The 144,179-nt window shown below is 44.9% G+C and overlaps 3 protein-coding genes across 20 annotated transcripts; 2 read left to right on the forward strand and 1 right to left on the reverse strand.

Moving 5' to 3' along the window:
* The first annotated feature begins 1,236 nt into the window (after window positions 1-1,236).
* stx12 (syntaxin 12) lies at window positions 1,237-9,591 on the forward strand. The gene is made up of 10 exons (XM_026156676.1): window positions 1,237-1,418; window positions 1,884-2,013; window positions 3,144-3,213; window positions 3,395-3,494; window positions 6,088-6,225; window positions 7,464-7,507; window positions 7,703-7,808; window positions 7,885-7,957; window positions 8,664-8,746; window positions 8,827-9,591. The coding sequence occupies exons 2-10, from the start codon at window positions 1,917-1,919 to the stop codon at window positions 8,917-8,919; spliced, it is 804 nt and encodes a 267-aa protein (XP_026012461.1). The 5' UTR covers window positions 1,237-1,418; window positions 1,884-1,916; the 3' UTR covers window positions 8,920-9,591.
* Window positions 9,592-11,216: 1,625 nt separating this feature from the next.
* On the reverse strand, window positions 11,217-44,189 carry LOC113014155 (uncharacterized). 2 transcript variants are annotated; one of them, XM_026155500.1, is made up of 5 exons: window positions 14,047-14,463; window positions 13,535-13,858; window positions 13,173-13,285; window positions 12,891-13,067; window positions 11,217-12,648 (listed from the first exon to the last, which is right to left on the reverse strand). In XM_026155500.1, the coding sequence occupies exons 2-5, from the start codon at window positions 13,541-13,543 to the stop codon at window positions 11,667-11,669; spliced, it is 1,281 nt and encodes a 426-aa protein (XP_026011285.1). In that variant the 5' UTR covers window positions 13,544-13,858; window positions 14,047-14,463; the 3' UTR covers window positions 11,217-11,666. The 2 variants fall into 2 exon arrangements, with proteins under 2 accessions (XP_026011285.1, XP_026011286.1); XM_026155501.1 differs by lacking the exons at window positions 13,535-13,858; window positions 14,047-14,463 and adding an exon at window positions 44,033-44,189 and having other exon boundaries at window positions 11,217-13,067.
* On the forward strand, window positions 43,576-94,722 carry epb41a (erythrocyte membrane protein band 4.1a). Of its 17 annotated transcripts, none has more exons than XM_026155481.1 (23): window positions 43,576-43,960; window positions 55,608-55,924; window positions 57,313-57,597; window positions 59,642-59,746; window positions 59,921-59,963; window positions 60,479-60,554; window positions 61,071-61,289; window positions 62,288-62,375; window positions 62,897-63,049; window positions 63,139-63,236; window positions 63,317-63,492; window positions 64,669-64,910; window positions 65,398-65,472; window positions 65,735-65,779; window positions 67,940-68,002; window positions 68,097-68,144; window positions 72,108-72,149; window positions 72,315-72,485; window positions 86,168-86,296; window positions 88,477-88,593; window positions 90,752-90,832; window positions 91,084-91,203; window positions 92,703-94,722. In XM_026155481.1, the coding sequence occupies exons 2-22, from the start codon at window positions 55,616-55,618 to the stop codon at window positions 91,180-91,182; spliced, it is 2,664 nt and encodes an 887-aa protein (XP_026011266.1). In that variant the 5' UTR covers window positions 43,576-43,960; window positions 55,608-55,615; the 3' UTR covers window positions 91,183-91,203; window positions 92,703-94,722. The 17 variants fall into 17 exon arrangements, with proteins under 17 accessions (XP_026011266.1, XP_026011272.1, XP_026011270.1 ...); XM_026155487.1 differs by having other exon boundaries at window positions 72,141-72,149; XM_026155485.1 differs by having other exon boundaries at window positions 55,608-55,903.
* Window positions 94,723-144,179: the final 49,457 nt, after the last annotated feature.

A 144,179-nucleotide genomic window follows, 5' to 3' on the forward strand; every position in this document is an offset into this window, starting at 1 on the left:
TGAAGTGTCTTGCCCAAGGACACAACGACCGAGACTGTCAGAGCCGGGGCTCGAACCGGCAACCTTCCGATTACAAGATGAACTCCCAAAACTTGAGCCACGATCGTCAACAAACACCTAAACTGAGGCAAGTGAGGCCTGGTGTTTGTTCCTTTCATGAGAAATTATGGTAGGTCAGCATTTAAAACCAGTGTGCTGTATTTACTCTACTTATAGCCTGATAGAGCGAAGGACACTGTCTCCGCTGAACTATGGACACGTACACACATACACTTACACTGATAGGCACTCACTCATCCCCCCTCCCTTTCCAACGCCTTCGATGCTTGTTTCCGGCGAGGGAACACGGCGGGTCTGTGTGCCGCGCTGGAATGGTAGCGCTGTGCAGGGTGGCTGCTAAATGGTAAATAAATGGCCTGTATTTATATAGCGCTTTACTAGTCCCTAAGGACCCCAAAGCGCTTTACATATCCAGTCATCCACCCAATCACACACTGGTGATGGCAGCTACATTGTAGCCACAGCCACCCTGGGGCGCACTGACAGAGGCGAGGCTGCCGGACACTGGCGCCACCGGGCCCTCTGACCACCACCACTGGCTGCTGTGTTTCTTCGGATTACTCCTCACCCCCCACCCACCCCTGTGGCTTGTCATGTCTTCACAATGTTGTGCTGTGGACATTTATGTGCTTTTTTGTGCAAAGGAGTTTTTTTGTTTCCTGTTCTCATGCTGTCCTACCATGGAAGCACAGCATGAGTAGGGGTCTCTTTTTTCCTCTTGTACTTTCCCCACTGTAGTGTACATTTCAATGTTTTTCTCTGATTCTACCAATCTCCGACCTGTATCCCCATGTAATGTTTGTGCTATATGTGTAAGGTCGGGGGGGGGGGTCCCATTTCACTGCAGGGCAACCTGCATGTGACGAATAAAGCTTTGATTGATTGATTGATTATATTTGTCTGACATTAAGATATGTTTGGTGATGGGAAACATTTAAGTGGAACAGATAACTGTTTATTCTGGAGAGAAGAGGAATGTGTGGGTGAGAGGGAGTGAAGGTGGTTTAAATACCTCAGGTCAACCATCCACAGCAACAGACAGAGAGTGAACAGCAAACAGAGTGCAGGCAGGTGGAGTGGGTGGAGGGTGTATTTGTAGTGAGCCCTACTATGATGGATGGTTTAGCAGAGGTGGCAAAAGTCCACCATTCTGTACTTAAGACAGACTAATTTGCTTGATGAGGGAGTTTGGTCCACACTCCACACCAGTTGGTGGCGCTATTGCACCATTTCGCTGTTTGCAACCTCCAAGAAGAAGAAGAAGTGACGCAGTGATATCACGGACCAGGAAGAGCAGGCTATTTACTACAGGACGAGAAGCTTTACCAGCCTATGTGTTCGTTGAGACAGCTTCATAAGTAAGTATGGGCTGGTTTCTTTCCCACGGTAAGCCTCAGTGACGCCATGTTGTTTTTTGTCTTGTTTATGATAATCACACCGTGTTACCGGAAACAACCGCCAGCTGACAGATTAGTGTCCCGAAGCTAGGAGCCGAGCCCGCCCAGCAGCCTGTAACACCCGGGAGATAAACAGAACAAGCCCGATGAACTCGGTGGTTTGGTGATTTAGGAACACACCAAATTAATAAGAGCTTAAGTTCCCAAATATGGCTGCGTACCGGCTGGCACACGCCCGGATAAACTAGCTAACTCATTAGCAAGCTAACAGCTGTGGTTCCGACTAAGTGGCGTTATTTTCAGTTCCGGTCTGCCGTCACTGTACCCGGACTTTGAGACATGCAACTGTACAAACCCCAGAACCTCACCGAGGAGCTGTCATACAGTGAGACCGACTCGGTTTGATCCCTCTCTGTTTCTCTGCAGCCAAAGCGTAAGGTCCAAGGCTCCATCACAAACATGTCCTACGGCAAAGCAGAGAGCCGCTCGGTCCCACGGGACTTCGGCACCTTGATACAGACATGCAGCTCCAACATCCAGAAGATCACACAGAACAGTAAGTGCTTCACTTCCTTTGAAAAGGCAGTGTGACGTGGCTGTGACAGAGAAAGGGGCCCATATAAGAACATGGGTGTTTCTGAGGTGGGGGGTGTTTAACTAGTAGTAAAAAAGCATAGAGACTTCCAGCTGTGTGTCCGTGTACATGTGTGTCACCCCTGCTCCAGGCTTTTTAAATGCCAACTTGTTTTTAGACTAAAAATCTTCTTGTTCTTACAGCTCACATGTTTGTTACAGTTGTTTGTTGTTTTATTGGTTTACTATGGTGGCTTTCACTTCAGCTTTTTCCACAACACTGTGCAGCAGAAGTTTCTATTAGTGCGTGTAACACTGTTAGGACATCCAAACTATAACATGACACAATATTTATGTTGTGAGAAGGAATGACACAAAAGCTGGATTTGTGTTGAGCTTGTTTACCTCCTGCGACCTCACACACTTTATTCTCTCATCCAGCTTCATTCCTTGGGCACAAGTGTTCGAGGCTTGGCTTTTTTTCTTTATTACCACTGTGTAAACATATTATAACTTAATTGAAACAGTGGCACCTTCCTCGACACTTCCTGTTGCCTTTGACAAGGTGTGGACTGAGTCATGTGAAAGCTGCAGCAGGATTTTCATTGAAAATCCCAGGAATACATGTTCATGCCCACAATGTCCTACTGCATGTTGATTGTAATATTTTGGGAAAGATTTACAAAAGTATTGCATTGATTAAATTGACCGGACCTCCCCACAAAGTCTGCACACGAGCAAAAAACGAACAATTTCACAAATTAAGGCGTGTCCTTTATTTGCTGTGAGAGGCTTTAAGCAGTGTCACCCAAATACATCCGAAAAACTGTACAAGCGATTGAACACAACAGCCAGATTATCACTGGGTACTTTTCTCTTCCTTATATTATTGCTTATGTTTGTGTTCTGAAATCCCTCAGCTTCTGTTTCAGGTCACACTGATGATGATGATGTCTGACACAAATGTGAACATTAAGCAGCAGCATCAAACTGTGATGACTACAGATGACATCATCTCTGTATAACTACCAGGAACAAAGCGCAGCTTCTTTCTTGTGTCATTTGTATGTTTTTCTTCCAAAACTGAGCGCTATCATTGTGTTCCCATGACAGCGGCTCAGATAAAGACCATGGTGAACCAGCTGGGGACCAGACAGGACACCAGTGAACTGCAGGATCGGCTGTATGTACCGATATCATCTCCTCTGCTAAACAAACACACTTTCAGTCACCTTCATTTTCTCAGAGCCAGCGCTGCCACGCTGTAGCGACTCTGTTAAACTGTCCCATATGAAATGTTTGTGTAATTATTAGAAGGTCTTATGGTCAAGATGACCTGCTGTTTGAACTATTGGTGTTCACAGGCAGCAGACGCAACACTACACCAACCAACTGGCAAAAGAAACCAACAAACACCTGAAAGAGCTGGGATCAATCCCTCTGCCCTCATCGCCTTCAGAGCAAGTAAGTACTCGTTTACATGTCCTAATGAAACTAGCACTGTACTGATACTTCTATAGCTTACAGTCACAGCACTACAATATGCCTCATTCACCATCCAAAGTTCACACTCATTCATAGGCTCCCACTGCTCCTCCTCCTGAGCTACAGCCACCTAACAGTGGAGGATGTCAAACTGTGAGATAAATATGCACACTAAGTTTGAAAGTGTGACTTTGGAGCCTGTTCGTACAGCAAAGGCTGAGTGATGCTGACAGATACACTTGGTTTAATTGGAACTTCAGTCAGCATACAGGGAAAAACTCCAGTATTGTTGCTCAGGACACACGCACACTACGGCTGCCACGATTAGTCGACTAGTCACGATTACGTCGACTATCAAAATCGTCGACGACTGATTTAATAGTCGACGCATCGTTTGAAGCTTTGTAAGATCCTGAAAGACGCAGGAATAAGTAGCAGGATTTAAGAGTGTAATAACGGACTGAAACAGAAGATGGCAGCACTGCATGTACAAGGATGCCAGCTGCCGTTAAACCCCGAAGAAGAAGCAGCTGTGTCCCAGAATTCATAGCGCAGCCCAGCCCCGTCACTACCTGATCCGTACCGGAAACCCGATCGGTACCCCGCATGCGCAAATCTTACGTCACTTCCTCTCTTTGCCAACATTCAATATGTTTGAATGGTACGGTTAGCGCCCAGTTAGCTCCTAGCATTTCTCAACAGCTCTGCCTCCTTTTCGACTGCCCGGGACATTTAAACAATGGACAAATTCACGCTTTTCTCCTCAACAGAGAGCGTCCCCCGATTGAACAACAGCGCCGTAAAATAAGAAGAATGGCGCCTGACTACAGAGTTAATAATATTGACTTAGCAATGTGTCACGTGAAGATTCATCAGCCAGATTAAGTGTTTACTGACAATTGACAGTGATAGCGCACATCATCATCACTATTCCAACAATCCTCTCCTCACAGACGAGCATAAACACACTCGACTTTCGCTAAATCAGATTTAACACACGTTTGTAATGACGATAATTCAGTTTATAATAGGGTTCATTCGCTCGGTCAGCAGGTGGCGGTATCCTCGTACACTGGGGAGTAAACTGCCATTAAACGAACAGAAGAAGAAGAAAATGTCTGCACATGCGCGGTACGGATCGGGGAGTCCTGATCCGTAACTCTTTTTATTTCTCGTTTTTGTCTACATTGTACTGAAATGCTTCATTATTGCAAACATTTTAAGATATACTTATTATTCTTAACATCTTAACAGATACTCTGACCCATAACTATCGTAAAACGCTACAACCGGCAGTAGACACCTTTTGCGCATGTGGGGTACGGATCGGGTAGTGACAAGCTCAGTTTCCAACAATGGCGGCAGCTAGTTAGTTTTAATGTTACTCTTATTATTCTTTCTGGGTCACAAAATAAACGTTTAACATATTTTCATGGAGAATGTAGCTGTGTAAACCTCAAATATCTGCTCAGTTTATCAGGACACCACATATTTTCAAAAGCGCTCCGACGTTTTCGGAGACATCTGTTACCCACTAGCTCGATAGCTAGCCGGGGGCTAGGCTCACTAGAGCCGTGAGAACACCGGACTCCCGGCAAATCGCGTCTTTCGCTACTCAGGTTAAACATGATATATAAGTCACTTAGATAACTTAAAATGTTGTTGTTTGGCTTTTTTCAGTCTTTTATTTGTTCCTTAGTAAATCGGTTTGGCTGAGATTAAAGTTTTTACACAGCTGAATAAACGTCAAGCAGACAGCTGATCATCAGAAGTGTGAGATGCTCAGAGTTTACTCCGGTGTCCTGTTATATTTTAGATAGAAGGAGTTTATTAAACTTCACCGAAACAATCTGCAGATTTCATTAAACTTTAATAAACTATCATCTTGTCTTTATTTTTAGTTAGCACCTGAAACACTTAAAGCTGTAAGCTAATGATAGTTATATAAGAGCAGATGCTGCTGGTGCAATAAGCTGTACCTGTACGTCCAATGGATGATGATCTGATTAGTCGACTATCAAAATAACCGTTTGTGGCAGCCCTAACACACACACACACACACACACACACACACACACACACAGTGTGTACAGTGTGTCATCATTCGTTGACATTTCATGTGTGGTGATGTAAAAATGACTTTGAAACAGCTGCAGAGTTTTGAAATCTCAGTTCCAGTAATTTGATCATGTTGATGTTGTGCACACAACAAACTTGTTGGCTTAACAAATGGCACAAGTACAGCTGACATAGTTTTGCTTTCAAAATCAGGATATTTTACTGCTTATATTTCCAGTCTTCTACCATCTGCTGCGCTGCACGTGGTGCTTCAGATATCTGCTTTATCATCTGTTTATTCTGCTAGTAGTTTGTTTGAATTGGGAAATTAATTTCCTGATACATTTTAGCTTTAAATGAAAGTCAGTAAAGTCACCTCAGAGTCCTCAGAGAGAGTTTACAGTCACGGCAAAACTGAAATATTTCCTGAAGCCAGGAATGTTTGTCGTTATCATGATGATGTCTTTCTAACTGGGTTCTTGCCCTCTGTGTGCCTCGGCTCCGCTGTGTCCAGAGACAACAAAAAATCCAGAGGGACCGGCTGATGAATGATTTCTCAGCCGCTCTCAATAACTTCCAAGCAGTCCAGAGGCGCGCGGCCGAGAAGGAGAAGGAGTCGGTGGCCCGAGCGAGAGCTGGGTCTCGCCTGTCGGTAAGTGTGACACAGCCGTCATTTTAAGTTTCAGTTATCATCAGAATAAATACCCGCTACCTCGATTTACAAACATGTGACCTGATGGTTCTGGAGAAGTGTTGCAGTGCATCCACTTTATGAATCATATGAATGCTGTAAGACTCTAGACTGTCTGAGAACAAGTGAATCCAGCCAATATCACAAACGTGGCCTTACAGACAGCTCTGCAAATATGGGAACACGGTACACGCAGTGGGAATAATGGGTCAGTTGCAACTGTGGCTGATAGTTTTCAATGCATTCATGTTTAGCCTCAGTTTGTAGCTGTAGCTCCACTGCTTTGCTGAACTTTGTTATTCATCACGCCACAAAGGATATTAGAGCTGCCTTACCACAAGCAGGTGACTGACAGGATACCCAGACAGAGCAGCATGCTGGGATGTTGCAACATTTGGATGGCATGGTCTGAACTTTGGTTCAGGCTCCTCCAAGAGCCACGTCGTCAGGCCAGGACTCTGCAGTCTATGCACACCTACAGGCCAGTGGACTCTTTCAATGATGAGGATGTAACATCCTGGACAGGGAGGAACGCTGGTTTGAGGGCGGAGTCAAGGAGGCCATTTACGTGTAAAGGGAAAGACCATCTCTGAATGGAGGAGGGGCCTAAGGGTGCATCTGTCACCATCTTACAATGCTGTGATTGCAGCCATTCCCCAACTCTCTGTGAATGGGACTCATGGCCACTGATCAGAGGTTGTTGATCAATGAGAGTTTGCATAATTAAGATTAAGGAACTGACCTCCCAGCCCATTGTTCCTTCAGTGGGCTGGTTTCAGTCATTGTGCAAATGTCCTGTTTATAAGATTGAAACCTGCAGTCAGCTGAGACTGAAGACGTCACCTGATGATGATGATGATGTTGAAACGTTTCTTCCACTGAAAACTTCCAGAATCAAACTTTTGGGTTTGGCTGCAGAGTGTAAATGACTAATAAAAAAACTTGATATAAGGAAAATGAGAGAGATCAATATAATCAATTATGATTGAAGGAGTCAGGAACCACCGACCTTCCAAAAACGACCAGAAAATGAGTTGAAATGACTTGAAAAACAGCACAAAACGTATCCTCTACATCAGATGTTTCTCTGCTAGCCTGAAGTTTGTCTCTGCATTCAGACTTTTGGTCGTTTATCTTCAAACAAAAGAGGGAAAAACAACCCTGGCATTGACGGTGCTGAATTTTTCCTTCTCTTTTAGGCTGACGACGGCTCTCGGGATGAAAAGCTTGTGTCCTTTGATAAGTAAGTGACCTGTTTGTTTATGGTTGACATCTGTTGCAAGTGTGTCATGAAGACCTGCAGTGTCACTTAAAAAGAAAGACCATTTGGAGTCTGCCTGAAGATGGAGGAGAAAGAATAAATCTGTCCAATTCTAATCTTTACACACATTGTTCAGCTGGTCACGTGATCACTGAAATGTTGTTATGTTATGTGAAGCCAAGATGAGTGGGGTCAGATGACCACGCAGACGGAGGAAGCGGTCATCACGGAGGAGGACCTGGAGCTCATCAAGGAGAGAGAAACCAACATCAGACAGCTGGAGGTGATGCTCGGCTCGCTCTATAATCCACATCCAGCACGCTGCCGTCAGCGCTCAGCTAATCTCTGTGTCTTTACAGTCTGATATCATGGATGTAAACCAGATCTTCAAGGACCTGGCTGTGATGATTCATGACCAGGGAGAGATGATTGGTAAGTAGTAACAGGAACGTTGTCGTTCCCATCACTGTGAAGTGACCATTAATTAGTTGCTATATCAATAATCTGTCCTCCTTAAAAACCGACACTCGCTCCCTTTTCAGCTCCGCCCAGAATGCTCAGCCTGCAGCTCCGTCCTCTCTGACCAACATACACAAAACATTCACAGCACATGGTGTCACAGCCTCATTCCAACATCAGTTTCCACCTCACATCTTTACACACAATAACCCATAAAGTAAATTCCACTTGAAAATGTTCCACTTGCATTACAAACAAAAACCCAAAGTAGCGTGCACACAGGTGTCCACGGCCTCTGTTCAGGACTATGTTGAAGCACCTCACTGGGACCCTTCCCCAGATCTGCGCCTCCATAGAAACCTGAGGTCTGCAGACCTTCCCCGGGCGTTTTGGCTTGGTCTGCGCTCTGACGTGCGCTGTCAGCAATAGGACAGTAGACACACAGTAGACATGACACTCCAAGTCATGTCCAACCAACAGAGTCAACCACCAGTGGACTCGAGTCAAATCAGCAGAAGCAGGATCCACCTGAGCTCAAATCTCAATGTTAGATTTTTGTTTCCCTTCCCAGTTTGAAGAAACCAGTTAACCAAACTAAAAATCGTGTCTTTGCAGGCAGCACATGTCCAGGGCAGCTCCCAGCTGACCGTGGTGTATTTTTGTTTTTGTCTCCCTGCAGATAGCATCGAGGCCAACGTGGAGAATGCTGAAGTTCACGTAGAACGAGGAACAGAGCAGCTGCAGAGAGCTGCTTACTATCAGGTGGGTGTGTCGGTCACCACTCTGTGGCGTCATTCAGCGCAGACCCTCACCATAACCCTGCTGTCCCGTCTTTATCGCAGCAAAAGTCCCGGAAGAAGATCTGCATCCTGGTTATGGGCTGCGTCATCGTGCTCGTCATACTCGCCGTCATCATCTGGCAGGCGTCCAAATGAGCCGATGTCAAGCAGCCAATGTAATCGTTTCAGTCCCCTCCCACCTGCTTGGAATCAAAAGAAGAGTAAGAAAAGGCTCATCCCTGCACCAAGAACAGTGCAGCACGTCTACAAAGGGCTTGTCGATGTGGGAATTGTAGTTATCTGAAGTAAGCAAGCCTTTGTGTTCCTTTAAAACTGTAAGAGGTGATTTAGGGGACGAGGACTGGGTTGGTGCAGGGGAGCGATTCCAGACTTGAGATTCCTAAATTAGCGTCACTGATACATTTCTTCTTATTAACTGCACTAACACTAGCTCTCACTGTTTTGCAAATGTCAAAAATATTGTTGGAAATTATTTTAAAGACATGCACACAAGCTCGTCTGGGTAACTGAAGATATTTAGGGTTTTTGTTGTTGTCCATAAACATGTTGTGGCCCTTTCTGATGTCTAGTGTGTGGAGAACTGTATCCTGCTGTGGTTCCTTGTCTTCACAGGCACAACGTACTGGTAATGCCAGCGATGGTTAAATCGTACATGTTGTAAAAGCAAAGTTGAAAATATTAGAAGTCGAATTCAACTCTGCATTAGTTCAAACATCAAGAATGGTAAATAATCGCTCCTTCAGATCAAGTGTTTTAAGTTGATTTCTATGAACCCTGACAGTATGATAATAAATGTCTTAAACATTTGCTGTTCTGTGGTATGTTTCCCTCTGTGATTGTACACATCAGCTTTACTTGATTTACAGCTGTTGGAAAAGGAAAGTTGCTCTTTAGTTAGTGAAGGAAATCATTCCGACTTTGAGGCTGGTTACTCTGTCAGCATCATCACTGAAAACTGATAAATGGGTCTGGAAATGCAAGAGGTGATCATTTGAATCCTTTCGTTTCCTCAAGTTCTCCAAATCATCTGCACGCTGCTCTGAGTGAATCGAAGACTGCTGGGTCCCCGGTAGCTAAATTTGACTGCACAATCTGGCCGGAGCTTTTCTGAGTTTGCATGTTCTCCCAGTGTTTGAGTGGGTTTTTTCCAGGTACTCCAGCTTCCTCCCACAGTCCAAAAACATGCAGTTAATGGGGTTAAGTTAATTGGTCATTGTAAATTGCCCATTGGTGTGAATATGGGTGTTGTTTGCCTGTGTGGTAGCCTGGCATCAGACTGGTGACCTGTCCAGAGTGTACCCCACCTCTTGCCCAATGACAGCTGGGATACGCTTCAGCTTGAAGGCCTGTGGTACATAGCTGATTATTAGAGACTGAAGCATTAATTAATGGCAGGACTTCTTTGAGCAGTTTTGTAGGAATGGGGTCTGAAAGACACGTTGATGGTTTGGAGGAAGTAATTATTGAAGTTAACTCAGAAAGATCAATTAGAGAAAAAGAGTCTAAATGAACATTGATGGTGCTGAAAGTAGCTTGAGTTTGAGAATTATACCACAGAGTTAAATACTTCTGATCTGAGGCCTTAGTTTTCACAGGAGCTACAGTCATACGTAGTGAGGAGGCAAAATTATTAACAAGATAATCGACCTCGTAGTGTTCAGGTAGCTGCTCTATGTTGGTACAGGGCATTGAAGATGATAACAATCTTCAATGTTAAAATCAGCCACAGTAATGATTTTATCTGAGCTGAGCACTCGATCAGATAAAAAGTCTGAGAGACAGAAGCTTTGTGTAAGGCCCAGGTGGGCGATAGATGATCACAAATTAGGCTGCGTTCAAACTGCAGGGGAAAGCGCATCAAATCCGACTTCTCTGACCCTCTGCGACCATCTATCCAATCATGGTGTGACGGTGTGAACGGCACAAATCCGATATCTTCAAATCCGATCTGGGTCACTTTGGTATGTGGTGCTGAATCCGATACATATCTGATGTTTTAGAAAGCGACTGCTGTTTGACGGTCACGTCGCATTAAATCCGTCTTTTACGTCACCGACACAAGACAGACGCCGACTATCAGCGCCCGACATGGTGAACGCTTCTATCCAGGGAAACTGCTGGGAAGACAGCGTTGGAGAAACGTGAACATTTTCTTTGTACTGTATAATCTGCAGATTCTGACAGAAATCTGCAGCTAGAAGCAGCGCTCCTCTGAAACAGCAGTAAGGATCATTATTAGGACAAATGTAAATAACAAAACTTTATAACTTAAAGCAAAACTGGGAAACGTGAAGTCTGAAGTCTTTACATTAAGGCCATCAGTCACACATCCTGTTGCTCTGGGTCTAAACAGAGCGTCGTGTGTGACGTCTTCTTTTGTGCACGCGGCCGCTCTGAGCGTTCACACTAGAGCGCGTTTGATCAAAAGATCTGAATTGAGCATCAAGACCTGCAGAGTGAACGTAGCCTCAGACTGTTTCTTGAGTTTTACAGTTATGAATATGTCTCTGTCTACAATGTGCCGTCTCTCAAGACAGTCAAAACCCTTTAACTGGAACTTGATCAGTCAGGCTAGAATCAAAAGTACTGATGTCATCAGGACATTTCCACACTGAGCCAACACCTCTCTGTTACAGAGCTGAGGACGCCTTTGTGCCCAATATCTAGAATAAATATCTACATTTAACCTACAATGACAAAACCAACTCAAAGTGCTCTGACTAAATCGAGTTTGTGCGATTGTCTCTACATTGTGACTGATGAGACTACAAACCATTATACACATTTAACAATTAAATGATCTGACAAACACATTTGTTTCATTTTCTGCTCATTTTATTTCCAAATTAAGAAGCAAATTCTGTGAGTAATTATGAAGATAATCACTCTGTCACTCTGTTTCTGAACAGCCTCCTCAAAGATCTACAAAAAGAAGCGAGAACGCTTTTGTTACTTTCTAAACGTCTCAGCGCGTGACCGGAGCCGCTCGATGCTTTTAGCTCTGCTTTTAATAGCTCCACAACGGCTGCTACAAAAGTCGCGTCACCCTTTTCCATCACAAACTGAAGCACGTATTTGGATCCAAATATGCGACACAGGTCTTTGTACATTATGATGTACAAGTTTTTTACAGTTTTTAGAGGAGTCAAGTCTCCCCCAATCTTCTCTCTTATATCAGTCACTATCTGCTGAAAATTCAGCTTTACAGCAGTTGTTTGTGTTTTCTCAGAAACGTGAGCGACTAAATTTGCAAGACACAATATGAGAAAGGTATCGGTCTCTGCGGGCGCAGGAAGCGCCCCAGACGAGCACTGCGGGGCGTCGCTACATTTTTCTTCACTCTCTGAACTCTCACGGTCAAGATTTTGGACATCAGTGATTTGAAATGCATCACTGTTGCCCTCGCTACCCACATCTCCCTCACCTACACAAGCTGGAGTCTGTGTGCTTTTAAAAGTCTCTGCAGACTCTGGTTTAAAGTCGTCATCTTCCTCAGAGTTTGGCGAGTCAACAATGCTGTAGCTGCGACTCTCACCATCTACAAAAGGGGGAGCTAAGGTCTTTGTAAAGTCCTTTAAAATGTTCGCTACACTGTGAACCATCCCAACAAAGTTTGTTGGGGATGTGGATCTATCTGATTGCAAGGACGTGGACCCTGTGATACGACTCAGGGCTGAGTTTACGTTCTTTGCAATCGACACTGAAAATAAAGTCAGTAGTTTGTCTGAGTCACAAGACCGCCGTTGCCCAAAACCCAAGACCCAACCGAAGCAGTAATGAAAGATGTTTCTGAGGCTGGCCTGAATATCATCCTCTGTCACCCTGCAGTCACTGCACCCATCAAGCAGAGGTTCAACCTTCATCCTGAAAAGGGAGAGAAGAGAAACGTAGTCATCTTCCCACACTATCACTGCTTTGTCCAAATCTACAGGCGTCATTAAAAGAAACCACATGGACGACTTCACACGTGATGTAAACGAAGCAATGCTGTGTCCTCTGAAAAACCCCTCCGTCACCAGGATTACCCGATGAACCATCTCATGTAAAACGTCTAAGAAGAAGAAAGACTGAATGAAACTGTTTGATAAAGCAAGCTTTAGATTTACCGGTCAGCGGAGCTTTCTTTGTCTCCACGATCATGGCGATGTGGGCAGCATGAAACCTGTCGGCGTATGACTTTATACACTACGGTGCTAATGTGCCCTATGAGTGCTCGGCACATCTCGCTCAGCAGATCGACGACATCCGAGGAGACGTCATCGGTGGCTAATGCCGTCCACTGTCTGAAAGAAAAACATTGAGAACGGTTGAGCGAAACAAACCTGTAACCAGTGAATATGTCTGTGTATGCTGGTAACTGTCTCGCTGACTTTGAGCTTGTGACTTACCTGAGCGATAAATCGTCTAAATAGTTTCTGAGGCATCGTTCAATGTCTCCAAATCTAAACAGAGGCACGCTGAGATGACTGCACCTCGGTTCAGCACGTTCATCTAATGGGATCTAGAAAGAACAGACAGATGTCAGGGAGCAGGCGTTACACATCCAAAATAACAAGAATTAGACCAGCAGCCAATGTAAGGTTTTTGTCACAGCTGCACAAACAGTATTGGTGCTCATTTTGGATGCTTCTGTAACAGTTAGTCCACCAGTACCACTAAGCTTCTCACATATAATCATTGCAATTATTGCATTTTCAAAATGTCTAAAATATTGATGAGAGGTGGTCTGATCAATTTTTCAGAGTCCTACCACGTTCATGTTTCCACAATCTCGTCCGTGAATTCACGTTTTGGCGACAGCTTTGCACAAATGATCACTTTTTCCAATCTTTCACTCTCCGTCCTCACACTAGATCTGGATAGTTGTGTACTTTTGACCATCAGGGACCTGACGTGACGTCGGTTCGAACGTTCAGCGCCTTTGGCCGTGGCGCATGCGCATGCTTCGCGTTGACTTCACGTGCGGCTTTTCTGTGTAGTTTTCATGGCATAGCTACTGAGACACGCCCACCTGGCAGTACTGCGGTCTTTTGCGCTCCAGGCATCGTTTGAACGTCTTCGAGTGGAAGTTTAGCTGAAATGAAGGACAGTGTCTTTGCTATAAGAAGCGTTTGTTTAGAGAAGGGCGCAGAGTATGGCGCCAACATGTGAACGCAGCTCTCCCAGCCCTGCTTTACAGCTCAGGCCACTAATTAGACAGTTAATGATGATTATGAGTCACCTCGTGAGCTAATGCTATTGGAGGATTTTAAGCATCCTTACCCGAGAGATGAATAATGTTCGTAAATGAACACAAGGTGACGTTAATGTCGAGTTGCGCCGTGCGAGGCTTGAGTCTGGTCGTGAGACCCCCTCACGTCCACATGATGGTGAATACTGTTATTAAAGGATCACCTTGTTGCTGACTGCCTGGCACTGAAGCGTAAACAGCAAGCCTCATTACAACTGAAAGGGCCGGGATTGATTACGGCTGTAGAGCAGCGGTCCCCAACCTTCGCTGCTCCACTGGCCGGTTTAACGTCAGACAGTATTTTCACGGTGTGGCGGATAAATGCAACAAAATAACATGATACGACAAAAACGGTGGTATTTTGTAAATATAACAATAAACGCGAATTAACTGTGTAATGGTGTAACTTTATTAGCCAGTCAAGACTGAGAGTAACATCCTCCATAATGCGCTCTGGTCGCTATGGTAACGTGTAAACCTTTCTTTCAAAATAAGACACACAACTACAACACGGCAAAGACCCAGGGAAACCGAGTTAATTATTAGCCTCAACTCTCACGGCCCGGTACCGGTCTGTGAGTCGTTTGGTACCGGGCCGTGGCCCGGGGGTTAGGGACCGCTGACTGTCTGTGTCCTCCACATATAAAATCGATCATTATAAATATTTTTTATGAAGTCTTAGTAACAGAATTTCCTTTTAAGTGTTCAACTTTTTACAATAATGTCCATGAATCCTTTCTATATTTGTTCGTTCAGTCGTTCTTCTTGTCGTCCACTAGGAGGCAGTACAAATAAAGCACTGGAGCTCTGCCATCTGTCTGCTCTCCCTCACCCCAGCTCAGGGGTCTCAAACGAGCTGTGAACCACTGCTGGCTCTGTCATCTCATGTGAGGCCACACGTGGCAGCACTTCTGCTGTCATTGTGTTCGTATTTAACAAAACCAAAGTGCAGACATAAGTGTGCACATTAGTTTGTGAGTCTGTCAGTGAACTAACACTGACAATCCCTCTCATGTTTGTGTCTCTGCTCATGTTTATAGGCTCAAATTGTGGTCATAAATAGTTTGTACTTGTAAATCAGGATTTGTGTGTGTAAAAAAGATTTGTGTGTGGACTTAGCCAAACAATACATGTGAAACTCTGCACTCAAGTTTCAAGTTACAAGTACGAATTTTGACCCCATTTTTCTTCCTTTCAGCTGATTGGTCAATAATAATAATAATAATAATAATAATGGATTGGATTTATATAGCGCTTTTCAAGGCACCCAAAGCGCTTTACAATGCCACTATTCATTCACTCTCACATTCACACACTGGTGGAGGCAGCTACGGTTGTAGCCACAGCTGCCCTGGGAAATTTGGTTGTAACAGCAGCCAAAAAGACAAATATACAAACAAACAGGACACAGGACACGGAACAGAAACATACACAATTTTTCTTACATATTTACATTAAGGACAATGGTTACTATAAACAGAGAGTACTGTACAGTTATTAAATTAAATAAAAATAATTACAGGTAAGAGGCAAACCAGGTTGTAGTGCGAATTGGTTAATTAACTAACTTATTGCAGTTACAGCATTGATGTAAACATCTGTGTTTGTTGGGAGCAGTTCTGATTGTACAGTCTGACAGCTGCAGGGAGGAAGGACCTGCAGAAACGCTCCTTCATGCATCGAGGATGCAGCAGTCTGTCACTGAAGCAGCTCTGCAGCAACATACATGCATGGGGTGGGAGACTCTGTCCATCACAGATGTTATTTTGGCCAGAGTCCTTCTGTCTCCCACCACCTGCACTGGGTCCAGGGTGCATCCCAGAACAGAGCTGGCCTTCCTGATGAGTTTATCCAACCTCTTCCTCTCAGCTGCTGATAAACTGCTGCTCCTACATACCACACTGTAAAAAATGCCACCACAGAGTCATAGAAGGTCTTTAAAAGCGCTCCCTGGACTCCAAATGACCTCAGCCGCCTCAGCAGGTAGAGTCTGCTCTGACCCTTCCTGTAAAGAGCATCAGTGTTGTGGCTGCAGTCCAGTTTATTATTCAGATGAACACCCAGGTACCTATAAGAGTCCACTATCTCAATGTCCACTCCCTGGATGTTCACCGGTGTCAGTGTGGTGGGTCTGCGTCTCCGGAAGTCCACCACTAACTCCTTCGTTTTCCCGGCGTTGATCAGCAGGTGGTTTTGGTTGGTTGGTTAATTGCCCACAGATGCTATCTTGCGTATCCCCCTGTATAACTTGTTTTAAATGATTTTATAACAATTCTTTTTCAACTTAATTTTATTCTTAATTACATATATATATATATCCCAACAACAGTTGCCCCTTTCTCTTGTAAGATGAAGACTCTACAATAATAATGATTGCATGCTATGTTGTTTTTTTCCTTCCAGACAGTGGCACGGGGCTGCTCGCAGCCTTGTGTCTGCCCTTCAGACACCACTACCTGTCTGCTGGTAATAACAAAGCAAAGGGCGGCTCTTTGAGGACATAAAAATAACATATGTAGAGTATACTTGCGATGTACTTCCTCAGGAAGCTGCGTCAGGCCCAATTAACCCCAGAGACTGCTAATAAACTTCTACTGCTCCACCATCGAGAGCCTTCTGACCTACTGTTGCACACCCTGGTTCAGCTGCTGCACTGTGGAAGACAAGAGGAAACTGCAGCGGGTGGTGAAGGCGTGAGAGCGGGCAATTGGCACCTCACTAACACCCCTCAGAGACATTTATACTGGCAGACTTCAGTGGAAAGCCAGCATTATCATCATGGACCCCTCAATCCCTGGACACTCACTTTTATCCCCCCCTTCCCTCTGGTAAACGCTACAGGTCCATCAGGTCAAAGACAAACAGACTCAGTAGAAGCTTCCACCCACAGGCTGTCAGACATGCCCTACCTCCACCCTGAATGAAGGTTAACTGTGCTGTTAACACTCATGGACACTTACACTGTACTTATTTATAAACAGTATTCATTATAGTTTAATACAACCAACATTCTTACCTCTATTTATATAGTTGTACAGTAGCAACAGGCATTCCTACCCCTTACTCAATGTGTAATACCACTGACGTCGCACCTTATACTGCACTGATCCTCCTCCTTAGACTGTACCTGCAGACACTTTGTTTCTGTATATAACGTTATAATCTCATTCTCCTATCCAGAGAATGTTGAGTGTAAAAACCTACAGCTGCAAATGGAGAGATGCCAAACTGTGTTTCATTATTCTGGTAACAGTGACAATAAAGATCTATCTGATCTTATCTTATCTATCTTTTTTTTTCTTTGCTACATAATTCCATATGTTGCTTTATATATTTACAGTTTTTTACAGACGTTAGGACACATTTCTCAATACTTAGGTCACTTTTGCAAAACGAAGTCTATGTGGGCTAAACTGAGGACCAGTTATCATTGTTTTGGCACAAAATGCATTCAATGACTACATCTCTCAAATTTCATGAATTATTTTCTCACTCAGACACAACAACTGCCAAAAATCTTTGTATGTACAGGACATTTTGCATGTGCTTACATACTGTTTTCAAAACTGTTAAACTTATGGCCAAAACAATAACACAATGCAAAACTTAAAAAGACAGCAAAATCCAACAGCAATATTTTATTGATACATATTTTAAATCTAAAAATGCAGTTTAACCAGCCACAGCTGATTCTCATTGTAGATGATCATCTACACAGGTGTTACTCCTTCAATTTCATTACAAAAGGAGACAACTGCTGAATAGGTTTGTTTGTGATGTAAACATGGACCCAGCCAGAAATGGAGAAGACCGAGTAGATTAGCATTACTATTGTATGTGTATCAGTGGATGGTGTGTATACAAATTGTTTTACACAAGAAAACACTGTAATGCTACATGTTGTTACTGTTTTTTATGTCATTGTTTTGTGGGTGACAAAGTGTGTTTGTCGGCTGTCAACCTTTGCTAGTGTTCTGGAAGAATGAGTTTATTTGAGACCTGAATGAAGTGTTTTGGTAGTTGTAGTGCATTTTGAATGTGAAATGAACTGCTTTGCCAAGCTGACGGTCAGTTAGGAGGATTGTGTGAAGAGTTTTGCAAAAGTGACCTAATTATTGAGAAATGTGTCCTAGCGTCTGTAAAAAACTTGTGGGGATGAACAAAAAGTATTTTACCAGCATAATATAATCTGCAGTATGATCATTGCTTTAACAATGTAATAGATAGCTTTAAGATGGCCTTAAGATGTTTATGATGATGTTAACTTTGTATTTCAGGTGCAGTTATAACCATTTTATACATATTGCATATCTGTGCTTATTTGAGTTGATGTTCAGGTTCTTTAAAGGTCGTAAGCCTCACTGACGTGACTGTTCAGGTGATACATGCTGAGGGAAAACTAGAACATAGAAGGAATTGCAATACATGCTTACAAAACACGTATATCAGTTTATTTTATTATCTTTTATATGTTCATATTCTTGTATTAAGCTTTTAGTAGAGGTTCTTGGTTAAAACATTTATTTAGTAGAAGATATACACATAGTCTCAGTGAGCTTCTGGTCTGGTAAAAGGTCAGAAGTGCAACAGGTGAATTGAGAAAGAGCATTTGAGGACGAGACACAGACAGTAGGTGAAGAGGTGACACAAAGAGCATGTGAGGTCAACATACACACACACACACACACACACACTTTAAATTAGATTTATTTAGAGGAGAGGTTAGTTATGTTTGGCTGTAACTGCAAAATTGTCTTGGTAAAAGAGGAACCGTTTCTTGGTGTCTCGGCAAGAAAGAGGAATAGGATAAGAACTGAAAGGTACACAGGAAGTGCCAGCCATGAAAATAGACGATGATGTTCTGTGTAAAAAGTCATGATGATGTTGATCTGATCTATGTATAAAATGTACCGGTGACGCATGAAGGGGCGTCCGTAAACAAACCCTGATGTTATAAAATAATTGTTTGTGCTTTAGTAAGTCGAAGATCAATTGCTGTGATCTTCCCACGTGTGAATTAAAATCTTCGTTTGACTTCACCCGGCCGGACCAGTGTGGTTATTTTTCGATCACCTCTTGTACCTTTCCTCAATTCATGAATCTTAACAAACTGTAATGACTAACCTCGTATTGTGGATGGATTATCTCAGTTGTTCTCCTGACTGAAGTTTGGTCCGTTTACAGCATCCTGCCATGCGATTGCATTTGTCTCTAACCATCAGGAACCTTCACGTTAACTTTTATCGAAATCTGAAATGTAACATTCCAGCTTCCCCCTTAGTGTGTTTGTTGGGCAGCTTAGATAATGTCACTTCAGAAAAGAATATCGCCCATATGGTTTTCACTGCCCTATGCATAGCCAAGAAAACAGTCCTCATGAACTGGAAAAATAAAAATAATCTTAATTCTAACCAATATAGAAATTATCTATTAGATTACATTAGTCTTGACACAGCCTCTGCCACCACATCAGATCAATTGCTCTGGGCTCCTTTGATCAGCTCCATCACCTAGTGGGGGTGGGGGGGTCATAGTTTGGTCCCGCCTTCACTGTTGTGATTGGTGTGGGGGTAGGGACAGGCTTAGGGCGTCGGGGGGTTCCCCGGAGGCATCTTTCTTGGGGGGGCTCAACCCGGGGTAGCGGTCATGTCCAATTAGGGGCTCTGTTGGCTCTCAGGTGACGGTTTCCTCGTGGCTGCGTGCAGCGGGGCTAGGGGAGGGTCTGTGCTGACGGACGTGGGTTACTCACGTGGTAGCCTGGCTGCCCCTGGGTGGGTCCGGGAGGGGCGTGGGGTTCTGGGGGTTCCGGGGGTGCTCCGTCTCTGGGCTGGGGCCCTGGCTGGGCCTTGGGTCCTGGTTGGTGTGTCACCAGGGTTGTGGGTGTATGGGGGCACAGCCCCGGCACAGTGTGCCGCCAGTGCATCGAGCCACCTGGGGGGCTCTTCAACTGGTGGGGGAGGTTGTCACATCTTGCAGGAGTTCTCCTCTCTCCAGGAACTGACTCTGCAGGAGGGGGAGATACAGGAGAGGTGGAGGAAGATCTCAGCCTGGACGTCTATTGTCTTGTGCAGTCTGGAAGATGAGTGGATGACGGGGTGGGTGCAGTTTTCTCTGTGGTGGGGTCGGGTGGGCTGTCCCGGTCTCTGTGGGGCCGGGCGGCACTGCTGAACTGGGCCCTGGTCCAGATGGGCCTGGGCCCCCTTTCCCTGGCGGGTCGCGGAGTATGGGGGTGCCTACTGGGGTCAGTGGGGGAGCTGGCCCCAGGGAGGGGTCACTTGCCCCTCCCTTCCTTCCCTCCCCATCTCCAGCTGCCTCCCTCTTCCCGCTCCACCACAATCACCCACACATGCAGGGCCTTGGAGTAGGGGTATGTCACCAGGGTGCAGAGGAGGCTACCCCCCCTCTGTCCCCTTCTGGCTGCCTCTGCCTCAATTTTATCCCACAACTTAGACATTCACATTACTCACACTCTCATTACACATACATATAGGATCTTGGGGGTGGGCACGATACACGGAATCCAAAGTACCATCAGGGTGTACACCTCACCCCTGGCGTCGTTGCCCACCTCTCAATGTTAAATACACGTAGACATTGAGGGCCAGCAGGAGGGACCATGCGCTTACCTGCTGCTCCTTGGCAGGTAGCTCCATGCCCTCCTGGGTTTTAAATGCACCTTAGAACACACATGCATCAACACTACAATGAGCGGGTGGAGGGAGGTTTGGAGTCTTCTCTCACCCCCATTCTCTGCGACCTGCTGGAGCGGGGGGGCTAGGAGGAGGAGTTGGCCGTCCAATTGGGGTCTGGAGTGTGGGGCCTCCCTGCTGCTGCGGAGTCGGGGTGGTCTGCCTCCCCCCACCGCAGGGAAAAGGGTAACACCACCTGGGTCTGGGTGCAGTTCCCCCCTCCAGGGGCAAGGGTACCTAGACCCGGTTTGTAGAGTACGCTTGGGGAGTGTGATCGTGTGTACAGCGTCTCTTTATGTCTGTCTCCACGTTGGTTGAGTGTGGAGTAAGTGCATATGAGAGCATGAGGGTGGGAATGGATGTTTGTATCTGTGTGTGCCTGTATGTCTGTGTCTATATGTCAGGTTGGGTGTCAGGCGCCACCTCTCTGGGGACATCTCAGGCCCTCCAAGGTTTGGAGGCCTATCTCCACCCACCACTTCCCCTGCTAGTGGCGGACGCCCTCAGACATCGGTGCGTTGGTGGTTCTTTGTGTCCGGGGATGGGCGTCCAGGTACACACCAGCTCACTCCTTGGTGACCGCTTATCGGGGCCTGGAGCCTGGGGCTCGCTCGGGCTCCTTCAGGGGTGGGGTGCCCTCGGCCTCTCGGCCTGGGGCTCGGTCACTCAGGCACAGCTGGCTGCCGGCGGAGCTCACGGGCGCGTCACTGCAACCCCCCCTGGCTTCTGCTCCGCGGCTGCTGAGTCAGAATCAGAATCAGAATCAGAATCAGAATACTTTATTGATCCCTGGGGGAAATTATTTTTTGTTACAGTGCTCCATTTTAAACCAACATTAAGACAAGACAGACAATACGCTAACTAAGAATAGTACAATATATACATATATATACATACATAAGTCACTTATAAATAAATATTTGGAAAAGAAACATGTGTAGTTGTAGCAGCAAACAGTGTGTTAAGTGGATGCGTTGTACAGGGAGCCACAGGCAGGAATGATTTCCTGTGTCGTTCAGTGGTGCTTTTCGGTAATCTCAGTCTCTCACTGAACGAGCTCCTGTGACTGACCAACATGTCATGGAGAGGGTGGGAGGTGTTATCCAACATTGTCTTTATCTTGGACAGCATCCGCCTCTCCGACACCACCTTGAGGGAGTCCAGCTCCATCCCCACAACATTGCTGGCCTTACGGATCAGTTTATTAAGTCTGTTGGCATCTGCGACCCTCAGCCTGCTCCCCCAGCATGCAACAGCATAGAGGATCGCACTGGCCACCACAGACTCATAGAAAATCCTCAGCATTTTCTGGCAGATGTTGAAGGACCTCAGTCGCCTCAAAAAATAGAGACGACTCTGGCCCTTCCTATAAAGTGCTGTGGTGTTTTTAGCCCAGTCCAGTTTATTGTCAATGTGTACTCCAAGGTATTTATAGTCCTCCACAATGTCAACACTGACCCCCTGGATTGAAACAGGGGTCAAGTGTTTCCTGGTCTTCCTGAAGTCCACGATCAGTTCCTTGGTCTTTGCCACGTTGAGCTGCAGATGATTCTGCTCACACCACGTGACAAAGGAGTCGACCACAGCCCGGTACTCTGTCTCATCATCCCTGCTGATGCATCCAACCACCGCAGAGTCATCAGAAAACTTCTGAAGATGGCAGGTCTCTGTGCAGTGGCTGAAGTCTGTGGTGTAGAGGGTGAAGAGGAAGGGGGAGAGGACAGTCCCCTGTGGTGCCCCTGTGTTGCTAATCACCTTGTCAGACACACACTGTGGGAGTCGTACATATTGTGGTCTTCCTGTCAGGTAATCAACAATCCAGGACACCAGAGAAGCATCCACCTGCATCGCTGCTAACTTATCACCCAGGAGGGTCGGCCTGATGGTGTTGAAAGCACTGGAAAAGTCAAAAAACATGACCCTCACAGTGCTCGCCGGCTGGTCCAGATGGGTGTAGACACGATTGAGCAGGTAGATGATGGCGTCCTCTGTTCCGAGACGAGGCTGATAAGCGAACTGAAGGGGATCCAGATGTGGTCTTACTATGGGTCGCAGCTGGTCCAGGATGAGCCTTTCCAGGGTCTTCATGATGTGGGAGGTCAGTGCCACGGGCCTGTAATCCTGGGGGCCACTGGGACGAGGCGTCTTTGGTACAGGGACGAGGCATGATGTCTTCCACATCACCGGGACCCTCTGCAGACTCAGACTCAGCATAAACAGTTTATGAAAGACTCCACACAGCTGGGGGGCACAGGCCTTGAGGACAAGGGGACTCACTCCGTCTGGTCCAGCAGACTTGCCTGAGTGAAGTCTCCTCATTTGCATCTCAACCTGGTATTGAGTGAAGGTGATGGGTGGGGGAGGGGTGTCAGGAATCTCACAGGAGGCAACATGTGAAGAGAGAGGCTGGCACAGTGGTGTGGCTCTGGATTCCAGGCTGACTGCAGGTGAGGTTGTGGGGGTGGGAGCAGACACTGTGGTGTCGAATCTATTGAAAAACAGATTCAACTCGTCGGCTCTATTCTCACCTCCCTCAGCTCCCCTGCTGTTGGTTGGCCTGAATCCAGTGATGGTCTTCATGCCCCTCCACACCTCTCTCATGCTGTTCTGCTGGAGTTTCCACTCCAGCTTCCTCCTGTAATTGTCCTTAGCCTCTCTGATCTTGTCCTTTAGTAACACCTGGACCTTCCTCACCTCCTCTTTGTTGCCCCCTCTGAAAGCCCTCTTCTTGTTGTTGAGGAGGGCTTTGATGTCCTTAGTCACCCACGGCTTGTTATTTGGGTAACAATGAACAGTCTGAGCTGGAACAATGGAGTCGGTGCAGAAAGTTATGTAGTCTGTGATACACTCAGTAAGCCCATTGATGTCCTCGGCGTGAGGCTCACAGAGTGTTTCCCAGTCGGTCACCTCGAAACAGCCCTGTAGTTCCCTCATCTGGGACTCTCCTCAGCTCTTTCTGGGACAGTGGCGCGGCTGCCCCTCTGTTGGTCTTCCTTGGTCTCTTGTGTTCTGGGGGCCTCTGGATGTCTGGAGTTTTGATCTCCTCCATACCTGCTTCACGCCCTGGAGGACGGGGCTGTGGCCCCCCCACACCCTCTAGCAGATCATTACATGAAGGAACCTTTTTAAAACAGGCACGTCCATGCTCACAGGTGTACACACGGGTGCTCACACACACAAACTACACCCTTTATCACCGTTCCTCTTCCCCGTTTTTCTTTCCCTCTTTCTTTCCCCCAGTCAAGTCTGTCCCGTATTTAGCAAGTGAAAATAAATGAAATAAGCAATAAAAGGTGAATCAAATGGACCATTACGGCAAGGCTGGGATGGTCAATTTGGTAAAGTAAATCCTTTGGGCATCTTTCTTCGCCTTAAGACAATAATTTTGATGGCAAAAGAGCCAAACGGGACAGGCAAAACAAACAAATCAAGAAAAACTTTTATCCAGTGGAAAAAAGTTAGCGTTCATCCTCCAGCTTCACTGTGTTTGTTATGCTAACATAGCTGTGTAGTTAGCAGAAATGGGCAGTAACGCGTAATCCGATTACTTTTTTCGAGTAACGAGTAAAGTAAGGGATTACTATTACAAAAAAGGTAATTAGATTACTGTTACTTTCCCGTAAGCACGCTGCGTTACTGCGTTACTAAAACTGTGATATTTTTGCGAGTGTCTCATGACAGTGACGTAAGCGAGTGCAACGTTCGTGGTAACAGCTGTGTGCAGATCAACAATGGATAATATAACGAGTGCAGGAGAGAGTATGAGCGTGCAGTGTTTAAAGCGTGGAAGTACTGACCTTACTTTAAGTTTGATTCCGTAAAAAGTGACAAAAACATTATCGTCCGCAGCTCACTGCGTGGGAAGAAAACTTCTTTTTACAGCAAAAACCCCTAAATGTCAGAGCAAGCACCAAATACGCTGCCGCTGGAATGTGAAACTCACAGAGAAGCTGCCGTATCCTTCCACTGACCGCTGCGGCACACCTGCACCAGGGTAAACCTCCGCCTGACCACTCCTGCTTTACAGGTGAAAATAGAGCAACAGGACCGCTGAGTCTTTGACTTTATTTATTTTCTGCTGTGTTGTACTTGCATCTATTTGAAAGACTGAGTGTAAACACAAAAAATATTTTATTTTATGTGCTGGAATGTGCAGAAAATAGGTTTAAATGTTAAACTAATTTCTTCCAGTCAGAGAATGTTGCATATAATTAAATTTTTGCTTGATGCTTAAAGTTAAAAGATTAAAACTAATAAAACAAGTTTTAAAAAGACACTTTTTCATTTGATTACATTTTGTATGATGATTATGTAGAAAAAGTAGAATTGGGCTGAAAGATCTATCACTTTATCACCTCTTCAGGTTGTAAATCGTGTTTTTAAAAAGTAACTAAGTAACTAAGTAATTAATTACTTTTGAAAATAAGTAATCAGTGAAGTAACGGGATTACTTTTTTCAGGTAGTAATCAGTAATTAGTAACTGATTACTTTTTCAAAAGTAATTAGTTACTTAGTTACTTAGCACGTAGCACATCATTATATACCAGCTAGCCCAACTTCAGTAACCCTACAAACGTCACTGGTTTAGTTTCCTGTCCTCATTTATGTTGGAAGTGATAGCAGAGCTGTACGTTTGAATGTTTCAGAAATCTCTCAGTCAGAACGTGCTATGTCATGCTTAGGTGGAAACTAAACTCTCTTCTAACTTCTAACTCCGTTAAATGTCATAAATTCTGTTTTCATGGATGCCTGGAAGTTAAACTGAATTGTTACACCTGGTAAAGCAGCAATGCTGATCATTTTATTAAAGATGAAAGAATTTAGACAGTTTTTAACTCTCAGTGATGCCGCAGTGTTTGTTTGACTTTGGGACCTGAAGCATACGGAGTTTAGGACCCAGATTACTCCCAGATTTAAGAGCATCTTAGTCCGACAAATACGGCAATAACGACGGCCGCTTGCATGTCCTACAAAAACATGTGCTTTGTCGTGTATCTGACGGACAAACACCAAACCAGTTCCGCATCACTGAGGTTTCAGCATTTTTACAAACCAGTTCTGGTTCATCCGTTTCACTCAATCCGCTTTCACCCTTCTCATCCGTCGCTGCCATGCTTTTTCGGCATGTGTGTATGAAAGCAAAGGCACTGCACATGCGCGTTTTACCCATATTCTATTGCAATATTTTATTTTCTTATTGTTGCCCAACATTATACCGGTATTATGTCTGTGAAGGTTCTCAGTCATCCAGGTCATCGTAGTCAAAGGAGCTTGCAAAGAAAAGCGTCTGGACTTCTTTAAGTTGCTTGAAGACGTTTCACCTCTCATCCGAGAAGCTTCTTCAGTTCTAAGGTCAAATGGTGGAGAGTCCCAGATATAAACCTAGTGGGAGTGACCCCCCACAGAGGGACAAAAGGACCCCTGATGATCCTCTAATCGCCTGAGCCAAGGTGTGAAACTGGGTGTGGGTCCCAATCAGCCAGAGTTTCAGGTGAGCTCATTGTGAAACCTGGCCCCACCTTATCATGCGAATTCCTGAGGTCAGATGGCCCAGGATGTGAGTGGGCGTTAAGGCGTCTGGGAAGGATCTCAAAACTGGATTATAGATGGCAGAGAGTTGGTGTCGTAAACCCCGCCTCTGTTCAAAGATGGTCGCTCACAGTGGACCAGTGGACCGGTATTACCTAGTTGAGGCTCAGATAGTGAGCAGGGTCCATAGTTTCTTAGAGCAGCGCAGTGGTGAAGCATAGTGTTAGTGTTCTCTGTAGAACGTGTTCATGCACGTGTAGAGGCTCCACCACACCAACAAGCCTGTAGGAAAGAGGCATCAATATTTATTATTTGCTGTTACTCGTGCTTATGTTGGTTGTTGCCGTGGTTTCCCTGCTGTCTTGTTTTCTTTTTGCTGTTTTTTTAAGCAGGTGTTGAAGCAGATTTTCAGGGTCTTCTCTCTTTATCCCTCTTCTCCTCTGTTTTTCTCTCCCTCTCCTTCTCTTAACTCTCTTGCCAACTTCTATTTCCTTCTTCTTTCTCTCTCCCGTCTCCCGTCCTGTCCGGTCTGATTGTAATAACTTAAAATTAAAAAAATTTAATAATCGAATAAATGACAATCATGTGGACCAATATCTGCACTATTCTTCAGACAATAATTCTGATTTCTGCAGACAGGACAGGCAAAATTTTTAAAAAGGTGCTTCCAAAGCTGTGTCACTGTGAGCAGTGTGTGCTTTGCCGCCTCAGTGTGTTTTGTTTTTTGCAGGGCTGTTGTGTGTCTTTATGTTACTGTGCGCTGTTGAGCCTCTGGGTTCACTGAAAGCAGTGATTGCCACACTTGAGCTGAGCAGCACCGTTGAATTGTCAGAACCACACTACCAGAGATGCCTGTTTGAAAACATGTCTACGTCTGTGCTTCATGTTCAGATTAAAAGGATTTGCTTCCATCTGCAGTGAAACTGCTCCTGAAGTGAAATCAGGTGATTTGCAGACTCTTGGCAAATGGAGGCAGGCAGCTATCATGTTCCACCTCAGCCAGCTACACAATTCAAATTCTACTTTCATGCATCTGCACTGACAATCTTGTCATGTATATACATGCATGAAATATAACCCCGCTGTTCAATTTTAAGAGCTTTGCCCTTCAGAGTCTCTCTTCTACATAAGGTGTAGTGGCTATGCTGTTGTTGGTGTTTCAAAGCTGCCATGTGTCCAGCAGAGTGCAGCAGAGAGGAGAGGATGACAAATGGATGAACAGGTGGTCTCTGACTATGGATGGATTATCATCATGTCTGCATGCTGATCCAGGGGAGGGAAGATGGCAGAGGGTTTAATCGGAGCAAGTCTCAGGCAGTTGTCACGACAGATATTCGACGCGTCAGCCTGCTGAGACGAGGATGATATGTTGTAGTCTGATGGTAATGACAATGACAACGACAGTCTGGTTATCTAAGAATGGAGCAAGCAGCCGTCAGGGCAATCCCTGCCAACAGAGAACTACTCTTTGTTTAAAAATGAGAACCGCTCGCCTGAGGCACCTAAATCATCAGCAGGGCACTTAGTTGGCTCCCCAGCGACACACCGGCCATGTCTGAAACATCGCAGATGACAGGGTTTACAAAGATGTTTTCAAATTGTTACTGAGCTCTGTCAATTTAAAAATGTCACACAAAAGGAAAATAAGTAAAGTTCATACAAATCAGGCTTTGACCATTTTTCCTTGTTCATTTGAAATTTGGATACGTAAATCACACAGTGTTGTCCCCGTATGACTGTGTACCAGAATGCGCTGGCCATTAAGATGACTCTGGATCACAATTCAATTCAATTCAATTTTATTAATATAGCGCCAAATCACAACAAAAGTCGCCTCAAGGCGCTTCATAGATTTGTTACCCGTACCCCTCTGTGCTCCCCTCTGACCAGGTTGTAGCTGTTGTTGTGCGAGCACCAGTGTTGGTCAAGTTACTTGAAAAAAGTAATCAGTAACTAATTACTGATTACTCCCCCAAAAAAGTAATCCCGTTACTTTACTGATTACTTATTTTCAAAAGTAATTAATTACTTAGTTACTTAGTTACTTAGTTACGCTTTAAACACTGCACGCTCACACTCTCTCCTGCACTCGTTATATTATCCATTGTTGATCTGCACACAGCTGCTGTCACCAACGTCGCACTCGCTTACGTCACTGTCATGAGACATTCTCGCAAAAAAAATCACGGTTTTAGTAACGCAGTAACGCAGCGTTCCTACGGGAAAGTAACGGTAATCTAATTACTGATTTTGCAATAGTAATCCCTTACTTTACTCGTTACTTGAAAAAAGTAATCAGATTACAGTAACGCGTTACAAGTAACGCGTTACTGCCCATCTCTGGCGAGCACAGAGGTAACTGAGCAGAAGAGTTGGGAGGTAATTAAAGAGCACATGCTCAGCTAGACAGCACGTAGCACAGATGTGAGGGAGGGAGAGCAGAAGCTTGTTCAGCACCACTTTGTTCACACAGAGGAAATGTAATTTATTACCCAGCCAGGGGGTAGAACCCCACCCTCATCACAGCAGAGGCACTAGAGCCAAAACCAAGATGGGCTGCTTTGGATTGGAGCAAATATACAGTTGGCAGCCACTGTAATGAGGTTAGCAGGTGTTTCTGAGTTTCCAGTTTAAGGTTTTGTGTTTTCACTTTGTCAGTTCTACCTTTTGTTCGAGTCCTGCGTCTGGGTCCTCATCCTGCCTGCCAAGCCTTAAGCATAGTGGGGTTGCTCCCAAAACAGTGTATAAACTTTCCATAAAAAACCCTTGTATACGCTGTTAGTGTGGTTTGGAATATACAGCACTGACATGTCAAAAGGTTCATCTGTGAAACAGCGTGAAATCTTTACCCGAAGACGCAAGACAGGCGCTACACCATCAACGTCCGACACAGACTGACATGGCATAGCCAGACGGATTTTGGAGCCAAGTTGGACAGTATTGATACAAGACTGACAGGGATGGCAAATGCTGCGACTGCACTGGAGGGTAAAGTGTCGGAGGTAAAGCAAGACATATTGAACCAAGGGGCTCATATCGAGGAGGCCGAAGCCCGCATTGCCGAAGTAGAAAGCACACTTGAAAAAACAGAAACGAAGCCAAAACAGATGACTTGGAAAACCGGGGACGACGAAAGAACCTGCGCATCTTCGGCATAAAAGAGGGAGCAGAGGGGAACAACCACTCTTCGACTTTATTAACATCATGCTACCTAAGTGGCTGGGGCTAGCGCCCGACAAGTCATTCACACTGGAGCGAGTGCATCGCACGCTCCGGGAAACCAAACCAGAGCAGAGCGGTGCTTGTTCGCTTCTTAAAATTCCAAGAGAAGGAACTGGTATATCGGGAAGCAAGAAAACAACAAATTACACATGAAGGGGCCAAGATCACATTTGCACAGCATCTGTCTGCGGCGACGGCTCAGATCCGACGGGGATTTCACCCGGTTGTCAAACTGTTTATTGATATCAATGCCTTCCTTGTGTTAACATAACTGGGCGTTTAAGGGTATATTCGTTCTAAATTTAATCTAAATCGTTTTGGGTTATACATCAACAGCTAAACCTTAACTAAGTCATTATTTTTTTGTCCTACCAAGGGTAAACTTTACTTTATAATGAAAAAAATCAGTATCATTATATGGTTAGTGTGCACTGTCTGATTTACGGGGTTTTGGAGAGGTCGCGTTGACTAGTTCCTCCTCACTGATGTGGATTAACACCCTCCAAATAATTTGTTCGAGGGAGGGGGGAGACATTTCCAACAAGGAAATGCAAATGTTCAATCAGAAATTGTTTACAGGTTCTGTATCTGGTATGTGTGAGTGTGTGGATGGAAGTGCAAACCTGCTTCTTCAATTTTTCCTTTACTTTGTTTATTTAAGTAAACAGTCTGACAATATTTTATGGAGAGGACAACTAAAGAAAACATTTTGAACGTTAACATTACGACCTGGAACGTTAGGGGGATACGGACGTTAGCTAAACTGAAACAAGTATTAAACCGACTGAAACATTTTAACTCTAGAATTATTTTCCTACAGGAATCTCATTGGAGACCACAGACTGGGACACATTGAAGGCTGCTTCTAACAGCTTGGACGAGTTTACGGACACTGTCACCTCCTATATCCACTTCTGTGAGGACAGCATTGTGCCATCACGCACCAGGGTGAGTTATAACAATGACAAACCCTGGTTTACTCCTAAACTCAAAAAGCTGTGGCTGGAAAAGAGAAAGGCGTTCAGAAGCGGAGACAGGGACTGCTACAGAGAGGCCAAGTACAGGTTCACTAAAGAAGTGGACGTTGCTAAACATCAGCACTCTGAGAAGATGCAGCAGCAGATCTCAGAGAATGACTCGGCCTCTGTGTGGAAAGGTTTTAGGAATATCACCAACTACAAGCCTAAAACCCCCCACTCCACTGACGACTTGCTCTTGGCCAACACCCTTAACGACTTCTACTGCCGTTTTGACGAGCCATCAGGCAGCCTTCACACCTCCAACGGCCCCAACGATAGAGACACTTTGGACACTCATTCCCCCACCTCTCCCCCCTCCATAGAGCCATCACCACCTTCAAACACTTCACCTGCAACACCCCCCTCCTCACCCCACACAAAAGAGGATTTCACACCACCTCCTCCCACCACAACTCTTCATATTCATGAAGCAGATGTGAGGAAGCAGTTTAAGAGTCTGAATGCTCGGAAAGCTCTCGGCCCAGACGGTGTGTCTCCTGCCACCCTCAGACACTGTGCAAACGAGCTGGCCCCAGTGTTTTCTGGCATTTTCAACTCCTCACTGCAGGCATGTCATGTGTTTCAGCATCTATTTCAACAGCATGGAATTAAGTGGACATTTAACCCTCCCACTGCTTCACATCATGGCGGAGCATGGGAGAGGTTGATAAGATCAATACGAAAAGTGCTGAATTCTACTGTGAGAGAACAAGTTCTGGAAGAAGAATGCCTTCATACAGTCTTATGTGAGGCAGAGTCGATTATCAACAGCCGACCAATCACCAGGGCATCAAGCGACCCAAATGATTTGGAGGCTCTGACACCTAATCATCTTTTGTTTTTGAAAACAAAACCTTCATTGCCTCCAGGATTGTTTGACCAGAATGACCTCTACTCACGACGTAGATGGAAACAGGTGCAATATATGTCCAATCTATTTTGGAAGAGATGGACTACAGAGTCCTCTCCCCACTCTCCTGCCTCCCTCGCTTCCCCCCCTTCCTGACACCATGACACCCCCCTCCTCCAATCCCTCTCTCAGCAGCAAGACATCTCCCCCCCTCCCCTCCCCCCAAACATCTCCCAGTGTCACAGTGGATCAGGTCAGGAGGCAACTGAGGAAGCTTCGCCCCAGAAAGGCAGCAGGCCCAGACAAGGTGTGTCCTAGGATGCTAAAGGCGTGTGCTGCTGAACTTGGGGAGCCGCTACAACGAGTCTTCAACCTCAGTCTGCGACTGGGGAGAGTGCCCGCCCTATGGAAGACATCCTGCATCGTCCCGGTCCCCAAAAAGAACCGGCCCAATGAGCTGAATGACTTCCGACCGGTGGCACTGACGTCACATCTTATGAAGACTCTAGAGCGGCTCTTCCTCAACCTCCTCCGACCACAGGTACAACATGCCCAGGACCCACTACAGTTTGCATACAAGGCGGGTGTCGGAGTGGAGGATGCCATCCTGTACCTCCTACACAGAGCCCACTCACACCTGGATGGGGGAAAAGGCACGGTCAGGATCCTGTTTCTTGACTTTTCCAGTGCCTTTAATACCATCCGGCCCTGTATGCTTCAGGAAAAACTGAACAGGATGGAGGTGGACCCCTGCCTGGTGGCTTGGATCTCCGACTACCTCACCGACAGACCACAGTACGTCAGGCTGAAGGACATCACGTCTGACACTGTGGTCAGCAGCACAGGAGCACCACAGGGAACTGTGCTGTCCCCTCTTCTCTTCACCCTGTACACCTCTGACTTCTGCTACAACTCTGAATTATGCCATATTCAGAAGTTTGCAGACGACACAGCCATCATGGGGTGTATCTGGGATGATCAGGAAGAGGAGTACAGAAGTCTGGTGAGGAACTTTGTCGCATGGAGTCACACAAACCACCTGCAACTCAACACCTCAAAGACTAAGGAACTGGTTGTGGACTTCGGGAGGTCCAGAGAAGGTCCACTGCCGGTTCAGATAGAGGGGGAGGAGGTAGAGGTAGTCAACAAGTACAAGTACCTCGGGCTGTGGGTGGACAATAAACTGGACTGGTCATGCAACACAGAGCACCTGTATAAAAAAGCCCAAAGCCGACTGTACTTCCTCAGGAGGCTGAGGTCTTTTAACATCTGCAGGAAGCTCCTGAGGATGTTTTACCAGTCAGTGGTTGCTGGAGTACTTTTCTATGCTGTGGTGTGCTGGGGGAGCAGCACAGCAAAGAAGGACTCATCCAGGCTGGAGAAACTGATCAGGAGGGCTAGCTCTGTGGTCGGCATGAAGCTGGACACTCTGGTGACAGTGGCAGAGAAAAGGACATTAAAGAAACTGATGGACATTATGAACAATGCTGGGCATCCTCTGCACATGGCCATAAACAACCAGAAGAGTCTGTTCAGTGACAGGTTGCTTCTCCCCAAGACAAGAACTAACAGACTTAAAAACTCCTTTGTCCCACACGCCATCAGACTGTTTAACTCCTCTCTGGAGGGGAGAGGGAGGGGAGACAGGAGGACAAAGAAGGGGGGAACAACTAAGCTGTAGTGCCTCTTCACCTCACTGTACAATACCTTTTGTAAATAGTCAACAGTGCAATAGACTCAATACTTGAAATGTGCAATTCACTTGTATTTTTATTTTTATTGCTATTTATTCTATTTATCCCCTTCGTATATTTTATTTATATTGTCTCTGTATTTATATATATATATATGTGTGTGTGTGTGTGTGTGTGTATTATATATATATATAATATTCTGTAACTCTGTAACTTCTGTCGGTGCTGTGCTTTTTTGGAAATCGAATTTCCCAGAGGAACCCACCCGAGGGATTAATAAAGTTCTATCTAATCTAATCTTCTTGTGGACGACTGTGCACCACGAAACTCATGGATTATGGGAAAGATCATCAAAACTGTTCCAGACAAGAAGGGTCTCGTTCGCCGAGTACGGATAAAGACAAAGACTAATGTTTTGGACAGACCCATCACCAAGATTTGTCTGCTTGTGGAATCTGAATGGGCTAGTGGTAAAGACAAAGCCCCTACGATGAGCCATGTGCTAGCAACCTCTGGCTCTTTCCTTCTTTCTCTCTTTCCTTCTTTTCTTTCTTATTCTTTTTCATCTGTTCTTTTGGAAATGGACAGAAACCAGCCTTAATATACTTTGCAAAGCTGATTGGCAAAGTATTGAACAATTCATTTGTCTATAAATAATATTTTGTCATGTGTTTAAACATTGGATATGTCTAAACGTGATTCATATTAAGTTTGTAAAGTTAAAAAATGTGGTAATTGTTCTAAGGCAATACATTATTAGAACAATTAGGGGCCGGTAATGTAAGCGCCAGACGTCTGCTTTATATTTTTATTTACGATTGAGTTCATGTTTGTTTTATAATTCATAGATTCATTACATAGGTCATCTTTTCAGGATTAATAAATGTGAAAATATATGTGTTTACATAAAGTAATTTTAAGTCACTGTTTTGGGATTGGAACCTAAAAGGGGGTACCTCTCACTTTAAGTATGTAAGTGCAATAGTAGCATAAAACCCTGTGTGAGAGGGAAGGGGAGGAGCATGGACAGAGAGGTTAGGAGTCTCACGGTTTTCTGACCGTGTGCACAGCTAGTTCTGGATAACTGCTATTTTTTGGAACTTTCATGTTTTTTAGGAAGGAGTTCATCGTTACATCTTCAGTTTGTAATAAATAAACAGTCTTCAAATCAAAATGCAACTGGAAGCATTTCTTTTGGAAACCAGGAACACGCGTCAGCCATAGACTCTTCTTTTTTGAACTTGGTTTATTGGAAATTACCCTACATAATTTATTGATGCTTTCCTCCAAAGACTCAGCAGCAGATAAGCTGGAAGCTTGGAGAAGCGAGATCCAAGAGGACATAGATGAAGACAACTGGAACCAGGCTTGCTTAAAAGCACAAACACAAACAATAATGCTTTAAACTCCTGCAATATAAATGGCTCATGAGAACCTATATAACACCTGCCAAGCTCCATGATATGTCCAATGATATTCCAGACATCTGTACTAAATGTTTAGTTGAAAAAGGAACTCTTGGAAAGACGTTATCAAATGTCTGTCGGACGTGTTTAAGGTAAAAATCCTTTTAAAAGGTAAACTCTGTGTACTTGGAATATACCCAAGGGAATTTGAACAACCGGAAAAAAGAAGGAAATAGCAGACTCTAGGCCTGGAAAGACTAACATATATTGCCAAGGGCAAACTATGGGACTTTGTGAATATGTGGAAGCCATATATGGATATTTTAGGGAGTGGAGGTGAAGGACGTTTATGAAAAAGAAGGAAAAGAAGAAGGGAAGGAGAATCTTGTTTATCCTAACTCCTTGCATTTTTGTATTACTGTAAGAAGTCATTTCTACATTTGTAGAAATTTGTCTACATGATGTAGACAGGTTTGATGTATGGATCGCTGTGTGAATGTGAGGATGTGCTAATATTTGTTTGTATTGTACAACAGAAAATTTCAATAAAAATATATGGAAAAAAACGGATTTGTTGTAATTACGTTTATGATTTAAATGTCTCTCACTGATCTTATTCACGTCTCCTCTGAAGCTTCTGTGGAGGAGACGTTCGTTGCTATAACTGTTGATACACTGATTCTGGGTACAGTTATTACCATGGCTACACAGTCCTTGTCTCGTTCAGGAGTATGGTGGGAAATGTTGTAAATCCCTCTGAGGCCCATTTGGTATGTGTGACATTGAGCTGGATAGATTTCATTTGCTTATATAATTAATAATTTTTAGGTGTTTGTGAAGGACACGCACTATTTCCCAATAATCCTCGTCATCGTCTCTTTAAAGTTAAAATAAACAAATAATGATGTTTACAGTTTAACAACAAACCTTTAACCTTCTGAGTGCTATTAGAAAGTTAACAATCAAACACTGCAAGAGTTTTTCAAACGGCCGTTTTATGCCAGCAGACAGTCATTTTTTAAATTGTTCATAATGAGTCTGTTATTGGTGGATACAGAGATGTTATGTCTGTGAAGGTTCTCAGTCATCCAGGTCATGTAGTCTGAGGAGCTTGGAAAGAAAAGCGTCTGGACTTCTTTAAGTTTCTTGAAGACGTTTCATCTAAGAAGCTTCTTCAGTTCTAAGAGCAACTGGTGGAGACTCCCCAAGGCTACCTCCACACTAACACGTTTTCATTTGAAAACGCATCGTTTTCTCTCCGTGGCCTCCCGTCCACACTGAGACGGCGTTTTCGGTCAAGGAAAACACAGCGTTTTGAAAACGCTCTCCAAAGCAGAGACATTAGAAAACGCCACTTGCACGTTGCAGTGTGGACAGCGAACCTGGAGCTTTTTCGAAAACGATGATGCATTTGAGTCATGTGATGCAGTCATGTGACCAATTAAACAAAGATAGTGGAGGGCATTATACAGCTGTTGTTGTGTTTGACAGCCCTGTTAAAGATTAATCAGTCTGCACGGGCTCCAGAGAGCTTTTCTTCAAATTCTTTAATTCTCACTCACTTTTGCAACTTTGTACTTTTGTGTTACTCGCAGCAACAACTCCACCTCATTGTGAGTCCATTTAAAAAACTCGCTGCTTTTCCTCCACATTTTGCCGACGTTTCGAAGAGCCGGAAAGTAACTAAGCGGCAGACAGAAATGAGGCAGGTCGAATCTTCTTCACGCATGTGCAGGACTGGAACGGAAGCACTTTTAGCCATTTCGATGTGGACGCACAACTCTGTGAAAACGACTGAAAACGCTAGTGTGGACGCAGAGCATTTTCAGGCGAAAACGCCGTTTTCAAATTTAACCATGTGAGTGTAGACGTAGCCTAAGAGGGTCATGGACCTCCTATTGATCCTCTACCTAATCACACAATCAGGAACAGGAGCAGAAAATGTTCCCTCTAAGCCTGACGGGAAAAAGAGGTACACACACATCCTGTCCTCTTCCTCCAGCCATAAGAAACATCGACTCTCTTCCCGTATTTAAGTCACAGCTAAAAACACATTTTATCTGCTGTCAAGTTCTGTTTTGCAATTTGAACTTATTTTATGTATTTTATGACTATTGCTCCTTTTATTCATTTTTATTCTTTTGTAAGGTGACCTTGGGTTTTTGAAAGGCGCCCTCAAATAAAAGGTATTATTATTATTGCACTTATGCCCACCACACACTCAGACACAAACTGGTTCATCACAAACACAAACTGAACAACACAGCTGTGCAGTGCAGCGAGGAGCGCTCAGACCTCTACACTGGAGACACCACTTCATAAACACATGTAAAGGTCAAAGGTCACTCTCTCAGGATGCCAGTGTTCACATTTTGTACAGAGAAGACAGATGGTTTGAAAGAGGAGTGAAAGAAACATCCATGTCCACTGTGAACGGCCATCTTTGAAAAGAGGCGGGGCTTACCACACCAACTGTCTGCCATCTAAAATCTGGAAGCCTTAACGTCCACGCACATCCTGCGTCATCTGACCTCATTAAGTCACATGATAGGGTGTGGCTAGGTTTCACAATGAGCTCACCCGAAACCTTGGCTGATTAGATAGAGGATCAATAGGGGGTCCACGACCCTCTCAAGCTGGGCTACACTGGGCGATTTTTTCAGTCGCGTTATTCAGCTCCTGCTCAAACTGCACGATTGACTCGCAGAGGTTAGAAGTTCATAGGTCACGATGCAGGTCTCACACTATACGGCCTGATGCTCTGATGCGACCTGAGTCACTCTGTGGTAAAACCGCAAAGGATTCTGGGAACTTGTGGCAAGAGGTACTAGCGCACGCAGGCTTTCAATCGAACTCAGTTACACAGCGATAAAAAGAAACACAGAAAATGTCAAGAAGCTGTTGTATTATTAACTGCAATAGGCGGTCGCATGACAGCCACGGGAAGCTGACGGGTAAAGAGATGGTTTTTCTTTTTTATCGGATTACGTCGTTGAAGAGAAATTTTTTAAGCCATGTTTCCGAAGTAAGATGGCCTGGCCTGTAAATGGCCTGTATTTATATAGCGCTTTACTAGTCCCTAAGGACCCCAAAGCGCTTTACATATCCAGTCATCCACACATTCACGCACACATTCACACACCGGTGATGGCAGCTACATTGTAGCCACAGCCACCCTGGGGCGCACTGACAGAGGCGAGGCTGCCGGACACTGGCGCCACCGGGCCCTCTGACCACCACCAGTAGAGCCGACGGATGGTCTGGATATACCAAATATAACGTCCCAGAACACTCCAGCTAACAGGCTAGTCTGCTCCAAGCATTCCCGCAAAGGTCAGAGTTTTGTAGTAGTTAATACGTCATTTTTCTTAACATAATTGGTGATATAGGTTACAAGCAAGTCTGGCGCTGAACAGAAATTGTCGCGCTATGCTCCTTTGTTTATTGTGTTTATTGTGCATAAATAGTGAATTGTCCTGACACAATATTGCGTTTCGCTTCTGTTATTATGGTACATTGACAAAAACATATACTTTTATTCACAGGATAAAACAGTTGTTTTGTATCACTAATTGTCCAGTACGATTACAGCATACAATATTATTGTCACTGCTACATTTCTGTGATGCTACCAGAAATTATTTCCACTACTAATTAATTACCGTTGAGCTCAAAGGTTATATTAATAAATGGTTAACGAATGTGTATTTATGACGACGATTTGTGAGACTGGTAAGCTTACCTCTGTTCGTACGATGGTCTTTCGTTCTACACGGTGCATTTCAAGGTCCTGCACCCATCCATCGGTAAACTGTTCCTGGGCTTGTTGCAGTGACAGGAAGTTACTAAAATTCATGAGTGTATGCACTCACTCCAAGAACCGTATGATTATAAATCTGAGCGTGGTGACAGTTGGGCAGCACGCTGACGTCTTTTGTCCCTCTGTGTGCTCATAAGGGTCTGACCCTTTCACTCCTTTGATTTTTTCCTCGTATCTTTTCTTCGTCTTTTTGTCGAGTCTGTCTTTGTACGGACCGGCATTGTTCTCCTTTTGTTTTGTACATTCCTTTTTTGTGCGGCAAAGAAAAAAACAAGAAGGCATTGGAACCGGAGAATGAACGTTTTGCGGTGCTGCAAGTGCTTGCATTTGATGCGGTACTTGGATTGTTTTGCCACGAGTTCCCGGCATGCAATGCGCGAAAATCACGTGATTGCTAAACAAGGGGGCGGGTGCATCCGGCCTCCTCGACTGTAATTGGTCCAGCCCAGAGCCGATCATGACCAATTGGCCAATCCAACACCTTTCATTATTTATACCCTTCCTAAAAAAAAAAAAAAAAAAAAATCCATCGGCCCATAAAAACAAAAAATCACCCGGTATGCCCGATGGCCAGTCCAGCTATGTCCATCGCTTGTGTCCAGGTCACACGCTGCACTGCTGCTTCGTCTTTTCACTTTCATTTCTGTGTCTGCGCAGTGTGAGAGGCTGCGGTGACAGCCTCACGACGGCTGACAGGATTTCAAACCAGGTTTGATTTTCTTACGACCAAGCGATTGATGATCGGGAGCTGGTCGTGAGGTGTTAATCGCTTCTCGTTACCCCACGTATACTACACGATGCACGACGCACGATGAAGGCGAAACTGATCACCAAAACGGTCGCACGACTGAAAAATGCTCAAAATGAGCCAAAATGAGCCAAAATTCGCATGTAAGCCCAGCATAAGGGACATCTCCCAGTAGGTCTTAAAATCTGGGACTCTCCACCAAGGGTGAAGAAACGCAGTAAATAGTAGTCTGTCCTCTGGTGTTGTACCTGTGAATCTTAAACATGCAGTGATTCAGCCTCTACTTAAGAAACCTGCTCTTAATCCTGATACTATTGCAAATTACAGGCCTATTTCCTACTTTACCCCCAAAATTCTTGAAAAGGTGGTTTACAAGCAATAAATGTCCTTTATAGAAGAACACGATACTTTAGAAGTTTTCCGGGTTTTAAAGCTTTACATAGTACCTAATCTGCCGTTTTAAGAGTTTTTAATTATGTGTTTTTACCAACTGACTCAGGTGTGTTATTATCGTGCTGTTAGATTTAACTGCTGTCTTTGATACAGCGGATCATAACATTTTAATTTCCCGTTTAGAGCAGTTGGTGGGTGTTAGCAGTGCCGCTCTGCAGCGGTTCAGATCCTGTTTGGCAGAGTGGATTTCTCTGTGAAACTCGGGGAGTTTGCATCCTCTGCTGCTTCTCTGCACTGTGGGGTCCCACAGGGTTCGGTTTTAGGCCCGCTTCTTTACTCCCTACATCTTCAACACCTTGGCTCTATTTTCAGGAAACATGGGATTTCTTTCCACTGTTGTTTCCCACTTATAAAGATAAATGGCTTCTCAGTAGACCCTCTGCGTAGATGCCTTGATGAAATAAGGGCCTGGATGGCTTTGAACTTTTTACATTTTAATGAGCAGAAAACAGAAGTGATGGTTCTTGGTGGCTCTTCTGAGGCCACTACTATAGATCTTGGTTCGCTGGCACAGTATGTTGAACCAGTCATCACTGATCTGGGAGTTAAAATGGAGGCAGATCTTAAACTTGAAAGCCAGGTCTGTTGTAAGATCTCGCTTTTTTCATTTGAGGCAATTAGTCAAAATAAAGCCTATCTTATCGAAACAGCATTTTGAGACAGTAATCCATGCCTTTGTTACATCTAGGCTGGATTATTGTAACGCGCTTTATTGTGGGGTTAGTGATGCGTCCATTAGGCGTCTGCAGGTTTTGCAAAATGCTGCAGCTCGTCTTTTAAGTGGAACAAAACAGTCTGAGCACATTACCCCATTTTTAATTTCACTCCTGTACATTTTAGGATTGTTTTTAAAATTCTCTTGTTTTTAATTCCCTTAATGGCTGATGCTTCACCTCAGCAGACAGTCTGGCTTAGCACCTGCTCCTGTGTGGAAGGGGGTTGGAGGATGCAAGTGAAGGAGGAGGGGGTTGCAACGGTGGCCTTTTGTAAAGTGATGGGGGAAGGAGCGTCTGTGTGAATGCGAGAACAGATCTGATTGTAAAGAGCGCCGATGTGAGGAGCAGTGTGGTGAACAGACCAGCGCTCAGACAAAAGCACATGAGTTGGCTTAGATATGGCAATTATAACCACGGTGCTGTATCTATGGGGGCGTGTCTCGCAGCTTACTTGGTACGCTCTTCCTTTGTGCCGACTCAGGCGGCATGTTTGTCCTTTCACTGAAATACATTTTAAAGACATGTTTCATTTTAAGAACTTTCAGAAGAAGCACAAAGAGCTGACTGTAAACCGGCACCACCAATAAATCTGAACTAAAATGAAGTGAAATGGCCTTTAATGACTTATAGGACATGGCAGGGCTGTGGTCTCTGGCTCCGCTACAGTGAGCCAGGTGGAGGGAATTAGGCTGACCAACTCTCTCCGGCGAAGGGAGGCGTGTGAGAGCACAGCTGCAAGCTGCCCTGGGAAACACGAGGTGCCGAACAGGAAGCTCGGTGGTCGAGGTGGCGAGGAGGAGGCATCGTGTGTGTGCAAAATCTGTACAATAAAGACAATTTAACTGTGAACGCTGTGTGGGTCTGTGGTGTTCACAGAACAATCATCAAGAAATACAATAATATTCCACATTTAAGCTTAAAATGTCCCGTGTGTAAAAACACATACACTATCACTGCATACCAAAAACATCAGATTCCTTTGAAAGCATTGTTCATGTAGCTCGTTCCTAGCACTTTCCTTTATACAGAGAGATATTTGAAGGATTTTGGAAAAGTTAAAGCTTTCCTCCACATGTAAAATACATTTTTACCTGATCTAGTCTGACTGATGCTGACTGATAACTGCTGCTGTCTGTTTGCTGTAGTGGTGTGCGGATCGACACTGAAATATCGATTCTTCTGATACCAGTAATTTATGTTCTAGAATCCATCCATCCATTCGCTTCCGCTTATCCTTTTCAGGGTCGCGGGGGGCGCTGGAGCCTATCCCAGCTGTCATAGGGCGAGAGGCGGGGTACACCCTGGACAGGTCGCCAGTCTGTCGCAGGGCCAACACACAGGGACAGACAACCATTCACACTCACATTCACACCTAGTGGCAATTTGGATTGTCAAATCAGCCTATCCCCACAAGCTGCATGTCTTTGGACGGTGGGAGGAAGCCGGAGTACCCGGAGGGAACCCACGCAGACACGGGGAGAACATGCAAACTCCACACAGAAAGACCTGATGGTGGAATTGAACTCAGGACCTTCTTGCTGTGCGGCAACAGTGCTAACTACTGTGCCACCGTGCTGTTCTAGAATCGATTCTCATATTAAAATATCGATGTGTTAGTACTCTGGAGTAAATTTGTAGTTTTTCATTAACAGGAACACAGTGGAAAGAAACTATATCATTCGGATTGTCTAAATTGGAAGGAACTACTTCCTCTTCCGCCTTTCATAGTCATGTGTGAAACAGGGCTGTATAACTGTGTCACAGCCCCTGGTGTGCGCACTCGCAACAATGGCTGAGTGTAATTGGAGTCATGTGGGGACGTATTTTACCTCCACAAACAGCCAAGACGTGGTTTGCGATACATGTGGCAAGAAAGTGAGATGTTGTGGTAACACCGCTGACCTCGTCAAACACCTCAGAGTAAATCATATCACAGAATATGACGAGCGTATGTTGAGGCGAACTGAAGAGGAGGAGAGGGACAGGTGGAGGACAGGGGCAGGTGGAGGACAGGGACAGGTGGAGGACAGGGACAGGTGGAGGACAGGGGCAGGTGGAGGACAGGGGCAGGTGGAGGACAGGGGCAGGTGGAGGACAGGGACAGGTGGAGGAGAGGGACAGGTGGAGGACAGGGACAGGTGCTGCTAGGGCGAGACAGACGTCTCTCACGGAGTCCTTTAGTGCAGCAGGCAGGCTACGTGTTCAAATAGCACAACTTCAGGTTTTTATTTCTATATGATAATTCTGCATCATTAAGCAATGAGAACAAGTAGTCTGATGTCCTGTAATCATTATGAAGCTATATTATTATTACAATTAAATAATGCAATTCTATGTTGTATTATGAAACACAATGAAACATTACGTTTTTGTACAGAGTATCCAGGGTGGTATCGGGTCAGTATCGTCGATACCACTCTGGATTTTACTTGGTATCGGATCAGAAAGGGAATCAGTGGAATCGCACATCACTAGTTTGTAGCTGCCGTACAAACATGCGTGTCAGAGGTCTCTGGTTCCTGGCGTTGTGCAGCGCACCAATAATTCTGCTTTGTGGAGAAAGTGTGAATAAGCATGTTTGCGCTCTTCCTCAGAGGATCTAAAAGCTCATCCACGAGCTCCTCTGGCTGCTCGGATCACAGGATCTTGTTTCACATGAGATCGTGTGATTGTTGGCCTGTTACGGCCTGTTATATAACAGCGAGTGTCCAGATACCTGTGAGATCTTTCTGCTTGCCACACGAGCTGTCCGATGCAGGCTGCTTTCAAATTTCATCAGAAAGAGAAAATCAACCTTGTACATCATTTCAGCTCATTTCTAGCTGCTGCTGTTTCCAGTGGCTCACTGATGATGGATGCACTGATTTCATGGCGGGGACCCTTGGTTACTGATGGTGGAGCTCTGCCAGGAGCAGCAGCTTCCTGAGCTCTGATTGGTGAACGCTGCTGTCTGCTCTGCTAGCATTGGCTACTTCTACATATACACTGGTCTCATTACATTCAAAACTCCACCCTTCTGTAGAAGGAAGGGGGTGGCAGAGGGTGTAAAGTGGGCCGTGTTGTTCCTCATTGTTGTCTTACAGGCTGGCTTTCTCTTTAGCTACTTTGTTGTTTCTAAGCTGCAGTGGTATTGTTTCTGCATTTACTTGGATGTAGCTCAAGAGGTCGAGCAGGACATCTACAAGCCTGCATGCCAGATATCCTTAGCAGCATACTCATACCAAGTTGCTCTCTGAAGCAGGATATAGAACAGAATGCCTTTTACTGTCACCATACACACAGTGAGATACAGAGCAGCTCCCACTCAGCGCACACATATGAACAGTATTTTAAGTGTACAAATATACAAATCAGGAGAAATAAATAAATAGTGTTATATGTTTACAGTGTGGTTTACTGCACAGTGCTCATATGAATGTGTGAGTGTTGTATAAAGTGCCATATAAGTATGCCCAGAGAATGCAGCAGGTCCTAGAACTGACTGCATATATTAAGGCTGTTGAGTACTGCTGTATGTGGACAGGGTAGGGTCTGCCTTACGATGAGGCGGCTGTTGTTGTGATCGGGCGCTGACATGAAGCGGTCCTTACATGCACCTCTAGCCTGCACGTACCGCTGTCTGTCAGACAACGCTCAGGGCAAAGTGCCATCTGGCGCCTGGTACCCAAACACTTTGTTAAAGCCGCTTGATAACGCTGATGAATGAGCGCGCTCTCTAACTGATGCCTGTGAGGACGAGTGCACGCTGACACCGCTTTCAAACAGGACCTGTTCTTTTCGGATGCTCTGAGGTGAGCGGGTGAGTGATCCTCGGCATCACACGAGCTGCTCACGCACACATCCAGCGCCATTTGCAGACAGGTACACCTACCGCCCCTTTTATTGTCCCACGCTCAGCGCCGGGCTGTAGTGTTGACTGAGTCACGGCAGCAAAATGCAGGAAAACGGGTCAGAAAAACAGCGTTAGTGGAGTTTGGATGATTTCTGCATGGTAGAAGGTCGTGTCTGATGATACGGCGATGATGTAACAGCATGAGCGGATGCACTACTTCTTTATCCGTGACCACCGCAATCCGCGCATTCGTGTTACACAACCAGCGCACCAGGAGATGCTTCCGTTTCGTGCTTTGATACATTATGAGCATGAACAGCACCGCGCTCTGGTACCCAGGCCTGCAGCGCTCACAGCAGAGCGCATCATCATCATCATCATCATCATGAGGACTGGACTCTTTGATTATTGTCCGGTGAGACGGAGAAAAGTTCTTCACTTCAGTTCAAGCGCCGCAGAAGAAAGCAACGAGGTGTGGATGCTCTCGGTGGTTTTATAGCGCTGCTGTCTGCTACATGCTGCCACGTTCATTGTTGTCACAGCACATCAGACACATCTCACTGCTACTTCATATTCATTCAGTGTTCCAAGTCAGACACTAAAACAAGGCAAAGAACACGATACACGTCTGCAGACTGTTTCTCAAGGTTGTGGTGATTTTATAGTATCTCTCTGCAGTTTTGGTGCGTTATTAGGCCTTCAAAAATTTCACTGTCAAGGAAGCAAAGTGTGACTGTTGAACCTGTTCAACTGCTCATTATCACAAATATCTAACTCAGCTGTTCAATGCGGAGACACGTCAAAGTTCAAACAGCGTCAGTATCGTGGTGCCAGCAGTAACTCAAATAACACTCATAATAACCACAAAGCTTCAAACCGTGACAGCAGCAGAGGCACAAGGTGCTGATCTGAGACCAGCGAGCGAGCTCACAAAGCTGGACGAGCACAGGAACATATTTCATTCTGTGACCAGCAGTGTTGGTCAAGTTACTTGAAAAAAGTAATTAGTTACTAATTACTGATTACATCTCCAAAAAGTAATCCTGTTACATTACTGATTAAGTAATTAGTTACTTAGTTGTTTTTCAAAAACATGAGTTACAACCTGAATATGTAATAAAGCAACAGTGTTAGCTTTCAGCCGTGTTCGACTGTTTCTGCATAATCCATCATATGAAACTGAATCCAATGAAAAAGTATTTTTTAAACTTGTTTTATTAGTTTTCATCTTTTTAACTTTATGCATCACGCAAATATTAAATTATTTGCAACATTCTCTGACTGGAAGAAACGTGTTTAACATGGAAACCTATCGTCTGCATGTTCCAGCAGATAAAATCATGTTTTGTGTTTACACTCTTTCAAATAGATGCGAGTAAAACACAGCAGAAAATAAATAGAATCAAAGACTCAGCAGCTCTTAAATCTATTGCCACCTGTTTATCAGGAGTGGGGCGGGTGGAGGTTTGCCCACAGCGGTCATGTCAGTGGGGGGTCCGGGGGTTTCTCTGTGAATGTCACGTTGCCGTGGCGGCGCGCTCGCTGCTCGCTCAGATTTGAAGTTTCATTTTTTCGCTGCAGAAAGAAGTTTCCTTCCCACACAGAGTGAACAGCAGACGCTGATGTTTGTGTCACTTTTAACAGATTCAAACTCACAGTAATCTGATTACTTCCGCAACGCTGCACGGTCGTACTCTCTCCATCACTCCATGTTATCCACGTCTGTTGCTGCCACGGACGTCACACGCTCGTACGTCATTGTCACGAGACACTCTCACAAACAAAATCACAGTTTAGTAACGCTGTAACGCAGCGTGCTTACGGGAATGTAACTGTAATGTAACTACTTTTTCTGCAATAGTAATCCCTTACTTTACCCGTTACTTGAAAAAAGTAATCTGGTTACAGTAACGTGCTACTCATGACAAACACATCGAATGTGTCCACCTAACCGTAGGGAGGTTCTTCTTCTGACCTGCTCACTTTCAAACTCCTTGCTCTGCACCTCGAGCACTTGACATCTTGTCTCTCCAGGATTTTTGTTTATTTATTCGTTAATGAAAGTTTTGCTACATTTCATCATCGTTTCTTTTCCTTCGATTATTAGTGTTTATTTAGTTATTGTCTTGCTTTCATCAGAAAGAAAGGTCATTGATAAAAACGATTGTTAACTGAACGATGGTCTCTACCTGCCCAGCCCTCAGATGCTCAGAGCTGTGTGTTGTTTCTATGCTGACTGCCTCCATCGTTGTCACTGATGCCTGCTGATTCGGTGTGACCTCATACTGCCCTCTCTTCACACAGATGCTGTGCATGGATTCACGTGTTTTTGTGTTTCAGAACTTGTTTTTCCTTCGCTGGATAACGATGAATCCTTGCCACAGATTCATCTGGGTCAGGTCGAATTCCATGTTTTTTTCTCTCCCCAAACACGGTGGCACTGTGTAGATCATGAGTGTGTGAGGAGGGAGGCTCATGCAGTAGTTACTGATTAACATCAGCATCCTCTGTGCTCCACATCTGCACACTGCAGCCTTTAATCCCACCCAGATTATTTTAAAGCCGCTTTTAGCGCTTAAGCTCAATTTTAGCGCTCTGACACAGGCTACCGTGCAGTCAGAAATACAGATACACTTAAGTACGTTTTACTCTTTGCTGATGTTTCCGGTGAACCAGGCCTTCCTTTCAGCCTAAACCTTAGCACCTCTTTTAAACTGCTTGGTCTGTCTTGTCATATCACTTCATGTCACTGACCTAATTTGAACCTAGAAATCCACCTAATGATATGGATGTGTCACTGTGATTGTTGGTACTGGGCCACTATGTGCCCAAACACAGGCCTCATGCCTTAAAATCTGTGTCTATATCTGTACTTTCAGACAAAATCAAAGACACCATTATATAGTTTGACTGTGCACTATATAAAGCATTTCTACCACTTCTTGGCTCTGATCTCACTATACTCTGACTTATTTAACCCCTCCTCCACTTGCCCTTCGAACCGCCGTGGTGGCCAGCGTCGAAAATGCCATCGGTCGGTGAAGAGGGACCTTCGAGGAACGTTGAATCCAAGATCGAACATGGCAGCTAGTCGATGAACGACGAAGAGCGAAGATCGCCCGGGATCAGACGGCATGAAATAAACAACAGCAAGCCGCAGAGGAGTGGTACCGACGCCCCGATTGGCAGGTGAAGCGAAGCTGTCGAAGGGATAAACGCAAATGGGTCGAGCGGAAAGCTGCTGATCGGAACGATACGAGAACGCTATTCCAGATCGTGCGCGATCTTACCGTCACCTTGACAGCAGACCTCTCCTCACGCAGAAAGACCACGATAAGCGCTGGGTAGCGCACTTCAAAGATCTCCTGAATCAACCTGTCCCAGATATGCCTTTGTTGGATGATGACTTAGCCAAAAATGATGAACTCGTTGTGGACACTGGTGCCTTCACTTCTGACGAGACCAAGGCGGTGATCAAGTCTCTCAAGGGTGGAAAGACAGCCGGCGCTCTACAGCACAGCGACTGCGGGCTGTGACGAGCATTAGACATGGAGCCCGAGCAGGTTATTGTGACATAATGTCAGTAATACTGTGTCTGTCTTTCCACACCTCAAACAGAGAAGACAGAGAAGTGTCTTATAACCATTATAATGGTGCCAACTGGTGCTAACTGGGCCTTCTGAAAATTGTAAATGTAAAAAGCAAGTGTGCTTTAAAACACATGTCGATTATATTTCAGCAGCAGTCACTTTTATATCGTTGCTCTTTTAGAAAGCCAAATATGTCTCATGTCACAAATGTATCTCTTTGTTATCCTTGTAACTTTCATTTATACGGATTCAGTATTATTCTAGTTAGTTGATGGTGTTCGGCGTTTTATGCTTGAAGCATAAACTGTACATAAAAGATGGCCACCGTGATGTCACCCATTGTTTAGCGAGGTGTGAGGTGCTGAGCCGAGTGTTACACTGTTGCTATCCTGTTGTGTTGCCACGTGTGAGCAGCATGTTCCTGAGAAACTCTGGGCCAGTGCTTCCCGGTTAAAGGGTCACCTTACAACGCATCATCTTTTTTCATTTATATTCTTTTTGTTTTTAGACCATATTTTTCTAAATGAACATCATTTTATGTTCAATATTCTAAATCGTGGAGTTTTTTTTTCCAGGCCTACACCGTATTCATTTGTCCCGTACTTGACTAACTCGCCTTTAAACTGAGCTGAGTTGCCTAATTTCGGTTAATAACTCTTTGGGAATCACCTTGTTATGTTTTGTTTGTCAAACTGGGTTATCTTTGGCATTTTTCATAGAACCACAGAAATGAGAAAAGGTCTGTGCGGTTTTTTTGCTGCTGGTAACATAGAGCCTAAAGATACAGTTTAAGATGTGTTGTTTGCTGAGTTATGTGTTAGACACATCACAGGTTCATCCTTTGAGTTCGGTGTGTTTTTTATGTTTGACTGATTCATAGGTCAACAAAACAAAACACTATTGTCCTGGCGACGGTGATATGTTCAGGGACTGGAGTGAAAATGAGTTAAAAATGTAGCCAATGGCCAAAGAAACACCGAAAGGCTTTCATTAAGAACAACGGCTCAACTCTGCTGAAACCTCTTCCTTACTTCCTGATGTGCTCAGTGTGTTTGGCAACATCATTTCACACACAGCAGCACAAATTAAATCTGCATACTTTTTCTTTATCGCACCAAACCGACCATGTGAACTGTAAAATACAGCGTTTAGCTCTCATCACGGTCGTCAGTGTACCTGGAGCTGTGGCACTCTGTCCTGTCAGCACTCGTGCAGCTACGCCCGTGTCCACTCAGCACTGTGGGCTGCCAGCAGCTTCTGGAACTTCATGTGCTAGTCGTGTTGGCTCTCCACCTTTAATCTATGAGCATACCTTAAAATAGTATCAGAGACCGTAAGCGTATCCAAACACTGAGGCTGTATAGCAACTGGAGATTCAGTGCATTCAAAAATGTGTTTTTGTCTTTTTGCAATGGTTGCAGTTGTAATTTTTTTGTATATGTTTTCACATCATGTCAATAATGTCAGTTTTCAATTATACATGAGAATCAGTACAGTCGTTGTGAGAATATATAGTTAGAATAGTTTTAAATGCTACTGCATTTGGATAAATAAAACTGGAATGAGTCAGTCAGCTGGGAAATAATACTACACATCAAAGAGTTTTAATGCTTAATGCATGTTTCCTGCTTTGTCATTGAGCCAGTCATGTCACCGCCAGTGCCAGAAGGTCAGCTGCAAGGTCATCAACTGAAGCCCTAAATCTGTCCTGGCTCAGGCCAGAGCCTGTTTGGCCTCTGATTCAACCAATCAGCCAGTACCACCCCCTTAAATGCTGATTGGTCAGCTTGTTTATGCGTGAATGTGTGACTGGTTCACCTGTAATTCTTTTTTTTTATCGAAACACACACTGTTTGGTATTTTGTGATGACCCCGATGCAGGCCACAAGCCGAAACCCGTTGGTCAGCTAACAAAGTTGTTCCCTGGTGCTTTAAGTGTCACTGGAGTCTTCACACCACCACATCAACTGGAGGTCGCCATCCATGGATGTTTTGCCCCCTATCCCAGTACATCTCCCAGTGGGGGGCAGTGGCACACCAGGGATGTCTCTGTGGCACCCCCAGCAGCTGCCTTTACTGTGGTGTTGCCTGCTAACTGACATCCTTCCACCAGAGCCAAAGCCAAAAGCTTGCTTTCTCAGCCTCCTCTCCTAATGCCTTCATGGCTTTCTGCAGGTTTGGGCCGGTCACTCATGAAGTAGCTGGACAGCTGCTTTGCCCACTATGTCCTGACACCCAGCCTCCACAGGGTAAATCCTGGCTTTGCTGTCAGGTGCCTGGCCTCTGCCAGTTCGGTCGTCTCTATCTGCGGAGAGTTGTTGTTATATCTCTTGGGAAGAGGAGCTTCTCCTTGAGGTTCACCAAATATCTGCCAGTCTTTACCAGCTGACATCATGCTAAAGCTAAAGCTCATGCTCGGCCCGTATTTATTGATTTTTCTTCAGCTTTTAATTCTATCCAGCCACATCTTTTAGTCGATAAACTTCTTAACCAGTTTAAACTTGATTTTAATCTCGTTGGTTGGATTTTAGACTTTTTAACTGACAGATCTCAGTGTGTGAGAGTAAACGGCTGTTTCTCCAAATTCATTTATTTATATAGCACCAAATCACAACAACAGTCGCCTCAAGGCGCTTTGTATTGTACAGTAGATCCTACAATAATAGATAGATAGCTGACTCTGAAGTATGCCATCACACTACACATCTTGAGGACTTCCTGACTTCCTTGCCACCCGAAGCATCCCTGGGACAGTGCCATCTTTTCTCCTTTTCATTGTTGCGTCCTTTTGTTATGAAAACATGCAGACTTGCCATGCTGTCCTGCCTACAGGACGCCAGCTGCCATAGTAAGCACTACTAAACAGGCAGGGCTATGGAAGGGAGTTGTAGGCAGCACTTATGAGAAACCTGAGCTTATTGTCTGGCATCCTTCAGATCTCTGCCCATCTGAGGCACCTGTTAAAAGTGGTGTCCCATCACGTCCAGGAGCCCTGGCACCTCTTACCTTTATAAAGAAGCATTCCTTCTCCACCCTGGGGACTTCATCCACCACCGTGGTCTCCTTCTGTTTCTTGCTGACTTGGAACTGTTGCGGTGCTTTAATCTTATTAATTTACCATTTTCTCTTCTGGTCAGAATGTCAAGTCATTGAATGATCTAGTTTATGACCCAATAGCAGTAAAACACAGTACAGAGATGATAATGCACGAACAACATTGTTCATCCATGGATGTAAATATATTTTCTCCAGTTGCCCGCTGAACCCTGGTCACTAACTTTTGACTTTTTTACATAAAGATTCTGGTTAGTTACTTAGGTGGGTTAGCTTCCAGTGTCTTGGAAGTGTTGGTCCTGGTATTAAGCCAGAAAAGGATTCTCACCATCAACTTTATGTGCCTGTAGGTGTTACAACCTGTCTGTCCTGATTTTAACTAGAGATGGCACGATACCACTTTTTTATGTCCGATACCGATACCGATATCATAAATTTGGATATCTGCCGATACCGATATGAATCCGATATAGTGTTTTTTAATCAACAAAACTGTTTTTTAAATATCTTGCTGCATTTTGTATAAGTTCATACTCAAGTTTAAAACAACAACTACACGGACTCGCGACAGAAAAGCCGATCAGCTGATCATTAAGCAGTTTCATGATTGAAGTAGCAGCCGGAGAGCGAGAGGCAGTCGCTTGTTAAGCTTAATGCAGGAATGCTTTACAAACATTCAGAGATGGACTTACACACTTGCTTTACTTCTCTCGGGGATAACTTTGTCGGAGATGAAATGCCGGGTTGCTAGCGAAGCTCCAAATGCTATCCAGACCACCGACAGGTCCCGCATGCCACAGCCGCTCTATCACGTGATGCATACTGCTCCGACGTGCTAACGTTCTGAGGTGAGTTACGGCGTGTTGCAAGTTTTGTGAGGTGCTTTCGTGATATTTAATGGATCGGATTACATTTTTTATTTTTCTCCGATATCCGATCCAGTAATTTAGGTCAGTATCGGACCGATACCGATACGTAATATCGGATCGGTCCATCTCTAATTTTAACTGACAAATTGAAATAGTAGAGACTAATATTCCTGTTATGGCAGCAGGGGCTAGTGCATGAAAATGGACCCAAATACAGACAGAGGCAAACTGGTAGGTTTTATTTACAAAGACACAAGAGTAACACTTAAGCACCGGAAACATGAAATGAGAATCTAACAGGAGTCTGAAGCAGTCACGGCTCGTGGGTCGGGGATAGAGGTCACTGAAACAGAGGGAGAGAAATGCTGAGTGAGGTAATAAGGCAACTGAATGGCTTTCTAGTGGCTCACTGGCTTGCAGGTGTAGCGTGACATGATGGGGAAATGGAATGGTCTGCCATGAGAATTTGGCGGCGTGAACCCGGTCCAGAATTGTGGAACGGGCTGCTGCAAGTAAATAGCGCCGATTCACGAGACCAATACCCAGATCAGGGTCAATCTCCAGTACCGGCGAATGGCGACCTCCACATCCCAGGCAATGAACCCAATCTTGCTTGTAGCGGGGAGAATGGTTGGGACCTCAGAGCGATTGTGTCGGTGGCGAACTGGCGTGATAATGCATTGGCTTTGATGCTCCGTGAGCGTGGACGGTAGGAAATAAAAAAGTTAAACCTGGCAAAGACAGTGACCCACGTGCCTGCCGTGCACTCAGTCTCTTAGCTGTCCTCAGGTAAGTTAGGTTTTTATGATCCATCCAGATAGCAAACGGCTGCTTGGCTGCCTCCAACAGATGCCGCCATTCTTTCAGAGCGAGCTTTACTACTAACACCTCCCTGTCACCCACATCATAGTTCTCCTCGAGATGACGTGAGAAAAGCCACATGGTGTTCCTCAAGAGTCTTGGAAAATATCTGAATGTCATCTAGGGTAAACAAACACGAACCTGTCCACAAAATCCCTGAGAACATACCAAAGCTTGAAAGATGGCTGGGGGTTGGTTAGCCCAATCGGCATCACCGGGTATTCAAAGTGGTGTATTGAATGCGGTTTTCCATTCATCTCTTTGTCGGATGCACTGCGGAGGTCGAGTTCGGTAAAAATAGCAGCTCCGTGAAGAGTGTCAAACATGGAGTTCATCAAAGGCAGTGGATACTTGTCTTTGATTGTGATGTCAGGCCCTGGTAATCTATGCACGGGCGGTTCTGTCATTTTTCTCCACAAAAAGAAACCCGACTGGGAAGCCCATCCATTTTTCCATGGCCGCTCGTTTGGGTCCGGACACATTGCAGAGAAGTCTGGTGGAGAGCGAAGCTCCAAGGAATAGTTCAATTGTGCAATCGTACGGTCTGTGAGGTAGGAATGAAAGGGCTGTGGTTTTACTAAAAACTTCTTGAAGGTAGCTGTGAGGTGGCTGTAGCTCAGGAGGTGGAGCAGGTTATCTGCTGGAGGAAGGTTGGTGGTTTGTTCCCTGCCTCCACCAGTCTGCACCATTAGTCTGCTAATTCCAGTTAGTATGTCTTGTAGTTTATGTATTCCAAAGTGAAAAATCATGAATAGAAACAAAAGACTGAATGCATCTGTAAAAATAAAGCAGTAACGGGTTTGTGGATCTCAGGTTCCAGTTGAACTTGCAACCTGTTGAGTGGGGCAACAGACAGAGCCCCGAGTAAATAATGTAAACAAAAGATGCAGTTTGTATCTAAAGTTTGTCTAATCGCATGAGGTTAGCAGTGCTAAAGTATCAATGAAAGCAGCAATGCCTGTGGAAAGTCTGAAGAGGCCGAGGACCTGCATGCAGCAAGTGTTTGAATTCACACACTGATCACTCATGTAAAAACAATCTAGTTTTCTGTTTCATAATAAATTATATGTTCAGTTGATTCAATGGCTTTTCATCTCTTAATAATGATCAGAGGTTCCCAAAGTGTGGGGCCCGCCCCCTGGGGGGGGGGGGGGGGGGGGCGCAGAGCCATTGCAGGGGTATGAAAAAAAACAAAAACAAAACGCTTGGACACTGCTAGCATCATGGACAGGTTTTTGACGGGGCGCCCACGCAAACGCAAAGCAGGAGATGAAGCATCGCTGAATATGTTTCCAAACCAACTTCATTCCAAGCCAAATGCTAGACAATATGGTGAAGCAAATCCTCCCTTTGGCTTCACCTGCACAAGTGCCGACGTAGGTCTCTGCGACAGAATTAGTTTCCCTGCGTCGGCAGCAGCGCTGGGCTCTCAAACTCACGGACAAACAGGATCCCACAGCTGTTTATGTTTTTGAACCCATTTTGCACAGAGGGGCATTTTTTGAAAACTGTGTTGACAGCAATGTTGAACATTATTACTCAGGAAAAAACAACTACATGTAAAATAATGACACCGTGACGCCTCAGCCTTTGTAAATGGAGGGACAGTAACTGTGTGTAAAACCTGCAGACAGTCAGATTAACAGTATTTGTCTCCATTCTGCTATTCATCTCATGTAAACAATAACGTGGCCACAGCGTGACGTGGAAAAAGGCACATACCTTTGACGTTGCGTGACGAACTCTGTATTCCAGTATTTTTAAAAAACCTCAGTTTTCGGTGATTCGAAACGCCGGTTACATGTGGACGAAAGGTCCAAACACACAGAAACAGCTCTGTGTGTGGACGCAGCGTAAAAGAGTTAGTAGCTTATTTTATTACTACCTGTAATTTATTGCAGTTTACTTGTATTTGCTTAATTGTTTACTAAATGTTTGAGGTGTGAAATAAACTGCAATGGAGTTTGAAAACAAAATATGGGTGTGTGTGGTTGGAGGATGTGTTTGTGCGCGGGGGGGGTGCTACAGCAGCAATATTTCTGACTGTTGTGCTTCATCAGCTGATGGTCATGCAGCCACCCACCTGGTGTAATTCCCATAGGACCACATTAATCCCAAACCGAGCTGGGGATGGGATCACTGTGACAAGCAGACAGGAAAACGACTGTTCTGCCAGAAGAGTGACACGTCCAGCAGTCACCACGAGTTTTATGTTGCCATTAGCATCATCTGAAAGTGAGAGTGTAGCTTTCACCCCTTTAGCAATAGTGGTGAAAAACTGACACTGCAGCCCAGTGTGGCATCTTAAATGAAGATAACGTGATGTAACGGTTGTAATAGTCAGGTCAGATGTTTTTGTTGTCTCTCTGTGATCGGGGTTCATTTTACATGCTTTCTAAAAGCCAAAACACAACCTCTATTTTTTAGCCACTGAGCAGTTTTGTAATACTCATTGAATAAATTCCCAGTTAATTCAGCATCCTGGTAACCATCCCACAGACATTGTCATTGTACAGGAACTTTGATAACTGCTGCATTTATTACTTCCAGGCTGGACGACTGTAATTCATTATTATCAGGAAGTCCTAAAAACTCCCTGAAACGCCTTCAGCTAATCCAAAATGCTGCAGCAAGAGTCCTGACAGGGACTAGAAAGAGAGCATATTTCTCCTGTTTTGGCTTCCTGTTAAATCCAGAATTCAAAATCCTGCTCCTCACATACAAGGTCTTAAATAATCAGGCCCCATCTTATCTTAATGACCTTGTAGTACCATATCACCCTATTAGAGCACTTGGCTCTCGCTCTGCAGGCCTACTTGTTGTTCCTAGAGTATTTAAAAGTAGAATGGGAGGCAGAGCCTTCAGTTTTCAGGCCCCTCTTCTGTGGAACCAGCTTCCAGTTTGGGTTCAGGAGACAGACACTATCTCTACTTTCAAGATCAGGCTTCAAACTTTCCTTTTTGCTAAAGCAATATAAACCACCTTAAGGCTGCTAACAACTGAATTGACATTAGTGTATTTGTATTTGCTGGGTTTTGATCCGTTCTGTTGCAGAAAAGTTTGAAAGGTTTGATCTCTGAGAAAACATTTCTCTTATCAGTCTGATTGTGAATTGGTAACGCTGTTATGATGGACTGATGCATGATGGTAAAGTATCCGTTTTTTAAGCTCCACAAAGCCAATCTGCCTGAACCATGAACCTGTCTGATTTCATTTCTATTTTCTGATCTACCTCCACAGCTGTTGACATGACAACAGACGAGGCAGAAAGTCACCAGAAAAAGCCGAGGCAGCAGGAGGAAGCTGGCCAGGGCGCCAGACCTCCCACTCCAGAGGACGACCAGCTCCGACCTCAAAACCACAACCCTGCTGGCCGCGGTCTCACACGCCTCTTTTCCTCCCTCCTGAAAAGGCGTTCACAGTGTGAGAGCGAGGGTGGAGAAAAGGAGGACAAGGAGGAAGAAGCTAAAGCACCCATCGCTGACCCCGAACCTGAACTAAAAACAGAGGGCGAGGTCGCCCTTGACCAGCACTCAGTAAGCAGCGCTGAGGCTCAGGTCAGCCTGTGTTGGTGACTGTGTTACAGACTTAGGTCTTACCTGTGATATGTAAGGAAATGTGTCATGGATCGAGTTGCAAAGTATTTCTTATAGGATGCGTCAACTTTTACATTACTGAGCAAATCATTTTCCAAACCTGAGACTCTTGACTGTAGACGGTGCATGAAGCCTCCTCCCTGCTCAGGCTACAAGAGAAACATTACAAAGGTGGTGTTGGGCTCCTTCAGGTGTAGCCTGGATCACCTTTATAAAGTCTGATTACGCTGTGACTTATTTAAGATCCTCCGTGTGCTACATGTTCACATAGTTTACACTGTGACACCTCAGATGTGTGGATGATCTCACAGTTTTTGCTGAGCTGTAATGCTTGACATGCACATCTCCATCAAAACTGCACCATAGCACGATGTGCATCCTCTTCATAACTCTGACAGCCCCTGCATCCATCGGTTTAGACACAGTAACTGTTGTTTTCCAGTATGAACTGCTCAGTTTCACCTGTGATGGCATTAAATCCAAACAAGGTTGTCACCTGGTGTTCAGATTAGTAGTATGAATTGCACTTTAGTCTTTTTGCAAAGACACTGATGTTTTTACACATATAAATATATCAGTTACTACATGACTGGTGTCCACTGTGGTAAAAAACAGCTTTTACCAGTTGCGTCAGATTTCCAAAGCAAAGCCATTCCTTCCGTTAAAGGACCTTGAAAAGCTTATCCACGCATTTATTACATCCAGACTGGTCTACTGTAACTGCCTCTACTCGGGCCTCCAACACTCCTCTCTTTGCCGGCTCCAGTTAATTCAAAATGCAGCTGCGCGTCTTTTAGCAGGTACGAGAATTCATGAACACATAACTCCAATTTTAGCCAAATTACATTGGCTCCCTGTTAAATATCGTATAGATTTTAAAATTCTTTTGTTCACTTTTAATATTTTGAATAATTTAGCGCCCAGTTATCTTTCTGATTTACTCCATTCATACAATCCCAACAGAGCACTTATATTGTCCAATCACAGGCTCCTAGCACAACCTAGGACTCGAATGAAGTCGAGAGGCGACCGGGCCTTTGCATCCGTGGCACCCAGACTCTGGAATAACCTCCCCGTTCATGTTCGTACTGCCGAGTCGATCCAGTCGATCCAATCACGTCTTAGAACTTATTTTTTTACTTTGGCTTTTGATTCTGTCTAGTTGGCTGTTTTAGCTTGTTGCGTTGTTACCTATTGTTTGTTGTCCTCTTCTATTGTTTGTTTTAACTGTCTCATGTTTTTATTGACTGTGAAGCACTATGGTCAACACTGTTGTTTTTAATATGTGCTATATAAATAAATTTTGATTTGATTTGATGACTGCTTCATCATCAAAGTGTCTTTGTCAGGCTACCCAGGTAGAGAAGAAAGAGACTGACGAGGACAAGGTTGGAAAAGACAAGGAGAAACACGAGGACAAGGAAGGGGAGGTTACTGTGGAGAAAGAAGAGGAGAAGGACAAAGAGAAGAAGGAGGAGGAGGAGGAGTCTGGCCCTGAAGAAGGCAGTAGGGGAGAAAAGGACGAGAAAACAGCAGAAGAAGAAGCCAAAGCTCCCAGAGCGCCGCGCCGACCCAAGACCATGCAGATCAAAGTCACACTGCTGGACGACACTCAGTACGAGTGTGAGCTGGACGTAAGTACACACACACAGACAGACACACACACACACAGACACACACAGACACACACACACAGACACACACACACACACACAGACAGACACACACACACAGACAGACACAGACACACACACACACACACAGACAGGCACACACACACACACACACACACACACACACAGACAGACACAGACAGACACACACACACACACACACACACACACACACACACACACACACACACACACAGACACACACAGACAGACACACACACAGACAGACACAGACAGACACACACACACACACACACACACACACACACACACACACACACACACACAGACACACACAGACAGACACACACACACAGACAGACACAGACAGACACACACACACACACAGACACACACACACACACACACACACACACACACAGACACACACAGACAGACACAGACAGACACACACACACACACAGACACACACACACACACACACACACACACACAGACACACACAGACAGACACACACACAGACACACACAGACAGACACACACAGACAGACACAGACAGGCACACACACACACACACACACACACAGACACACACAGACAGACACACACACACACACACACACACACACACACACACACACACACAGACACACACAGACAGACACACACACACACACACACACACACACAGACAGACACACAGACAGACACAGACAGACACAGACACACACACAGACACACACAGACAGACACACACACACACACACACACACACACACACACACACACACACAGACAGGCAGACACACACACACACACAGACAGACAGACACACACACACACACAGACAGACACAGACACACACACACAGACACACACAGACAGACACAGACACACACACACAGACACACACAGACAGACACACACAGACAGACACAGACAGGCACACACACACACACACAGACACACACAGACAGACACACACACACACACACACACACACACACACACACACACACACACACACACACACAGACACACACAGACAGACAGACACACACACACACACACAGACAGACACAGACAGACACACAGACAGACAGACACACACACACAGACACACACAGACAGACAGACACACACACACACACACACACACACACACACACACACACACACACACACACACACACACACACACACACACACAGACAGACACACACAGACAGACACAGACAGACACACACACACACACACAGACACACACAGACAGACACACACACACACACACACACACACACACACACACACAGACAGACACAGACAGGCACACAGACAGACAGACACACACACACAGACACACATTAACCCAATTCCTTAGTTATTTCATAAACTCTTTATTCTTGCTTAAGTAAAACTAAGGTGTAACACTGAATTGATTGACAATTTATACTTTATACTTTAAAAAACAGTCAAATGAAGTGGGGACACTTTTGACCCCTGATGGCTCACATTGTATGCAAATCGGGAGGACATCACAAGGGTTAAGGAGTCATTTGTGCAGGGCTGCTTTGTTTACACATGCGAGCAGCTGATGGCGCTCGCTGCCCGTGTCACTGAAACAGACACTATGTAGAACACCTCTGTTATCATCAAGCCAGCAAACAAAGGTGGTTCAGCTGCCGTACTTAGTGGTAACCATCACTCATAGTGGTACCAGACCAGTCCAGGAGAAGCTGGAGTCCCTGTCACTGCTGTCTGTTTCTCCACTGCTTATTTCTGACCACATTATCCTGCGTGTGACATTAGCAGGTAAATCTAATGTCTGCTCCATTTGTTTGTGCGTGCGCACTTATACATCTTTGTGAGGACCAAAGATTCGAGTGTTACTATCCCTGTGGGACCAACATCCCCGCAAAATGTGCCTTTAGTGTCAGGGTTACAGTTGGCTTATGGTTAGGTTTAGGCTCAGGGTGAGGCATTCATCTTTGATGCATTACATCACTGAGATGTAAAAGGCAAGTGTGTGTGTTTGTGTGTTAGAAACACGCTAAAGGCCAGGAGCTGTTCATGAAAGTGTGTGACCACCTGAACCTGCTGGAAAAAGACTACTACGGCCTGGCAATCTGGGAAACTCCCACTATGAAGGTGAGCGTCAGTGTAACGGTCAGTATCCAACAATCCCAGCCTCACTGTTCCATTAGGAGGTATCATTCACGTCATTGTACCTGATGATTACACTAACCCTTTGCCCTGTTATTGAAGGAGTTGATGGTCCGAAATCACTAAAGCTTAAACTGCATGTGACATTTTCTTGATTAGACTTGGATGGACCTGACCAAAGAGATCCGCAGGCAGGTACAAGGTGAGCTCAACTCTTCCACAAAGAAAACGTGTGTTTGTCTCTGTGACACTGAGCCTCACTCACAAACAGTAATTGCTGTGAGTTTCAGATTAGGTCTGTCTGTCCTCATGTTTTCTCACGCCTGTCTTTTCCTAAACTTTATCTTCAGTCACAGTGAGTATCTGAGGAGGAACGATATTCAGCAACGTTTGTACTTTTAACCGTCACTGTTTTGTCTCCACATGGATGCTGTAGTTTCACTTTCAGGCAGCCTTTCTCTTGCTTTTTTGCTTTGACCACTGCACTGCAGACAAATGTGTTTCCTTATAAAGAGAAGCATGAGTGTGGCAGCATGCAGATTGCAAGTAAAACTCATGAGCCTGTTGATTTAGAATGATTAATAAAATTAGCCACGTTTCATAAATCCAGTGGTAGATTTGTGTGAGCAGGGAAATAAAGATTTTTGCACACATATTCATGGGTTACTCCGACCAGTCTGGGCAATCGTTTAATCACTCCTTCCTTTCTTTCTCAAGGTGCCAACTATAATTTCACTTTCAATGTAAAATTCTATCCACCGGACCCAGCCCAGCTATCAGAAGACATCACAAGGTACAGCACATATCCAGTCTCCCACTGGTGAAAATAGTTTTATTGTGTCACACAGTGGCGGGGTGTGTAGTCCATGTGTGTGTTTTTAGTTCCCACAAGGATGAAAATGCGTCCAGTTTATCAGCTGGAGGCTTCAGAGCTTTCTGTGGCATTTAAGAAGTTTTCAGTCAGTCAGATGGCGGCACAGATGGATCCAAGCTGCATGTCTGTTTCTAACCTGTGGAGCCTCCATCTTTCCTTCCAGTATTATTTGACCTTCTCCAGATTGACATTGGTTATGTATTATTTCAGTAGGTGAAGCAATTTTTCCCGGGAACAACCCGACCAGCCTCTGTGAGTCCGAGCTGGATCAAATATACCTTTGATGCGTTCATCAGTGAGCGTGCGAGTTCAGCTCTGACTCTGGTTTCCACCATAGTTTTCTGGGGCTTTAACACATCTCACAGTACGCCTGTATTAATCCAGGTCCTTTACCATCTATCTATAATTAATGTGAGAACTGCATGTGCATTGCAGATACTATCTTTGTCTCCAACTGCGAAAGGACATCCTCCAGGGCCGCCTTCCCTGCTCCTTCGTTACTTTGGCTCTGCTGGGCTCCTACGCTTTGCAGTCAGAACTTGGTGAATATGACCCTGAAGTGCACGGCAGTGAATATGCTAAAGAAATGAAAATGGCCCAAGGTCAAACCAAGGAGCTGGAGGACAAAATGATGGAGCTGCACCGCACATACAGGTCAGTCACCCAGTGGAACTCTTATTTCATTAGTTGTAGATCCATCCATTTATTTTCTTCCACTTATCCATGGCGACCACATTCTCACTGGGATGATGGTGGATTTGAACCCAGTACACTCTTGGAGTGACCGCTGGGCCACTGTCTTGCCACTTATTGCAGAGAATTTATGTAAAGTTCACGAGTTGCTGTGTTGCTGAGCTCACCAGTGCTTTCTTTCTTTCTCAGGATGCACCAAACTGTAGATTTTCCCACTCCTAATATTGTAGCAATTTCTCAGATGAGTTTTTCTGTTTCCACAGTTTAAGGATGGCCTGTTTCACCTGCATGAGCTCCTCTGACCACATGTTGTCTGTTCTGTTCACTCAAATCACCTCCAGGCCTTTTATCTGCTTAATTGATAATGACGTAACGGCGTAATCACCCACACCTGCACATGAAGTAGCCTGTCAATCAACTGTCCAATTACTTTTGGTCCCTGTAAAAAGTGGGTGGCACATGTTAAGGAGCTGACGCTCATAAACCCTTCATCCAATTTGGATGTGAATACCTTCAAATGAAAGCTGAGAGTTTGCACATTATGTCCACGTCCAGATAAAAAACTTGTCAGTATCTCAGGTTTGTGCGAAACCGTCGATCGGTCACATGCGATAGACGGAAACGTCCGCAGCATCACTAACATGTGACATGTGTCTTTGCAGACAGGGAAGTTAAGCTAACAAACATCAGAAATAATTGAACGGTCAAGTTGTGTGTGAGCTTCATGGAATAATAATAATGGATTGCATTTATACAGCACTTTTCAGGGCCCTCAAAGCGCTGTACAGTTCACTCTCACATTCACACACTGGTGGAGGCAGCTGCAGTGGAAACACTTGTTTCTAAAGTGAAACATGTAGTAAAGCAGCTGACGCCGTTACACATTTAACATGCAAGTGTGGATTCAGTCAGTGTCACAGAAGCTAAAGATTTTGGATTTCTTTGGGGTGCCATCGCAGATCCATGAGCCCAGCGCAGGCAGATCTGATGTTCCTGGAGAATGCCAAGAAACTTTCCATGTATGGAGTGGACCTCCACCAGGCCAAGGTGAGCATCCTCAGCTGCTCTTATTATTCCTGTTCTTCCTTATAGACTATTTTTAACTGCTCCAATCAATAAATAGTGAGTAGTGATTCACCCTTGTTTTCCATGCTAACTTTGGGAGCAGGTAGTTCACGTACTTCACAGAGAACCTGTCCTCTAACATGTCGGCATGAATGTGGTGCTCCCTGTGGCGTCTGTGCAGTGTGACAGTGTGCACACCAGAAATAAGGTCATTCTCCTCACATCAGAGCAGCTATTAAAAATAAATATAGGAGAGCACTTTGAAGATGATACTGCCCCCCTGTGGATGCTTGGGAGCAGCACACGTCGGTTGCACCACCAGTCAGCAAAGAGCTTAACAGTCTAGATGAAGTAAACATAACCAGGTGTAGTGATCCAAGGAGCATCCTTTAGACCACTGCGTGCTGACTGGGCTGGAAACTTTCTATCATTCAGTATCTCCTGTTTATTTATTTGCCTACATTGCTTTAGGAGTTATTTCTTTCATTCTGAATATCTGTTAGGATCTGGATGGAGTTGACATCATACTGGGGGTTTGTGCCAGTGGTCTGATGGTTTACAAAGATAAACTGAGGATCAACCGTTTCCCCTGGCCCAAAGTCCTCAAAGTCTCATACAAACGAAGCAGCTTCTTCATCAAAATAAGACCATCCGAGGTAAACCGCCACAAAAACGTCCTTTTTGTTTTTCGTCCTTCTAAGGTCTGTTTGTCTTGTTCACAGCAGGTTTGTGTCTGTTCTAACAGGTGGAACATTATGAGAGTGCCATTGGATTCAAGCTTCCCAACTACAAGGCAGCCAAAAAGCTGTGGAAAGTGTGTGTCGAACATCACACCTTCTTCAGGTGTTGTATTCTCATCGTGCTGCATTTCTGAAGGAGCTGTGGCTTTTTTCAGAGCTGAAGATCAATATTCTTATGTGCAGGCTGACCTCCTCTGAGATGGCCACCACCCCAAGGAAGTTCCTAGCATTGGGCTCGAAGTTTCGTTACAGCGGTCGGACTCAGGCGCAGACCAGACAGGCTAGCTCTCTGATTGACAGACCAGCTCCCCTTTTCCAGCGCTCCTCCAGCAAGAGGAACTCTCGCAGTCTGGATGGAGGTACGCCTTTACTAACAGACGGACTCTGTGTTGCACTCGTGTTTTTCAGTCTGGCCTATGAGTCCTTGGGCAAACAGCGACAACAGACCTGTATGTATAAAACGGTTGGGTGCGCCCATGCTGCCATCGGTTTTAGCCAAAACTCTTGACCCACTGGTGCAATCAAAAAATTCCAACAGTTCCTGAAATTATCTGTGCTTTTTCAGTAGTATTATGGTCGTTACGGCGGACAAAAGGCAAAAGAAAGAGAATTTGGCAGAAAGTTAACAGAAGAAGAGGGAAAATCTGCTTCATCACCTGCTGAAAGACAACAACAACCAACATGAGCACGAGTAACGGTCAACAATTAAATGTTGCTGAGCAGCACACTAATGATACAAGACATGTTCAGAGGCAGCAGACCGAGATAGTGTGTCTGTGAGCACCTGTGTGAGCACCTGTGTTCGTAAGGTTTCTCTATTTAAGTATTTATTGGTGTGTGTGTGTGTGTGTGTGTGTGTGTGTGTGTGTGTGTGTGTGTGTGTGTGTGTGTGTGTGTGTGTGTGTGTGATTGAGATTGAGACACAGCTGGCCAGGAGGGGACAGAGGAGGAATGCCTCTCCTGCACCTCTGTGATGCAAGAGGTGCTGGGGATGGAGCAGGAGGAGGGAGGCAGGCTCTCAGCAGACCGTGATCTTTGCAGGGCTGCTGCGGCGCCGTACATGCGTTTACTGTAATGACCCTAATATGACTAAAAAGCACAGAGTTGCTGCTTTCACAACCTGTTGTAATTCTTTCAGTTGAGGTCCAGGAGTTACAGATGTTTGACGCCAGCAACAGGTTTAGGCTTTCGAGGGTTAATCAGTCCGTTCACGTGTATACGTGTGTTCTGTGTCGGCTTCTTTGCTTTTTACAGTCAGCTGGTGGCTTTGATGTGTTTCAGGATTTGAGTGACATTTCTATACAAAGACTGATTCACAAAGATAGCTGCCAAGAGCACAGTGGCAGCACACAGTGCACTCGGACTGGGTGCTTTTTGTAGTACGAGTACTTTTGAGCTGATTCAGTTGACTTGCTTCCTAAACCCTTGGGTACATTAATGGGTCCAAGTAGTGTTTATTGATAAATTACATCATAAAGAATTATTGTTGAATGGTTTCCAAAAACAAAGCGAGGCTATCGTCTCTTCCATTCTAGCAATGGTGTCGACTCCCGACAACAAGTCCAGTCGTCCTGTCAGTGCCCCTGTTATGTCACCAGTGTCACCTGGGGAGGCCACCCCGTCACCCCTGCTACCCACCCTGCCTCGTTCTGACCACCACGATGTCTCCACGCCCAGAGGACACCGATATTCCAGCAGAAAGGCAGAGCTACTGGCACAATGCCTGACAACTGACAGCGTCAAGAGCCACAGTGCCAAGTCTACTCCAGAGATTAAGGTAGGGGATTACCACCGAGCCTTAACTCTACTTATTATTGGGAAAAAATACCTCAGCATAATTTATAATCTGAGATTCACAAGACCAGAGCAACCCAGAGAGGAGAGAGAGGTTCAGCTTGACAGACACTGGGTGAGCGCTGTACATCTACAGCACAATTCCTGTATAACTTTGTATAAATGAAGTGATCACATCTTAGCTTTTCTCCTCTCTCTTCCTGGAAAATACGGCCCCTGTGGACTCAGTGTCCTTTGTTTAAAATGCTGATTGGAAATGAACTGCTGCTTGTCAGTTTATGCTAACTTGCCTTCAGTTGTGCTCAGTAGGAGCTGTTGTACTACGCTGGACTACAACTTTATTTACATTTGCAAAGTGAACACAGACCAGCGCTCTGGCTACTTCACCCTTGGTTGTAACTATATGAAGGCTGTTGTCCTGTTTTTCCTGAAGTTGATCCTCAGCATGTGAGTTTTGTTTAATGTACTAGAAGGTGGGCAGGAGAGAGCGGAGGCATGCCCCGTCTTTGGCCATCACTAATGGGGAAAAAGAACGAAAAAGCCAGGTTTGTTTTCCTTGTACATGATCAGACCTGCTGCATGATGGATCAGACCACCTAAAGATTAAAGACGTTTTTATAACTGGATCTGCATATGCTCGTATAGTGTATAAGAAATATCTGTGTGTGTGTGTGTGTGTGTGAGTGTGTCTGTGTGTGTGTGTGTGTGTGTGTGAGTGTGTGTGTGTGTGTGTGTGTGTGTGTGTGTACTGAGTTTTGCTGAGTTGCAGTAACATGTTCCCCTGTGTTTCCTCTGATGGGAGAGCAGCACTCTCTTCAGGACAGAAAGATGGAGATGGTTCGAGTGAGGAAGGTTAGCGTGTCACTGCTGCGCTGTGATCCCTGCATCAGCTACACATCAGCTCATCTTTATTTTGACACAGTGATTTGCTGCCTTGGTTGTTTCATTATTTCTGCTGCCTGCTTCCCTGTGAATGCTGCTGTATTTTCTGAGCTTTTCTGAAGTTGAATCATAAATCATTCAACTTTGCAAGTTTGAACTGTATCTCTCATTGCCTGCAGCTCTTGGACAAAGTGGCTCTCTCGTATTATTACTGTTATTATTTTGATTATTGTTGTTATTATTATTATATTATTGTAGTAGTTTCTTTCTTTCTATCTGTAAGTGCTGGATGTGTAAATAAGTGTGAGCCTCTAAAGTGGGCTAAAGTGGGCTCCTATAACCAGTGTAATGTGTCGGGACGACACAGCCCCAGTTCCAAAAATGTCAGGATAAAGAAAAAGAGGGAAACATAAACAGGTATTTTATTCACAGTAAAACATAAAAGACCAAAATGTTTAAACTGAGACGTTTTCACATTTGAATGAAAAACACTGGTTCTGTGTGATATGATGTAACACGTGTGCACAAAGCTGGGACAGGAGTGTGTTTGCAGCTTTGCAGCTGCCTGTCCTGAGCATGCTGTGGAGCTCTGTGGCTGCTCGGGAGTGTTTTTAGTTTTGTCATTACGCGGCGGCCCAAATGTTCTCAAGGTTTGGATAGTTCAGGACAGTCTGGACAGTATGAAGCCATGTTGTGGTAATACGAGCAGTTTGACCTGCTGAAATATGAAGCTCTTCCATGATAACAACATCTGGATAGGAGCAGATGTTACACTGAAACGTGTGTGTACCCTAACCCCCGTACCATCAGGGATGCAGGCTTTGGTTCCTCTCCTCTTTGTGTCTATGGACTAGGTTCCTTAGTCCATTTAATTAACCTTTGCACAGAGACGACTTTAGCCTTTCTGCATCATATTCACACACGGCTTCTTCGTTGCTTGACGTAGCAAGCCAGCTGTTTCCTCTTAGTACCACTGACTTTTCCAGCCTTGTGTTGCCCTCATGCCAACTTGTTTTTGGATGTTTTTCTGCCATCAAATTCAAAATATTAAGACGTCTCAGTTTAAACATACTGTTTTCTGAGCTGAGAGTAAAATATGTGAGAGTTGAAAATCATTGAATCCTACTTATACATTTATTTACATTTCACATAATGTCCTTACGTTCTTTGGGCTTTAAATTGAAATATGATTGAAATGTTTTCATGTTGCCTTCTCACCATTCTGACTGTCCACACATGTTTTAAACTGAATGCAGATGTATTTAAATTAAAAAGAGCTAGGCTCATGGCATGGAGAGGCATTCAGGTATTTTCATCCATCTACGAGACACCTGAAATAGTCACTGAATAGTGTTTGATTTTTTGAAAGCATTAGTTCCAGATCTGACTCAGGAGACAGGCACGCATCCTCCTGCACTTCCTGCACACCGCACTGCCACTGCAGCAGTTTGCATGCACAGAATGTGCCGTCCATAGATGTGCAGCAAATATGCGACCTAGTTCCCCTGGGATCCCTACATATTTCTGTGTGGACACTCTGCCACATCAGGTTATAAAGCCTTCCAACATTAAATCTGCACCGACGATGCTGTGAGGCTGCCATCCATGTTTGTGTCCAGTATATTTCACACTGACTGTGTCAGCAATGATCAAAATGAAATATTGATTTAGTTCTATTAAGAAAGAAGAATAAGATCAGTGTTGAACCATCGGTGCATTTAATAACAGGTGATGGATCTCAGTGCATTCAGCTGGTAGCGGTATAAATCACTGCAGAGGCTGATAGCAAGCCAACTTCCTGTTTTAGTTGTAAAAAGCGAGGTTCCTCAGAATCTCCAGTGTTTCTGCCTTAGTGCAGTTAAGAGAGCCTTCACCAGCTCACTGAGTGTGGGGATGGAGAGGAACTGGGTCCCAGCCTGCTGCGTCAAACACATGACTGTTGTTAACGTTACTGAGCTGGACGCAGTCGGGCTGCAGCCTGCATTGTTGTTGTGATTGCACAGCTCGTTTTTGATACGGCTCATGTCATTGGTCAGTCGTGCTCATGGGACACTATTCAGAATCACATGTGAAATGTTCGAACCAGTTCTTATGTTAAACCAGTGTTTTCCTTTTTCCTCATTTCCACAGAAAAGATCAAAGAAACTTGAGGGTGAAACAATTTATATCAGACATAGCAATTTAATGTTGGAGGTTTGTATCTTCAGTCTTAAATAAGCGTCGTTTGCTGTCACAGCTCCGTTCTTTAGTTCTTTCATTCTTTTGTTCTGTCTTTTGTTCTTCCTAGTTTAACCCTAAAGGGTTGGCATGCACCATTTTCCTGTCTGACTCTCATGCAAGTAGCTTCACTTTACTTTCACATTGTGTTTGTCCGTGTGATAGATGACTGGGAAACATCTCCAGGAAAGTTCACTAACGTATGCATTCATCGTCCTTCCAACCTCCGTCTGTGGTTTACGTCAGTGATGTTGCTTAGAATGAAATGTTGGAGCTCTAGTGCGACATAAACACTCACTTCAAACTGTGATTGGTCGAGAGGAGCAAGGCGCTGTATTCCTTTTTCATTGGTTATCAGAGGACCCAGTATAACATCATCTCCTGGGCCCGGATTCACAAAACTCTGAAGTACTAAGAGTTTGTTTCCTGGTGACAACATCCTATGAAAAGTCTTAGAATTTGTTTTTAAGAATTTCCCCTTAAAGTTGGGACTAAAACTGTCACAATTATAAGTTATTCATAAAGTGTCTTAGCTCTGAGCTTAAAAGTGTGGAACAAGAGAAACGTTGAAGCATCAGTAAAGTTTTAACTCACTCGGTGTTAGGCTGGGACTCCCTGCTAATGCACTTTAGGTTTGATTCGGAGCTAAGCAAGGGGATTGTGAATATGAGTCCTGGAGAGACGTGTATGTTACTTTTTAACCAATATCAGCTCCATGTGTGACACCATCACTGCTCTCATTTGGACAAAAAGAGTGAACTTCACTGATAATTTGATCGCAAACCACAAAACGCTCGAGGAGAAAAACATGTTCTCGACTGACTTCATGCAACAAGCAGTTTCAAGAAGGATAGAAAACAAGCTTTTCTGACAGCCATAAACTCTCATCATTTCACACCAGCCAAAGAGTGGGTGTAAGTACAGTGGCTTGCAAAAGTATTGGGCCCCCTTGAACTTTCCCACATTTTGTCACATTACAGCCACAAACATGAATCAATGTTATTGGACGTCCAGGTGAAAGACCAACACAAAGTGGTGCACACGTGAGAAGTGGAACGAAAATCAGACATGATTCCAAACATTTGTTACAAATAAATAACTGCAGAGTGGGGTGTGCGTAATTATTCAGCCCCTGAGTCGATACAATAAATAAATAAATACTAAATACTAAATACTAAATACTTTGTAGAACCAGCTTTTGCTGCAGTTCCAGCTGCCAGTCTTTTAGGGTCTGTCTCTACCAGCTTTGCACATCTACAGACTGAAATCTTTGCACATTCTTCTTTGAAACAGCTCCAGCTCAGTCAGATTAGATGGGCAGCGTTTGTGAACAGCAGTTTTCAGATCTTGCCACAGATTCTCGATTGGATTTAGATCTGGACTTTGACTGGGCCATTCTAACACATGGATCTGTTCTGTTTTAAACCATCCCATTGTTGCCCAGGCTTTATGTTCAGGGTCGTTGTCCTGCTGGAAGGTGAACCTCCGCCCCAGTCTCAAGTCTTTTGCAGACTCCAAGAGGTTTTCTTCCAAGCTTGCCCTGTATTTGGCTCCATCCATCTTCCCACCAACTCTGACCAGCTTCCCTGTCTCTGCTGAAGAGAAGCCCCCCCCAGAGCATGATGCTGCCACCACCATATCTGACAGTGGGGATGGTTCAGAGTCATGTGCAGTGTTAGTTTCCGCCACACACAGAGTTTTGCATTTTGGCCAAAAAGTTCCATGTTGGTCTCATCTGACCAGAGCAGCTTCTTCCACATGTTTGCTGTGTCCCCCACATGGCTTGTGGCAAACTGCAAACGGGACTTCTCATGGTTTTCTGTTAACAATGGCTTTCTTCTTGCCACTCTTCCATGAAGGCCAACTTTGTGCAGTGCACCACTAATAGTTGTCCTGTGGACAGATTCCCCCACCTGAGCTGTAGATCTCTGCAGCTCGTCCAGAGTCACCATGGGCCTCTGGGCTGCATTTCTGATCAGCGCTCTCCTTGTTCGGCCTGTGAGTTTAGGTGGACGGCCTTGTCTTGGTAGGTTTACAGTTGTGCCGTACTCCTTCCATTTCTGAATGATGGCTTGAACAGTGCTCCGTGGGATGTTCAAGGCTTGGGAAATCTTTTTGTAGCCTAAGCCTGCTTTAAATTTCTCAATAACTTTATCCCTGACCTGTCTGGTGTGTTCTTTGGACTTCATGGTGTTGTTGCTCCCAATGTTCTCTTAGACAACCTCTGAGGCCGTCACAGAGCAGCTGTATCTGTACTGACATTAGATGGCCTGGTAAGTGGCCTGTATTTGTATAGTGCCTTACACATTCAGTTATCCACACATCCACACACTGGTGATGGCAGCTACATTGTAGCCACAGCTACCCTGGGGCGCACTGACAGAGGCGAGGCTGCCGGACACTGGCGCCACCGGGCCCTCTGACCACCACCAGTAGGTAACGGGTGAAGTGTCTCGCCCAAGGACACAACGACTGAGACTGTTGGAGCCGGGGCTCGAACCGGCAACCTTCCAATTACAAGGCGAACTCCCAACTCTTGAGCCACGATCGCCCCATAGATCACACACAGGTGCACTATGTAGTCATTAGCACTCATCAGGCAACGTCTATGTGCAACTGACTGCACTCAGACCAAAGGGGCTGAATAATTACGCACACCCCACTTTGCAGTTATTTATTTGTAACAAATGTTTGGAGTCATGTCTGATTTTCGTTCCACTTCTCACGTGTGCACCACTTTGTGTTGGTCTTTCACCTGGAAGTCCAATAACATTGATTCATGTTTGTGGCTGTAATGTGACAAAATGTGGGAAAGTTCAAGGGGGCCAATACTTTTGCATCCACTGTATCTGATCAACAACCCAGTGAGCAGGAAGCAGAGTCTTTGCGGTAAACAGGCTCCAGTCAGTATATTTGTTTCCCAGTCGTTTACGCTCACAGTCTGATGTTTAACACTCTGGACTTTGCTGTCATCGTCATTACTCATGGTCGTTAAGGACATTTTTAATATGATGAATGTCCTTCATGGCCCTAATGCAGCGCTCATGCTGAACACACTGTGTGTCTGTGATAATGGACTTGTGTTGTTCTCTTTGCTGTATCTATTGTGCTGTATCATATTCTGCCACCATCATTTCAGAAGAAAGGGATGACAAGAAGCACTGATACTCGTTAATCTACAAATCAAACATCCATATGTAAAATTAGGCTCCGAAGTTGAGCATCCTGGCCTGGACTCAGGAGATGTCATGTGTCTAACAGCAGTGCATGGCTAAGCCTGGTGATTTTATAATGTGTCATCCCTCTCTACAGTCTGTACGTGACATTTAAATTGTTGGCTTTTTTCAACCTTATGTAAAGAAAAAACCGCTTGATCTCTGAAACACTGTTTCAGTCTGCTCGGATCAGCTCTGTTTGAGTAGAAGAGGCATCTTCTTGATGTGGCTCAAAAACAAGAAATGGAGGTTCGTGGAAACGTCAAAGCTAACAGTTTTCATGGAACGTACTGACTTGTTCACATGACAGGACGTGTCTACATTCAACAGACTCTCATCCTGCTCTGTCACATGAAAAACTTCAAAGCTGAGGTCTTAAGTAGTTACAGCAGGTGAAGCAGGTGTGTTTGTGCTGATGTAAAGCCATTAGCGCTCCACCTGTGTCTTCCTTTCTGAAAGGAGTCAGAATGAAAGTGAAACATCAGAGAGACTCTTTAACCACTGAAGACCGAACGATTCCATCTCTGCCCACATCCGACATAAACAACGGTCATTACTGTATAGAATAATGGCAGACATGACTCAGAATGAGTTTTGCACTTTTTTGCAGTGGCCATGTTTTTCCTTTGTGTGCCGGCTTTGGCTCGTTCATCCCAGCGTGGATGTGCACACAGCCACCGATCTTGCTTTGGTTGTGTTAGCGCTGCCATCTGGATTTTTTCTGTCAGATGACATTGTTGTGTTTGTCCTCATTAAACATCTTCTGCTGGCATTGATGCAAACCATGATTTGTGAGCCACAGAACAGTACGCACTAATCATTAGTAATGCTCTGCTGCTTCCTTTATTACTGCTAACATGAAGCAGTTTGGTTTGTCTGGAAAATCTGTTCTTCCACAGCCTCTAAAGGTCAGTGGGACATGGCAGACCCAGCACTGTTGAAATATTTAATATATACTTATAGAAAGTGCAGCCCTGTGTTTTCATTTGCTTTCTTCTCAACCTTAATCGTTGCCTTTCAGCGTAGTTGTTTCCTTCCATCAACCTACTCTCACTTTTGCCTCCTTGTTGAAGGACCTGGATAAGACCCAGACTGAAATTATGCGGCACCATACCAGCATCAGCGAGCTAAAAAGGAGTTTCATGGAGTCTGTACCGGAGTCTCGGCCCAGCGAGTGGGATAAGCGTCTTTCCACCAACTCTCCTTTCCGCACAGCGAGCATCAACGGTCAGCTCCAACCAGCAGTAAGTCCGATGAGCTCGGTGCAGTGCAGCTCATGTTTGTTTTACTCACGTGAATTACACAAAGTTACCTGTGAAAGCTTTTCCAAGACAGGCATGCTGACGTGTCGAGAGCAATCGAGCAGTGAAATCAGTTCACACCTATAGACTCGCTCATGCTGGCTCACTGACACACTCTCGTGTTCCTGGGATGCAGGGACATAACACAGACACTGCTAATGTGTTTGTCGACTGGTGATGGTTTTCCTTGCCATGACAAGTCAGAATGTCTGCTTTGAAACAGCCGCTCTGCACATACTGATGCTCTGATTCTAACGCTGGCAAAAATCGGTGTTTAAAAGCTTCAACATTGACTAAAAATGTATCAATCCGGTCTTTTTTCTCTCTACGTTTCCATATAAATGTTAAAAATAATGAACACAAACTAATCAGTCTCCAGAATTCACACTGTGTATTCCTACGATTATAAATGTTCAAAATAATATGACAGGCGTCAGGAGACAGATAATGATCAAAGCACATGTGTACAATATGCTTTTGCCACCTGAGTGTGCATCATAAACAGCTGACACAGTCGCTTGAGTAGAAGTACAGATACTTGTGTTAAAAAATAAACAGAGTACTAATTCATCTTTTTAAAGACACGACAAAGTAGAGACTGTGAAATGGACTCAAAGTGTAAAAGAAAAAGAAGCAGTTTTAACACAGCAACATTATTTCAGCTCAGACTGATTCTATGAAAGAGTCCTGAACATCTTTAATGTAGAACAACAGTGAATTAAAAGGGAAAAGTCTTTGTTGCCTCCACCGTGGTCGAGTTTCCTTAGTGTGCACGCCTAAAGAGAAAAACAAACCTGAGATCAGTTGGAAACACGTCACAGCTTCTTCTGTAAGAGCAGGCAGAGGTGATCAGCTGAGCTGCGCTCTTTGCTGCTCGCTCCTCTTCTGTGATGTTAGCTTGGTGCTGAAACACCACAACCAGGGTTCATGGCTTTACCAAAATGCTGTTTCTGTCACGGTCAGCGAGGCGAGCCGTGTGGAATTTATTGAAGGACCCAAGATGCGGTCACTTCTGATGTGAGGAAGCTTTATTAATGGAGGTGGTAAATACACAAGGCGAGGGTGGCGAAAAACAGAACTGAGTAAACCTAAACTGGAAAGACTAAGCATAGAAAACAAACCTGAAACCTAAAGACACAAACAGAGCTGCAGGGAAAACCACTCAGGATGACGGAGGGGAAAAACACAGAGCACACAGGGCTTAAATACACACAGCAGTAATCAAGGGATGAGAGACAGGAGGGCAACACAGCTGGGAGAAATCAGGGCTGACGGGACAGGGGAAATGAAAAGTGAACACACTCACATGAGACAGAGACCTTCAGAATAAAACAGGAAACTCACAGACACAGAGAACCAGACAAGACACTGAACTTAACAGACAGATTCACGAGCAGACAGAGTGACACCACGGACACTCTGTCTGCTCCAAGATATAACAGAATAAACAAGAACATAGAATAATAGAAAGAAAAACAAAACACTGAGTCGTCAGACTCAGGACAGTTTCACTTTAACCTCTTGTTAAGGGTTCAATATTGAGGAAGGGGAACAAGAGGTGATCGAAGAATAACCACACTGATCCGGCCGGGTGAAGTCAAACGATGATTTTAATGCACGCGTGGGAAGATCACTACGTACGCAGACCGCAACTGATCTCCGACTTAATCAAAGCATAAACAGAGATTTTATACCATCAGGGCTTAAATTTAATGACGCCCCCTCAACGTCAGATCCATTTCATACATAGGTCAGATCAAAACCACAATGACTTTTAACACAGTTTAAAAAGAACATTGTCTTCATCTTCATAGCAGATGTTTCCTGTCAACCTTTCTGATTAGCGCTTCTTCAAAACCGCAGACAATGATTTGCAGTGAGCGAGCACTTCTGCAAGCCCACAATTACAAGCAAACATGCTATGTCACGACCTTACGTGGCACTCTGTGTCACCTCTCCCCTACTAACGCTCACAGTCAAACAGAGGCCACTGTCAACCTTTTACTAGAACTATAGATGTAATATAAATTGATACTACTTAAAACTCAATACAAGAATATGAACTTATAAATGATAATAAAAATGACCTGATATAAGTGTTTTGTAAGCATGTATTGCAATTCCTTCTATGTTCTAGTTTCCCTCAGCATGTATCACCTGGACAGTCACGCCAGTGAAGCTTAAGACCCTTAATGAGCCGAACATCAACTCAAAATAAGCACAGATATGCAATGTGTATAAAATAGTTATAACTGCATCTGGAATACAAGGTTAATATGATAACAGTATGCATAAACATCTTAAGGCCATCTTAAAGCTATCTGTTACATTGTTAAAGCAATGATGCAGATTATATTGTGCTGGTAAAATACTTTTGTTCATCCCCACACTCTGATGATGATACAATAATGGATTGTCTGTGAAGAGTTAAATATTTCTTCCTTTTAGACTCCAATCAGTTATTTACAGTGATTTAAGGTGGAATGACAGGAAACAATAACTCTGTTGAAATGTCTGAAATCTGAAACTGTCAGAAGTACAAAGTAGAGATATTTCAGTTCAGCTGTAAGGAGTAAAAACAACCAGTAAAGATAGCTGAAAACTCTACGTATGTATTTGTACTCTGCTACGTCTCGCCTCTGATCAGAAATATAAAATATGTTTTTAACCAATCAGAATGCGAAAGATTCCAAATTCATGCACTGATCCTCCACTAGGTGGCGCTGTTGGCTTTCACCATGTTATTCCACTGCTTCAGCCCGATGTGACCACAGGCACAGACACTTCCTTTCCTGTGACGATGGCATGCTTATGCAGGAGAGCATCTCCACGGCTGCGCTTCCATACCCAGTGACAGGCGGTGTGTAGTCTGGTGCTTTGTGGCCGCGCTGCAGCAGGCCAGCACTGTGCAGCGTTTATGAGCAAACAATATCACGAGCATTGGTCAGCCAGCTCCCCCGGCTTGTGCTCAGCTGCACACTCACTATGCTTCAAACCAGCAAACCCTAAGACCTTTGCACAGTACTACAGAGCTTTATGCACAGCATGGGTACCAGCAAGGAAAGGCATCTGTGTGAGCTCAGAGAAGGGAAACTCCAGAAGAAATCAATCACACATGATAAATAAATAAATGATAAATGGTTGTGCAGCTGTGTAACTGGGACAACAAAGGTGGGGTGGAGCAGCAGAGTTGACCAGCAGCCAGTGCGTGCAGCACAAACAGTGTGTGGTCATCTTATTGTTCATGCTTGCACAGCTGCCAGATCATTTGGCTGCTTGTAGCTGTTGTAATCAGGGACTGTAGTGTAGAAAGAGTTGATGCAGCTTTCTTCACACACTGCAGAATTTGCTCGTTACAATTACACAGTAACATTAGACAATTACATGACTGTTATGTGAAGGCTTCTGCTTGATCCACTGTTTTACGAATCATAGCAGGACGTCTGTATTTTGGACAGTTCTATGTAATGAAATGTGTGACAGAAGCTGGGAACCACCGTCCTGTACGCGGTGCCTTTATTACTGGGCCTTCTTAGGGGTTTGGTGCTTCTGGTAAATTAGCCCACATGGCATGGATAACTCTATCCAAGACCTCGTCCAGGCTTGTTCTCTGATATGAACAAATAAGAGGTGTTGCATGGGTGTGCATGCCTCCACTAGAACCAGTGCTGTTTCAATGAAACAACATCTTTGGTTCAGCTCTGTTCATCAGTATAAGCAGCACTTAGTTTGGCGCTTTGTCTTGTCCTCTCTTTGTGTAGCTGCTTCAAGCTTTGCGACCTTGCTTGACCTGCCAGCCGCATGGCTCAGTTAATCTGCGCATGTCCACTGACTCTCATACAAACTGCAACAGTTACAAAACCCAAGAAAAGAAGCTGAAGGCCAACGGTGCCAAGAGGACTGTTCCCCCACCCCTCGTCATCCTTATTCCTCCACCCTGCATCGTTCCCTTGTTCACTCTTTGTTTCCTGTATCTCTGTCATCTCCCTTTCCTCTGTAGCGTCTGGGCTAATCCCAGCTACGCCATCCTCTTCCCAAGAGCTTCCATCATCCTTCCCTGTGAGTTTATAAACTGAAGGTCAGAGAGGAGGCCAGCAAAGTTACGATATTCCCCTCTGGCTTCTCTTCTACCCACAATGTGAAGATACAGTTTTTATCTCAGAAATTATATTTTACTGAAAATCTAGCCATAGCAGCACTTTTTATTTTATTTTTAAAATATATATATATTTGCTGAAAGCCTCAGGCTAAACTGTTAAATTTCACATTAGTGCTTGTGATGATTTTTTAAATTTACTGACTCGGTGTATTTCACCTGGAATGAGTTCTCTAACGTTCTCTTCAGACTCGTGACACAGACATTCGCCTTCACTAAAGGCACTGCAGCGGTCAGCTCTTCCACTCCAGTGCTGCGTGTACACATTCACAGGGATGGACAAATCTATAATTACTCATAGATTTGGATTATATAACATGTAGCTGCCTGATGTTAAGTTACTCGTTTAACTGAACTTGTTAAAAATCCCATTTAATTACCGGAAAGTTGCAGTTTCATGAGTGAGAATCCATGAAATCCACCGTATTGCCAAAAGTGTTCATTCATCTGCCTTCACACACAAATTATTCAATTATTCATCCATAGGGTTTATGATGATGTTAGTTCAGCCTTTACTGTTATAATTACCCATAATTCCGGTGTCCATGTACAGTGAGTATAAAGGGCTGTTCTTATTGTGTTTGTGGGAGTTCTCGTTCTTCCAGAAGCACCTTTGTGAGGTTGGATGAGAAGGTCATTTATCCCAAAGGTGTTCTATGTGTCAAGCTCTTCCACACCAAACTCGCTCGTCCGTGTTTTTATGGACCTTGCTTTGTGCACTGGTGTGTAGTCATGTTGCCACCATGTGACCTACCACTTTGTGGCTGAATTGCTGTCCTTCCCACTTTGTTATAATACCAGTAAAGGAGACTCTGGAATATGTAGAAGTGATTTCACGACTGGACTTATTACTGAGGTGGGATCCTATCAGGGCCCACGCTGGGATTCACTAAGCTCCCGAGCAAGACCCATTGTTGCGCACAGTTGTGTAGAAGCAGTACACAGGGGGTGGCTGTAGCTCAGGAGGTAGAGCAGGTCACCTACTGATCGGAAGGTTGGTGGTTCGAGCCCTGGCTCCTCCAGTCTGCGTGTCGAGTGTCCTTGGGCAAGATACTAACCCCAAGTTGCTGAATGTGTGTGAGTGTAGTTAGAAAGCAGTGAGTACAGAGTGTGTTTGGGTGAATGTGACATGTTGTACAGAGCGCTTTGAGCACTCCAGGAGAAAAGCGCTATATAAGAATCAGTTCATTTACACATGCCTAGGTGCTCGATGTTATACACCTATGGCCACAGCATCGACTTGAACGCCTGAATTCAGTGATTGGGGTGAGTGAATACTTTTGGCAATGCAGGTTATACTGTACTTCAAATCCACAATAATCAGAAGGCAGATCCCTCTGAAAAAGCAGGACTCAGAGGCTCTCGTGCTGATGTTTTTAATGTTTTTAAATCCAAGCACTTGATTGGGTTTCCTGAGAGCAGATTAACACATGAGTGCCCTTCACATACTCAATAATAAAGACACCCTGAAAGCTTAGTGTTTTCAGACATGAATCTGTGTACCTTCATCCATTTCCTCTTCCTCTATGATCCTTCCCTCTGTCAGTCGACTGTATTTCACATGTCTGTTCATTGTTATCTGTCTCTCTTGGCCTGCTGCTGAGCACAGCGAGGGAGGCACACTCTGTTTGGACAAAAGGTAAGAGCATGTAGTCTGTCCCCAGAGCCAGGGGGGTACAGACGTGACTGGCTGCTGGAAGAAGATGAGGAGAACAGTGAAGTGGAGTGGGTTGATGATGGTGAAGAAGAGGAGGAACAAGAGGAGGAACAAGCTCACAGTCACACTCTAAAGGTGGTTGTTAATGAGCCACATGAGAGGGGAAGTTTGGTAACAAACCCAACCAGGCTTAAGCACTCCAGGATGTCCTTCTTTCTCTCTGGCCTGCTGGTGATGGCCCTGACTATGCTGTGGTTAGCCTTTATTTAAAAGCTCCTCAGCATTCATCCTGCACAGTCCCTCGATTATCTAAAGACTGCTTGATTCGAGGGATGTTTACTTTCTGCTCTATCCTCAATATTCCCCAAAGAGACCCAAATAAACTACAATTGAAGGACTGATAAAGAAAAGCTATTCTGTGTAGCATTTGGTGAACATCGTGGACATGAGGCACTTTATGCTCGCTCGGCCTTTTCAGGGTCTTTCTTAGAAGGATGGTGGTGGACTGTTTCCAGACAGACATGACTAATGCATGTGTAATTTCTTAAATGATGCTCTTTCTATAAAACCTGCATGTTTCAGGCAAAAGGTTAATGTCCTGACCCATTAATCTTTAAATCAGACGTGGATAATGATACTGAGATGAGCCTGTGTGAAACTGACCTTTTTGCTGTGGATGTTGGAGTGAGCTCTAATTTGGAGGCTGTGGCTTTACCTCACATTCTTTGTGTCGAAGTGTGTGTGTGTGTGTGTGCGTGTGTGTCTGTGTGTGTGTGTGCGTGTGTGTGTGCGTGTGTGTGTGCGTGTGTGCGTGTGTGTGTGTGTGTGCGTGTGTGTCTGTGTGTGTGCGTGTGTGTCTGTGTGTGTGCGTGTGTGTGTGTATGTGTGTGTGTGTGCGTGCGTGTGTGTGTGCGTGTGTGTGCGTGTGTGTGTGTGTGTGTCTGTGTGTGTGTGTGCGTGCGTGTGTGTGTGTGTGTGTGTGTGCGTGTGTGTGTGTGTGTGTGTGTGTGTGTGTGTGTGTGTGTCTGTGTGTGTGTGCGTGCGTGTGTGTGTCTGTCTGTGTGTGTGTGTGCGTGTGTGTGTGTGTGTGTGTGTGTGTGCGTGCGTGTGTGTGTCTGTGTGTGTGTGTGTGTGTGTGTGTGTGCGTGCGTGTGTGTGTGTGTCTGTGTGTGTGCGTGCGTGTGTGTGTCTGTGTGTGTGTGTGTGTGTGTGCGTGCGTGCGTGCGTGTGTGTGTGTGTGTGTGTGTGTGTGTGTGTGTGTGTGTGCGTGCGTGTGTGTGTGTGTGTGTGTGTGTGTGTGTGTGTGTGTGTGTGTGTGTGTGTGTGTGCGTGCGTGTGTGTGTGTCTGTGTGCGTGTGTGTGTGTCTGTGTGTGTGTGTCTGTGTGCGTGTGTGTGTGTGTGTGTGTGTGTGTGTGTGTGTGTGTGCGTGTGTGTGTGCGTGTGTGTGTGTGTGTGTGTGTGCGTGTGTGCGTGTGTGTGTGTGTGTGTGTGTGCGTGTGTGTGTGCGTGTGTGTGTGTGTGTGTGCGTGTGTGTGTGTGTGTGTGTGTGCGTGTGTGCGTGTGTGTGTGTGTGCGTGTGTGTGTGCGTGTGTGCGTGTGTGTGTGTGTGTGTGTGTGTGCGTGTGTGTGTGTGTGTGTGTGTATTAGGGTGGATGATCTTGATGCAGCTTTGAATGCTGAGGTGATCAGTGGTATTCAGTTTGCTCCTTAATGGTTTCCGTTTGCTTGTTGTGTGCTGTTACTGGTTCTCCTAAAGTTTTTATGTAATGATTTTGTTTTATACCGGGTGTCATACGTGTGCTGGAAACATGTCAGACTGATAGAATCCAGGCCTATTTGAGTGACCGGCATTAATATCTTGCAAAATGCAAATAATGTAGAGGTATTATAAGTAACTGAGTGTGTACATTTGTTTTCCTGCGCCTGGTGCTGTAACTCGTCGGGTCTTTGAGTTAGACAGCGCAGATGAGGACTGACTGATGCCTCTTTACCTTTCAGGGTTTGTTTGAATCCCTTTAAAGACACAACTGTGTGCTCACAGCCCACGACACTTGCTAATCTGCTGTAGTAAAAAGCACTGACAACGTTGGAGATAGTGCCTGTTCAAATGCTGAGGTGACTTACACTACCGCTCAAAAGTTTTAGAACACCTCAATTTTTCACCCCAAATGTCTCGTTGCACTCGGAAATGAAAGCATGGTACAAATAAGGAGTTGGAGTTAAAACAGAAATCATGGAATCAGTTTATAGACCAAAGTGAGTCTAACCTTTGACTCATCAGAGTCGCCTCCTTTGCAGATATAACCGCTGAACACAGCCGTGGCTTCTGGCTACAGCAGAAATCTAATCTTCTCCCATATCTGTAGCAGAAGTTCCCATAAACGTGGACCTTGTAGCTGCTTTGCTTTCACTCTTCTGTGCAGTTCATCCCAAACCAGCTCGATGGGGTTTAAGTCTGGAGACTGTGCTGGACCTCCATGTTTTCAAGCTCACCATCTTGTTCTTTGTTCCTGAGGTAGTTCTGGCACAACTATCACTTCCTCCTCCATGTTTGACAGCTGATGCCACACACTGTGGACCCGTCCTTTCACCTACTCCACGGCGTACACAGATCCTGGGTGATGAACCCAAGATTTCACATTTGATTCATTAGTCCATAAAAGCTTCTTCCAGTCTTCAGTAGCCCAACGGTGGTGTTTCATGGCCCAGACAAGCCTCGTCTTATTCTGACGTCTGGCTTTCTTGCTGCAGCTCGTCCTGTCAAACCTGCACCTCGAAGTCTTCACAGTAGAAACTGAGACTTGCTCACTACGGCCACCATTAAGCTGCTTGAAGCTGTAGTCCTGTGAGCCGCCATCACACAGCTGTTAACTTGTCCTCTGATTCAGTCGTGTCTTTGGGACCAGACCTCTTCCTGTTTCTGAGCCTTTGATGGTGAAGGAAACTGTGCTCACTGACACTGTGACTTTCTTCACGGTCTCTCTGTAGCACAGACCTACATTTATAAGTGTTATGATGGTCTGTCTCTCTTCTATCGTTAATCGGCTTTTTCTCACCATTTCTGTAGCATCACTCTACTTTCTGCAGTGCAGTACTGTTCAGCTGATGCTCACGAGGGTATGGCACCACAGTGTGCTCCAACACTGCCTCTATCCAGACAGAGGGGGCTGTAAGTAATCCAGAAATGTTGGAACAGCTGTAGGAGTCAGCAGCACCATCTTTCAAGGCTTGATCAACCTCCACTGCTGCAGAACAGCTTTAAACTGTTAATCTATGTTGTTCCCTGACAAAGGCCTTTTTGTATAATTATAAATGTACATTATCACAGTTTTGGGTAACCTTACCTTTTTTTAACCTCTGACAGTTCACCACGAACGGCTTGAATTGCAATAAATAACTGCAAACATTGGGGTGTTATAAAGCTTATGAACAATCGTGTACATGTAAATCACTTTGAGTGATCAGTGCGATTATCTTCATCATTGTTGTTATCAGATAATTACAGGAAAGTCGTTTAAAGGTTCTTTACAGGTACCAAATTTGGCAAATAGTCTTTGCGATTGCTTTTTTGATAAAGAATATAATTAGAAAATATGTTTCTCATATTACATTTAAAAATATATTTTTTCCAAATAATTCGTCAACTAAGTTTGAGTTTTTCTCTTAGTGTCAAATCTTGGAGGAGTTGACTTCAGTCCTGTTTGTCTGTTTTTAAAATCGAAATCATGCAAATCAACAGAAAAACCTCTGAAACATGTCCAGTAGTTGAAATTCGGCAATAAACCGAGTTGTTGTTTCTTCAGATGAAAATGTGCCCAGTTTGGAAATTTGGCCAATTCAACTGGTTATCAGGCAGTTTTAAAACGAATGTCGTAAGAACACAAGGTGTCCGTACCAAACACGGACAACAAAGCCTGAACTCTCTTATTCTGGCTGTGTTGTCTGTAAGGAGGAGTCGCCCTGTTGCTTTGACTATAACATGTGACTGTGTATGCTGAGCAAATATACACAAGCATTGGTAGGTGTGCGCACGCTCACATTATCTTGGATTTTAAGTGCAAATAAATGTAACTTTCCTCATTGGAAGCAGTGAAGGAGGTTTTCCATGAAAAAGAAACTGTGGTCATCTGCCACTGGTGTTTTTCCTGTGGGTGTGCCGTTCCCACCACTGTGTTTCTGTTTGTCAGAATTGTTTCTTTAGCTGGTCTTAATTTTCTCACTATTATTCTGATTTCAGCCGACGCGACTGGTTTCCCTTGCACTGAGAGCTCCTCTGAGAGCATGCACCTGCAGCTCTTTAACGTTTCTCTTTCTAATGTAAAAATCGACACGCTGACAAACTGTTTCGTTGTTCTTGTAACAGTGACAATAAAGATCTATTCTACAGAATGTAAATGCCACACTTTGAATCGTCTTCAGACTCTATACTTGTGTCATGGTGAACACACAGGCTATACAGCTCTTTTCTAATCTAACTGAGAACAGACAAATGTACCTATCCTCGCAGACACAACACTTCTATGTCTTAAGCACTTTCTAATTACAACCCCACTTTTGAAAAGGCTGGGACGCCGTTAAAATAAAAAAGAATGCAATGATTTCTGAAAATCATTATTTAATTCAACAATAGATCAAATGTTTAAAGAAAGAAGAACCAGCTCATCCTGAGTTAAAGACGAGTTGTTAGACTTTTGTTAGAGGACTATTGTATACAGAATTCTGGCTTTTCAATTATTCTGAATCTTCAGTTTCATATTTTTAATTTTTAATGTTTTTCCAAATATCTTGAATTGGTAAGAATTCTAGACTCAACCTAGACCCATGCTGTTGTAATAGATGCTTTACATGGTTTCACACTGTTGTCTTAGTTACTATGTTGGTCTAAACCTTGTATTTCAGCACTGATGGATCCTTTCCAGATGTGCAAGTTGCCAAATTCATAGTCAGTAATGTATCGCCATACATCAGCGGAAACCAGCTGAATGATGCCTCTCCTCTTTAGTCCAGGTGAAGTGACGTCCATGTTTGCCAAAAAGAAAACAAATCAGATGTTTCTGACCTCAGAACAGATTTCCACTTTGCCTCAGTCCATGTGACATTTGGCCCAGATTCAGGATGATGTTCACATATAAAGTGACACTGCAGGTGTGGACGGCACCGTGAGCCGTTCCCGAGTCTTTGCGCTGATTTCCATGACAGAGTCAAGCCTGTTGTTAATGCAGTGCTGACTTAGGCAGAAAGCTCTCGCTCATCCAACATGGATTTCCAGGCTTGTGCATTGTGCACACGGATTTCTCTGGAACCTGTTGATGCTATTATGAGAAATTTGCAGCTTTCACAGTTGTTTATTTGACAAACAATTGTTTTGCAGCTTGTAAATGCAGTTTTTTGCAGACTGGTGCCCCCTGCCTGTCTTTACTTCTGGGAAACTGCCTGCCTGCTCTTTTTATACTCAGTCATGTGACTGGTAACAAACAGGCTGTTTATCTGCCTCATGTTCCCTCAGGTGCTTCTTAAACAATGATTTGTGGGGATTTTCAGACACTCATGATAATGAAAGTACAGCGTCACAGACTAAGCTCAAACTGATTTCATGTCAATGTGGACACAGCTACCTGTTAACAGAGAACATTTTCTCTGTGTAAACATTTGGTGTGATTTCTGTGTTCCGTGAATAAAACGTGTTCATGAGATTTGCTAATCATTGCATTCTGCTTTTATATTTTACTCGATGTTTTTAGAATTGGCATTATTAATCTCGTGTCACACTTATGTAGATGGCAATTGACAAGAATTTAGCGATTCTGATTCCATCACTTAACAATTTGATTTCTTATTCACTCTCACGAGGTTCTCATCGTCTCCGCGTTGAGTCAGCACCATCACTGAGCAGCGTATGAAAGAAATTACAGTCATGCACGTTAACTACATGCTGTGTGCTCCTCTGTGTTGTGATCCGTGTAGGTTCATTACTCAAAAAAGTCATCATGACGCAGAACAAGTAATGCAAAATGTTACTTAATTGCTCCCAGGAGAAAGTAATCATTGTCCTGCTTGTTGCATTACTTTTGTGTTTCTCTGTAAAATGGCCTGAAACACATTCTCTCATATGATTTAACAGGGTCTGGCTGCTGGTCTGGGGTCAGCATCACTCGGCTTAAACATGCTTCTGGGTTTTGGCTACCTTAGCATGCTGTGCAGAGCACCATAATGGAGGTGTCCTGTATACGGATCATAGGCTCTGATATGGAATGTGTGAAACTATCAATACAAGCAACCGAAGCTGTTTTCCTCTGCCATACGGTGCTGAGGAAAAACTGAAGGAGCTCAAACATCTGGAGCGAACTTAAAGAAAAGCTTCTCAAAGCTCAAAGGAGCTAGTTGATGTGGTTTTGGCAGCTCATGAAGCCCCATAGATCATTGTTGGTGGTTTTCTGGGAATGCCTAACAGAGGGGAATGTGACGCAGACCTAGAACATGCCGGGGTGATCTTCAGAGTCCTCCATGAAAAGCTAGAGGATGTGGCTGAGGTCTGTCTGGCTGTGAAACTATCAGCGTTCGTTTTGGTTCCCTTTCAGCCGGTGGAACATTTGAAGGAATACTAATGAAACTGGGGAGAACGTTGATCTTTAAAGCAAACAATCACCAGCATTTTTATAGTCATAAACCTACTGAGGAGGGAACCAACTAAAGACAGACAAATGGTTGTAATGGACGCTTGCAAGGAATAACAGAACTGCATTAATATATTGAAATGCAGTGTCTCATCATTTCCACAAACACTGGGCGTTTCCAGCTGCAGGTCTTCACTCCTACATTTTTGCAGTTTAGGAAACACCCGTCTGCTCTGTTATTGATGTGTGTTTCAAGAATAAGTTGTGCACGGTGTTTGAAGGCAGAGCACTGCAGACATTGTGGTTTGATTTTTATTTTCTACCAAATGAATTATTGTTTTGTGCAAACATTTGGATGCCATTTGGAATACTTCGTCCTTTGTAGTTGCACACTTCATTATTTGCCTGCAGCTGCTAATTATTTTTTTAAGCTGGTTTTTGTGCAATGGGCAGAGACAATTCTGCAACATGAAATATATTATGGCCTAATACATGGTTAACATGCACATTTGAGGACCTGAAGGCTGACTGTGATTGGATCAGAGTCATGACAGAACTGGGTGACGGCATGAGAAAGGCGACAGTTAATTATAGACCGTTGCCCAAAACACATGATGAGTGAAATGTGCAGCTCGACAGTGACAAATTATAATGACACAAACTATATTTTCAAGTTATACTTACTTTACCTCTAGTGTCTAAAACATTTTAGTGTTATACAATTAAAAGTTTCATTGCATACATACAGCAAGTTGTGGAATCATGCAGACAGATCACATTTCTATTATAACAGATTATTTGTCTAGCATTAAGGTGCGCTCAGCGCTACACTTTGTCACACTCATACCCACGCACATTTATCTCGAATAAAAAAGGCTTTGGTAGATTCAGTTAAAATCATTAGAGTTCCCTGTTAGACATGTTGTAAGTCAGATATAGATTTTAAACATGCTGGTTTTCATGAATGCATTTCCCAGTACAACAGTTACATTACCAGTCTCCTCAGTGAAGTGGGATTTAAGGATCAATTCATAGTTTAGTAAGAAATCCAGCAGGATATTTTCTGTGTGTGTAAATGTGTGTCTGGGACAAACAGGGTTTGGATTTCTTTCCCTTGCGTTGTGCAGCAGCTACAGTGCCACACTGTTGTCTTTGTAAAACCCTGAGAGTTTATTGCTGTTTATCTGCTTTCTGCAGTCTCCTGTGCTAAAGACCCAGACAATCACCATCTCAGATGTTACCAATTCTGTAAGAGGAACTGCAGCCTACAAGGACATACCCTTAGTTCACACTGAAACCAAGACCATCACATACGAGTCAGCTCAGGTGAGGTGAATTTGAGACATTTCCCCCTTACAAAAATATGCATTTTACGAGTTATTTTCTCACATTAAACACAAAGTATAGCTTTTTTTTTACTTTGTATGCAATGCTACTACACACTGTCTGGTTTTCATAAGCCTGGCCGAAAGTTTTGGCCCTAGTATTAAGGAGTGGTCAACATAATGGCCTTAATACAAGAATTAAATAAGGTGTTTGGAAGCAGACTGGTGGGCTGACGTTCTGGCCTGGAATCAAAGGCCCACCACAGTCACAGTTATTAGCCTGGTACAAGCAGAAAAAGGTGGTCACGCAGAAGAACAAGCAGTCTTCCTGGGAAAGGCTTTTCACCCACCTTCATAGGCCTTGGGTCAATACGGAGTGTTTCCACAGCAGATTCTGGGAATACAACACTCGAGCTCTTCCTCTCCACGCCTGGATGGTCACCTCCTAATTACAGAGTAGGCTTTCCCCCCTCCTGTTATCCACAGGTCCAGCAAACCAGCAGTTTCCAATCCAGTCTATTATCACAACAAATCCACGTAAATCTATTGAAAACGAATCCTCTGTCTGGTAAAATGTAATTATTTTAACAGCAAAACCATCCAGGCCAGGTGAAAACTACTTTCATTTAAAATATCCTTTTCCCTCACTGGAGTCTCCAAGACCCCTTTACTAGTCCCTGTACGCGACTCCAAATAGCTGGGCTAGAGTGGAATCTCCACTCCCACATGGTGTGGCCTATATCTCACACAAAAACACAAAAGCATGCAATAACTGAAATGTAAAATAATGCCAACTCTACGTTTAGTGGCAGATTTGATTCTACAGCACTAGCATGACCTGCTAATTTGTCAATATTAATAATTAGGTGGGTCGTCTGTTAAACACAGGGCTGGGATTCAAAACAGCTGATCAGATCAAACCTGCATAGCAGTGAAACTGTAAAGTTCAGTCCTTGATCCTGTTACCAAACCACATTTTCTAGCTTATGTTGACGCTGTATAATATATTCTTAATTCGGTTTTGTTTTTATGTCAGCTCTCGATCGTGTCCTGTGATTGGTCCAGTTTCCAGGAATGGATTTGCAGTATTCAGCACCCCCCCTCATTACAGCCTGAGCATCTGTTATTTTTTTTCCCGCTGTTGTGACTGCTGTGAACACTTGTCTGGTTTCCCTCTCAGACACTGTTATTTAACTTTCTTCAGACTGACTCCGGCGCAGCACGCTTCTCTCCTGGAATATAATTATCAATTTCTCTGCTTCACCTAGAGAGCTGAGGGACATCTAACCGAATATTAGTGGGGGTGTCTGTGTGTATCTGAGCCTGTGTTGATTACAGAAAATCCAACATAAATTACTTTAACATAAATGTTTAAAATTGAGGGGGCTTAAAGCGATTTCTACTATAGTACTATAGATACTCTATCCTCCAATATACAAACTAACATGACTTTACATTTCCCTGGAAATACTTTGTATTCAATGACTGAAGTCTAGAACCCAAGAACCTCATCAGACGCTGCATTTCCTCCTTGAGATGCTCTGCCAGGCCAGAACTGAACCAGCCTCAGTTGCTGCTTCTTTGTGGATCTCACTGCCTGCAGTTTTGTCTTTTTTAGGTTGAGCTCATGTGACTGAGTTAGCCATGGATCAACATCCCATGTCTTTGCTTGTAGTATGCTTCGGGTGATTAATCATTTGTACTGTTAAGTGCTGTTTGTTCAGTTTTGCAAGAAGTTGGTGATACTTCAGAGTTTTCACACCACTCACTGTTACATTGTTGCTTATATTGTTGGGATGGCCCATCTTGCTTTGGTGCTTCAGTTTCAAATGCTTTACCAGTTTGCATTTCTTAAAGCCACATTGCTACTGTAAACACTGGAGGCTTTAGCAGAGCGTTCTTGGTTTTCACCTGGATGTGCACCGTGGACACTGGAACGACACAAATCTAATCAATGCCATTTTCAGCTGGTAGATGTCCAAGTCCCACAGAAAAGAGCAACGATTTGTAGCTTCAAGTCAATAATAACCTTTATTAGAATAGCAAAAGTACACATTTCACTTTTAACTGTTATTATATATTAACAACGCAAAGTCTGCACACTTTTATCCCTTTTCTGACATAATGAAGTTCATGTGCTGTGTTTAAATGTGTGAGTAATTTCTTGTTTGGTACTTAAAGTTATCTCTCCCACAGCCGGTGGACAGTGTGGCAGAGAGGGAGTCGGGAGTGCTGCTGAGTGCCCAGACGATTACTTCTGAGACCATCAGCACCACCACCACCACCCAGATCACCAAGGTCTGGCACACTTCACTAACAGCTTCTCAGGCAGTAGAGATCAGTACACTATCACTATGTTGTGAAAAAATGTCTGCTATTAGTCACTTAAACTACAGATGGCACGGTACCACTTTTTTATGTGCGATAACGATAAATTTGGATATCTGGCGATACCGATATGAATCCGATAGTTTTTTTAATCAATAAAACTTTTTTTTTATAAATATCTTGCTGCGTTTTGTATAAATTCATACTCAAGTTAAAAAAAAAAAGCTATTCTGTTATACCTGTATGTAAAAAACACATACAAATATTTCATAGTTCAGCAAAACTGATCAATCTAATAAACGTAAACCTGCTCCATCCTCCCTACTCTGGTATTTTAAAGAGTACTTACCAGAAATATTAAACAACCTAACTAACAGGGCTGCAAACTCCCAGCAAAAAAATAAATAAATAAATAGGGAACCACCCCCGCCCTCATGATGCTTAATCGACATAATCAACTTTAATTTGATGCAGTGTGGAAAAATGCACAGAAATCAATTATTTTTCAAGAATAATTAAACAGATTCAACATCTTTCTTCAACAGAACTGCAGACTGCACAGATGGTTCCCAAAGGAAAAAGTACTATAGCTTACTAGGGTATATTAGACTTAACAGTTACTATATACAGTAATGGACTTCTATACATTTTACATCAGATTAAAACTTTGGGTGTCAGATTCAGATAATTATTTATTAAAAGCTCGACATTGTAAATGAGAATAAGAAAGAAAAGTATGTCTTTGTGCCCCCTTTTCCCTGTTCATGCCCTATCGGCCCCCCTGGCTAAACTTTGCTAGATCCGCCCCTGCACAGTTACGTCAGCTGTAGAAAGAGATCCTGGTGTAGAAAGTAATATTAAATACATTCTAACAACAGTCAAGCTTAAACGTGCTGCTGTTGTTCAGCCGCTGGTTTCCTCTTTCTGGCGCAAAAACAAAGAAGAGAGACGATCAGCTGATCATTGATCAGTTTCATGATTGAAGTAGCAGCAGGAGAGAGAGAGAGGCAGTCGCTCCATAGGTTGTTAAGCTTAACGCTGGAATGCTTTACAAACATTCAGAGATGAACTTACACACTTGCTTTACTTCTCTCTGGGATCACTTCCTCAGAGATGAAATGCCGGTTTGGTAGCGAGGCTACAAACACACAGCCGCTCTATCACGTGACCACACTGCTGCGACGTGCTACGGTTATGAGCAGAGTTACGCCGTGTAGTTTAGTGAGGTGCTTTTTTTGATATTTAATGGATCGGATTACATCTTTTATTTCTCTCTGATATCCGATCCAGTAATTTACGTCAGTATCAGACCGATACGCAATATCGGATCGGTCCATCTCTAACTTAAACCAGCTGTCTTGAAACACAGGCTGTTTGAGTGGCAGACATTTTCAGTGTGGGTGTACTTTATTAAATCAGATGTGACTGTTTGCATCCTCGTCTCTCCCAACAACAACACTCTCAGATGATACCATGTTTTTTACATAGTTATCTTTTAGTATTTTCATGTAACAGAGCACAACTCAAACTCATGAATGCTACTGATCTAATATAGGCAACAAAATGACTTTGTTACAGTCAGATCATCAGTTTGCAGTGTTTCAGGGTAAAGATAACTGGCACATAACTTCAGATGATTCAGTCAGGTACATTTTGTGATCAGCTGTTGGAACAGTCACTACATAACTCTGTGCTCCTCCCGGCCATCAGACTTCTGCTCCGAGCCTCTGAGATCTCACACAGTCTCCATCAGAAACAGTTAGTTCAATTCTTATGTGAAAGACATACTCTCCTACATCTGCTTCATTCAGCTGACATACTGATACGTTTGATATACTGTTTCCATATACGAAAAACTTTCACAAGCATACTCTTATACTGTTACCTGCTAATGCTGAAATGAACTGCCTGTGACTGTATCTGTAGAAGTTTCCACTCAGTAAGTGGCGTCTTCTGGCCTCACGCTGGTGAATGTGGTGTGAGGTCATTTGGTCCTGGATTTAAGAGGAGTCACTGTCACTGTCATTTCACTCAGGATTTTCCAGCGAACGTCAATTCTGTTCAGAGGAGAAATAAAGACAGAGGGAGGATTTAGATTTTTAAAGCTTGTGTCACATCTCTGTTACAGACGGTGAAAGGAGGGATCTCTGAGACTCGCATTGAAAAGAGAATTGTCATCACTGGGGACACAGAAATAGATCATGACAAGGTAAATTCATTATGGAGCATTTCTCACTGCTTCGTTGTTCACACTAAATCATGTTTTCCTTAAAGGTCTGTGTGTTAGCTCATTCGCTGATTTACAGGAAATGTACCACATAAGTGACCCTGGGATTATGTGCAGGCCTAGCTTGCCCCACAGAGCAGTATGTCCAGTAAATATATGCTACATGAAAGTCATGTTCGTCACAACAGTGCGTGTCGTGCAGGTCATTTAGGAGTGTGGTGTTTACTCTGTAGGCTTTGGCCCAGGCCATTAAAGAGGCAAAGGAGCAGCACCCAGATATGTCTGTCACCAAAGTGGTCGTGCATCAGGAGACGGAGATCACCCCAGAGTAAGACGGACTGATCCTGTGGAAGGCAAGTGATACATCTGGATTTCATCTGTCCCCCACCAAGTATCCACTGGTCAGACTGAAAATCACTTGTGAAGATCATATTGAGTATAATTAGAATTGTGACGAGGATAAAAGAAGATGTTGAAAAAGTTTAAACTTAACCAAGAATTCAGACTTAAACTCAAACCTCCTAACCACTAACCAGCATAAATAATTAAGAAACGGCAGTCACTGTTTACAATAACAGCCACCAAAAGAAACTTATTTACAGTAAAAGCTACCATGGAGACGAACTACATCACCAAACTGTGTTTTAAACACAAGAGGACCGTGATAAGTAATGATAGAAACCGACTGAACCGAGTCATGGAAACATGGAGATGTTTATGAAGGACGCAGATCAGTAATTAAATGAAAACCTGCAGAAGTATCTCCGGTGTTTGCATGAAAGTGAAACATGGTACGTCCACAGTGTAAGGTGTTAGGGCCCATGTGGCTTTAATTGTTGCCTTGGATATGTGATGTTAAAGGGTCCAGGCTGGGAATCTGATGCTGTTGAGCTGGTTGGCAGGCTGGTATGTAAACGGCCCAGCCTGCCTCCCAGTTTGTCTGAACATGTGAGCAGGGCTGGGAGGGCTGGGAGGGCTGCAGATTGTTGAAGCCCTCAGTGCTGTCTCACAGGAAGATCAGGAAGGCACGATGCCAACTAAAGCTACCAAAGTGGTAAAAGGAACAATAATCATAGTTTTGTAAAACACTTTGTTTCAAGTTCCAGAGAATAAAAAACCAACAGAGACAGATTTTTGTTGGTGTGTTAACAAACTCAGTAGCATTACTGGAGTGAAGCTCCGCAGACAGAGCTAATGTAGAGAAACAGAGGCTGGGTGAATCTATGGTAACAGCTTCCACCAAGAGCTGCGTCATGTACGAGCACATGGGTCCTTTCAGCCAGTGTGTTTGCTGCCAATGTGGAGTCAATGAATGGCCTCAATCACATGATCCTTGCTCAGTATCCCAGTAATGTGTGTATATATGACAGTATATGAACTGTAAATGTTTGATGGTCAGTTTCACCACTTTTTGATGAATTGTACAATAAAAACACATTATTATTCTTTTTCCATAAAAAAATGTTTTATTATAATGGCCAATAAAAATGAATTATAAAGTATTTTAAATAAACTATTAAAAATAAATGAATCTAAAGTTCAGCAGACGACAGAAACAACAATCAAATAAAATTTTGATTGTTTACATGTATGGTTAAAAAAAGCTCTTTAAGACTAATGTCGTGTTATACAATTCAAATTACATTACGTATATATTAAAATTCTCATTTTCTATGTAATATTTCTTGCTTCATTTTCTTTTTTGGTGTTGGGGCCTTTTCCTTTGTGCTCAGATAGCTGACTGTCTTGTGATCAAAAATGCAGATATTTTCATGGTAAACGCCACTAAATATTCTTTTATTCTTTCTTTACTTTCTGTCATCTTTCCTCAATCAAACTTCGGCCCTCTCAGCTACCCCCCACTCCACCCCATTCCTCCTCGTATCTCCATCACACCATTTTACCTCAGCACACCCAGCAACCATCAACGGGAACCACCAGACCTCATCAGAGCGAACTAGCTCCAACAATGACAAATGAACTTGACTCCACGAGTGTGAAGTTTGGCCTGAAGGAGACAGAGTCACCAGAAAATTCCCAAGAACCCTGCCAGTATTCCCCACAATCCCCCTCTTGTTCCATTTACTGCCAAAAGAGCAGCTGCTGGAGTTATGGATGAAAAATCATCTTTTTTTAAATATGAAAAAGAAATTAAAGAACAGCATTTGTGGATTTCATCCTCTCCAATTTGTGTGGAGATTTTAAGAAAAAATCAAGGGCATTTGGTCTTTTACTCTTGATATATTGGTAATTTATTTTTCTACAGCTTTTCTTACCATCAGAATTGGTTACCAGTAACTTGAAAATCAAGTATTTTGTAACAATGTATCCGAGCAGCATTGACAAAGGGATTGTGGGTGATGTCACTTGGGATTGTACACTTTGGGACTCGCAGGATCCCTCTCAAATTTTAGTGCAAGTTTGGTGTCATTTCTTGTACAGTAAATATTTTATTTTCCCTCTCGACGTAAAAATAATATTTTTTCAATTTGTGTATAGGAAAAGATTGATTGTATGAAACTAACGAATTAATCCTTTCATCTGACAAAGTTCTGGCATTTGTTCAGTGACACCTTTTGATTGTTTAGTTGTGTTTTTGTGCTCGTGTTACCAAAACAGGGCTTCATCAGGACCACAGAGATCGTAGTGCACTGACATGACGTTTATTTATTTCCACCTTTGTGCGTTTTGTGTTTTAGATATGATTTTACATGACAATGTTCCCCACATCGTTATAGTTTCTGCATTACGTTTCTAATTTTCCTCACAGTGGGCAGTGTGTACACTTAGCGCTGCTTTAAAGACATCTGTGAAATATTGAAGTCGGTAAAGAGAAGAGCAAAACTTCAGCGTCTGTATATTTAGACTTTATTATATAAAATCTATTGCATCACATTAAAATGATAGGAATGGTTGACATATCTGACACTTAATAATACGGTAAATTGGGATAATTTTCTGTTATAATTCAAAGAACAACACAATACAGATTATCAGCTTATTATAATGGAACAACAGAAAGGGGATGAATGTGGTGACATTACACCAGTAAGGGGAAAAACACAGAGAGAAGAAAGTGGGCATGTAATAAAGCAACAAAAAGAAACGAGATGAAAGAACAGAATCAGCAGTGATGATGAATTCTTCTCACACTGTCTAACTTCCATATGTCTGCCATAATATTTGAACAGTATGATTATGACATGTGTACTTCCTGGAGGACAAAGCCGACCACGCCTGTACACACCGCCCACTGGAAGCAGAAACAGAGTCACACTGCCACTCAAACGTTTGGGGCCACTTTTTGAAAAAGAACATGATTTTTGTTTACCTCGGACATAAAATGACAACGAACAATAAAGTGGGTATACTAACACAACTAGAAAAGGGGTTTTGTTGCAAACCTAGCCTTAGCCTTTATAACTGGGACCCCAGTTCACCCTGAACACGTCACGGTTCAACGACATAAATGTCCTTTCTACAGCTCTCATTCATTTGTGTCATCCAGTGAGTTTTTGTTAACCTTAAAATGTCCGGCATCAAATTAATGAAATACAGTCAATATTTTTACAGTTTAAAGAACATTTCAGCGTGACTTTAGGCGTTTTAGCACCAGTGCACACTTTGCACTTTATCTTCAAACGGCGGACTTTTAGTTACAAGATGCCCTTTAAGATCCTCTCCAGTGTTTGTTGTTCTCACTGTATCATTATGATCACGGTACTCCTCCTCCTCTGTGTCAGCAGTCCACATCTTATTTTCTGTGTATGTTTTCTTAGATGTAACCCTCACATGGTCATCACACAAAAACATGTAAAAAGCACCATGCACTAAATAAACACTGTTGTGGTCATTATTGACATTGTCATCGCCAGCGTCGTCCTTCCTGATGCTTTTGCATACATTTAAGGTCAGTTCACTCTAAATATCGATATGTAATCGAAGCATTATCACCATAGTAACTAATAAAATATGCACCATGTTCAAATACTCCTGAGGCTTTAGAGATAACGTAATCGTTTTGCTGATTCCACCATCCAGATTTTTTATCCCAATGTAAATATTTGAATCACCCTGTAGACAGTTAACCATGTAAAACTCTGTCATTTTAAATCTTTCTTGTTATTGTTTCTATTAAGAGTAATCGATTATGCTTTGTTAATCAATTTGTAGCTTTATTTCTGCGCTGTGCTGAGCAAACAGCTTGTTCTGGCTCTGACATCCGTTCTGTAGAACTTACCTGATGCCACAGGTTCTTAGATGACTTTTTAAATGCAGCAATTAAATGTTTAGATATTAAATTCATTAAGAAAATGGATTAGTAAAATTATTTTATTGACATATTTATTTTCTAAAATTAAAAAAGGCCCCAGTTCTATTTATAGTGCTGTAGTAGATTTTTAGATCGTCATATTAATATGGAAAATCTGCTTGTAGGCTGTAAACATACTTTGAAATAGTGTAACTATTAATAATTATGCTGCACACAAAACATTTATGTAACTTTATTTGTAAAGCACTTTAAATCAGTCACAGGTGACACAAAGTGCTGAACATGAGAAAGAAATAGACAAATATATTGGATATCATGCACTTCAATGAAACAGTTTAACTGAGCAGAAACTATTTTCTCTAAATATCTTTCAAAGAAGTTGCAGCTTGCAGAGGAGCCCTGTTTTTTGTTTTTGACGTCAGTTTAAGATCATGTTTTTTAATCAAAGGTTGCATATTTGCATGTTTAAAATTCGCAGGAACCACATTCAAAGACAGACTGATGTTGATAATGGAGAAAGTCAGCCGACCTATGATCTCTTCAAAACCTCTTTCAAAAAAAAAATAGAGGCGCAGCGGCATCGTGGAGAAACCTGAGGGTTAAGCGAATCACATTCACTAAAACTGACAGTCACGGCTCAAGCTGTTTGAGAACAGCAGAAAAAGGGACAGAGACAGAGTCCCGATGCATGCTCAATCATCCAGGCAAGTAAATCCCAGAAAGTTTATATTCTCTTCATCTGGATGTTTTCAGTGGGAGAAACGTTTCGTCACTCATCAGGTGACGTCTTCAGTCTCAGCTGACTGCAGGTTTCCAACCTTACAAACAGGACATTTGCACAATGACTGAAACCAGCAGCACTGAAGGAACAATGGGCTGGATTTATACATCGGGGAAACCAAACAACCTCTGGGTAAGAGGATGACACAACACAGAAGAGCCACCTCGTCAGGCCAGGACTCTGCAGTCTATGCACACCTACAGGCCAGTGGACTGTTTCAATGATGAGGATGTAACATCCTGGACAGGGAGGAACGCTGGTTTGAGGGCGGAGTCAAGGAGGCCATTTACATGAAAAGGGAAAGACCATCTCTGAATGGAGGAGGGGCCTAAGGGTACGTCTGTCACCATCTTACAATGCTGTGATTGCAGCCATTCCCCAGCTCTCTGTGAATGATCTCTGATCTGCTGCAGCCCGATGTCCCCAGCAGGTCCCTGAGGTCATCCGATCAGGGCTTACTTGCTATAAAAAAAGACTAAGATGAGCACTAAGGGTGACAGAGCTACGTTCTTGGACTCTCTCCCCCAAACCTGTAAAACTGTGGACTCAGTAGTTGTTTTTAAAAACAACTCAAAACTCACCTTTTTAAAACTGCTTTTGATTAATTTTTGCCTGTTTTATATTGTCTGTTTTGCCTTTTATTATTTGTTATCTTATGTGCAGCACTTTCTGACTCTGTCTAGATAGGAGGTGCTATATAAATAAAATTGTATTTATTTATTTATTTAATGGGACTCATGGCCATTGATCAGTGGTTGTTGATCAATGGTCACGACCTCACAGCCCATTGTTCCTTCAGTGCTGCTGGTTTCAGTCATTGTGCAAATGTCCTGTTTATAAGAAACCTGCAGTCAGCTGAGACTGAAGACGTCACCTGATGATGACGAAACGTTTCTCCCACTGAAAACATCCAGATGAACAGAATCAACCTTTTTGGGACCGAGACAGAAGGATCTGAAACGAGCTGAAATGAAAGCCCCTGTGGTGTTACCAACAAGTTTCATGTTATCAATGAAAAATGCAGAGATTTATTGCAAACGTCAGGTGCAGCTCACAGACAGACTTTGAGACTTCAGGCACATTAGGACATTAGGAATACATGTGTAAATAGCACATGTGGGTTTATGACAGCTGGATGAAATAGTGAGGCAGTGATAATTGTTCTTTCCCAGATTTTAAGTGTCTCTAAGAGGGTCCTGGACCCCCTGATGATCCTCCACCTAATCACATGAGCCAAGGTGTGAAAACAGGTGTAGGTCACAATCAGCCAAGGTGTTGGGTGAGCTCATTGTGAATCCTAGCCACACCCTATCATGTGACTTACTGAGGTCAGATGACGCAGGATGTGCGTGGGCGTTAAGGCGTCTAGATTATAGATGGCAGACAGTTGGTGTGGTAAGCCCCGCCCTCCTTTCAAAGATGGCCGTTCACAGTGGACATAGATGTTTCTTTCACTCCTCTTTCAAACCATCTGTCTTCTCTCTACAAAATGTGAACACTGGCATCCTGAGAGAGTGACCTTTGACCTTTACATGTGTTTATGAAGTGGCTGTTTGGTGTCTCCAGTGTAGAGGTCTGAGCGCTCCTCGCTGCACTGCACAGCTACGTTGTTCAGTTTGTGTTTGTGATGAACCAGTTTGTGTCTGAGTCTGAAGTGCACTGGGATGTCGTGTTTGGAGAAGACTCTCCTGAGTTTCTCTGATAAACCTGCTACATCAGGGACGATGATGTTGTTCTGGTTTTCCTTCTGTTTCTCCCTAATTGGTGTCTGACCTTGTTTACTATCTGATTAAGTTAACCACATGTTTTAAGAGCTTTCTTTACATGTGTGCGTTCATTTTCTTTCCCTTCTGCTTCAGAGGGAACATTTTATGCTCGGTGTTGCAAGGTGTCGTTTTTCGAAACGCAGGCCTTGTTCCTCTTTCTTCTACACGATCGCTCAGTTTGTTTTCTATCATTCATTGCATCCTTGTATGTCGACCTCTGTTCTGCATTGATACAGAGCCCCTATCAGCCCAGTGCCAGCTTGTGCAGTAAAGACTTCATTAAATGCCTCCTTTATGTGGAATCTACAGATACTGTAAGTACTGCAGGGTCTGCATTCACAGGGTTCAGTGTGAATCAGTTTGATGGAAATGAATCTGTCAAATACACACAGAACTGTTAGGTCTGTGCCCCTGAGTGATTCCTTTTTTTAAATTATTTTTTGTAATGATTAAAGTTTCAATTCATCAGCTTTGTTGCTGAAAGCTCCGAGCCAACTCCAGAGTTCATTAACTGTGTTCCAGGTCATTACACTGATAATATGAAAGTCTTAGTACTGCTAGATGTTCTGTCAGACGTGTCAGGGAGGCAATGCAACCGAGAAAAACATTCAGAAGATAAAGGAGATGTAAGTAAGACACATTTCAGAAACAAAAACACATCATTGGTCCCCACTTCTTTAGTTGAATCTATGAAAGGGAACATGAACTGTAACACAGCTTCACAGTCGTATAGCAGTAACAGTAAAAAGTTGAATCCCAAAAACTTGATATAAATCATACAGGGAGTGCAGAATTATTAGGCAAGTTGTATTTTTGAGGAATAATTTTATTATTGAACAACAACCATGTTCTCAATGAACCCAAAAAACTCATTAATATCAAAGCTGAGTGTTTGTGGAAGTAGTTTTTAGTTTGTTTTTAGTTTTAGCTATTTTAGGGGTGTCATGGTCTGTGGAATGCGTGATGCTCGGGTAGCCACACCCCCGGGCTGGGCCATCACTAGCACACCTGCTCTCCATCCCGGTGATTACACGGAGATCCACTTAATCCGGCGCTGACGGATGCTCCACGCCAGTCCGTAGTCATCCCCACAGTGGTAACCAGACTTCCACGAAAAGTGTGCATTCTCTTCTGCTTGGAACTTTGTTTAACCTGCCTACTTCTGTCCAGATTTCTACTCGGCGTCTGCTACCTGCCTGTCCTACGGCTCAACTGGATCTCGCGGCGCTCACCTGGCCCACTCGCCATTCCACGGACTTCCTGCCCCCACGGACTGCCACACTTCCCTCCCGAGCTCCCACGGTTCCGTTCTATCGTAAGCCCCTACTCTAACTCAGTCCTGATATGTTCTCCCCGCTTCCTGGCTCCCTAGTAATCATCTCCCCTTTCTATTGCAGCCCCCCGCCGTCCCAATCCCGGCTTCCTCGTGTCATTGTTTCCCCGGATTTTTAGTTTCTGTTTTGCTCTCTACTTTCCCCGGGTCGCCTTTCGTTGTTTTAATAAAGTGTCTTTTTGTTAGCTCGGAGTCTGCGCCTGGATCCTTTCGTGCCCGCGCACCACGGCGCATGACAAGGGGGATATCTGTGTGTGCAGGTGACTATTACTGTGCATAATTATTAGGCAACTTAACAAAAAACAAATATATACACATTTCAATTATTTATTTTTGCCAGTGACACCAATATAACATCTCCACATTCACAAATATACATTTCTGACATTCAAAAACAAAACAAAAACAAATCAGCGACCAATATAGCCACCTTTCTTTGCAAGGACACTCAAAAGCCTGCCATCCATGGATTCTGTCAGTGTTTTGATCTGTTCACCATCAACATTGCGTGCAGCAGCAACCACAGCCTCCCAGACACTGTTCAGAGAGGTGTACTGTTTTCCCTCCTTGTAAATCTCACATTTGATGATGGACCACAGGTTCTCAATGGGGTTCAGATCAGGTGAACAAGGAGGCCATGTCATTAGTTTTTCTTCTTTTATACCCTGTCTTGCCAGCCACGCTGTGGAGTACTTGGACGCGTGTGATGGAGCATTGTCCTGCATGAAAATCATGTTTTTCTTGAAGGATGCAGACTTCTTCCTGTACCACTGCTTGAAGAAGGTGTCTTCCAGAAACTGGCAGTAGGACTGGGAGTTGAGCTTGACTCCATCCTCAACTCGAAAAGGCCCCACAAGCTCATCTTTGATGATACCAGCCCAAACCTGTACTCCACCTCCACCTTGCTGGCGTCTGAGTGGGACTGGAGCTCTCTGCCCTTTACCAATCCAGCCACGGGCCCATCCATCTGGCCCATCAAGACTCACTCTCATTTCATCAGTCCATAAAACCTTAGAAAAACCAGTCTTGAGATATTTCTTGGCCCAGTCTTGATGTTTCAGCTTGTGTGTCTTGTTCAGTGGTGGTCGTCTTTCAGCCTTTCTTACCTTGGCCATGTCTCTGAGTATTGCACACCTTGTGCTTTTGGGCACTCCAGTGATGTTGCAGCTCTGAAATATGGCCAAACTGGTGGCAAGTGGCATCTTGGCAGCTGCACGCTTGACTTTTCTCAGTTCATGGGCAGTTATTTGGCGCCTTGGTTTTTCCACACGCTTCTTGCGACCCTGTTGACTATTTTGAATGAAACGCTTGATTGTTCGATGATCACGCTTCAGAAGCTTTGCAATTTTGAGACTGCTGCATCCCTCTGTAAGATATCTCACTATTTTTGACTTTTCTGAGCCTGTCAAGTCCTTCTTTTGACCCATTTTGCCAAAGGAAAGGACGTTGCCTAATAATTATGCACACCTGATATAGAGTGTTGATGTCATTAGACCACACCCCTTCTCATTACAGAGATGCACATCACCTAATATGCTTAATTGGTAGTAGTTTTAATCTGTAGCTCTGCTCTAAAAGAACGTACGTAACTGGCCCCGCCTACTACGCTCGCAAAGGTAAAATGATTGGCTAGAATCTAAAGTGTATCACAGCTCAGGAAAAAAAAGCACCAAAATAAAGCACCGAAACGTGCGCTGCTTTTCGGTCTGGTTACTACCGTTTATGTCAGAACCGGTGCCATCATGGCACCGGATACCGGTACCCATCCCTAGTGTGGAGAACAAAAGAACTGACAGGCCTAAAACACCTATAATAAGTTTAAACAGGAAAACTGGAGATGGTGCGTCTGACTTCTGACCTGTTCACTGTTCACCCTGTTCAGAAATGGTCTCAGTGGAAGTGTCAAGAACCATGTTAGAGAAAGTTCAGCAGGGAGAAAAGGCTGACGTACGCACTACAGTGAGCTTCTACAGCCATCAGTACAATTGGAGGCTCGTCATGGTTTGGTGCAGCCAGTGGTGTTGGGATCTTGTCAAAATTGAAAAATACAGAAAAATACCGTAAGGTTTTAATCCATCATAAAGTCTGAGTGGCAAATGGCTATAACTCTTTTCTGCTCTGAGCACTCAAAGGGCCTTACACAGTTGCACTTTCCACGCTGTTTCTGAACTACTGGAGCATGGGAGAGCGACATACAGACGGGGATCAAACCACCAACCTTCCAGTTTATCAGGTGACCTGCTCTGTCACCTGAGCTACAGCAGCTTATTTTTTTACCATGACAATGATCCCAAACACACTGCCAGTGCAGTAAGAGTATATCTGGATAGAAACTCACATGGATCGGGCTTCACAAAGCCTGAACCTCAACATTATTGAAGCAGGGTGGGATCATCTTTACAGAGTGGTATAAAAAAGAGCTTTGAATGTCCTTCAAGCAGGCTGGAAAACCATTCCTGAAGACTCCTTGAAAAACTCAGAAGACACTTCAGGCTGTGTTGAAGACTAAAGATAATCATACCTTTACAGCTCGCTGGAATTATACAAAATCTACCTCCCAATCTACCTCCCATCATCCAAGAAGATCAGGACAAACTGAAGAAGGACCAAAGAACCCTCTTGGACGCTGTGGTGCCCTTGCAGTACATGCAGATGGTAGCACAGCAAGCAGAGCGCCCAGAAAAGGAAAATGTCATCTAAAGTGCCAAAATCCCTTTGCAAGAAGAGGCCGTTTAAAGTTCCATAACCCACACAAAACAGGTCATGGAAAAGTGCACGCAGCCGAACAAATAAAGATTTTGACTTAGGGCTATCTGTGAAGACCATCGCAGTCTCAGATGAGACTGTCTGAGTGTCCCCAGCAAAACATTTGGTCATACACATATTATAAAATATAATAAATAATTCATTTTAATTTCATTTTGTATGCTAAATAAGTAATTTCTCTGTTTTTTGGTAATAAAACCATGTTTGCTCTTTCTGACATTCCATGTCCTTTCCTAATCTTCCTGCTTTGCCTCCTTTGGCTCTCCTTCCCACTGGCTGTTGTTTTCTAGTGCTCTGATTAAAACTGACATGTTTCCTGGAGCTATGCTGTTTCGGGTTAGGTTAACGACTGGTGAGCAGTATATGTGCTGGTACTTATAAACAGTGTTTTTTATTCTAATGGAGGCCTAAAATGGTTTGGCCACGCTAGCTTTCCCATCCTACAGTTATCTCTCGTCTCTACCTAACAGCCTCTGCCAGCACAGGTAATATAGATTTTTATATATCTTTTTTTATTTATAAAATTATATATATTTATTTAACCCTCTGGGCTCTATCCTGGAAAATGTGTCGCCACGTCACTTTTCTTTTTTCAACCATTTTCATTCTGTTAATGCAAGTGGAATGAAACTTCCTAAAGGTGTATATTTCTTCCAGATTTTTTAATTCAACATCAGCTCCTTAATAATGTCAATAATATTCACTACACACCAAATTGTTCCTCTCGGCTCTATCGTGGCCATTTTTGGCCAATTGAAACCCATTATAACCACCTTTTTGATTCCTTGTTATTGACAGTACAAAATCATGCAATTCAGGTAAAGTTGCTTTAATTATAAACTGAACTCGTGAAAATTTTAGTTTTTAATGTTTGGTTTTTTTTACCAAATTATATCATTTATCCATTTTTGGCCAAGCAAGCAATGTTATGTAATATTCCTAGTTTCTAGTAGCGGCCTTTGATGGCTCACCACACTCCAATAGACCAGAAGAATGAAACAATTTTGACATAGGCTTGATCTTAAGGATCTAATAGTTTGTGTTTGTGAATGACATTGCAGCACAAACATGTATTTGCAAGATAGACCGGAATAAATTATGACGCATCAAATATTACATTTCTGTTGATGCAGGCTATTGAGCTTTGAGGCTCCCAGTCAAACTCAGCTTTGAAGCACATGTTAAAAGCACTTTTACTCTTGTATTTATCATAAAAAGAGACCATACCCAAAATATTAACTCTAAAAAAGCCAAAAACCCGATCACAGGACATTTTGCAGAGTTCAAACCTGCAGCTGCAGCTGCAGCTGCAGCGTAAACAACAACAAACACTGTAAACGTGTCCTGGAGTTTATGCAGGTGCAGACAGAGCTACTGCTGTAAGTAAGCCTAACAGCTTCCAGATCGTTTATTCTGGCAATATGGCAATAAAGTAATCACTGCTACAAGCACTGCCTATATGACCAATGCATCCATCGGAGTATGATGTTAGTTAGAAAGCACTAAGAAAATGTGCTTGTGAATGGGTGAATGCACAAGTTGTGTAAAGCGCTTTGAGTGCTCAGAAGAGTAGAAAAGCCCTATATAAGAACCAGTCCATTTACCATTTAAACCAGAGTGTGACCCACACCCCACCAACAAAATGAGAAGAAGGTGCAAAAGGCGCACCTTCAGGATTGGAACAGCAGCCCTTTGCTCCAGGTGTAGAAAGTGTGCCTACAAAAACCACAGTAGAGTGGTTTTTGTAGGCACATTAGCTCATTAGCAGCACATCTTGCTTCTAATGAGGATGCACACAGAAGCACACACACTGAAATATAAATTTTGATCATTTTAGTGGTCATTTCAGTGGTTATTTGGTCATTAAATGGCCACTAACACACCATGTGTGATTTTTCTTTTTGGCCATTCATCCAAAAAAATAATAAAATAAAATAAAGTAAAAATAAATCATTGTCAAATAAATCAAATAAATGATTGTCATCATTCATATGCTGAAAAAATGTGAACTTTATTGCTATTTTCCCCCCAAAAATGTAGTAATAATACGTAATCTGACTGGTATTCAAAGGGTATAATTTCTCAATTTGAATTATATTTTGGTTTTTCATGACTAGGACTGGTGCTAATTAAAAAATCAAGTCAATGAAAGTAGAAAAATGTTTTAATATACAGGGTGGGCCATTTATATGGATTAAAGTCCTGTTTGTGGCACATTAGTATATGTGAGGGGGCAAACTCCTCAAGATGGGTGGTGACCATGGTGGCCATTTAGAAGTCGGCCATCTTGGATACAACTTTTGTTTTTTCAATAGGAAGAGGACCATGTGACACATCAAACTTATTGGTAATGTCACAAGAAAAACAATGGTGTGCTTGGTTTCAACGTAACTTTATTCTGTCATGAGTTATTTACAAGTTTCTGACCATCAATGTGCTGCCTATTGTAATTCACTTTATTGTGGTCTCCACTCTTCCCTTTTACAGAGATTACAGACAGTTCAGAATGCTGCAGCTCGCATTCTAACTAAAACCAGCAAGTTTGCCCACATTACTCCTGTCCTTGCCGATCTGCACTGGTTGCCTGTCAAATATCGTATTCAATTTAAAATTTTGCTCCTCCTTGAATCGCTACCTTATCGTGGTGGAGGGGTTTGTGTGTCCCAGGGATCCCAGGGGCTATGTTGTCTGGGGGCTTTTGCCCCCTGGTAGGGTCTCCCATGGCAAACTGGTCCTGGGTGAGGGACCAGACAAAGAGCGATTCAGAAGACCCCCATGAAAAGAATATCGAGGGAACAGTTTACCCTGCCCGGGATAGGGTTACCGGGGCCCCGCCCTGGAGCCAGGCCCGGGGAGGGTGCCCGAGGGCGAGCGTCAGGTGGCCGGGCCTTAGTCCATGGGGCCCGGCCGGGCACAGCCCGAAGAGGAGACATGGGCCCATCCTCCCGCAGGCCCACCACCCGCAGGAGGCGCCATAGGGGTCGGGTGCATTGTGAGCCGGGTGGCGGCCAGGAGCGGAGGCCCTGGCGGACCGACCCCCGGCTGCCAAGACTGGCAATAGGGACATGGAATGTCACCTCTCTGGTGGGGAAGGAGCCTGAGTTGGTGCGTGAGGTTGAGAGGTACCGGCTAGATATAGTTGGGCTCACCTCTACGCATTGTCTGGGCTCTGGAACCAGTCTCCTGGAGAGGGGCTGGACTCTGTCTCAGTCTGGAGTTGCCCCTGGTGAGAGGCGGCGGGCTGGGGTGGGTATTCTTATATCCCCTCGGCTTGCTGCCGGTACGTTGGGGTTTTCCCCGGTGGACGAGAGGGTTTGTTCCCTGCGCCTTAGGGTCGGGGAACGGGTCCTGACTGTCATCTGCGCTTATGCGCCGAGTGGCAGTTCGGAGTACCCAGCCTTCTTAGAGTCCCTGGGGGGGGTGCTGGAAGGTGCTCCACCTGGAGACTCTGTTGTCCTGCTGGGAGACTTCAATGCTCACGTGGGTAACGACAGCGAGACCTGGAGGGGCGTGATTGGGAGGAACGGCCTCCCTGATCTGAACCCGAGCGGTGCTTTGTTATTGGACTTCTGTGCTAATCACAGTTTGGCCATAACGAACACCCTGTTCGAACATAAGAGTGTCCATAAGTGCACGTGGCACCAGGATGCTCTAGGCCGTAGGTCGATGATCGATTTTGTAATCGTATCACCAGACCTGCGACCATATGTTCTGGACACTCGGGTAAAGAGAGGGGCTGAGCTGTCAACTGATCACCACCTGGTGGTGAGTTGGATCAGGTGGCGGGGGAGGACGCTGGACAGACCTGGTGCACCTAAACGCGTAGTGAGGGTGTGCTGGGAACGTCTAGCAGAGGCCCCAGTCCGCGAGATCTTCAACGCACACCTCCGGCAGAGCTTCAACAGCATTCCGAGGGAGACTGGGGACATTGAGTCCGAATGGACCATGTTCAGCGTCTCCATTGCCGAAGCTGCTGCATTGAGCTGCGGCCGCAAGGTGGTTGGTGCCTGCCGTGGTGGTAATCCCCGAACCAAATGGTGGACACCAGAGGTGAAGGGAGCCACCAGGCTGAAGAAGGAGGCCTATCGGGCTTGGTTAGCCTGTGGGACTCCGGAGGCAGCCGACAGGTATCGACAGGCCAAGCGGAATGCGGCTCGGGCAGTGGCTGAAGCAAAAACTCGGGTGTGGGAGGAGTTCGGAGAGGCCATGGAAAAAGACTTTCGGACTGCCTCGAAGAGATTCTGGCAAACCGTCAGGCGTCTCAGGAGGGGAAAGCGGTGCTCTACCTGCACTGTGTATAGTGCTGGCGGAGCGCTGTTGACGTCGACTGAGAAAATTGTCGGGCGGTGGAAGGAATACTTCGAGGACCTCCTTAATCCCACTGACACGTCTTCCGGGGAGGAAGCAGAGTCTGGGGATGAGGGGTGTGACCCACCAATTTCCGGGGGCGAGGTCACTGAGGCAGTTAAACAACTCCTTGGTGGCAGAGCCCCTGGTGTCGATGAGGTCCGCCCCGAGTTCCTGAAGGCTCTGGACGTTGTAGGGCTGTCTTGGTTGACACGTCTCTGCAATGTTGCGTGGAGATCAGGGGCAGTACCTGTGGACTGGCAGACCGGGGTGGTGGTCCCCATCTTCAAGAAGGGTCCCCCATCTTCAAGAAGGGGGACCGGAGGGTGTGTTCCAACTACAGGGGGATCACACTCCTCAGCCTCCCCGGGAAAGTCTATGCCAGGGTGCTGGAGAGGAGGGTTCGTCCGCTAGTCGAACCTCGGATACAGGAGGAACAATGCGGTTTTCGTCCTGGTCGCGGAACACTGGACCAGCTCTTTGTCCTCTCGAGGATACTTGAGGGTGCATGGGAGTTTGCCCAACCAGTCTACATGTGTTTTGTGGACCTGGAGAAGGCATTCGACCGTGTCCCTCGGGGCGTCCTGTGGGAGGTGTTGCGCGAGTATGGGGTGTCTGGCCCATTGCTACGGGCCATTCAATCCCTATACAACCATTGCAAGAGCTTGGTTCGCATTGCCGGCAATAAGTCGGACTGTTGGCTTCATCGGGTGAGGGCCTCCAGCTCGCACTGGAGCGGTTCGCAGCCGAGTGTAACGCAGCGGGAATGAGGATCAGCACCTCCAAATCTGAGACCATGGTTCTCAGCCGGAAAAGGGTGGAGTGCCCACTCCGGGTCGGGGATGAGTTCCTGCCCCAAGTGGAGGAGTTCAAGTATCTCAGGGTCTTGTTCGCGAGTGATGGGAGAAGGGAGCTGGAGATCGACAGACGGATTGGGGCTGCGGCTGCAGTAATGCGGACGCTGCACCGGTCAGTCGTGGTGAAGAGGGAGCTGAGTGTAAAAGCGAAGCTCTCAATTTACCGGTCGATCTACGTCCCTACCCTCACCTATGGCCACGAGCTGTGGGTAGTGACCGAAAGAACGAGATCGCGGATACAAGCGGCGGAAATGAGCTTCCTCCGAAGGGTGGCTGGCCTCTCCCTTAGAGATAGGGTGAGAGGTTCGGCCATCCGGGAGGGGCTTAGAGTAGAGCAGCTGCTGCTCCACATCGAAAGGAGCCAGCTGAGGTGGTTCGGGCATCTGGCAAGGATGCCCCCTGGGCGCCTCCTGGGCGAGGTGTTCCAGGCATGTCCCACCGGGAGGAGGCCCCGGGGCAGACCCAGGACACGCTGGAGAGATTATATCTCTCGGCTGGCCTGGGAACGCCTTGGTATTCCCCCGGACAAGCTGGAGGAGGTGGCTGGGGAGAGGGAGGTCTGGACCTCTTTGCTTAGGCTGCTACCCCCGCGACCCGACCTCGGATAAGCGGATGAAGATGGATGGATGGATGGATGGATGGATGGAATTTAAAATTTTGTTGTTTACTTTTAAAATTACTAACAACACTGCACCCAGCTACCTTAAGGACCTTTTAAACCCTTATGCTCCTGCTAGGGCTTTAAGGTCATCGTCACAGTTACTGCTGGCTCAGCCCAGATCTCGACTTAAGACTAGAGGTGATCGATCGTTTGCTCTTGTCGCACCTGTGCTGTGGAACAATCTCCCGATTGGCATCCGGGCATCTGATTCTATTCATTCTTTTAAATCACAGCTTAAAACATATTTTTTTAAACTTGCCTTCTCCACCTTTTAATTGCTGGTTTGTTTGTTTGTTTGTTTGTTTGGTTCCTGTGACCTATTGACCTCTTGTATTAATTCCCTCCTATCTTTCTATTGGTGTCTTTTATTATGGTGGTACAGCTTTTATCTTGCTATTACCCATGTGCTGTAGTCATTCTTATTGGTAGCTTTTATCTATGAACATAACTCGTTATTTTTATTTATCCGTTATCAATGTTTGAACCTTTTATTGTTTTATGTAAAGCACTTTGGTATGCCCAAGGCTTTTAAATGTGCTCTATAAATAAAGATTGTTGTTGTTGTGTTGTTGCCCATTGTGTTGGATTGCCAATGCAACCCTCTTCTCCCACTCTTCACACACTGATAGCAACACCGCAGGAGAAATGCCAGCACAGGCATCCAGTATCTGTAGTTTCAGGTGCTGCACATCTCGTATCTTCACACCATAGACAATTGCCTTCAGATGACCCCAAAGATAAAAGTCTAAGGGGGTCAGATCGGGAGACCTTGGGGGCCATTCAACTGGCCCACGACGACCAATCCACTTTCCAGGAAACTGTTCATCTAGGAATGCTCGGACCTGGCACCCATAATGTGGTGGTGCACCATCTTGCTGGAAAAACTCAGGGAACGTGCCAGCTTCAGTGCATAAAGAGGGAAACACATCATCATGTAGCAATTTCAAATATCCAGTGGCCTTGAGGTTTCCATTGATGAAGAATGGACCCACTATCATTGTACCCCATATACCACACCAAACCATCACTTTGTTGTTCCAACAGTCTTGGAGGGATCCATCAAATGTGGGTTAGTGTCAGACCAATAGCGGTGGTTTTGTTTGTTAACTTCACCATTCACATAAAAGTTTGCCTCATCACTGAACAAAATCTTCTGCGTGAACTGAGGGTCCTGTTCCAATTTTTGTTTTGCCCATTCTGCAAATTCTGTGCGCCGATCTGGGTCATGCTCGTTGAGATGCTGCAGTAGCTGGAGTTTGTAAGGGTGCCATTTGTGAGTAGCTAATATCCACCGAAGGGATGTTCGACTAATGCCACTCTCCAGTGACATGTGGCGAGTGCTACGCTGTGGGCTCTTGCTGAATGAAGCTAGGACAGCCACTGAGGTTTCTTCATCAGTGACAGTTTTCTTGCGTCCACATTTTGGCAAATCCAAAACTGAACCAGTTTCACGAAACTTAGCAAGCAGTTTGCTAACTGTAGCATGGGAGATGGGTGGTCTCGTAGGGTGTCTGGCATTGAAATCTGCTGCAATGACCCGGTTACTGCGTTCACCAGATATCAACACAATTTCGATCTGCTCCTCACGTGTTAACCTCTTCGACATGTCAATGGCTGTGAACAAAGAGAAACTTGTAAATAACTCATGAAAGAATAAAGTTACTGTCACGACCTGCAGGATCAGCAAGGTGCTGATCAGAATCTCTCCACTCCTAGCCCTCCTTCTCTTCTCCTTTTCCCTCTCTCTCCCCCTCTCTCCTTCTCTCCCCTGTTTTGCCAGGGCGGAACTCATGGCGGCTTCACGCCCTCGATCCACGCCTTCCTGGATTGGGAACACCTGGGCCTCATTAGACTAGCTGGTATATTAGAAGGAGGAGATCAGCTGTTCAACGATGGATTGTTGTGAAGGCTCTAGTCAGTACACGTCTAGCTCAAGTTTCCTAGATTCCCCGGACCCGTCCCCGTGTTTCCCCGTGTGGAGAGTGGAAGGAGTGACTGGTCGCTAGCCAAGAAGAGAGAGATTGAACTGAGCGCGTGTGTGATTTCCCCGTTTTCCCTGGAGCCCTGGACCCCTGCCCCTCACGTCTTGTATATAGCACTAACCCCGCACTGTCTGTACATACACTCGGTGAAGATCTGTAAATAAACAGTCTTTGTTTAAACGCTACTCAGGAGTCCTGCGAGTGGGTCCTCTAAGCAACCCATGACAGTTACGTTGAAACCAAGCACACCATTGTTTTTCTTGTGACATTACCAATAAGTTTGATGTGTCACATGGTCCTCTTCCTATTGAAGGAACAAAAGTTGAATCCAAGATGGCCGACTTCTAAATGGCCACCATGGTCACCATCCATCTTGAGGAGTTTGCCCCCTCACATATTGAGATAGACATTGAGATAGTGGACTCTTATAAGTACCTGGGTGTTCACCTCAACAATAAACTGGACTGGACTACAAATACAGACGTCCTGTATAAGGGCCAGAGTCGACTCCACCTGCTGAGGAGACTGAGGTCCTTCGGAGTCTGCAGGACTCTGTTAAGGACATTCTATGACACTGTGGTAGCATCTGCCCTTTTCTATGCAGTGGCCTGCTGGGGGAGTGGATGCACGGACAGGGACAGGATTGACAAACTGGTGCGGAGGTCTAGCTCCGTGCTGGGATGTCCCCTGGAGTCTGTGGAGGTGGTTGGTGAGGGGAGGATGTTAGTAAAGCTGACATCCATCATGAACAACCCACATCACCCACTGCATGAGTCTGTGAGTGGGCTGAGCAGCTCCTTTAGTCAGAGACTGAAACACAGGAAGCTGCAGGAAGGAGCGCTTTCGCAGATCATTCATCCCAACAGCAGTTAGACTCTATAACTCCTCAATCACGATGTCATGAGTCACTGGACACTGTGAACATCCACGGTCACCACTTCATGCATAATGGACCTTCCATGACCTTCCAAGCTATATAGTTTATGTCTTCCATATTTCCAACTATAGCCATAATCACACACTGTGTGTGCTACCATTGTATATAGTGTATTATCTTACTTTTTTTTTTCATTGATTGTACTTATTTGTATTTTTATATTTCCTTCTAATATCTGTACCTGAGCTGAGGTGACACAAAAATTTCCCCGTTGTGGGATCAATAAAGTCTTATCTTATCTTATCTTATCTCTTATCTTATATACTAATGTGCCACAAACAGGACTTTAATATCACCAACCATTCCCATGTCATTACGGTGTATCCATATAAATGGCCCACCCTACACTTCACGTTTGAGAAACATCATCATGAATTCCCTCTGACTTTGGCTGTTTTGCTTCCACCACAATAAAATCACACTTCCTGTTCTCTCAGTGTACTTCAAGAACAGTTTCCCATCTCAAATCTCTGTTTTCTGCATTATTCACGTGCTTATTACCCACCAGTATACCTTTGTGTACAGCGCTGTCAGCCACTGTTTTTGTGTGTGTGTGTTTTTAACTGACTTCCGAGCAGAAAGCCTCATTTCTGCTGTTCAATATCGAAGAAATTTAAACTTTTTAATATTATGCCAAATTGAAAAACACTTAGCTGTGTCTCTAATAAAACCCCTGTAACTTTGCTCTGCTTCACTTAAGCAGCATCAGGTAATGTTCAAATGTTGAGTCATGGTTTGCTTCATTTTTATCCTCAGTTACTTTGAATCAAAGTCATCTGCTGTGATGCTCACACCTCAGATGAAGTCTCACAGTGTCAGTTCTGATAAATGATCACAATTATAACATTTCTGACTGCCCGAGTCAATACTAAATCGAATCCCAAAAAGTTGATTCATCTGGACGTTTTCAGTGGGAGAAACATTTCGTCACTCATCCAGGTGACTTCTTCAGTCTCAGTTGACTACAGGTTTCCCCCATCATATAAACAGGACATTTGCATAATGACTAAAACTAGATGAACCAGATCCAGATGAACAGAATCAACTTTTTGGATTTACTTACCTGGATGATTGAGAATGCATCAAGACACTGAATCAAATCGTGAATCGGAATTGAATCGATTCTAGAAATCAGTGATAATACCCAGCCCTAATGTGATACGACCGGTCCGTGGGCCATTCTCACCCTTCTTGTGGTTGGCCTGGCAATTTTCTGCCGAACTGGGCAATCCACGTCCAGCAACGAGCAGTGGGGATTTTGGAACTGAGCTCCTAGTGGGAGAACAGTTTGATAACAGAAAAAAAACACCTCAGCACAAAAAGCACATGACTATCAATACACCATAGAAACACAAGACAAGCAACAGGGGCGGGTAAAAGGGTAAGAGAGTGTAGACAAGGCATCCGGTCCTGCAGCATGTCTGCGCTGGTCCAGTCAACCGCCATCTTCCCCGGGAGGAGACAAGCATTGAAGGCGTTTGGAAAGGGAGGGGGGATGAGTGTGTATCAGTGTATGTGTGTGTGAGTCCAGCTGAGACAGTGTCCTTCGCCCTGCCAGGCTAAGTAAACAGAAGTTAATGTTAATGTCAATTTATTCATTCAGAAAAATACACAATGTGAAGCGTTTGTCATGCAACTGTAAAAGATGCTAAAAGATCTGTGTTTGTGCCCAAATACTGAATCAACCACTGAAATATTCCACATGCGAACCTGAGACCAAGTGGTGCCTTGTTTTGTTACTCTACTGTTTTGTTTTTGCTCATTTGTATTTCCTGTTGTTTCATTGATTTATGGTAGCACTGAGCTGACAGCAAACACTGTCCTAGCAGGTCTACTGGGTCTAAAACTAATTCCACAATTCTTCTGAACTTCATCTCTTGGGCATTATTAGCCAACGCCCTTACAGTTATGGCTTACCAAGCATCACTGTCATAGACAGTTCATAACATTACAGGACACGACATCAAAGTAAAACAGTACTCGGGCTATAATGCTATAAATTATAGCCCGAGTGCTATAAATTATAATGCTATAAATTAAATGCTATAAATTATAACACACCTGTTTGCAGCAGACTGTGACAGCACTGAGCAGCTCCTTCAGTGGGAGACTGCGGCACCCACGGTGTGGGACGGAGAGATTTCGCAGGTCTTTCCTCCCCACTGCTGTCAGACTCCATAATAAAGACTTTAACTGATCAAGCACACACATCCATACATATGCAATAATACTAAGTGCAATAATCCTTTCTGTCATCGTTGTATTTTTACTCAGTTGTATATAGTATTTGTATTTGTATTCTATTTTTATCTTATTGTATATTTATTTTATTTTATTCTATTCTGTACAGCTGTGTACTGTATTTATTCTTATTGTATTCTAATTTTTGCCTCATAACTTTTGCACTGTCCACTTCCTGCTGTGACAAAACAAATTTCCCACATGTGGGACTAATAAAGGTTATCTTATCTTATCTTATCTTATCTTAAATTAAATAATAAATAATGAGGACAAGTTCTGTCCCTTCTCGGGACAAAGCAGCTCCCCAGAACTGCGCTGTGGGATAACACTGAAAATAGAAACTGCAAGGCATGACAGGATACAGTATGTGACATAGCTGCCAGCAGTCTGTGCACAATGCCACATGACTCAGTAAACATGCATTTGTTTCCAATGGAAGTAAGATCCTACGCAGTCATGCTCTATAGTGGCCCAATGTCATTTTTGTGTCTTTCTGTGTCTTGCCTTCTGGTGCTTTGTACTATAAGCTAAAGCCCCAACAATACTAGAAAGAAACTGTTAGTGTGTTTGTTTATCCACCATCTCAGCTAAAAGACTTATGAGAAATGAGAAATGAGAAATGTATTTTTAAAGCATTAAATGATAGAAGATGAGCATGTACATGCATCTTTATTGTTCAGAAAACCACAGACTGTGAAACAGTTACCTGCAGCCAGTCTTCCCAAAAGAGATTAGCTTAGCAGTGTACAACGTTATATATGAGACTGTGATCTATCTGATTGGTTACATGTAATTCTCTCGGTGCCTCAGGCTGGTCCCAGCCTCTCAGCACTCTGTCATGTCCAATGCTAAAAAGGAAGGCTCCTACACTGCTACACGTGCACTGGATGTATGTCCCATCTCTCGTATCTCTCACCTATTATCTTGTTGTCCCAGTAACCGTAAGAGCCACCCTGGCTGAGATACTGGATATTTGTTTTTGTCTCACATGGTCCCGATGACCCACCTTATCATAGCACTTAAAGCTTCAGTATTTCTAACTAAACACTGTCTAGACATCTACATTCTTAGGCTGTCATTCACTATAATACCTTACAAACACCAACAATCATCCCCGATGAGTAAGCACTTGGTCAGAGCAGGAAGGAAAAACGTTTAATAGAGAGGATCCTCCAGCAGAACCAGGCTCATCTGCTGAGACCGGTTGGGGTTGAGGAGAAAGAGACGGGGTTACTTGTTCTTAGAGGAGCTCTGTAATAATGTAAGTTCTTCGCCAGGCAACACATCATCTTAACACACCTGTTTGCTGGTAACTGGCGCTCTATAAATAAACTTAATTTAACTGAAGTGAATCCAATAAATTAAATGTTAATAAAATTTAGATTTAAAATCAAAAATATAATTTATAAAAATAAAATGTTTATGAAGAGTCTCACTGTGGCGGGGTGTGGTTTATGGCTCAGGGGCGTGGTGGAGCAGTGGATTCAGGATGTGGTGTAGGGTAGGCTGACCCACAGAGCTGTTCTCCATCACCAGGTCAAGGCTTCCCAGTTTCAGGGGGATGGCGGGACCTGATGAGGGGCTGTTTGCTGGAAACGTGCTACACTCGCGTTTAGGTTTACCTTCCCCCTAAAACTGGTACAACATTCTGCCCTTAATGTTTTGTCACATAGTCCCTGAGTGAATCATTTATGATTTATTCATCATTCAAGGCCTCCCAGAATATTTTCAAGCGAGGACAGAGAGTTAAATATTGAAACACTATTGTATGACCACAGAAAAAACTGTTTACTGTAACATTTCCTCATTTCAAGGATCGTGTATATACATAAAAAGATATTAACATATTTGAAATAACAGTTTAACTCTTTTTCTTCAGAATTACTACTAAAACCTTATCAGTGAGCTAAATCTCATCTGAATACTTTAAAATGTATTTTCTTATTGACCTTGTCCAGTTAAGCAGAACCAAAGCTGCTCTCAAATGAACACTGAGGGCAGTTCTGTCTCTGAGAAATAATGGCAAAGCTAAAACTCTCATTATTGCCTCTCTTCTCTTTCCGGCAGCTGGCCTCGAGCCAGTCCAGACGGCTGCTGGTTAAAATGTTCACTGAAGTTATTGTGGTAATCACTGATTAAAATATAGACACATGCTGTTGGCTTAGATTGTTGTCCATCTTTCTCATCCTCTGTCTCTTCCTGCCAGCACACGCTGATTCTATTCCTGGCAACGCAATTCTAGTTTGCACCTGTCGTCTCAGTGGGTAATGGCACATTTTTCTTAAGTAGAGATAACTGGGACCATTAAGCACAGTGCTGTTTATGTACTTTATTAAAAGCTGTTTCCCAATAAAATGCTGAACTCTCCTGGTATAGCCGCAGCATAACCAGATATAAAGCCGTCGCATAAAGCTGCAGCTAGCAGACGACATAGAGTGAATGCTGTTACAAATGTTTCCTACTATCTGAATGTCTAAATGTTTGGTGGTTGAATGCAGTTATGTATAACAGCTAAACACTTAGTATGTAGCCCTCTGTAATCCTCAACTTACAGATTTAATTTAATGGGTGTGTGTGTGCGTGCATGTGTTTCTGCCACCCGGTGTTTTATTTCCTCTCTGCCCACTGGCAGTGCAGTGGAACAGATTGTCAGCTTTGCATCCCCCTTTGATAATGCAGCATTTGCAGTATATTTTTATCAGTAACAGAACAGACTCTGGAACTGTAGCTCTCATGATGTCAGCAGAGCCTGACATGGCACCACTGGATATTTGAATGGTTTGAATAACAGCATGGGGGGGGGCACAACAGCAAGTGCAGAGCAATATTCTGAAACCACAAGAATGAAGGTCTATTCAAGGCTTTTCTAAAAGCTCAGCCTTCGTCTTCCTGGGTATTCTAGGAATGTGGCCTTTGAAAATAGTCTTTTCATAACATACAGTCAAAGAAATTATCTGCGGAATGAATGTAATTTTATCATGCCACCATATTTCCATCGAAAAAGTGATGTATGCTTTATGTATCTTGGTTTAGTTGTATGAACATGACAGAAATTTTCCAGTTAAATTTCATTCATTTAACCATTCCGATTCCATGTTCTTAATTCATTTCCTTATCCATTCTCCACCACAAAGCAACATATCAAACACATTACTTTTGTGCAAATTAACTTTCTCCCAATACAAAGTAATTTGTTATACTACTCATGATATTATTTTTGTGTTTCTTTGTGAATAATTCCCTTTAAACAATATAAACCTGTGGTTTCCATCCCACACACCGATGCAAATCCCTTTCCTGACAAGGACACACATACAGTGGATGCAAAAGTATTGGGCCCCCTTGAACTTTCCCACATTTTGTCACATTACAGCCACAAACATGAATCAATGTTATCAGAATCAGAATCAGAATCAGAATACTTTATTGATCCCTGGGGGAAATTATTTTTTGTTACAGTGCTCCATTTTAAACCAACATTAAGACAAGACAGACAATACGCTAACTAAGAATAGTACAATATATACATATATATACATACATACATACATAAGTCACTCATAAATAAATATTTGGAAAAGAAACATGTGTAGTTGTAGCAGCAAACAGTGTGTTAAGTGGATGCGTTGTACAGGGAGATGGCCACAGGCAGGAAAGATTTCCTGTGTCGTTCAGTGGTGCTTTTCGGTAATCTCAGTCTCTCACTGAACGAGCTCCTGTGACTGACCAACATGTCATGGAGTGGGTGGGAGGTGTTATCCAACATTGTCTTTATCTTGGACAGCATCCGCCTCTCCGACACCACCTTGAGGGAGTCCAGCTCCATCCCCACAACATTGCTGGCCTTACGGATCAGTTTATTAAGTCTGTTGGCATCTGCGACCCTCAGCCTGCTCCCCCAGCATGCAACAGCATAGAGGATCGCACTGGCCACCACAGACTCATAGAAAATCCTCAGCATTTTCTGGCAGATGTTGAAGGACCTCAGTCGCCTCAAAAAATAGAGACGACTCTGGCCCTTCCTGTAAAGTGCTGTGGTGTTTTTAGCCCAGTCCAGTTTATTGTCAATGTGTACTCCAAGGTATTTATAGTCCTCCACAATGTCAACACTGACCCCCTGGATTGAAACAGGGGTCAAGTGTTTCCTGGTCTTCCTGAAGTCCACGATCAGTTCCTTGGTCTTTGCCACGTTGAGCTGCAGATGATTCTGCTCACACCACGTGACAAAGGAGTCGACCACAGCCCGGTACTCTGTCTCATCATCCCTGCTGATGCATCCAACCACCGCAGAGTCATCAGAAAACTTCTGAAGATGGCAGGTCTCTGTGCAGTGGCTGAAGTCTGTGGTCTGTGACCAACACAAAGTGGTGCACACGTGAGAAGTGGAACGAAAATCATACATGACTCCAAACATCTTTTACAAATAAATAACTGCAAAGTGGGGTGTGTGTAATTATTCAGCCCCTGAGTCAATACTTTGTAGAACCAGCTTTTGCTGCAGTTCCAGCTGCCAGTCTTTTAGGGTCTGTCTCTACCAGCTTTGCACATCTAGCGACTGAAATCTTTGCCCATTCTTCTTTGAAACAGCTCCAGCTCAGTCAGATTAGATGGGCAGCGTTTGTGAACAGCAGTTTTCAGATCTTGCCACAGACTCTTGATTGGATTTAGATCTGGACTTTGACTGGGCCATTCTAACACATGGATCTGTTCTGTTTTAAACCATCCCATTGTTGCCCTGGCTTTATGTTCAGGGTCGTTGTCCTGCTGGAAGGTGAACCTCCACCCCAGTCTCAAGTCTTTTGCAGACTCCAAGAGGTTTTCTTCCAAGATTGCCCTGTATTTGGCTCCATCCATCTTCCCATCAACTCTGACCAGCTTCCCTGTCCCTGCTGAAGAGAAGCCCCCCCAGAGCATGATGCTGCCACCACCATATCTGACAGTGGGGATGGTTCAGAGTCATGTGCAGCGTTTTGCATTTTGGCCACAAAGTTCCATTTTGGTCTCATCTGACCAGAGCACCTTCTTCACATGTTTTTTTTTTTTTTTGTTTGTTTGTTTTTTTTCTTTGCCTGTCCCGTTTGGCTCTTTTGCATCAGAATTATTGTCTAAAGGCGAAGAAAGATGCCCAACCGATTTACTTTACCAAATGGACCGTCCCAGCCTTGCCATATTGGTCTATTTCATTCACCTTTGCTTTTATTGTTTATTTTATTTTCACTTGCTGAACACGGGACAGACTTGACTGGGGAAAAGAAAAGGGAGAAAGAAAAATAGTGGGGAAAAGGAACGGTGATAAAGGGCAAAAACCAAAAACCAACAAAACAAACAGACAAAAAATACAAATATCAATCACCTGGATCACCTGTTGAGAAAGAAAAAAGAAAAAACAAGCAAAGAAAAAGAGACCAGTATAATAAACAACATCATGATGATCCATGTGAATGTAACAGTAAATACTAAATATTAAACATTATTGTGCAGCACATAAGATCAACAGAACACAGTGTGCTTTGAGGTAGGAGCCAAAAAGGGTGTAGTTTGTGGGTGTGATCACCCGTGTGTACACCTGTGAGCATGGACGCGCTTGTATTTAAAAGGTTCCTTCATGTAATGATCTGCTAGAGGGTGTGGGGGGGCCACAGCCCCGTCCTCCAGGGCATGAAGCAGGTATGGAGGAGATCCAGACTCCAGACATCCAGAGGCCCCCAGAACACAAGAGACCAAGGAAGACCAACAGAGGGGCAGCCGCGCCACTGTCCCAGAAAGAGCTGAGGAGAGTCCCAGATGAGGGCTCACTCAGCAGCCGCGGAGCAGAAGCCAGGGGGAGTTGCAGTGACGCGCCCGTGAGCTCCGCCGGCAGCCAGCTGTGCCTGAGTGACCGAGCCCCAGGCCGAGAGGCCGAGGGCACCCCACCTCCGAAGTGGCCCGAGCGAGCCCCAGGCTCCAGGCCCCGATAAGCGGCCGCCAAGGAGTGAGCCGGTGTGTACCTGGACGCCCATCCCCAGACACAAAGAACCACCAACGCACCGATGTCTGAGGGAGTCCGCCACTGGCAGGGGAAGTGGTGGTGGGTGGAGATAGGCCTCCAAACCTTGGAGGGCCTGAGATGTCCCCAGAGAGGTGACGTCTGATACCCAGCCTGACATATAGACACAGACATACAGGCACACACAGATACAAACATCCATTCCCACCCTCATGCTCTCATATGCACTTACTCCACACTCAACCAACGTGGAGACAGACATAAAGAGACGCTGTACACACGATCACACTCCCCAAGCGTACTCTACGAACCGGGTCTAGGTACCCTTGCCCCTGGAGGGGGGAACTGCACCCAGACCCAGGTGGTGTTACCCTTTTCCCTGCGGTGGGGGGAGGCAGACAGGGAGGCCCCACACTCCAGACCCCAATAGGGCTTTGGAGTTGACGTCACGCCGCAATGCATTGTGTTCTGCAGCTCCATTTTCGGGGTCTACGAATCAAAACAAACACACTGTGTTGGAACAACGACGACAAGAAACATGCTTAAAAGCAGCTCAAAAGAAAACGGACGGTATAGAGACCGATTGCGTCCAGAGGCGAAGCAGCGGTACTTGGAAAAAAAATAGAGTGCATCGCAAATCTGGACCCATTTGAAATACGGCAGTGGAGTAAAGACCCAGACGACTTACCGCCACTGTCCTACCCCGATATCTTCACGTATCTTGTTTGTGGAGTAAGCGCTTACACAGCGAACCAGTTTCGTAATTACAAGTCACTGGAGGCGCACATCCAATTTACAAATGGCTGGGCGCAAGATTTGGCTATTTTCAAGCCGCCAAACTCTGAGTACGTCGTCAAAGTAAGTCAGCTGGAGTGCATCGAGTGAAATAGCCATTTTCCACCCCCCACCATAATTAATGTTACACATTTATCATTGAACTGCTAAAATATCGTTATCATATTATATGCCCATAATTGTAAAGTACATGCAAATTAACACATTGATAATCGGGTAAATTATTAACGCCAATTTGTGTCCTTCCTGTCTCATTTCATTTATTGTCTTTACATCAACCAATCAAGTCACTCCATTCTATGTTTGATCGCAATTTCTATAACTTCTGAGACCACCAACGATGATATTATTCAGCTATAAAGTGTGATGTGAACATATTTAGAACTTACCGGAATGAAAATGTCTTGAGCACACCAGCTGATATATCTGGAGACGTAACAGAACTTGATATCAGCTCGTCTCACGGCTTCTATCCAGGCTAGATGCCTTCGTTTGGTAATATCCGATACATGAGCTCCTTCATGTTGCTTCCAGGTTGGGAAAGCATAAGAAGACAATCGAAACTTATTCCCGTGCCGGTCGTAAGATCGAACATTGCAGCCGACCACACAGCAAGTACGAACCATGGCTATGCTTTTGCTCCTTACTTAGACCCCCAAAATGGCGGATCGGGCCAAAATCCTTTCCACGCCCACCCCCGTGACATCACGCTCCAAAGCCCTATTGGAGGGCCAACTCCTCCTCCTAGCCCCCCCCCCCCCCCCCCCCCCCCCCGCTCCAACAGGCAACAGAGAACGGGGGTGAGAGAAGACTCCAAACCTCCCTCCACCCGCTCATATGTAGTGTTGATGCATGTGTGTTCTAAGGTGCATTTAAAACCCAGGAGGGCATGGAGCTACCTGCCAGAGAGCAGCAGGTAAGCGCATAGTCCCTCCTGTTAGCCCTCAATGTCTACGTGTATTTAAAATTGAGAGGTGGGCAACGACGCCAGGGGTGAGGTGTACACCCTGATGGTCTTTTGGAGTCCGTGTAGCCTGCCCACCCCCAAGATCCTACATGTATGTGTAATGAGAGTGTGAGTAATGTGAATGTCTAAGTTGTGGGATAAAATTGAGGCAGAGGCAGCCAGAAGGGGACAGAGGGGGGGGATGCCTCCTCTGCACCCTGGTGACACACCTTTACCCCAAGGCCCTGCATGTGTGGGTGATTGTGGTGGAGCGGGAAGAGGGAGGCAGCTGGAGATGGGGAGGGAAGGAAGGGAGGGGCAAGTGACCCCTCCCTGGGGCCAGCTCCCCCGCTGACCCCAGTAGGCACCCCCATACTCTGCAACCCGCCAGGGAAAGGGGGCCCAGGCCCATCCGGACTGGGGCCTAGTTCAGCAGCGCCGCCTGGCCCCACAGAGACCGGGGCAGCCCACCGGACCCCACCACAGAGAAAACTGCACCCACCCCGTCATCCACTCATCTTCCAGACTACACAAGACAATAGACGTCCAGGCTGAGATCTTCCTCCACCTCTCCTGTATCTCCCCCTCCTGCAGAGTCAGTTCCTGGAGAGAGGAGAGCTCCTGCAAGATGTGACAACCTCCCCCACCAGTTGAAGAGCCCCCCAGGTGGCTTGATGCACTGGCAGCACCCTGTGCCAGGACTGGGCCCCCATACACCCACCCGTCCACAACCCCAGCAACATACCAACCAGGACCCAAGCCCCCAAGGCCCAGCCAGGGCCCCAGCCCGGAGACGGAGCACCCCCAGAACCCCCAGAACCTCACGCCCGTCCAGGACCCACCCAGGGGCAGCCAGGCTACCAGGTCAGTAACCCACGTCTGTCAGCACAGACCCTCCCCTAGCCCCGCTGCACGCAGCCACGAGGAAACCGTCCCCTAAGAGCCAACAGAGCCCCTAATTGGACATGACCGCTACCCCGGGTTGAGCCCCCCAAGGAAGATGCCTCCGGGGAACCCCCCGACGCCCTAAGCCTGTCCCTTTCCCCACACCAATCACAACAGTGAAGGCGGGACCAAACTATGACCCCCCACCCCCACTAGGTGATGGAGCTGATCAAAGGAGCCCAGAGCAATTGATCTGATGTGGTGGCAGAGGCTGGATCAAGACTAATGTAATCTAATAGATAATTTCTATATTGGTTAGAATTAAGATTATTTTTATTTTTCCAGTTCATGAGGACTATTTTCTTGGCTATGCATAGGGCAGTGAAAACCATATGGGCGATATTCTTTTCTGAAGTGACATTATCTAAGCTGCCCAACAAACACACTAAGGGGGAAGTTGGAATGTTACATTTCAGACACTTCGATAAGTCTTCACATATCTCGCGCCAAAACTTCTGAACTGGTGGACAGAACCAAAGAGCGTGGATATAATTATCCGGTGAATTGGTTTGATAGTGTGAGCAGTTGTTGGTAGACGTAAAGCCCATCTTGAACATCCGATGACCTGTATAGTGCACTCTATGTAATATTTTGTATTGAATTAATTGAAGACTGGGATTTCTAATTAGATGAAAGGTTTTTAAGCAAATCTGAGACCAGAAGTTTAGGTCTAAGTTAACTGATAAATCCGCTTCCCATTTTGCAATAGGAAGTGATATTGATTCATCTGTTTTAGAAAGCATTCTGTATATTTTGGAAAGTAATTTCGGGGTTTTAAGAGTAAGAAATTGAACCACACTTGGTGGTGTTTGTAGTTCAACTTGACCCGGTTTAAATTTCTTTTTTACTATGGATTTAATTTGTTGATATTCTAAAAATCTTTTCTTGTTGATCCCATATTGTGTAACTAGTCCGTCAAATGAAATAAATTCTGTTCCTTCTAGTATATGTTCTAAGTATTTGATTCCTTTACCACTCCAATCTGAAAAGTTTATCATATTATTGTTTTGTAATATGTCAGGGTTGTTCCAGATAGGTGTACGTTTGCATGGGATTAATGAAGACTGTATAGGATAAAGGTCTAATCATCTCTTAGTTTACTCAGATTGCACTCCCAGCCGACAAAAGGAACATTCCACTGCAGGCAGACGTGGACAAATGGCCTTATCTAAAGCAGGTGCAAATACCCTACATCGATGCAGAAATAGGTCTGCTAATCGGAACTAATGTACCAAGGGCTATGGAGCCAGAGGAAGTCATTCACAGCATAGACGATGGACCCTATGCAGTAAAAACAAGCCTTGGCTGGACAGTGAATGGGCCGCTGCGGGATGGCAATCGCAGAGCTGCACGGAGCAAAGCAGTAACTATCACATCAAATCGAATATCTGTGGCCAAACTGGATGACCTGTGGAAACAGCAGCTCAAATATGACTTTCCTGAATGGAACCAGGAAGAGCAACTGGAAATGTCTAGGGAAGATCTCCAATTCATGGACAGCGTAACACATTCTGCCAGGCTGGTTAACGGACATTACTGCATTGGTCTACCTCTTAAGAACAAAGGGATTCAAATGCCCAACAACCGAGTGCTAGCAGAACAGCGCGCCTTAAATTTGAAGAAGAAGCTTCTGAAAAACCCCACATTTCGTGAGGACTATATTGCTTTCATGGAGGATCTGATCTCCAAGGGCTATGCCGCGAAGGTCCCTGACAACGACCTCAAGCGCAGTGATGGAAAGGTTTGGTACATCCCACACCATGGAGTGTACCTGTCATGAATCGCCGTGCGGCAGGCAGGAGTAGGACCCAAAATGCAGGACTCACAGGCGCGAGGGAATGAACTCAAAACTCAGCTTTATTTGCTGGCAGAACAAATATACAAACTTAAACTAAACTGGGAAACCAAACTAAGAACTCACAGAGAGACACAGGGAGATCCACACACGGCATGAGGGGCGACGTCACACTGAACAGAGGGAGACGCAGACAGAAATACACAGAGGGTTAACGAGGGAAGTGGGAACACACGGGGAACACAGGTGACACTGATAATCATAACGAGACAGGGCGGGGTGAACTGAACATGACATGTACGGGCGTGAGAGTCACAAGGTAAACAGGAAGTGCACAGAGGTTCAGACAGGAGGAGAGAGAGCACGGGGAAAACACAGACATAACGGGCTGGGGAAACATGAAACAACCACAAAGGGAGACGAGGGCTCATAAATACATAGAGGGCACACAGGGGGAAGAGAGAGCACGGGGAGAACTTAGACATAATGGGCAGGGGAAGCATGGGATAAAACATAAGGAGAGACGAGGGCTCACAGATACACAGAGGGGCACACAGGGGGTAAAAGCCATGAAGGGAAAACACTTAGGGAACAACACAACAGGGCAACTCAGAAAACATGGCCTAAGCAAGGAACAAAATACAAACATACAAGGAAACTAAGAACACTGTGCCAACATGGCCCAGGACCATGACAGTACCCCCCCCTCAAGGGCTGGCTCCAGACAGCCCAAACACAGAAAAACAAAACCAAACAGAAAACAACCCAGGGCGGGCGGCGGGGGCCCAGGACGGAGGGCTCGGAACAGAAAACAAAGAGCACAGAAAACACCGGAGCCCAAGAAAACAACCCAAAACACAGAGCAGTTCAGGGGGCCGACCGTGCGGAAGGCAACGGCGGAGACGCGGAAACAGTTCAGGAGGCCGACCGTGCGCAAGGCAACGGCGGCGACGCGGAAACAGTTCAGGAGGCCGACCGTGCGCAAGGCAACGGCGGCGACGCGGAAACAGTTCAGGGGGCCGGCCGTGCGCAAGGCAACGGCGGCGGCGAAGGAGACGACGGAGCAGTTCAGGAGGCCGACCGCGCGGAAGGCAGCGGCGGCGGCGAAGGAGACGACGGAGCAGTTCAGGAGGCCGACCGCGCGGAAGGCAGCGGCGGCGGCGAAGGAGACGGCGGAGCAGTTCAGGGGGCCGACCGCGCGGAAGGCAGCGGCGGCCCTCCAGTCTCAGGCGTGCTGGCCATGGCCTGGTGGGCGCAGGGCCAGACGAGGCGGCAGAAGCGGAGGCTGGACCAGACGAAGCGGCAGAAGCGGAGGCTGGACCAGACGAAGCGGCAGAAGCGGAGGCTGGACCAGACGAAGCGGCAGAAGCGGAGGCTGGACCAGACGAAGCGGCAGAAGCGGAGGCTGGACCAGACGAAGCGGCTGAAGCGGAGGCTGGACCAGACGAAGCGGCTGATGCGGAGGCTGGACCAGACGAAGCGGCTGATGCGGAGGCTGGACCAGACGAAGCGGCTGATGCGGAGGCTGGACCAGACGAAGCGGCTGATGCGGAGGCTGGACCAGACGAAGCGGCTGATGAGGAGGCTGGACCAGACGAAGCGGCTGATGCGGAGGCTGGACCAGACGAAGCGGCTGATGCGGAGGCTGGACCAGACGAAGCAGCTGATGAGGAGGCTGGACCAGACGAAGCAGCTGATGAGGAGGCTGGACCAGACGAAGCAGCTGATGATGCTGCAGCGGACGAAGGCTCTGAGGAGGCTGCAGCGGACGAAGGCTCTGAGGAGGCTGCAGCGGACGAAGGCTCTGAGGAGGCTGCAGAGGCTGAGGCCGGGCCGGGCGAGGTTGCAGAGGCTGAGGCCGGGCCGGGCGAGGTTGCAGAGGCTGAGGCCGGGCCGGGCGAGGTTGCAGAGGCTGAGGCCGGGCCGGGCGAGGTTGCAGAGGCTGAGGCCGGGCCGGGCGAGGTTGCAGAGGCTGAGGCAGAGGCTGGCCCAGGCGTAGCAGAAGCACAGGCGGATGTAGCCGGGCCAGGCGATGACGAGGCGGTCGCAGATGGCGGCTGGACAGGCTCCTCGGGCCCTCCAGCTGATGCGGCGTGAGGCTGAACGGGCCCCTCGGACCCTCCAGCGGAGACAGGAGGCTGAACGGGCCCCTCGGACCCTCCAGCGGAGACAGGAGGCAGAACGGGCCCCTCGGACCCTCCAGCGGAGACAGGAGGCTGAACGGGCCCCTCGGACCCTCCAGCGGAGACGAGGAGTGGCTGGAGAGGTTCTCCTGAACCCACAGTGGAGACGGATGCAGAGCCAGCAGGTGCGGAGACTTCTGGCTCAGGGGACCCTAACTGTGGCTGCACAGGGCAAGCAGTCTTATGCTTAGCAGGCAAGGGCAAAGCAGAGTTTACACAGGCGGCGTCTGAGTTAGCTCTTTCGAGTTGTGGCACAGAAAAAACCACAGCCTTGGCTTGCTCAGCAACACAGGTCTCGTTCTCAGTAACTATTTGAGAAGCCGAGAGAGCAATGGCTAGTTGAGGAGTTGGCTGGGGAACGTCAGAAATGTCTAAAGACAAAACAGGCTGGAACATGAAACAGTCACTAGAAGGAGCATCAGCAATGGAACACACGGTTTCAGGGGGTTTGTGCTCCTCAGCATGCACTGTTACATCCTGAGCTGATGATGGGGGTGTGTGGCTGAGCTCAGACTGAGAAACCTCAGAACGTACAGGCTGAGTAAAATGGTTCTGCGGTGCTGCAATGCTAGTAGCAGTATGTCGGTGAGTCTGGTGTAGAATAACAGTCTTTGGTTCCGCTAACTCTACGGGTGAAACGTTTATACTGGCTAACTCAGAGGAAATGCTGCGAGCGTTACAAGAACCTGATTGCTTTGGAACACAAAGATCGCTAGGTAGGGCGGTCGGTGAATAGTTTGGCACCAAGGTGTCACTCGGAATAACGTCTTTAGAGTCCAAACACACAGTGGCGGAGTTATCCAAGTCAGGCAACACAATGGCAGGCAAAACAGAGTTACTCACAGTGGTGGAACAGTCATGGGGTCCGGGACCAGACAACTTGGGCTGAGTGTGTGACTCACAGTCACTCTCTCCTACGGGTGCAGCCAGCTCAGCTGTACTGCAGTGCTGAACCAGCACAGGGAGCTGCACTGAAGTCTGCACAGGGGGCTGCACTGAAGTCTGCACAGGGGGCTGCACTGAAGTCTGCACAGGGGGCTGCACTGATGGCTGTAGCAATGGTTGTGGTGAGAGCGGAGTAGGTAGTGGAGTTAATGACTTCACAGGGGAATGAACTAGAGGTAGTGACGGTTGTGGTGCTGGTGGTTGAGTGGGTGACTGCGCTAACGGAGGCTGCACTGGGGACACTGGAGACTGCACTGGGGACACTGGAGACTGCACTGGGGACACTGGAGACTGCACTGGGGACACTGGAGACTGCACCGGGGACACTGGAGGCTGCACCGGGGACACTGGAGGCTGCACCGGGGACACTGGAGGCTGCACCGGGGACACTGGAGGCTGCACCGGGGACACTGGAGACTGCACCGGGGACACTGGAGACTGCACTGGGGGAAGCAGAGCTGCAGGTGACTGCGCTAGAGACTGCAGTGATGGTTGTAGTGGAGGTGTGACGGGTGGAGGAGTGGCTGAAGTGGCTGCGGGTCGGGCGGCTAGTGGCTCAGCTACAGAGCATATTAACGGCAGGGCTATGGGTTGAATGACTGACTGAGTAGCAGCCTGAGTGGCTGGGTGTAGTGACGGTTGTGGTGGAAGAGAAACAGGTGGTAGTGTGGATGATGGAGCTAAGGGCGACTGAGTGGCAGACCGAACTGATGACTGAAGCGATGGTAGAGGTGAAAATGGAGCTTGTGGTGGAGTTAATGGCTGAGCTAGCGGGGACACAGGAGACTGAGCTGCGGGTGGCGGCGAGGGAGCTAACTGAGCTGCGGGTGGCGGCGAGGGAGCTAACTGAGCTGCGGGTGGCGGCGAGGGAGCTAACTGAGCTGCGGGTGGCGGCGAGGGAGCTAACGGAGCTTCTGGCAGCACAGAAGATGAATTAGAAGGCCGAATGTCCGGCTGTGGGGTGGCGCGTCGGCGGCGTGAATGCCGTTTCTTTTTTGATGATGGCTCTGACGGGCCGAGCGGCTCCACATCCGGCCCTTCAGGCAGGTGGGTAGTAGCAGCTGGGGGATGAAGGTGGAGCTCGTTGCGGATTAAATCCTGTTCGAGTGGGTGGAGCGCACTGAGTAGCCAGGGAAGACCAGAGAACAAGCGCTGTAGCTTGGTTTCCACAGCACGGCGAAATTCCTTCCCCTCATGTTCGAGCCACAGATGCAGGAGTCTTTCCACGGAGTAGATTATGTCCAGACGCAGTTCTTCTGGTGGGTTGAGTGCTGCTGGGTCCATATCTGGTGACGTCGTACTGTCATGAATCGCCGTGCGGCAGGCAGGAGTAGGACCCAAAATGCAGGACTCACAGGCGCGAGGGAATGAACTCAAAACTCAGCTTTATTTGCTGGCAGAACAAATATACAAACTTAAACTAAACTGGGAAACCAAACTAAGAACTCACAGAGAGACACAGGGAGATCCACACACGGCATGAGGGGCGACGTCACACTGAACAGAGGGAGACGCAGACAGAAATACACAGAGGGTTAACGAGGGAAGTGGGAACACACGGGGAACACAGGTGACACTGATAATCATAACGAGACAGGGCGGGGTGAACTGAACATGACATGTACGGGCGTGAGAGTCACAAGGTAAACAGGAAGTGCACAGAGGTTCAGACAGGAGGAGAGAGAGCACGGGGAAAACACAGACATAACGGGCTGGGGAAACATGAAACAACCACAAAGGGAGACGAGGGCTCATAAATACATAGAGGGCACACAGGGGGAAGAGAGAGCACGGGGAGAACTTAGACATAATGGGCAGGGGAAGCATGGGATAAAACATAAGGAGAGACGAGGGCTCACAGATACACAGAGGGGCACACAGGGGGTAAAAGCCATGAAGGGAAAACACTTAGGGAACAACACAACAGGGCAACTCAGAAAACATGGCCTAAGCAAGGAACAAAATACAAACATACAAGGAAACTAAGAACACTGTGCCAACATGGCCCAGGACCATGACAGTACCATCCCAAAAAGCACAAAATGCGTGTTGTATTCGACTGTGGAGCTGCCTATCAGGGGTTCACGTTGAATGGGCAACTTCTTCAAGGGCCGAACCTTACCAGTACTCTGATTGGAGTTCTCACAAGATTTCGCCAAGAACCTGAAGCTGTCATGGCCGATGTGGAAGCCATGTTCCACCAGGTAAAGGTTCCACCAGAAGACACAGACCTCTTAAGGTTCTTATGGTGGCCAAATGGAGACATTAACCAACCTCTAGTGGCATACAGGATGGTTGTGCACCTATTTGGCGCAACGTCATCACCAAGCTGTGCCAGCTATGCTCTGAGACGGTGTGCTGAGGACAACAGGGACCAGTTTGACGGTACAGCTATTGAAGCCATACTGCAGAACTTTTACGTGGACGACTGCCTGAAGTCAGTTGGCTCTGAGGATGAAGCTGTGTTGCTTTTCCACAATGTGAAAGCGGCCTGTCAAACAGGAGGATTCAGGTTGATGAAATGGATAAGCAACAGTCGCGTGGTGCTGGCATCCATTCCTGATACAGAAAGGGCAAAGGAAGTTAAAGATCTGGACTTGGATCAGGATGTACTGCCCATAGAGAGAGCACTGGGAGTACAGTGGTGTGACTGGACGTCTGATAGCTTCAAATTCCGAATTGCCATTCAGGAGAAAAAGCCCACAAGGAGGAACATTCTTTCTATTGCAAGTTCCATCTACGACCCACTAGGCATCTTGGCACCAGTGGTTCTGCCGGCTAAAAGGATTTTGCAAGAGTGCTGTAGGCTAAAGATTAGCTGGGATAGCGTCATTCCAGAACATCTTGCTCAGCAGTGGCATGAATGGCTTAACGATTTGGAGTTACTCCGGGAATTTGAAGTCGAGCGATCTTTCAAGCCAGCACATTTTGGAGGCACTTCATTTGCTCAGCTTCATCATTTCTGTGATGCTAGTGAGGAGGCTTATGGTACGGTAACCTATCTGGTGCAGAAAAGCTGGAATGGTCAAGTCCATTGTTCCTTTGTTATGGGGAAGGCAAGAGTTGCGCCACTCAAACACACCACCATTCCACGCCTGGAATTAACAGCAGCAACTATGGCAGGATGAATGGACAGGATGTTAAGGAAAGACCTACAACTACAGCTTGCAGAGTCGGTGTTTTGGACTGATAGTACAGCAGTGCTAAAGTACATAAACAACGAGACAACAAGGTTCCGCACCTTTGTCGCCAACCGCGTCTCTCAAATCCTAAAAGTGTCCGTGGCTTCTCAATGGCGACACATCAACTCACATCTCAATCCGGCTGATTGTGTCTCAAGAGGACAGAACGTAGGCCTTTTCCTACAGAACCATGTCTGGATTTCTGGACCAGACTTTCTCACGGCACCAAACAACAGTTGGCCAAAGACTCTTGATCATCTAGAAGCTCTTAACCCAGCAGACCCGGAGATCAAAAAGAATGTGTCCATTAGCACCTTCGCATTAAATAAAGGACCGGATGTACTGCAGCAGTTGATAGAACACTACTCCTCATGGATACGCCTTAAGAAAGCTGTGGCATGGATCCTTAAGGTAAAGAATATCTTGCTGGTTCGAGCCAAAGAACGGCTAGAACAGACTGCTGACACTGCACGAGACATCAGTAAAGCACGGCAAAGTCAAACCCTGACAAACATCAGGTTAAGCCATCGCAAAGAAAACCTCACAGTGGAAGACTTAAAAGAAGCTGAACTTGAGATTATAAGCCACTGCCAAGGACAAAATTTTGAAGAAGAAGTCACTGCCCTACTAAAGGCCACATATACAAGCTCAATCCGCTTCTTCAGGATGGGATCTTGAGAGTTGGGGGATGGCTCAGTCGCTCAGCCTTGCCGGAAGAGTTCAAACACCCCGTAATTCTGGACAAGAGCTCTAGGGTGTCTGAGCTCATTCTACAAGAAATACACAAGGAGGTGGGTCACAGCGGATGCAACCATGTCCTGTCCAAGCTACGGCAAAGGTTCTGGATTCCCAGAGCCAACAGCGCTATCAGGAAAGTTCTTTCCAAATGCACTGTGTGTCAACGACTGCATGGCATCGTTGGGCAACAACAGATGGCTGACTTGCCACAAAACAGAGTTACACCTGACGAACCGCCATTCACGAGGACAGGAGTAGACTATTTCGGGCCCTTTGAAGTCAAACGTGGAAGAAGTACTGTGAAGAGATATGGTGTAATCTTCACCTGTTTGGCCATTCGAGCTGTACACTTAGAGGTGGCAGCATCTTTGGATACCGACTCTTTCATCAATGCTCTTCGCAGATTTATCGCAAGAAGAGGACAAGTGGTAGAGCTGCGCTCAGATAACGGGACCAATTTTGTCGGTGCAGAACGAGAACTTAGGAAGGCTATTCAAGAGTGGAACACCAGTAAAATAGAAAGCACGTTGACGCAAAAGGGCATTAAGTGGACCTTTGACACTCCAGCCGCTTCTCACCATGGAGGGGTATGGGAACGTTTGATTAAATCGGTCAGAAAAATCCTTGGTGCCACCCTTAAAACTCAAAGTCTGGATGAGGAGAGCCTTCAGACATTTCTTTGTGAAACCGAAGCGATCCTCAACAGTCGGCCTATTACTACACCCTCCAATGACCCTAATGACTTGGAAGCACTCAATCCAAATCATCTCCTGCTCTTAAAAGCAAGGCCATCTCTTCCCCCAGGACTGTTCCAAAAGGAGGACATCTATGCCTGCCGAAGATGGAGGCAAGTTCAATATATGGCAGATCTTTTCTGGAAGCGCTGGGTGAGAGAGTATTTGCCTCAGCTTCAGACACGGCAGAAGTGGACACGGGTGTCTAGGAACTTTGTGCCTGGAGACATTGTTTTGCTCGTGGACGAAACAGCACCAAGAAACTCTTGGCTCATTGGTAGAGTCACTCAAGCCATGCCGGATGAACATGGCCTTGTTCGCAGGGTTCGTGTGAAGACCAAGACCAGTGAACTGGATAGACCAATCACTAAGGTCTGTCTGCTCCTAGAAGCAGTATGAGTCAGTGGTAAAGGCTGGACTCCCACGGTATGTCATGTACTGGTGACCTCTGACATCAGAAGAAAGAAGAAATTATGTTCTAAGGACTGAATGCCTATGTTGTTAATATGATCATTGTGCCAAATTGTTAATAATTGTTTATAAGTTTATAGAACAATTAGGGGCCGGGAATGTATAGGATAAAGGTCTAATCATCTCTTAGTTTACTCAGATTGCACAGAGTGTATATTTGTTAATAATTTGAATCATTTTGGATAAGGATAAGTGTAAGATAATGGGGGATTTCAGTTTTTACTTTATAATTTGTTTAGCATAAGATTTACAGTTAAATTGTATTTTCTTGCCTTATTTAATTTTTACCTACTGTTCCTTTAGCACATGGTAACTGTGCATAGGGGGAGGGTTCGCGACAGGCAGTGTGGAGCTACGGGGGCTTTAACTAGCTGTGGAGAAAAACAGTTTCTTACCGTGTTTACAGTGTACTGGAACATTCAAATGGATCACTGTATTTCAAAACTGTGGAAATAAATGTTTGCCTGTTTGTTTTTCGACTACAAGCAGACTTTGTGGATTATGTTCAACTGCACTAAGACACGCGTACGGCCCGCGGTGATAAAGACTCTGTCATTTTTAGAAACTCCCACCATGCTGTCAGAGAAAAGCTGATGTTGATGCTTTTAAAGCATTCATGTCGTTGGATGTTTGAGCTAATAAATGGTAGGTCTGAAATCTCTAGATTATTGCAAAGTACTTCAATCCATCTTTCACAAAATATAACAGTGCACATTCCTGGAACCGTGTTGCCAGTCTGCTTCTCCATATCAGTCATTTGCAAACACAGCAGTAAACATTCCTTACACCGGGATGCCAGTTTCTCTGTCCTCTATCGCTGCTTTTAAAACAGTGGTCCCCAAACTACGGCCCACGGGCCGGACACACATTATTATTTTTCAGTCTGGCCACGCAATCGAGACTAATGCACCCATAGAACACTGGGGTGTAGTGGGCCTGCCCGACTGAATCCCTGGAAATGTTTCCTCACGTCAATAAAGCTCATTTGATTTGAATTGTGAACCACGCTAAAAAAAATGTTGCTACTATGATCTCATTTTGTCCAGAACGTGAACATGACCCCCCAGAATGAAAAATGGCAAAAAGGTTAGGTAAGAGAAAAACTGATTCAGAATAAAGGGTATTTAACCTGCAGTGGACACACGATTATTTTTTTTGTTCAATGCAAAGAAAAGGCTGTCTGTCTCATCTGCCAAGAGATGGTGGCTGGATTCAAAGAATACAATCTGCACCGACATTATGAATGTAGTCACAAAGACAAGTATGATAGCTTGCAAGGCCAAATGCGAACAGACAAACTCTCAAAGCTAGAAAGTGGACTGTTAGCTCAGCAGACTACATTTGTACGCCAAACTCAGCTGAACCAATCATCAGTTCGGGCCAGCTTTCGTGTTGCTTAACTGATAGCAAGCTGTGGTAAACCTTTCACTGAGGGAGAGTTTGTCAAGAAGTGTTTGAATGTTGTCGTGGAGGAGGTGTGTCCCGAGAAGAAAGATGTCTTTAATGCTGCGAGTCTGTCGGCGAGTACAATCACCAGACACGTGGAAGAAATAGGGGGTAATGTGTATGCCCAGCTGCAGCAGAAGACGAAAGAATGTGACTTTTTTCATTAGCACTGGATGAGAGCACCGACATGCAGGACACAGCGCAGCTTCTTATTTTTATTCGTGGAGTTAGCACAAACTTTGAGATGTGCGAGGAGCTGGCAGCCCTCCAAAGTCTGAAAGGCACTACGATGGGGGAGGATATTTTCGACAAAGTATGTCAAACCATGGAAGAGTTTGATCTGGACTGGGCAAAGCTTGCTAGCATCACGACTGACGGGTATGTGGGCGCATCTTGGGGCCTAATAGGATGCATGAACCGTGAGATGGAAGAACGGGGTCTCACCACCCCGCTATAAGTCCACTGCCTAATTCACCAGCAAGCACAGTGCTGCAAAGTATTGAAGTGGGATTCTGTCATGAAGGCTGTGGTATCATGCATAAACCTCATCAGAGAAAATGGACTAAGACACGGGCAGTTCCAACAATTCCTGTCTGAACTGGAGTCTGCGTACGGAGATGTGCTGTACTACACAGAGGTCCGATGGTTGAGCCGCGGCAGAGCTTTGAGGCGTTTTTACGAGCTGCTACCCGAAATTAATGCATTTCTTCATTCAAAAGGCAAAGCGGTCCCAGAACTGATCGACCCAGAATGGAAATGGCACCTCACATTAACAGACGTGACAGAAATTCTGAACGGCCTTAACTTGCAGCTACAAGGCCAGGGGAAACTCATTTGGACATGTATTCCCACATAAAAGCATATGAGTTGAAACTAGCGCTGCTTTTGGAACAAGTGAAAAAGCACAACTTCACCCATCTCCCTGCTACCCAAAAACTTTCTACAGCGGTCCTGTTCCCAGCTAAAAAGTGGGTGGAAGCACTGGAAATGCTAAAGGCGGAGTTCGGTGTGCGATTCCGTCAACTACATGTTCATGCAAAAGAAATCCGTCTTTTCCAGAACCCTTTTTTGCTGACATCGATGAAGCCTTTTTATCAGTTTGAGCTGGCCGAGTTACAGAACTGTGTGTCACAGACCCGACTCTGGAGGACTCGGGGGTCCGTGAGCAGGATGGATTATCATTATTATTATTATTATTATTATTATTATTATTATTATTACTAGTGTTGTTGTTATTTGGGGATGTGTGTTTTTCTGCACTATGATGTGTTTGGGTTTCCACTCATATGTAGAGGCAGGGTGTGTACATGTGTGGCTGGAGGATGGAGAACAGCCACATGCAGGCCTGATGGGTGTGGCCCTGCAGGAGGACTGGCCACACCTGAAGTTCCTGCCACACACCTGTTGGTGATCAGGGCTCGTCGGGGGAGCTACTTAGGAGAGTGTTGGAGCTCCCACTGGTGTGGGATCATTAAGCTAGTGTGGATCGTGTGCGCGTTCAGTGTTTAACGGCTGCTTCTGTATTGTCTGTAGATGTCCACACTTTTTGGCAGCACGTATATCTGCGAGCAAACCTTTTCACGCATGAAACTCCTGAAAACTCCGATGAGATCAAGATTGACAGATGAACATCTGCATCAGTGTTTGAGACTGGCTGTGACTTCAACTTCTCACTGGCCAGATGCAGGCCCACAGTTCACACTGATGAATATACAGTACATAGGTAAGCTCACTTTTCTGATTTGAATGAGTCATTCTGAGTATAAACACATATAATCATAATAAAATCTACTGGGATAAACTCCATCTCCACAGCCATACTGGTATAGAAATATATTGTGCTGTGTAGGTGCTGTATCACTTACAGTAGTTGAGTTTCTCAGCCTGCCTGCTTTATGGTTTTCAGAGGGAAGTTGATTAGAGAGAGCAAACAGTGGTGTCTACTAGGCTACTGTTGCAGCTTTCAGGCAGGGATGACCACGAGAGTTGCTTTTTCACTTCATATGTTTTATTCCAAAGTCAAATTAAAAACAACTCCTAGCCCTTCGCTACGGTGGAAAAACGACTCCAATCCCCTTGAAGGAACATACGTCACAAAAGGTTTTCTAACACACCAATGAGGTGTTCAATGTCTTGTAAGTATGAGTACTCTGGCAGATGAACAGTTCAAATGAAAAATACACCAGAACAAACAAGCAAAAAAAAAAGGAAGTGTGGGGTACCTTTGAACCAATGAACAAAGTATAACAATTAAACTTTTTTACATAACCCGACCCCGTCAATATCTGTATCTCTCTCACTACCCTACTGGAACCTACAAAACTGGATTATAACGAAAGAACACAAGAACTTTGAGAGACTGCTCGTATGAGTCATTTAAGAGATTCTGCTCTGACAACTGAAGCTTAACTTTTACCCACGATTGTGAAGAACCCAGAGAGGGTTATGTGGTTATTTATTGATTTTATAAACAGTGTTGTTATGTATTTCCTGAGTTCATTTTTTCTGTTAAGAACCCAGAGAGGGTGTTATTTGATCTAGGAAAGGGTTATTAGTACTTGATTATGTGCGGCTTTCTCGAAAACAATAAATGTTTACATTTCGACACCCCTGCGATCGTCACACTTTTTCTGTTACAAACTGACCCTGGCCCCCCATCAGAGAAGGGAAAAGTTATGTGGCCTTCACTGGAAAAAGTTTGGGGACCCCTGTTTTAAGACATCTGAACTTCCAAAGCTGCTCACCGTCACTTTTGTTTGTTTCAGAAATCGGCACAGTAGTCATCGCTACCTTACCCAAAGTAAATAATTAAACAGGCACCCCCTCCCCATCTTCTACTCCAAGACAAGCTCATGTAAGAGTTTACGAGCCATAACAAATATTGGCTCTTAAATAGCACATTACCTGAGCACTGAAGGCACCTTATATAACATGCCTCATTCACACAACCACTTTTTAAGTAACACTGACACTCCAGTGGATGCATTCGAGCGCAACTTGGGTTTAGTAGCTTGCCTAAGGCATGAAGAGTAGAGCAGCAGACCAGAGCTGCCAACCTTCCAATTTGCTGATAACCTGATGTACCTACAAATCAAAATACTCTTAACATAGAGAGGGAAAGAAGCAGCATCAGCATCATTACAGGCAAATATCAGAAGAATATCTTTAGACACCCACACATTCATACGCACACAGTTAACAGCCCACACACGCAATAAATCCACTAGCTTTGCATTGCAAACTGACATGTTTGCTTCTAGCTCTGTAAGACCTTTAACTCCTTTAGAAACCAATGATAAAAGTTGGTCTACAAAAATGTTTTTTGGTGTGATATAGAACATGTCACAGTACTTTGTGTTTCAGGTCCTGGACTAAACTTTGGTTTAGTGCATGTTCTCCCTGTATGTGTGTCATAGTCTTGGTTTCTAGCACCGAGTTTTCTGTCACTGTGCCTTCACTGTGTTCCACGTTTAGTTACGCTTGTCTCCATGTTTCATGTTCCCTCTGTTCTCTGAGTCAGTCATGTCTCCATGTCACAGTGTTGAATCCACGTCTTTGTGAAGGCCTCATGTTTCCCGTTTTTATTTTGATAGTCCTTCATCGTGTATTCAGTGTATTCAGTTTTGCTTCCTCCCCGTCTCGTTATGTCTGATTAGTCCCAGCTGTGTTTCCCTCCAGTTTCCCATCCCCTCGTTACTCCCATGTGTATTTAAGCCCTGTGTTTTCCTCTGTCTGTTGTTGCGTCGTGCCCCCTCATTGCTGTGGGTTTTTTCGTGGCTCCTGAGAACTCTTTGCTCTGTGTTTTCTAGTTTATTTTTCATGAGTTCCTAGTTTCCAGTTCCTGTTTTGTTCATTTGTAATGTCTGAGTTTATTTCCCAGCAAATAGAGCTGCCGCTCTGAGTTTCCTTTTCATGTTTGGGTCCTGTCTGCCACAGCATGACAGAACAACTCTCCATTAGGTTTTATACTGATATGAAATCTGATTTAAGATTTTTAAGATACACAACACTGATATTTTGACTCTTTTAAATATCAATATATCTTTTTTTTAATATTATCCACCTAAAAATATGTTTAGTGTCTTTATTATGAAAACTGACCTAAAAACAATAATAGAGACAAGTTACAAGTTAAAGCAGACTTTCTCTTAATTTACCTCAAAATAAAATAAGGTCAGTGTGCTCAAAAAGGTTAAGGCACTGCCTTCTACACTTGGTGTAAAGCTGTCTTTGCAAGAACCAACTGCCGTCTCCCATCATGCTCTGATTAAAATTTCCCTGACATCAGTTTCTCATCACTTCTAAATCTTGATGAAATCTTTCCCATGCTCGCTGACAGTCGCCGAGATCTGGTGGAAAAAAGTCGAGATGACAATTTCAGACTGCATCTTCAGTGACATTCTGCCACTCATTAGCTGCTATGCTTTCACCATGTTAACTGCAAACTCATCACAATTCTCTTCTCTGTGACTGCCAAGAAAATGCTGGACAGTCTGCAGTAATGCGTCCCATGCTGCTGATTCAGTTGGCTTCAGTTTCCTTTTTGAACTCATCATCACGAAAAAGTTCCCAGGTTCACAGATTTCAGGACCATGTGCAGAGGTGTTTTTTTTATGTTCTCAAACGAATCGCCCTGTTGGAGCTTAGTCTGGGGGGAGTTATTTTTTCTCCTTATCTTTCCTCATGTTGTGCTTTTTCCATGTTATACCTCTCTGACCTGTCTTCCCCATTTGATGTTTGTGTAACGTATGTATGGTCTGAAGGGTAAGACGGCGCTGGCACGGCTGGCAGGCTTAACCCAATTTCCCTCGGGATGAATAAAGTATGATCAATCAATCAAAACCTTCCTGCATTGTTGATCTGTGTAATCTGAATAAGTAGTCTGAAGTTTTACGTTGAAATTAGGTAGAAGTTAAAGTGTTCTGGTAGGATCTGGATCAGTTTGGTTTGTTAGAGTAAAGTACGTACGTACATCTGGTGTACATGATAGGCCATCAAGTTTATTTATATAACACATTACCAACGGTCGGTGCTGCAGAAAGTGCTTAACAATGAAAAATGCCATTAAAATAAATGAAAGGCACAATAATAATTCAGTAAAATATAGAAAATAAATAAATAAATAAAAGTAAAGTATAAACTGTCAGAAAAGATGAAGAGGGAGAAGATGTCAGTCGCCTCCACCTGTAAAACCATTTTTGTTTAGTTGTTGTCTCGCTGTTACCCTGTTGTGCACCTGTTGCAAGTGCTGCTATTACACTAAGTGTCTGAGAATAGTTTCATGCTGTGATGGTGAAGTCAGGGTTTGGCACTGATGAGAACAAGTTACTGTGCTTCTGTAGGGTCTTTCAGCTCCTTGACTCATTTTCATGCCAGTGCTGATCCTCTTATTCGTCTACATACAGGATGTTAGCAGCAAACAAGCAGCACTGTGTGTGTGCTACACACTCTGCTGTAAAGGCTCAGTGCTCTGACACTGACACAAGGATTATGCTGGCACTGAGTTTTTGACAGCAGCAATATCAACATCACATCAAATCACTTTCCTGCATCTCATTTATTGTTGGAAATCCAGAGCTGTTGCTGTTTTATATATTATTCTATTTTTCCTCAGCCTGTGCAGGAAAGAACTGTTTTGTTATATTCTCTCTTATAACTTAACTGGTAAAGTAACAACACCTTTTCGGTTGTTAGTAACTTACCTTATTAACCATGTTGTGGAACAGCACAGGCATAACAATGCGCACATACACCACACTTGGTCTTCTCCACTTTACACAGAAAGTAGTACCACAAAAATATAAACTGATTTTACTAAATACATAACAGTTCCTCCCATCCAGCTTTGATGAACACAATAAGTATCAAACAATCAAGATATTTTCAGGCAAATGCCTACAACATAAATGGCCTGTATTTGTATGGCGCTTTTACTAGTCCCCCCTAGGGACCCCAAAGCGCTTTACACACCCAGTCATCCACCCATTCACACACTGGTGGAGGCAGCTACAGTTGTAGCCACAGCTGCCCTGGGGCAGACTGACAGAAGCGAGGCTGCCATATCGCGCCATCGGCCCTTCTGGCCATCACCAGTAGGCGGTAGGTGAAGTGTCTCGCCCAAGGACACAAACCCTGAACCTCAGGTGGTGAAGCGAAGGCAAACTCTTCTGAATCTTGAGGTGTAGATGTGCTCTCAGATTGCTGTGGAACCATGTGACTTTCCGCATCTAGAATGTGATCAACATGTCTACGGCAGACAAAGTTGGCTCCAACATTTATGGTGTATGTCAGTGGTCCGGTCCGTGACAGAATCGTGCCAGACTGCCAGTTCTGACTTGGGGCTCTGTAGTCTCTGGTGAGAACTTTTTGTCCAACATTGAAGAATCTGGTTTTGTTTCTTGTTGCTTCCAACATGGAAGACTGTTTATCTTGGACATCCTTGCGAATGTCTGGTTTCAGCAAATCTAGACGTGATCTCAGATTCCGTCCCATGAAGAGCATTGCAGGTGTGTGTCCAGTTGTTGCTTGTGTGGCATTCCTGTAAGCCAGTAAGAAATTGTCGATTTTCTGTTGTAGCGGTCAATATAAGCAACTAGCTTTCTTGACCGCTTGAAGGACTGGACAAACCGTTCAGTTTGTCCATTTGTTGCAGGACGATGGGGAGCTGAAGTGACATGTCGTATGCCGTTACTCCTAAGGAAACACTGGAACTTCTCTCCAGTAAAGTGACCACCATAGAATAGAATAGAATAGAATTCAACTTTATTGTCATTGCACATGCACAGGTACAGGGCAACATTGTCACTTACGAGCTGTTGTGGCAGACTTGTGCGTGCAAACAGTGACCGAAGACTATTGATTGTGCTGACACCTGTTGCTTGCTTTACGGGGAAGATTTCTGGCCACTTTGAGTGATCATCAACTACAACCAGGAACATTTGGTCCATAAATAGGCCAGCATATTCTATATGAATGCGTTGCCATGGAGCGGATGGCCACTCCCACACGTGTACAGGTGCTGTTTGAGGCTGGCGCAGCGTCTGCTGGCAACCAGTGCAGGATTTAGCCATATTCTCTATTTCACAGTCAATGCCTGGCCACCAAACATAGCTTCTAGCAAGACTTTTCATCTTAACCACACCCAAATGTCCATCGTGCAGTGAGTCCAGTCCCTTTGTACGTAGTTTGGGTGGAAGGATGACAGGAGTTCCCCACATGACAAATCCTCGGTAAACGGATAGTTGGTCTTTACGGGTGGAGTACGCAGAGAACTACCTAATGGCAGTTCTCTGCGTACTCCAGAGAATTACCTAAGTGCAGGACTGTTGAAAGGTTTGGTAGAAACTTGTGGTAATAATTAATTAAACCCAAGAATGAGCGTGGCTGACTCACATTTTTAGGTTCCGGTGCCTTCAGGACTGCTTCAACTTTGTCCTCGGTTTTGTGGAGCCCAACTCTGTCGACCTTGTGTCCACAATTCTCAATGGCATCCTTAAAAAAACTCACATTTGTTTTTGTTTGCTCTCAGTCCATATTTTTCTAGCCTGGCCAGGACTGCTGTTAGGTTAGCCAGATGAGTCTCCTCATCAACACCAGTGACGATTATGTCATCCAGAAAACACTGTGTTCATGGAATGCCTTGTAGGACCTGATCCACGGCACGTTGTCATACTGCTGGGGCACTGGCGATACCAAATACCAGTCTGTTGTACTGATATAGGCCTTTGTGAGTGTTTATCACCAGATATTTCTTGGATGTCTCTTCTACTTCCATCTGGAGATAAGCCTGGGCAAGGTCAATTTTTGAAAAGTGTTTGCCACCTGCCACTGCTGTGACTATGTCTTCTATCCGTGGAAGTGGGTACTGATCTATGCGGGGAACTGGGTTCACTGAAACCTTAAAATCACCACAGATCCGCACACTGTCACTTGCTTTCTTGCTTACTGATACTATTGGTGTAGCCCAATCTGACCATTCCACCTTGGTGAGTATTCCTTGCTCTTCCAAGTGTAACCCAGATCATTGTTTGAGTATGGGATTTCTGATTATTTGGTAGTCACTGAACGCACCACTGTGCCGTGCACATAGCCACTCTCTAGTCCAGCTACAGAGTTTTTTCCTTCCGTTCATCCGATGAGGCGCATGCTGCTCTCATGCCCTCTGCGAGCTGGAAATTCGGGTACATTAGACATTTGAGTTGCTGTAAATAGTTTTAAAAACCTTTTATATGTGAAGCTAATGATTTAATATGTTGTTAGAAAAAGGAGTCTTGTAGCGGTTACGAACGTGAAGCTGAGCTGAATCCGACAGCCATTCGCCATTACACGAACCCCTCTGGTGAGTTAGCGTGCAGCTCATGTTCGTATGAAATGTTTTGTGCCTTATTATACTGCAGCGAGGTATCAAATCTACCGCTGTCATGTTTGTTAAGAAAGAGGCTAAATATTGTATAACGTGTGTTATTGGCTGACTGTTAGCAAGCTAGCCATTAAATGAGCCTGGCTAATGTCCTGAAATGGCGGCCGACACGAGGTCAGTTACAGTGTTATTATGTTATGCCTAAGAGAACAGCATTAATAAACATTGTTAACAGCATTTATGTTCTGTTCTGTTTTTATTTTGACAAACCTGTATTATTATAATGGTATGTCTGTTAAATAAGCCGTTAGTGACATGGACACTGAGTCAGTGGTACTGAGACTTACAAATATTTTAGTTAATTCTTCTGCACACTTGTATGTAGGCTGGTTTGTTTGCCCTTTTGGTGCCCTGGATCCTACTGGATGAACTGCCTTGTGGAAGTCCTCATCTGATGACTCTGCTGAACCGTCCTGGCAAATAGATGGTCGTTGCTGCGGGTGGATACTTCTGCTTGCTGGATGCTATTATTGGATGCTACACCGTTCCAACAGAGCGGTAGGAACAATTCAAAGGACCCCAACGATGCACTTTACTTTTCCCTGAGCTCAGGTGATTTTCTTTTGGCCAAAGGACCTTAAAGGATACATATTTGATTTTATTTATTTTATTTTCCTTGTGACACTGAGTGGAAAGACACTACAAAAAAAAGGGTTTATTATTTAAAATTGTGTCAAATAAATGTGTTTATGCTAAGTAATTGTGTCCATTGTGTGCTGGAAGCCTTATTGTTCCTGTGGTGGAGCAGTTACTACCAATCTCCTTTACGAAACTAGCCTCTGATGGGATACAGATATTTGGGATACATTTGATTTCTTGTAACCTATTTCTAGAGAAACTGTGATTCTGGGTTAAACATCGGGGTGAAATTGATGACACCAACACCTAGTGAACGGCCCAAGGTCAACAGTCCTGATTTCCACGCATTAAAGGTTTGGCGTAAGTACAGATTGCGTTACACAAGCGTTGGAGCTCTGCTTCGACTTTGGGGCATAAAGCATAAGGTACAGGACGTGCTTTGTGGAATCTTTGTTTTGCATTGGGCGATCGTGGCTGAAGAGTTGGGTGTTCGTCTTGTAATCGGAAGGTCGCCGGTTCGAGCCTCGGCCGTTGTGTCGTTGGGCAAGACACTTCACCTACCGCCTACTGGTGATGGCCAGAGGGGCCGATGGCACGATATGGCAGCCTCGCTTCTGTCAGTCTGCCCCAGGGCAGCTGTGGCTACAACTGTAGCTTGCCTCCACTAGTGTGTGAATGGGAGAGTGAATGAATAGTGGAATTGTAAAGTGCTTTGAGGGGTCCCGAAAAGCGCTATATAAATGCAATCCATTTCATTATTATTATTATTATTATTATTATTATTATTATTATTATTATTATTAATCCAGTATTATCTGTGCTTTAATATTTTTCAGGGTGCCGATTCCATCTTTGAACACCTGGGCATGGCTGTTAAGTATCTGTTTCAGTCTTTCATCCACAGAATGTGCACTTAGGCCTCGTTCCAGTCTCATTGACTTTATTTCTTTCCAGTTGAGGTGGATGTGTTTCACCAGTCACGCCCAAATAATGGCACACCTCCATTTTTCAGAACATAAAGTTCCAGGTTGCATTTCTTTTTCTCATATTCCACTTTCACTTTTAGTTTTCTCAGAGGAGTTATTCTTTCACCTGTGTATGTTTTCAGTTTCACTGAAGTGTGTTTCAGTTTCAGAATGGGGAATTTGTCTCTGTAATCTTCATATGAGATCAGTGAGAGGGCAGTATTTGTATGGCGCTTCCATCTGTAACTCAACCCCTTGTATTTTTGGTGTGAGCGATATTACATTATTATCTTTCTTGTGCATTGTGTACAGCTCCAGGCACTAACAGACCACCACTACCCAGTTTATTACTGGCTATTGTGCAGTCTCTGGAGAACAAGCTGTGCGAGTTTGGATCTCATTCCAGCGAGAGATGCAGGACTGCTGCGTGATCTGCCTCACAGAAACCTGGCAATCAGACAAGGTACTGGACTCTGCAATACAACTACCGGGGTTCTCTGTGCACCGCGTGGACAGGTCATGGGAGCTTACTGGGAAAAGCAGAGGCGGTGGTGTGTGTTTCATGATAGACAACAGCTGGTGTGATTATGCGAACGTGCACCCGGTCAAATCCTTCTGCTCACCGAACCTGGAGTACCTGATGATTAAGTGCCGGCCATTCTGGCTACCGAGGGAATTTACAGCAGTGATTATTACGACTGTTTGCATTCTCCCACAAGCCGACACTGACCGAGCACTCAGGGAAATGTACAGCGCGATCAACAGTGATGAAACCGCACACCCAGAGGCGGCGTTTATCACGACCGGGGACTTTAACAAAGGAACCCTGAAGAAACTTTCACCAAAACTCCACCAACACATCCATTTCAACACTCGTGGAGACCGGCTACTTGACCACTGCTACACCTCCTTCCGGGATGCGTACAAAGCCCTCCCCGCGCCCCATTCAGCCAATCAGACCACTGCTCCGTCCTGTTCCTGCCCGCCTACAGGCAGAAGCTGAAACAGGAAGCTCCAACCCTGAGGGCGGTGCACCGTTGGTTGGACCAATCGGAGTCCATGCTGCGGGACTGTTTTGATCACGCGGACTGGGAAATGTTTCACGTGGCTGCTAATGACATCGATGAGTACACGGATTCAGTCTGCGGACTTATCAGAAAATGTGTGGAAGATGTCGTCCCATCCAGAACAGTTAAATCCTTCCCAAATCAAAAACCCTGGATTAATAGCAATGTTCGCACGGCACTGGCGGCACG

Source organism: Astatotilapia calliptera, chromosome 22 (assembly GCF_900246225.1).
Source record: "Astatotilapia calliptera chromosome 22, fAstCal1.2, whole genome shotgun sequence".
Classification (NCBI taxonomy): domain Eukaryota; kingdom Metazoa; phylum Chordata; class Actinopteri; order Cichliformes; family Cichlidae; genus Astatotilapia; species Astatotilapia calliptera.

What these genes read in the sequence shown, in the direction of transcription:
- epb41a (XM_026155481.1), top strand. Translation starts at nt 55,616, where the DNA reads ATGACAACAGACGAGGCAGAAAGTCACCAGAAAAAGCCGAGGCAGCAG. An exon ending in TGGACCTCCACCAGGCCAAG is followed by an intron (nt 62,376 to 62,896) that starts GTGAGCATCCTC and finishes AATATCTGTTAG; the next exon opens with GATCTGGATGGAGTTGACAT. An exon ending in ACGGTCAGCTCCAACCAGCA is followed by an intron (nt 72,486 to 86,167) that starts GTAAGTCCGATG and finishes TGCTTTCTGCAG; the next exon opens with TCTCCTGTGCTAAAGACCCA.
- LOC113014155 (XM_026155500.1), bottom strand. An exon ending in TTAGACGATTTATCGCTCAG is followed by an intron (nt 13,068 to 13,172) that starts GTAAGTCACAAG and finishes TTTTTCTTTCAG; the next exon opens with ACAGTGGACGGCATTAGCCA. An exon ending in AAAGAAAGCTCCGCTGACCG is followed by an intron (nt 12,649 to 12,890) that starts GTAAATCTAAAG and finishes CTCCCTTTTCAG; the next exon opens with GATGAAGGTTGAACCTCTGC.
- stx12 (XM_026156676.1), top strand. Translation starts at nt 1,917, where the DNA reads ATGTCCTACGGCAAAGCAGAGAGCCGCTCGGTCCCACGGGACTTCGGC. An exon ending in CCAGAAGATCACACAGAACA is followed by an intron (nt 2,014 to 3,143) that starts GTAAGTGCTTCA and finishes TTCCCATGACAG; the next exon opens with CGGCTCAGATAAAGACCATG. An exon ending in TGACCAGGGAGAGATGATTG is followed by an intron (nt 7,958 to 8,663) that starts GTAAGTAGTAAC and finishes GTCTCCCTGCAG; the next exon opens with ATAGCATCGAGGCCAACGTG.